Raw genomic sequence first — 119,573 nt, forward strand, 5'->3', positions numbered from 1 at the left:
CGCCTCCTGGAGGTAGCGAGTCTGAGGAGCTCCAGGAGTTAGTTGGGTAGACAGGCATAACAGGGCGAGCAGCTTCCTCTAATCTTGGGGACAAAGGTGGGTTCTGCTAAGGTGGCCTAGGCCCCCCCTCAGGGCCACTGTGGCCTCCACCCACCTCTTCCAACCACATCCCTTCTTCACCTCAACACCCTCCGCCTGAGAAGGAGCTCTGCCTGCCTGGGCCAGGGACTTTGTGAGAATCCCATGAAAGCCAAGCATCCTGTCCTGAGATCAGGCACAAACCTCACCTACATGTTAGCGATGATCATGTTTCCTCGGGGCCATCGGTGAGCTTTCAAGGGCAGTGGCCTCAGCTGAGAAATGAGCATCGGAATCCCCTAGAGCCCGTTACTTGTGCAGGTTCCCACCTTCTAGCCCTATTTCAGCAGGCCTGGAATCTGCATTTGAGCAGGTCCCCCTGTGATTCTGAGGCTGGAATCTCTGGACTATACTTGGAGGTCCCCCCTCTAGAAGCTCCTATTAAGAACCACAGCCTACAGGATGCAGCCTGAGCTCCCAGCCAGGTGGAAGCCCTTGGAGCTCACCCCTTCTCACCTCCACCGCTGCTCCATTCCTCTGGCTGGCCACAGGGAGCCCTGACTCTTCACCTTCTCTTGCTCCCACTCCAGTCCCTCTGCTGGATTTCTTTTTGACTATAGGACTCAGCCAAGGCCCAGCTCTAAAGCTGCTGCTCTGAAGCCCTGGCAGACTGTCCATCTTCTGTCCCCCTGTGGCATCCAAATGTACCCCTGTCACCACATGAAGGGGCTCCCTTTAAATGGGTTGAACTTGAAATAGTGAATGTCACATTGATGAGCCTGCCTGCACATTGCGGAAGATCTGATGAGAGTGATGATGACCAGATGTGTTTGGGAGACCACTTCCCAGGAGGACCTAAGAGATCGGAGTGCTCAACCTGGAGAGGTGGTGCCTCCTGGAACCACAGGGTGCCCCACATCGCTGGGGGCCTGTGGAGGGACAGGGAACAGAGTTGCCTGGGAGTCCAATGTATAGCAGGCAGGTGCCCCAGGGAAGCAGATCTGTCCCCCGCAGGGAAGCAAGGGCCCCAGCTCTCCAACAACAGGAGGCACGCAGGTGACCTGCCAGGAATGATGATGGGCTGAGGGGAATGGTATTGCCCAATGACCTGGGCAGCAGGAAGTAGTGACTTGAGTGTGAGACCCCAAGATTCCCAATTCCGGCTCTGAGTCTTCCCCAAAGTAGCTGTGTGACAAGAGATGTCACCCTCTCCGTCCTTCCCTTTTCTTATCTCTACAGTGGAGACAATATGTACTTCACTGATCCCAGGCCCATATAAAAAAATCAAAATGAAAGTGCCGGATAAACAATAAAGGGCTCACGCCTCCTAAGCCAGTCACGAAATTCAGAAGCCAGAAATGAAAAGACAACAGATTTGACTACATGCAAAGTAAATTCTTCTGTGTAAATAAAGATACCAAAAAAGAAAGGTAAAAGAGAGGTCATAAGGTTAATAGACATAATGCAGAACCTAAAAGATCCCAATAAATCAATAAAAGACAAGAAACAAATAGAAAAATGGACATAGGATTTCTGTAGAAGAAATCCAAATAGCCAATACACACATGAAAAAAAAAAAAAGTTCATTTCACCACTAATCCGGGAAATGCATATTCAAATCTCAATGAAATAAAATTTTTTTCTATCAGTTTGGGAAATACTGTAAAGGTCAAAAATACCTGATATCAGCAAGAATATAGTGAAGCTAGGTTTCCCACACACTGTCTACAGTCTCATTTTTGGAGGGCAGTTTAACCATGTTCCGCATTTTAATGTACTGACCCTTTGACTCAGGAACCCCCCTTCTAGGGTTGGATCCTGCTCAAATGATGGCTTATGTGCACCGATTCATGTGTAAGGATGTTCACTGCAATATTGTTTACAAGGGGAGGAAATCTAAAGTAACAAAGGCATCCATTCAGTAGAGGAATGGTGAAATAAATTATGATATCTTCATATTATGAATACAGTGCAGAAATTTAAAAAACAATGTATATATGTACTGACATGAAAAGATTTCTAAGATGTGTTGGTAAGTGATGAAACCCAAGCCCCAATGCGATAAATAGCATATGATCATGGATGGATATGTGGGTGGATAAATGAATGCATGAATGGATACGTGGGTGAGCCTGTACATGCAGTGCAAACTTTGGGAAGGCTACATACATACAAGTAACTCCTAGCAATAGTTGTTGCTGGGAAAAGGGCTGTGATTGGAAGGAGAAGCATTTGTGGGGGTGGGGGGACTTCCATTCGGGGGCCTAGATCCTATTTGTATATGAGTATCTTACAGTGAGCATTCATGTAAAAAAAAAGGGGGGGGGGGAGATGTGAAAGCAAATAGTACTATAGAATGGTATTTGCTGCTGCATCCTAAAAGAGTTTGTGTAAAATTGGTATTCTTTCTTAGCTATTTGGTAAAATTCACCAGCAAAATCACTGGGCCTGGAATTTTGCGGGGTTCTTTTTGTTAGAAGCTTTTTAATTATAAATTTGATTTCTTTAATAAGTATAGGACTATTCATGTTATCTGTTTCTTCTTGAGTGAGCTTTGGCAATTTGTATCTTTCAAGGTATTTGTCCATTTTATCAAACCTGTTGAATTAATTGGGCTAGAGTTCTTCATAGTATTTCCTTATTATTCTTTTAGTGTCGGTAGGTTTGATAGTTGTTAGGGTCGCAGAGGAGGAATGCACAAGGCCAAAAGGGGTAAAGAATTATGAATTTATTAGGTCATCTGAAAAATCAGGTGGCTGAGCCTCAAACTGGCACCAGCACCCAGGCACAGGGAGTCAGAGATTTTAAAGGATTCTAGGCGGGCTTTTTCTGGGCAGAGAATTCTCTGGGCGGGTCTGCAGGGGGAAGATAATGGTCTTAGCAAGTGGAATGTGGTCTGAGCAAGTGGAATGTGGTCTAAGCGAAAGGGAATGTCAGTTGTGAAGTGTTCTAAAGGTCATTTCCCAGGGGAGAGAGTATCGATTCAATTACTTGGATTCAGTTATTTGATCAGACCTAACAGTAGTGATGCCAATTCTTTCATTCTTGGTATTTGTAATTTGTGTCTTTTAAATTTTTTCTTAGATATTTTCTGATATTTTTTTCAATGAAACAGGTTTTAGTTATATTGATTTCTCTCTTTTTTTGTTTGTTCTGGATTTCATTGATTTCTGCTCTTATCTTTATTTCTTTCCTTATAGTTGCTTTGGGTTTAATTTGTTCTTTACTTTTCTAGTTTCTTCAAGTAAAACTCAGATGATTACTTTTTCATTAAATTTAAAATATTTTCTAATTTTCCCTGTGATTTCCTCTTTGGCTCAAAGTTTATGTTTATTGTTTGTTCAATTTCCAAATATGTGAGATTTCTCAGATATCTTTCTGTCAATAATTTCTATTATGGTACAAGAAATACTTTGTATAATTTAGTTATTTAAACTTTTTATGTTTTTTGGGTTGGCCCAGAAATGGTCTATCTTAGTGAATGTCCATGTGTCTTTAATAAGAATGTGTATTCTGCAGTTGTTAAATGGAGTATTCTTTCCTAGAGTTTTCTCTTTCATTTGGGATATGTTTCTCTCTCTTCCCAGTTTGGCTGCCTCTCTCTGTTTGTTTCTGTGTATTAGGGAGATCTGCTATGTCTCGCAGTCTTGGCTTGGTGGCCTTATGTAGTAGGTATCCCGGGGGCCCCAGTGACACAGTCACCTTGATCAGCTGAGCTGTGTGCTCCAGGAGTGTCTCTTGTGTGAGTGGCGTTTGCCCTCCTGTTGTAGTTGACCTTTGATTGCTGTTGTCACATCGGTGAGTGAGACTGACTCTCAGGCTGACTGGCTATGAGGATTGGCCGTCACCACAGTGTATGGTCTGCTGCGGGGGCGCAGACCTCATGGAGAGGGATTCGCCGCGGCAGGGTCTGGTGCCTGCTGAGACTACCCTTTGCGTGTGCTGCTTGTGGAGCTGGCCGGGTGGTGCTCTGTGGTGGTCTGAAGCTGGCCAACAGGTGTGTTGGTTTTGGGGGGACTCTTGCGGGGCTCCAGAGCTGTTCAGTGGGATATACTGCCTGTGACTGGTTTGGCGCCACCTGCTAGGAGCTACAAAGCGATCCATGGTTGGTCACTGCCTGTGCTGGGCCTGGACATACATGGAGGAGGCCGTGTTGTGAACCAAGGCTGGCTGCCACCAGTACTGGGCCCACAGCAAGTCCGCAAAAGGCCCAAGGCACTCCGAGAACTGCCAGGACCAGCCAGCGTCCGCAAACTCAGCTGCCTAAAGAGTATAATGTGTTACACAAGCTGAGTGACGCAACAGCTCAGGGAGTCGCCGGGGTGGGGTAAGTGGTGTTTACAAGGTTAATACAGATTTACATTTGGCCCCAGTCCTGAGCGGGAGGCCACCCAGCAAAGGTCTCAGAGTACACTGAGCCCAGCCCCCGCCAGCATGGGGCCTGCAGACCTTTGCAGTGGGTCAGTGTCTCAGGGAGTCAGGAGGGCGGAGCTAGGGGAGTTCGCCAGGCTAATGCAGAACCAGACTGAATGTGTGGGAGGAGGGCTCCACACAGGGACAATGGCAGTTGTCCCTCCTGCTCTTGCCCTAAAGTCACACAACTCAGTTTTCCCCTGTATGTTTCTGGAACCTCCAAGCTTGACCAAAATTCCTTGAGATTTTTAAGAAAGATTGCAGAAATTCCTTGAGAGTTTTAAGGATGATGGCAACACAGGCCCAGGCTGATTATCGCTGGAAGAGTCTTGGGTTGTGCAGGAGTAGTGACAGGTTTCAGATTTGGTCATGCGGAGGGAGGGCTCAACACAGGAAAACAGTGGTTATCCTTCCTGCCTCACGCTGAAGCAGTACACCTCAGGTTCCCCCTATAGTTCTCTGGTGCCCCTGGAGCCACTGTTTCTCTGCTGGAGCCCAAGGTGAGTGCCTGCGGGTGAGAATGTGTGGGCTGGCCTTTTAAGAAGATGCCTGAGTTTCCAGCAGCCTTCCATCTTACCGGGACAGGTGAAATACCTCGGATTTTCACAGCCAGTTGTTATGTGGGCTCCTCTTCCTGGCACTGATGTTCCAGGCTGGGGAGCCCGGCATGGGGCTGAGTCCCCTTGCACCTAAGGAGGGACCACTGCAGCTGAGAAACCCCTTCAGATTCTCAACTGCCACACATGGGTGTAGGGCCAGCTTGTTGTGCATCTCAGCCCCCGCCCTACCAGTCTCTACCTGGCTTCTTTATATCCTTATAAGTTATAGGACTTCTATGCAGCTAGTCTCCAGATAGTTATTCAGGTGATTGTTCTATAATTTAGTTGTGATTTTGCTGTGGTCATGGGAGGAGGTGAGTAGTGTCCATCACCCCACTGTCTTGACCAGAACCTTTTAACACCATTTGTTGAAAAGATGGTTCTTTTTACATCGAATGGTCTTGGCACCCTTGTTGAAATCAATTAACCATAGATATAAAGGTTTATTTCTGGACTTGCAATTTTATTTTGATGATCTATATATCTATTCTTATGCTGATACCACACTCTTTTGATTTCTGTAGTTTTGTAGTGAATTTTAAAATTGGAAAGTGTGACTCCAACTTTGTTCTTTTTCAAGATTGATTTGCTTATTTGGGGTCTCTTGAAATTTTATGTGTATTTGAGAATCAGCTTTTCCATTTTCCATTTTTTTAAAAAGGCCACTGGGATTGCATTGACTCTATAGAGTACTTTGGGGAATATGCCATATTTATAATATTAAATCTTCCAATCCATGAATATAAAATGTCTTTCCATTATTTAGTCTTTTTAATTTCTCTCAGCAGTGTTTTGGGTGTTCGGTGTATATGTCTTACATCTGTTTGGTTAAATTTATTCCCAAGTATTTTATTCATTTAGATGTTATGGCAAATAAAATGTTTTAAAAATTTTTGGGGGGGATTGCTCATTGCTAGTGTAAATACCACGTGGGTTTTTTTTGTGTGTTTATATTATATCCTGCAATTTTGCTGAATTCATTTATTAGCTCTAGTAGGTAGAGTTGTTCTGATATACTAGAGGCCCGATGCACAAAAATTCGTGCACTCGGGGGAGGGGGCACCTCAGCCTGGCCTGGGCCCTCTCGCAGTCTGGGAGCCCTCAGGGGATGTCCAACTGATGGCTTAGGCTCGCTCCCTAAGCCGCAGACTGGCCTCCCTCTGCAGGAGGCGACCTGCAGGAGGTGACCTGCAGGCTGATCGGGGGATGGCGCTGGCCGGGGAGTGGCCAGCCCCACTCCCCATTGCCCTGTCGTTGCCAGTTGCTGCCCCCAATAGCCATCCCCTCCCTCTGCCCACTGGCATCTACCTTGGCTGGCCTGGTGCCTCCCATTCGCTGGCCTCGCCCCCCACCGACCAGTCATTCTGCCGTTTGGTCAATTTGCATATTAGGCTTTTATTATATAGGACTAGAGGCCCGGTGCCAAAATTCGTGCATGGGGAGGGGGTTCCTCAGCCCAGCCTGCACCCTCTCACAATCCAGGACCCCTCAGAGCAGTGGTTCTCAACCTTTCTAATGCTGAGACCCTTTAATACAGTTCCTCATGTTGTGGTGACCCCCAACCATAAAATTATTTTTGTTGCTACTTCATAACTGTAATCTTGCTACTGTTAATGAATCGTAATGTAAATATCTGTGTTTTCCGATGGTCTTAGGCGACCCTGCTAGCAGTTCTCAACCTGTGGGTTACAACCCACAGGTTGAGAACCGCTGCTGTAAAGCCTAAGACCATCCGATGGTCTTAGGCGACCCTGCTAGCAGTTCTCAACCTGTGGGTTACAACCCACAGGTTGAGAACTGCTGCTGTAAAGCCTAAGACCATCGGAAAACACAGATATTTACATTACGATTCATTAACAGTAGCAAAATTACTGTTATGAAGTAGCAACGAAAATAATTTTATGGTTGGGGGTCACCACAACATGAGGAACTGTATTAAAGGGTTGTGGCATTAGAAAGGTTGAGAACCACTGCGAGGATGTCTGACTGTCGGTTTAGGCCCAATCCCTGTGTGTGTGATCAGGCCTAAACCAGCAGTCTGACATCCCTCTCGCAATCTGGGACCGCTGGCTCCTAACTGCTCACCTGCCTGCCTGCCTCATTGTTCTTAACCACTCTGCCTGCCTTCCTCATCGCCCCTAACCCCTCTGCCTGCCTGCCTCATCGCCCCTAACCACTCTGCTTGCCTGCCTGATCACTCCTAACCACTAGACTGCCTGCCTGATCGCCCCAATCGCCTCTGCCTCTGCCCTGCCATGGCAGCTTCATCCAGAAGGTCATTCAGCTGTCCAGTCTAATTAGCATATTATGCTTTTATTAATATAGATTATTTAGACTATAGAATAATTTCATCTATGAATAGAGATAGTTTACATTTTCCTTTTTAATTTGGATGCCTTTTATTTCTTTTTCACTGTGATTGCTCTGGTTAGAACTTCCAGTACAATGTTGAATAGAAGTGGTGAAAGTGTCTTCCTTGTCTTATTTCTGACCTAAGGAGGGGAAGCTTTCTATTTTTCACCATTGAGTTAGCTATGCATATTTTATATATGCCCTTAATCATGTTAAGAATATTGCTCTTTATTCTTAGTTTGTTTGCTGTTTTATCATGAAATCATGTTAGAGTTTGTCAAAGACTTTTTCTGCATTAATTGAGATGCTCATGCAGAATTTTTTTCATTCTACTAATTTGGTGTATTAAATTGATTTTCATGTGTTGGGCTATCTTTGCATTTCAGGGATAAACCCCATTGGTCATATGTATAATCGTTTTAATATGTTTTTGGATTTGGTTTGCTAATATTTTTGTCATGGAGTATGTTGCATCTATATTTAAAAGATATATTGGCCTAGTTTTCTTTCCTGTAATGTTTTTGTCTGGCTTTAGTGTCATGGTAATATTGGTCTCATACAATGAATTGAAAAGTAGTCCCTCACCTTCTATTTTTTGAAGGAGTTAGAAAATAATTGCGATTAATTCTTCTTTAATTATTTGGTAGAACTCACCAGTGAAGCTATCTAGTCCTGGGCTTTTCTTTCTTGGGAGGTTTGTGATGACTGATTTAATCTCTTTGCTATATTTAGATCTATTCCAATTTTCTATTTCTTCTTGAGTCAGTTTTGCTTGGTATTCATGATTACCAAAGGTTCAAAACACATCCTTGAAAAAAAATCTACACTAATAAAAGAGAAACATGCAAATTGACCATACCTCCACTATGCCCACAAGCCACGCCCACCAGCCAATCAGGAGTGGGTATGCAAATTAACCCAATGAAGATGGCTGAGGCCACAGAGCGAGCAAGAGGCTTGGGTTTCCCCGGCAATGGAGGAAGCCAAGCTTCCCACCCTGGCCAGCCATGGCTTCTGCTCAAGGCTACAAAGTTTCAATTATAGAAGACAAATAAATCCCAACAAAAATGGCAGCAGCCACGGAGCTGGAGAGAGCAGGAGGCTAGGGTTGCCCCGGTGATGGAGGAAGCCAAGCTTTCCACCCAGCCTGTCCTGCCCTGGCCTCCACTCAAGGCTATAAAGTTTCAATTATAAAAGATAAATAAATCCCAGATACCAGGGCCTCTGCTTGGGTTGCCAGGGGCCGTGACCGGCCTGCAAACCACCACAGGCCCTTCACCCAGGCTGCCCCACGCCCCAAGAGAACCCCTACCCTGATCTGGGACACCCTTCAGGGCAAACCAGCCGGACCCCACCCATGCACCAGGCCTCTATCCTATCTAATAAAAGAGTAATATGCATATTGACCATCACTACAACACACAAGATGGCTGCCCCCATGTGGTCAAAGATGGCTGCCCCCATGTGGACACAAGATGGCTGCCACAAGATGGCCAGCAGGGGAGGGCAGTTGGGAGGGACCAGGCCTGCAAGGCAGGGCAGTTGTGGGTGATCGGTCCAGCAAGGGAGGGGTTGGGAGGGACCAGGCCTGCAAGGGAGGGCAGTTGGGGGCGATCAAACCTGTAGGGGAGGGCAGTTGGGGGCAATCAAGCCTGCAGGGGAGGGCAGTTAGGGGTGACCAGGCCAGCAGAGAAGGGAAGTTGGGGGCAACTGGGCCTGCAGGGAAGGGCAGTTGGGGGGAACCCAGGCCTGAAGGGGAGAGCAGTTGGGGGGACCAGGCCTGCAGGGGAGGGCAGTTAGGGGCAATCAGGCTGGCAGGGGAGCAGTTAGGCATCAATCAGGCTGTCAGGGGAGTGGTTAGGGGGTGATCAGGCTGACAGGCAGAAGTGGTTAGGGGCAATCAGGAAGGCAGACAGGCGAGCAGTTGGGAGCCAGCAGACCTGGATTGTGAAAGGGATGTCTGACTGCCCTTTTAGGCCTGATCCTACCAGGATCGGGCCTAACCGGGCAGTCGGACATCCCTCGAGGGGTCCCAGATTGGAGAGGGTGCAGGCTGGGCTGAGGGACACACCCCACGGTGCACAAATTTCGTGCACCGGGCCTCTGGTGTATATATAAAATACATTACATATATCTCAGTACATGGAAAGAATAATTATTTTCCTGAGTTAATGTTATATTTGGAATTATTTTAGTTTTAGGAAGTAACTTTATAACCATGTTATTTAGAAATAGGAAAGGAAATACTAAGCAATCAACTAAAAAAGATAAAAGCAATTGTCTCCAGGAAAGGGAAGGGCAGAGGAATGCTATTTTTTTCTTAAGAAATATAGCAGAACAATTAGACTCCTTGTTAAAATAAGTAACTTTATGCATCCATGAAAAGGCAGTTCTACAACCAGGCTGCCTGGATCCAAATCCCACGTCCACCATTTGGAATTGTGTAATCACAGCAAGTTTCAAGTGTTGGGTCTCTCTGAACCTGTTTTTCCATCTGTGAAATGAGAATGATAATGGTACCTACCACACAGAGTTCTTGTGGGGACCAAAGGAGGTCATGACTGTAAAGGGCTTGGCTGACGAGTGTCTTGCAAATGGAAGCTTCTTGCTGCTGTTATCAGTTTCTCCTAAACCAACCTAACTTCCCTTATGTTTCAGCCAGAGCCACCTGGTCGCCCTGGAAACACATATCTGTGCTACTGACTGGCTGACTGCTTGACCTTGGGTGTATCTCCTCCACCATGGCCCTTTGAAGGTGACTTCAGAGGGCACCAACCTTCACAGCTCCCTCAGACTCCGGCTGGCCCTGCCCCAGACTCCAACCCCTCCCCCTGGGGGTCATGGCTTTGTTTTCTTCTAAAGACCCAAGATTTCCAAACTCTGTGGTTGCCTTGCCTAGCTAAAAGGGGAAGAAAAGGATGAGCCCAGGAGGAGGAGGAAGAAGAGGGAAGCAAGACAAATAGCTGCTGCGTGAGAGGAACGTGTCCAGCCAGTGTTCCTGGTCTCTGCAGAGCTAGCAGCTGGGAGACCAGGGCCTGCGCACCCCCAGCCCTGTGTCAGCCTGCCGCCTCCCCGCAGAAGCCATGGGCCCAGGGCCTCTGCTGGTCCTGTTGGTGGCCACAACTTGGCATGGTAAGAGCAGAACTGAGGGCCCTGGGTGGGGGTTGGGGGCTGTGACAGAGAGGTTCCCTGCGGAAGGACTCTAACCCCCTGCCCCTCACTGGGTGTACCCACTCTGTGCTTCCATCTCCCCAGCCTGGGCTGCAGGTTTGGGGCTATTTGCTTTGGAAAGGTACTGAAGGGGCGGAAGCAGCCTGGCCAGGGCTGTGGATCAGTCCCAGCTCAGATGTTGACTCACTGTGTGACCTGAGCAAGCCCCTGATGCTCTCGGGGCTTCAGTGTCCACACCTATTGGATGGCAGGTGTCGGGGGCGGTGACGGACTAGACTAAAGCAAAGCGTTTCAAATGTCACTGTGCATACCAATCACCCGGGAATCTTGTTACAACACAGATCTGATTCAGTAGGTCTCCGGTGCTGCCTGAGACTGCATTTCTACCAAGCTCCAAGGAGTTGCCAGTGCTGCTGGGCCAGACCTACACTGAGTGGGAGGCCCTGCGGAGACCTGAGGGCTCGGCCAACTCTGCGGGCCTGCGGCTCACTGACTGTAGGCAGGGCCTGAGTTGGAAAGACCCAAAGAGGCAGGGGTCCTTCCTTGAGAGGCTTGGGTAAAGGGTCAGAAGGAGACTGAAGAGGCGAGTGAGCAAGGCTGTGGGGTGCTACTGCAAGGGAGTCGGGGGACGGGGTCAGAGAGCCCTAGATGGGGAGAGGCTTGCTATGACCCCGGGCTAGGGACAGTGTCCCAGGCCTTGGTGTGTAGTGTTTGTGTGTGTGTGTGTGTGTGTGTGTGTGTGTGTATGTGTGTGTGTGTGTGTGTGTGTGTGTGTGTGTGTGTTAGGGAGAGGAGTGAGGTCGAGGGACATCCTGGGAGCTGATGATAGAAGGGTCCTTCAAATAAGTGGGAGGAAGGGATGTTTGGGGCATGGGGAGGACAGAGAAGCTGAGAAAAGAGGATAAAGCCTGGACAGGTATAGACGGGGGCCTCGGTCAGTGTGCACCATGCCCAGCCTCCACCCTGGAGGACGGAGCCTGAGCAGGCCTTCCTTTCCTAGCTAAGCCAGCAGGAGGAAAATTGGGGAGGGACAAAGTGGAGGGTGTCAGCCCTGTCCTGCGTGAATACCCAGGACAACAGGGCAGGACAAAATAGGACGGATGCCTCTGTCTGACCGCATTTCCAGGAGACCAAGGCACCCGCTGGACTAGCGGGACGGGGCAGGGGAGAGGGAGAGGGAGGCGCCTGTGAGACCAGATGAGATCACAGATTAGTCTGACTCTGACCTTTAAAGGTTGAAAACTTGAGACATCAGAATGTCAAGACCAGAAGGGAGGTTAGAAATGCAGCAATTGAGGCAGCACCCGGGACAGGAGCTGTAGCTCACTGAATTGTCCCAGAGGACAGAGTGGCCCGAGGGGCAGACGGGGGATGGCACGTACCCAGCCTATAAGGGAGAACCAAGTTTCCAACGCACACAGTGTAACCCACAGTCCAAGCTCTTCCCTGCAAGAAGCCGCCAGCCCGGGGCCTGCGTCGCTGCAGCTGCACCAGGGCAGTGCCAGCTCTGTGGGGACTAGCGGACAGCCTGCCAGGAGTGACACTGCTGCCCTCCCGCACGGGTCACACAGCACAGGAGGGCTGCCCCCCACCCCCACCCCACATTGGCCTTGGCAGTATCCACCAGTTCCTCAACCCCTTGTGTTGATCAGAAGCTCTGGCAGGGCCGAGCCGGTTTGACTCAGTGGGTAGAGCGTCGGCCTGCAGTCTGAAGGGTTCGATTCTGCTTGGGGTCACATGCCTGGGTTGCAGGCTCGGTCCCCAGTAGGGGGTGTGTAGGAGGCAGCCAATCAGTGATTTTCTCTCATCATTGATTTTTTTGTTTCTCTCTCCCTCTCCCTTCCTCTCCGAAATCAATAAAAATATATTGGGGGGGAGGTGGTGGGAAAGAAGCTTGGGCAGGGAGGCTGCCCACCTCTGATGGGTACAAACTCAAACTCAAAATATAAATTAGACCTCCTGAAGTCATTTTTCAAAATCCTCTCCTGAGAATATGTTTTTCATTGATTTTAGAGAGAGGAAGGGAGAGGGAGAGAGAGAGAGAAACATCAATCAGTTGCCTCCCGCACATGCCCCAACCTGGTATGTGCCCTGACTGAGAATCATGCCTGTCACCTTTTGGTGCACAGGCGACATTCCAACCCACTGAGCCACACTAGCCAGGGCCAGGGCCTTCTGCAATCTTTGACAGAAGAAATTTCCGACTCTGGGATTGATGGCAGGGGTGGGGTGGATAGATCCATTTAAGATGTTTGTGGGAAGGACAGTGGAGACGCACGCCCTGAATGCCCTCGGGGCTGAAGTGTCTGGCTTCCCACCATCAGAGCCAGGGGCACCAGTGGGTCAGCAGCAGAGCCAGGCCCGAAGCCCAGGGTGCTCGGCCGCCCAGCAGGTGGCATTGCCTCTCCTGGGAGTCTCTGCCCCAGAGAGGGGTCAGTGGCCAGGAGGGTCAGGAAGCAGAAGTGAGAGCATCCCAGGGAGAAGGGCGACAGGTGGAGCGGAAAGCGGGGGCCCGGCCGGGCGCCAGCAATGTGTTTCCGCCGGCACCAGCCAGGGCGCCTGGCAGCCCCTCTGAGGCCTTAAATCAGCTCTCACTTCCCTCCTCCGCCCCTATTTTAGGCCCTGGAGAAATGCTGACACTGCAGAGGCAACGGGCCTTCTTCCCGGAGGGCCTGATACGGGTTTCAAGTTCTCTTTTCTCCTTCAAAAAAAGTTTCCTTAAAAGAGATTGGCTCTCCTATACACACAACAGTGCTAGGGGTCAGGTAGACTGGATCATAAACGCAATGCTCACTCGTACTGAGTACTTATTTGGTGACCTTAAAGGCTTTCTATGCATTTAAACCTCCTGACATCCCAAAACATGGGTACAATTATTGTCCTCGTTTTAGAGGTGGGGAAACTGAGGCACAGAGCCTCTGAACCATCCCACTGTGCTGCAGACCAGACGTCCAATGGTGGGAGTTGGCACACAGAAGAATTAAAACCTTTCAAATTCTGCTGGGCCAAGATCCTACACCTCTTCTTCTTCCCCATGTGAATTAAGTCGGAGGACTTTGCCATGAACTTCCCATCTATCTGTCGCCTCCTTTCCTTGTTTGAGCCCCTGCTTTGAGCCAGGCCCTATTTGTCGCACTAAGTGTGCAGCCCCCTTCAGGAGGCGGGAGGTCTCTGCTCCTGGGAGAAGAGCGATGCAGTGGTAGCTAGGAAGTCTGAGTGAGGCTGGGGCTAGGGGCCCCCGAGGGACAGCGGCTGGTGAAAGGCCAAGAAAGTTTCCGGCCCTTCTTTCTCAGAGGAGTGGCCTGCTGGGGGCCGGAGACGTCAGTGCATCCCGAGCTGGTTCGGGGCAGGGGTCTGAGCAATGACCAGAGAGGGGCAGAGACTTGTTCAAGATGATCCTGCAAGTCACAGCTGAACCCCTGCCCCAGCACCACCCCTGCCAGGGCACCACCCACCTCAGAGGCAGGGAATGGCCCAGGGGCTGTCACCTGAGGCCTCACTTCTGTCTGTTCTCTTCCCTCCACCAGCTCAAGGGGTCCCGGTGATAGAACCCAGGGTCCCTGAGCTGATCGTGAAGCCAGGCGCGACCGTGACCCTGCGATGTGTGGGCAATGGCAGCGTGGAATGGGTCGGCCCCATCTCCTACCGCCACTGGACCCTGGACCCAGATGCCCCCAGCAGCATCCTGACCACAAACAATGCCACTTTCAAAAACACGGGGACCTATCGCTGCACGGAGCTTGGAGACTCCCTAGGGGGCAGTGCCAGCATTCACCTCTACGTCAAAGGTGAGGACTCAGGCCCATTTCCAGAGGCCTGGCCTAGCAGCCCCAGCAGGAATGGGCAGGAGGGCTGGGCCGTAATGCTACCAACCATGAAACACCAGCTCCGCATTTACCAAGTGTCTGCCGCAAACAAGGACCTGTGGCAGCGCTTCCAATTCAGTGTAGTCCTCACAGTAACCCCGTGAGGTAGGTTCCGTGTTATGCCCATTTTTCAGAGGCTCAGAGGGGCTGAGTAACGTGCGCAAGCTCCACTGCAGCAAGTGGTAGGGCTGGACTTGGCTCCGCATCAGCTGAGCTCCCCTGGTATTGGGTGAATGAGCAGCATCTCTGGGCCTCCCTGGCACCAAGGTCCAGAGACTGTTTGGCCTAGTGGAGGGAGGGCAGTCGTAACCCTGTATCCCGCTGTACCCCAGACCCTGCTCGGCCCTGGAATTTGCTGTCCCAGGAAGTGAAGGTGTTCGAGGGTCAGGATGCCGTGCTGCCCTGCCTGCTCACCGACCCGGCGCTGGAGGCTGGTGTCTCGCTGGTGCGGGAACGTAACCGGCCTGTCTTGCGCCAAACCAACTACTCCTTCTCACCCCGACACGGCTTCACGATCCACAAGGCCAAGTTCATTGAGAGTCAGTATTACCAATGCAGCGCTCGAGTAGCCGGCAGGATGATAACAACGCTCGCCATCCGTCTCAAAGTGCAGAAAGGTGCGTGGGCAGAGAGGGGCAGGCCAGGCCTGGAGGGCAGGAACAGAGGCCGGCCACCATGCTCGTGGTAGCTGGGCTGGGCCTGATGGGACGTACGGGCACCGCCCTTCTTTCACTTCTTCCTTCCAATTGTGCCACAGTCACCTAGGGGCCACCTAGTGGGGCGAGACAAGCAAGGTGTGTTGGGCGGGAGACAGACCACATGTAAGTAATTAACTCAGTGGGCAGAACCGGCTCAGTCCACGGAACATGCTAGGAAAGCCATGAACAAGGTGATGGAATCAGGTGTGTGGGGACAGGGGAGGGGAGCCTTGTTGAGAGAGTGACATTTCATTTGAGCAGAAATGTGAATGATGAGAAGGAGGTGGCCCTCAAAGGTGTATCTCAGCGGAGGAAACAGCAGGCACAAAGTCATGAGGTGGGAAGAAGCTCTGGACATTCCAGGAACAGAAGGAGGGCCCGAAGCTCTCCCTCACCCTCAGATGTGGATTTCCCACTCAGTGCCAGCCTGGTGCTGGGAACTGGGCAAATGAAGGAGAGGTGATGAGGGGGAGGTGGTGGTGGGCAGGTAGGACGGCTTGAACTGGGGGGGAGGGGTGCTGGGAGCAGTGGTGGTGCAGGCTCACTGTTTCCCTCGCCCCTGCTGGACTGGGGGACGAGATTCTAGTTTCTAGAAGGACTGTGAGTAAGGAGGCCCCAGGCTCGGGGTCAGAGCAGCATGGCTAGCCCAAGGCCCTGGGCTCAAGGCCACAAAACCTGCCCAGGAAGTCAAAGGACCCCCCTCTGCAGACAGAGACCGTTAGGGTGTTTTCCCCAAACTTCATCTCGCAGAGCCCTGGCCTGCCCTGGACCCCGGTTCTGTCATGACCCCTTCAGGGACCTTGGATGTGTCCTGTAGTATTTCTTAGGAAACTGGATTCGATCAACTTTCAACAACAGCCACAGATATTAATTAATTCAGTGCCTACTTTGTGCCAGGCACTGAGCTAGCAGCTGGGGATATCCACTAGAGCAGTGGTTGGCAAACTGTGGCTCGCGAGCCACATGCTCTGTTGACTAATGAGTTTACAGACCACTGCTGTAAGGCATTACCCTTACCTAGAAGTTTTGACTTCAGGTTAAAGACATTTATTAAAATGTTTTTAAAGTGTTTTTCCCTAAGGCAGTGGTCGGCAAACTCGTGAGCCGCAGTTTGCCAACCACTGCACTAGAGAGAAAATAAATAAGATACCAGTTGTGATGAACAAGAAACCCAGCTGGAGAAAGCTGGCTGTGTGTGTGGGTGCAGCGGGAGGGGGGAAAGTGGGGGGCAGGTAGGGAAAGGTGTGAAGCTAACTGGTCACACAAGTCCTTTCTGAGGAATTTTTGAGCTAAAGATCTGAAGGGTAAAAACAGGTGCCCATTTAGAGTGTGGCCAGAGAGCATTCCAGGAGGGAGGCTCGGGCACCAGGGCCTGCAGTGGGAAGGCCAGTGTGGCTGCAGTGTGAGCGCAGGGTGGCAGGTGGTCAGGAGCAGGGCCCGGGGGCCTGGGGATGTGGGAAGGATGTTGACTTTTGTTCTGAGAGTGACAGGAAGCCACTGAATATTGGCACAGGAGAAAGGCCCAACCCAATTTCCCTTCTCAAGTGCTCACTTTGGCTGCTGTGAGGGTCCAGGTGGAGAGAAGTCGGAGGGGAAAGAGGGAGACCTTCCAGGTGGCTGCTCCAGGGGTCCAGGGCAGAGAGGGCGGTGAGGCTGGGGAGAGGTGGTGATGGAGAAAAGTGGACTTTTCAAAGTCTCTTTAGGAGATAAGACTTGGTGGCGGGGAAAACTGAAGCATCAAGGGTGCCTCTCAGGATTTTGGATGGGAACGTGGTGGGGGCCCTGGCCCATGGCAGGGAGCAGAGCAACAGCTCTGGCCTGAGTGTTCATGGGTCCCTTCCCCTGGCCTCAGTTGTTCCAGGACCCCCGAATGTGACCCTGGAGCCTGCGGAGCTGGTGCGGATCCGAGGAGAGGCTGCCCAGATCGTGTGCTCAGCCAGTAACGTTGATATCAAGTTTGAAGTCTTCCTCCAACGTGGAAACACCACGGTCAGCCCCCCGGGGGGACAGCAGGGTGGAGCCTGTCCATCTCCCCAGTACCAGGCCCTGCAGGATGTAGCCCAGCCCCACCATTAGCTGGCCCTCTGGGCTGAGCATGTGGCTCAAGAGGGGAGTGGACTCACCCAGGATGTCACTAGCGATCATCCAAAACCAGGACTCCGGCTCATGCCACTGAAGATTGTGGGGTGGCAGGGGAGGTGATATTCTACTCCCTTGACCCATAACCTCTGCCCCAGCCTGTACACAAGAGCCAGGTGTTGGTTCACTTCTGACTTAGCAAGGGTTTCCTGGGCCACCTGTGAAGCCCAGAGATATAAGGGCTACTTCAGAAAGACTTTCTTTGGGAGAGAGGGAGGAAAGGGAGTGTTCCCAGGGGGAAATGGCATTAGTCTGCTTCTGAGAACTCCCTCCCATCCCATTGTGCCTACCATGTGCCTGGCTTGGACATTTGCATAGAACATCTATTTTCCTCTTCACTGCAGCCCTGGAAGCACAGGGCCAGTATTAGTCCCATTTTACACATGAAGAAACTGAGGCTCAGAGTTCAGTCCCTTGCCCAAGGAAAGGAAGATAATAATATTTAAAGGATGAGGATTTGAACCCAAATCTTTCTAACCCCTAAACAACCTGGTATACTATTTCCATTTCTTCTGGCTGCAGCTCAATATCTTTGAACACAATGACTTTCATAATGACCGTTACCAAAAAGTCCTGACCCTCAACCTCCATCAAGTAGACTTCGAAGATGCCGGCAACTACACCTGTGTGGCCACCAATGCCCAGGGCATCCGCTCCACTTCCATGGTCTTCCGGGTGGTAGGTGAGCATCAGGATGGTGGGGAGGGTTGGCAGGGATCCTGGGGTGAGGGACGCACATCAGGGATTGAGGAGGGAGCTGATGGCAGAGAAGAAGAAGGCACTGCTCAGAATATTGCTGCTATAATCCCCTTACCTTAGGCCTGGGACACTCACGAAACATAAACATGTGAACAGACAATGCTCACCCAAGGTGATCATGGGGGAAGTGCAGGGTGTTCTACAACAATGAGTGGACTTAGGTGTCTCTGGAGCTCCCTCCCTCTTCTGCTTCTCCTTTCCTCCTCAGATTCCCAGAGTAGCTTGATTCTAATTTATGCAAGATTTAATTAAAAGAAACTAGTTATGACTCTTTTAGGTACAGGTAACAGAAACCAACTCAAACAGGCCTAATCAAAAGAGTATATTATAGGCCTTATAGCTAAAAAGGCCATGGATATGAGCTTCAGGTACAGTTGGATCTACCTGTTCAGATGATGTGGACAAGATTCTGTTCCTTCTCAACTCTCAGCTGTACTTTTTGTAGAAACCCCAAAAGCACCAGGGATAATAACCCCAGTAGAATGAGGTCTTCTCTTTTCCCAGAATCCCAACAAACATCATGAAAATGAGTGTCATGAATTCATGGACTCACGTGCCTACCCCAAATCAATCAATGGTCCAAAGGTGACACATTACTCTGATTGTCACCTTGCTCACTTTAGAGCTGGATATGGAAGCCACATTGACTGAATTATTACCAGAGGAAGGGGAAATGGATGGGGGCATGTGAAAAAAAAAACAGACTTTTTTACTGCTATAATTTTTAAAAATACATATTTTTTTATTGATTTCAGAGAAGAAGGGAGAGGTAGAGATAGAAACATCAATGATGAAAAAGAATCATTGATTGTCTGCCTCCTGCATGCCCCACACTGGGGATGGAGTCCATAACCCAGTCATGTGCCCTGACCAGGAATTGAACTATGACCTCCTGGTTTAACCAATGAGCCACATCAGCTGGGCATTACTGCTACAATTTTTTTCAAAAAGCGATAGCCACAGATATATTCAAACTCTTAATTATGCAAATAAGGAGAGAGGATAGGAGTTTTCCCAGGGACTCAGTGAGGAGAAGAGTTTGGAGCCCTGGGCTTCTATGATGGGTGATGGGTGGTGGGAAGAGAGATGTCAGAGGGCAAGCACTGGTTAGGGTTGGGGACTGTGGGCCTGATACGTTGTAGGCACACAGGAGGTTCCAGCTGAATGACTGGATCAATGGGTAGATGACCAAATGAACAAGCAAACCAGGACATCATCCCACTAATGCCAGATCTCTGTGTGTTCTGCTTTCCAGAGAGTGCCTACTTGAACTTGACCTCTAATCAGAACCTCCTCCAGGAGGTGGCCTTGGGTGAGAAGCTCAATCTCCAAGTCACAGTGGAGGCCTACCCAGACCTACAAGGCTTTAACTGGACATACAGGGGACCCTTCTCTGACCATCAGCCCAAGCTCCATTTTGACATCAACAGGGAGACATACAGGTACCAACTACAGCTCCCATCTGCATAGCCCCACAGCTGGATGGGGAATACTTCAGCCAGGAGTCAGGACATTTGGGTCATGTCTCAACCTTGCTATGTGACCTGGAGTGAGTCCCTTCCCCTGTCTGTCACTTTCCCTGACTGTGTAGAAACTAAATCTCAGTCATCTGTGTTTGAGATTTAGATCAAATTTGCATACCCCTCTGTCCCACATCTTTGGGAAATGCCCTCAAGAATTCTACCATTTCTTGGGGATGTGCATTCTCATGGTTATGCAAGGACTCTCAGTCTCTTTCATCCTCCTCCTTTGTGGCTGATCCAAATGTAGAAGACAATGCCTGTGATTTCCACTACTGGACATGTTCCTAATAATGACTGCACAGGGTATCTGCTAGATGCACAGATTTTGGGGGGCGGCAGAGGGAATTCACACCACCAAATCGCAGATACATCTAAAGTTCTTTAAAGGCCTGTGGCTACCCAGCCCTGATAATTTCTCACAGGCCACTCCACAGCAGGCTCAAACTCTTCTCATAAAGTGCTATTTTACAACATCTTCTCCAAGAATCCTGCTCTTCCCACATGCACAACATTCTAGGAATCTATTTGTCCTGTCTCTTTGCGGACTGTGTCCTCGGGCCTTATTTTCCCACCCAAAGTGGTCTAACCAGGTAGCTTTCTAAACAAGTGTTTCCTCTGTAAGGGGAACACTAATACTCTTTAATGATTAAAAAAAAAAGGTTAAATCAATATTTCTTTACCCTGATCTATTTGAATGAGAGCGTACAGTTCGATCAAGGACAAGTATGTGGTGTGTGTGTGATAACATCTCCTTTCATACTCATGACAGATGTCCCTAAGCCGCTGCCTGCAGAGTCTAGATGTAACCTCAGAGTCCTTCTCAACAGTTTCCAGGGAGTATTTCCATCACATTTGGCTCATGAGAGCAGGCCTGTTTGCTACCCCTGAGCTAGATAATCCCTTAGACACCTTTCTAATCCCAAACTCTCTGGGGTTCTTTCTAGCTCCTGAAGCCCAGACCTCATTGGCTCCTGGACTCTTGCTTGTCAGTCATTAGAATCTACAAGGATGTTCCCTTGTCCTCATCTTCTTCCTCCCAGTTCCTTTATCCTTTATGGTCAGAATTCCTAGCTTCCTCTCACCTAAAGCAGAAGTTCTGAATCTGGAGTCTGAAGACCCCTGAGAAGGGGGTTTATGGACAGATTTCAGGGATCCATATACAACAGGAACATTGCAGAAAGGAACCAGGGGGAGCCCTCCAACACAGTAGTCTGGGGCCATTCATCGCAAGGCAGTCAAGCCTGTGCACCAAACAGCCACGGCACTAGGCTCATGTGATGGGTGTGTTCCTAATGGTGACTTTGAGTCATCCATAGAAGTTTAGTTCTTTCAGTTTAAGAGGTATATATTAGTTATCACAAAAAAATGACCCATGTAGAGAGGTTCAGCCAAAGGTCTGGGTGAGATTGTCCTTTGAATACCACCCTATATAATAATACTAAAAGCGTAATATGCTAAGTATCTGACCAATCGGTTGACCATTCAGTCGACCCCTCAACCAGTCGCTATGACATGCACTGACCACCAGGGGGCATACAGTCCAACTGGTAGGTTAGGTTGCTGCTGGGGTTGGCCGATAAGGGACTGGGCAAGAGGGCCAGACACGCCCTGGAGCCCTCTCCCAGTCCCTCCCCAGCCGGCTAACCTCCCACGGTCCTTCCCTGGCCGGCTGGCCAGCCCCCATTGGCCCGATCAGGACTGGGTGAGATGGCCCCAATGGGCCCCAATTGCCGGCCAGGCTGAGGGACCCCCACCCGTGCACGAATTTGTGCACCCGGCCTCTAGTGTATTATAGTCTTGGTTCGTGGCTGCAGACATTTTATAAAGAAGAGCTGGTAATTTGCTATAATTTATTTTTTTTTTAACTTTTTCATGGCCTAAACAATACATGCTCATTATGGATAAATTTTAAAATAGAGAGTAAGAAAAAAAATCACCTGGAATCAGCTGTTTAAATTTAGTGCATACAGTGAGTCAGTGTGTCAAGCACTCCGAATACATAGCCCTTTAATCCTCAGGCCGAGTCTGTGAATTAATTTCCATCAGTGTTGCCTCACAGAAAAGGAAGAGAAGGATCAGAGAGGTTAAGTACTTGTCTAAGGTCACACAGCTGAGAACTGGCAACACCAGGATTTGGCCCCTGGTCTCTATAGCCCCATGACTACATCCTGCTTCTCATTCCTCTCCCAGTCCCTCCGGGCAGGGCTGGAGCTTCAGGGATGGCAGCTGGCCTGGTGCTAGCGTTTTCAGTAGCGATGGCTTAGAGCCCAGTGGTGGTGGCGGAAACAGGAACACTCAGTGGGGCCTGTGATGTGCCTCCCAGGGTCGGCACTTTGCAGACCTCTCCTCTACTTAACCTCAGAATAAAACTGCTTTACAGATAAGAGAACCAATTAAGAAAATCGGGTTGATGGTTTTCCCATGTCTCCTGGCACCCAGCCTGGGTTCCTGGCTCAGTCAAGGCTTCTGTGGCCTGGACACTTCACCAAAAATAAAACAACGCCTGTTAGGGTGGTTGTCTGAGCTCGCTGTCCTGGTGGGGACCACACTGGGCTCACCCAGATGTCTGCCCCTCTCATGCAGGTACACCTCCACCCTCTCCCTGCCTCGCCTGAAGCCCTCTGAGGCTGGCCGCTACTCCTTCCTGGCCAGGAACGCCGGAGGCGAGGATGCCCTGACCTTCAAGCTCACCCTTCTATGTGAGTGATGGAGTGGGGGCTGGGGACATGAGGTCCTGGAGAAACCAGATGGGAGAGGAAGCTCAGTGCCAGGGGTCAGGCAACAGGACTTGGGGCTCTGGGCTGATCCCTCCCTCTTTCACTCCTCCTTTCCTCCTCAGACCCCCCTGAGGTGAGGGTCACGTGGAGCTCTGTCAATGGCTCTGGTGCCATACTCTGTGACGCCTCTGGGTACCCCCAGCCCAACGTGACGTGGCTGCTGTGCAGGGGCCATACTGATAGGTAAGTGGACTCCTCTCGCCTTCTTCACCTGGAATGAGGGGCTGGGCACCCTGAAACCCTGAACCACACTCTTCTCTTCCCAGATGCGATGAGGCCCAAGCGCTGCTGGTGTTCGAGGACCCACACACCAAGGTCCTGAGCCAGGAGCCCTTCCACAAGGTGACTGTCCAGAGCCTGCTGGCCATTGAGACCTTGGAACACAACAGGACGTACGAGTGCAGGGCCCACAACAGTGTGGGGAACAGCTCCCACACCTTCCAGCCCATCTCTGTAGGTGAGCCTTCGTCCGCCCCTCCAGGTGGGACAGGAGCGGGGCCCAGGAAACTGCCCGGCTCAGGGAGCCAGAATTCTAACATGGAGCTCGTCCCAGCCGAACCGAGTCCTACCTCTGTGGGTCCCACTCCAGGTTCCCCCTGAAATGGCCAGATGGGGAGTCCAGAACCCCCAGGACTGGAGGTAGGGGTTGAGGGGAGGGGAAGCAGATAGGTGTCCAGAGAGACAGCAGCCTGAAGCCAGCACACCCTCACTGGCCCCTCTGCTCATGCCCTGCACTTGAACTCATGTATTACTTTGCGGGTGTACATTTGGCATCTGCTGCGTCCCAGGCACTCACAAGGTGCAGGGGAGTGTGCCTCCATGCAGCGCAGAGTCTGGTGAGGGAGACGGGCAATGGCAGGTGCACACAGTCCAAGCACACCCCAGGCCAAGCTTGGCAGCCTTCTCCATCCCTCCCCAAGCCCCTTCCTGCCAGACACTGTCCTGTCCTTCAGGGCCACTGTCTGAGTGTGGGCTGTCCGCTGTCCAGCCCCGGCTGACGCAGGCTGCACCTGTAGAGAGGAAGGGACGCCTTTCCCTGGGTTGCTCAAAGGCTCCATGTGGGTAGCTCTGCGATCTGTGCAGAGGCCCACAGCACCCTCGGACTTCTGACAAGCAGGTCTTAGCACCCGTGTGCCAGGCTTAGCAAGCTTGCTGGGCCCAGAGAGGACAGAGCGGGAACCTCTGCCTGGCTCAGAGCTGGCCCCTGAGCAGGGCTGACTCCACACGCAGCTGCTGCGGCCGCCCTTCGTCTCCCTGTGCCGGGCATTGTGCTAAGCTCTCTGTAGGCATTGTCTCAGGAAATGAGATGATGAACTTGAGGCTTAGCGAGAAGTCACAAGTTCAATGTCACTCACCGCTTACATAGCAGAGGTGAGATATGGCTTCAGACCCATGCTGTTGATCTAGGCAAGGTGATGGAAGTTACGTCTTTCGAAACATTGAGAGAACTGGGGTTACTGACCTGGGAAGAGGAGACCCAGGGGCCATGAACCTGGCTTTCAGACCCTCAGAAGGGCTGTGTGGTTCCAAAGGGCAGGGAAGCAGCAGGGGATAGCAGGAAGGTGGACTTCAGTCTAAAGTCTTGGTCTTTCTGTTCAAGCTGCCCAGAGGTGTAGGTGGTGAACCCTGTCAGGAGGGGTGGTGTGTGTGTGTTATGTGTGTGTGTATGTGTGTGTGTGTGTGTGTGTGTGTGTGTGTGTGTATGTGTGTGCAAGCCAAGGCTAGACACTAGGCCAGGCTACTGCAGAGGGGATCCTTGCCCTGGCGGAGGGGGAGCAGGGAGGGGGCGGGGAGAGAAGGGGGGCACTGTGTGATAAGGGGCTCCCCCAGACACGAAAGGCTGTGACTCTGGGTATGAGCAGATCTGGGGGCCCATCCTCCCTGCCCCTGGCTAGGGATGGTCTGAGAGGATACTTTGTTCAAAGCATTTACTGAGAACCGACTATGTTCCAGGCCAGGCACTCACCTGTTCTCAGTGGTGTCAGGGGGTCACAGAGGCCCACTCACTCCTCTGCCCGCCCCCCCACAGGAGCCAGCATGCAGCTCCTGGATGCGCCCCTCTTCACGCCTGTGCTGGTCGCCTGCATGTCCACCATGGCCTTGCTGCTGCTGCTGCTCTTGCTGCTCCTGTACAAGTACAAGCAGGTGAGTCTGTGCAGGGCAGGCAGCCAGGCCCCGAGTACGTGGACCTGGGGTAGCACTGCCAGGCCACCCACGCCCCTTCAGCCCCTGAGCACCTACTCATTTTGCCAGCCGGTCATTTAGCCAATAGCTCTTCAGTGGGCGCCTACTCTATACCAATGTGGCTGTGTGCTGGGATCCTCTGCCCTCTTGGGGTTCACTGTCTAGTGCAGGATGTGGTCGATAATCAATTCACCAGGACAGGGAGGACGAAAGATGCTCTGAGGAGAGGGACGGGTGCTGGGAAAGCATAAGCACAGGATCCTGTCCCAGCCAGGGGCTCTCAGGCACACAGAGAGGACTACACGGGCCAGGCCTGTGTCGCACCCTCAGGCGGCGGGAGGTCTAGTGGAGGAGGAAGGCCTCACCATCATCAGCCTCTTCGTTATTTAATATTATTATTCAAAGCTGCTATTTATCGCACGTTGACGTTTAGTGCACTGCCTGTCACTTTGAGTGCACCATCAGTAATAGTGCTTTCAGGGGCATTTTTTATGAAGTGTGTTACCTACACCCTCTCATTCAGTGCCCTCAGCAGCCACGGCGTGCAGATAGTATCACCAACCCCACTTTGCAGTCGGAGGCTGAGGTTCCGAAAGGTTGAGACAGCTGCCGTGGTCTACTGCTGGTCAGTGGCAGAGGCTGGTCTGTAAAAAGCCAGTTAGTAACCATTATGTGAAACATTGAGTCACCTTATTTTATCCTCACAACACCCCGAGGCAGGGACTATCGCAGTCAGCACTTTACAATAAGGAAACAGAGGCTCAGGAAGGTTGAAGAACCCGCCCCAAGGGGTTCCAGGCACCTCCCACACCAGCTCTGTGGCCTCGGCACCTGGCCTCCCTCCACAAAAGGTCCGGTGTGTCAGGTGCTGCAAGGCCAGGCCAGAAGGCAGTGGAGGCCAGCAGAGGAGGGATCTCCTCCACGGTGGGGAAGGGGGACTGCTCGGAGGAGGTGGCTTGGCATGAGTGGGACAAGCTCTGGAGGATGAGGGGAGCAGCAGGAGAGGCAGACTCAGGAAGCAGGTATCTCTGGGGAAGAGGGCAACGTGTGTAAAGGATGGGGAAGCCCAAGGTGAGTTCTGGAGACATTGGCACCTAGAAGAGGAGGCAGTTGGGAACAGGTTGGAGGTCTGAGGGGTTGGACCTCAACCTGTAGGCTCAGGGCCGTCAGGGGGATGAACAAGGTAGTGATATGATTTAGGGGTGAATCACTCCCCCACACCTACCTTGGGGTTTTCAGTGTGAGAAGAGGACTAGAAGAAGATAGGCTGGATGGAATATGGGGGCACCCAGGGGCTCTCTCTGGGTTTGGCTCTCTCTCTCATGCCAGCACCAGCTCAGAGCAGAGCCCCTGAGAAACCAGGGCCCCAGGTTAAGACTTTGGGGATCTGGGTCCATCTCTGACACTGTTTTGTCATATGACCTCGGCTGACTCATGGCTCTCTCGGGCCCCAGTTTCCCCACCTATACCTTGGAACTGGAGGCCTTTAACAGCCCTCTTCCTCTGATATTCCATGAGCCTACTGATGGTCTGGGTTAAGAGCCCGGGGTTGTGAATTGGACGGATCTGGGTCTGAATCCTTCTTCTGCCTGTGTCTCTGGCTGTGGGACTTGGAAAAAGTGTTGTCTCTAAGCCTCTGCTTTCTCCATCTGTGAAATGGAGTCAATAATGGCAGCCACCCCACCAGCTGTCCCCACAGGGACTCCACAGGGTGCTGGGCACAGACAGTGCTCAGCATGGAAGCTACACACCCTCATCCCAGGAGGAAGTTGCCCGGGGACCCAAGTGAGCTCATGCATCTGGGGATTGGAGGGGTGTCTGAGGTTGGGCATCTCCTTGACTACACACCCAAAGTGGTGTTGGGCCTGCTCGCCCACCTCCAGGGGCAGGACCTCACTCACTCTGTGGCCACCCGTTCCTTATCTGAGCAGCTGTGACTTCAAAGTTCTTCCTTATATGGAACTGAAACTGCCTCCCAGTGCCCCACAGAGCACCCTCCTCAGCCCAGGACAGCAGCAGAGATTCCAGAGAAGTGTCCAGTTCCCCTCCAGCCCCTTCTGCTGCGGGCTGCCAGTCCCCTCAGCCAGCCGTGGCTTAGGGACACATTATCCTCTCTCTGTGGGACCATTTTTGGAACATGTAATCCCAGTCAGCTCATTTCCCATCCAGGAAATTAAACTGCCCCCTGAGCCCACGCAAGGCCAAGGAGAGCATCCCATGGGACAAGACCTCAAGGGGTCAAGATGGTCCATCCCCGTCTCAGGGCCTGCAGTCCAGTTCTCCTCTGTTTTGCCCCCTGGGGTTCTGAGACTTGCCCCTTCACTGGGGACTCAGTCCTCACTGCCCAGGCTGGGGGTGGAGGGTGGCCCTGTCTGGAGGAAGGGCTGTTTCTGCCTCAGGCTGAGTCATCGCCTTTCTGGCCCCCAGAGAGACCACAGGGTAGGAGGGCTAAGGGGGAAGAGAAAGGCAGGAGTCAGCAGGCAGGGAGGCGGGGCACAGGAGGAAAGGCGGAGGCAGGGAGGAGCGAAGGGGATGGGGATTCTGGGGGTCAGAACTGAGCTGTGGGGACCAGGGACAAATTGGGATGAAAGGGAGGTCCTCTAGGTATCTATGGGAATTACGAGGTCTCTACCTTCCTGAGACCGAGAACATCCACCCGCCCAGAACCAGCAGGCCTAGTGGGGAGGCCATAGGCACTGCTGTGGCTGCAATGACCGCCACTGCTGGTAGGAATCTGGCCTCCCATGAGGGTTCTCCTTCGGAGGAGAGGCCCCTCGGGGTGGAAGCCCTGGGAGGAGTCTGAGCCCTTCCCAGGGACAGCCTGCGTGGTGTGGGGCAGAGCTGGGGCCGCCCGCCAGGAAGAGGCGAGGAGGTGTGTGAGGCAGGTTGGAGGGCATCCTCCTCCAGGTGTGGAGCCTGGCATCCAGAGACCTGAGATGCCAGCCAGACCTCCTCTTCCTCCCACCCCCCCACCTCCCTCCCCCAGGATCCCCACCTGGCTGGGCAGCGGTGGGGAGGGGGCTGACTCAGGCCCAGCTGCGGGGGACAGAGGAAGGAGAAGTGGCGAGGAGACAAACAGGCCTTGGCCACAGAGGCTCCTGGAGATGGAAGTGGCCTGGGGTGGCGGGGGCGGGGGGTCAAAGACCCCCCTCCTAGTTCCCTCGCTGTCTTTTGGGTTGGAAAGGCACCATGTGCAAGGTTTGAGTCCTCTGAGATTCAAAAGTCCCTCTTTGCCCTGCCAAGTAGCTCAGTTGGTTAGAGGGTCAACCTAATATGGCCAAGGTTCGATCCCCGGTCAGGACACATACAAGAACCAACCAATGAATGCATAAATAAGTAGATAAACAAATAGATGTTTCTGTCTTTCTCTCTCTCCCTTCCTCTCTAAGAATAAGTCCCTCCTCTGTCCCATTTCCTAAGCCCCAGCATGGGAGTGTCTAAGTTCATCTGTGGTCTCCTTCCCCGCTGCCCCCTGCCCCCCCTCAGCAGAACCCGGAAGCTCTTCCTTAGGTCTAAATGCACATTTATTCCAAACTACCTCGCGAAGTTCTTCTCCGTGGCTGCCTGGAGTCTTGTTTCTAACCCAGCGAGACACACAGCCACAGGCCCCCTCCTCCCCAGCACCCACTCATTCACCCTGTAGCTCCCGAGCTGCGTGCCCAGCAAGGAGTCCAGCTGCGAAGAACAGCCAGCTGGTCCCTGGGCCCAAGGGGACTAACAGGAAAGAGTTGGACTGCTGACCCGAGGCCTCCGTGTCCTCCACTGCCCCAGCCCAGCTTCCACTTTCCCCCTACATGCCGTCTTCCATCAGCACTTCTCATGGGCAGCCCCTGGCATGATGCCCCCAGCAGCTGCCACTCTGGGCAGGAAAGAGAGAGGCTACCACTCCTCCTCCCCAGAAACAGCCCTGCGCCAGCTGGTGGTCGGCACAGCATGAAAAGCCTGAGAAAGGGCCAGGTCCTCCAGACACTGTCTGTGGGCCGAGCCTCTCACCACAGACCTCAAGGCCTTCCTGACTCTGGAACCTTCCCCTGCTCCCCTCCAGCCATGTGGATGAGCACCTGGCAGTCACTCAGACTTGCCCGGACCCTTCGCACCCCAGGCCTCCGTGTCTGTTCACTGAGCTCCCTCCCACGGCCACGCGGCTGGGCTGGCTCCTTCTCGGCTCCTCGGGCCTTCCCTGACCTACCCGTCACTCTCTACCCCCCTTCCCTGCTTTATTTCCCTCATAGCACTCTGAAAACTTCCTACTTGTCTAGTTGTTTATTGGAAGTGAATGTCTGTCGTAGCTGCTAGCAGGCAGACTCCATGGGGGCAGGCACCTTGTCTTGCTCAACTCTGAATCCCAGTGCCTGGCACAGCGGGTGCTCAGTGAAGGCTTTGAAAGGAAATGTTATTCAGATTAGAAAAGGAAGGACATTCAGTCCCAAGGTTCATGGTGAACCTTGGAGATGTGCTGTCACACAAGAACAAATACTGCTTGGTTCCGCTTACATGAGGCACTGGAATAGTCAGAGCCCTGAGCTGAGTGGAAGGAATGGTGGGAGCCAGGGGCTGGGGCTGGGGCTGAGTTGTTTATAGAGTGTGGAGTTTCAGTTTTGCGAGATGAAGAGTTCTGGATGTCGGTATGAATGTGAACATACTTAACACTACTGAACTGCACCCTCAAAAGTGATCGAGGTGATAAATTTCATGTTATGTGTATCTTACTGTGATTAAAAAATAAAAACAAACAATATTTGGATGAGAGGATGGATGGGTGGATCTCGAGTTCCAACCTCCCTCCCAGCTCAGGAATTACCTAAAATGTCAGATCCATTAAGGCCCTCAGAGGAGATCCCGTCCAAGTCTTTGAATACACAGGTAGGGGAACTGAGGTTTGGGGAAGGGACGGTCACACGGTGAGGCCAAGCCAGGAAGGGTCTGGACTCTCAGTGCCATGGGCACGAGAAGACACGGCCACTCTCACCAGATATCTCGGGCCCCACGCTGCCTCCTCGTGCTGAAGGCCATGGGACTACCCACTCCCCCTGCCCTCAGGGGTCAGAATGAGATCCAAGATCCTGCCAGGCCTGGTTGCCACGTGCCTCCTCCCTCTCCCTCTGCAGAAGCCCAAGTACCAGGTGCGCTGGAAGATCATTGAGAGCTTCGAGGGCAACAATTACACGTTCATCGATCCCACCCAGCTGCCCTACAATGAGAAGTGGGAGTTCCCCCGAAACAACCTGCAGTTCGGTGAGATGGGATCTCCCGTCAGAGGGCAGCATGGGCTGCAGAGCCCGTGGCCCTTAGAGAAAGGGCCCTTTGGCACCCAGGGACCTAAGGAGCCTGTATGTTCGGCAGGTAAGACCCTTGGAGCCGGCGCCTTTGGGAAGGTAGTAGAGGCCACGGCCTTTGGTCTGGGCAAGGAAGATGCTGTCCTGAAGGTGGCTGTGAAGATGCTGAAATGTGAGTGAGGGGAAGGGGCCCGGGGAATTTAGGGAGCCGGTGGGAGGTGCTGCAGGCTAGGGGAAGGGCCGCGTGCCCTGTTGTCACAAGAGGGATCACGCACATTTTTGGCCTGTCAGAGCCCGGGGCACAGAACCTGGGGTTTGCAGTGAGGACTCCTGGGTTCTTTTGCGAGTTCCAGGCTCCCTCTAACTCCTGGGTGTTGGGGGCTTCTAAGCTGGAGAACATCGAGGCTGGGGTACACAGAGGCCAGCCTGGGCCATGGCCTGGCCACAGCTTGACTTCCTGCCACCTGAGACCAGCTCAGTGACTGGCCATCTCTCCTGTCTCTCTCCCCAACACCCACCTGTGTGTGTGTCCGCATTTCTCCTCCCTCTTTGGCTTCTGATTGCTTCGGTGCTCTGGGTACCCCTACCTGCTCCCCTGCTGTCCCCTGTCCGTCTATGTGGCCCTCCATGTCCTTCTCTCTCCCCATCGGTGGGACCTGTGGTCCCTCCTTGCAGCCACGGCTCATGCCGACGAGAAGGAGGCCCTCATGTCGGAACTGAAGATCATGAGTCACCTGGGCCAGCACGAGAACATAGTCAACCTTCTGGGAGCCTGTACCCACGGAGGTGAGGGGTCCTGGAGGGCATGGGGCCCATGGGCTTGGGGCCTCCCAGGTGTCTGAGGGCCCCAGGGCACCTCGGTCCATCTTCCACTTCCCACCTCCTCCTAGTGAAGGTGGGACCCCCGCCTCAGCGTCCCGTAATTCCAGACACCTGAGCTCGTCAAGCTGTTTATGCAGGCAGGTGGCTCTGGGAGCTCTGAGCAGTGGCTCTCAGACCCAGCGGGCGTCAGTCACGTGGGGAGGGAGCTAACAGTGCCGATGCCTGGGCCCTGTGGGTCTGGAGTGAAGCCCCAGGGCCTGTCAGGACTCCATGTCCACCCCATCCTCTTCTAGAGGAGCTTTGACCTTTATGGAGCGGCCACAGATTGCCTTGGAGGGAAGAATTCTTTGGCTATAGCTTTTTTGTTCGTTTGTTGAGATTCCTCTGCTTTGGCCAGATGGGGCTCCCAAGTCCCAGTCCAGGGTACCTCATTGCCCCTGCTCCATGGGGACTGTGTGAAGGGGTGCACTCACCCCACTTTCTTGGCTCTCTAGGCCCTGTCCTGGTCATCACTGAGTACTGTTGCTATGGAGACCTGCTCAACTTTCTGCGAAAGAAGGCTGAGGCCATGCTGGGGCCCAGCCTGAGTCCAGGCCAGGATCCCGGCTACAAGAACATCCACCTGGAAAAGAAATACGTCCGCAGGTAGGACCCTGGCTAAGGACAGGAAGGAGGCTACAACTGGGAGGCGGGGCCTCAGGTCTGTCCCCAACACCAGCTCAGGGTTGGGTAGCTAATGGCCCTCACATTCCCACCTGCACCATGGGGAGTAGTCATACCACATTAGATGGGCTAGTGTTTTTCCACTAATTATCTCCAATATTTGAGCACCTACTCTGTTGTAGAAACATCGAGGCAAAGATAGGCAGCTCATAGTCTGGTGGAGACAGATGTTAATGAAATCCTCACTTTAACGTGAGGAACTGTATTATGTAAAAGATCAACCAAGACTGTTCGGGCCCTAGCCAGAGACGGGCAGATCTTGGGGTAATCGCCCTGTTTCTCCCATAGCTTGTGCTGCTGGGGGCTGCAGAGAACCCTTTGTACTAAGGAGTCGCCAGTGTCAGGTCCCCACATCTCCACCAAGTGGGGACAGAGTCTGTGGGTTGTTGGGTGAAAGGGGGTACTTGGGCCTCAGTTTCCCCAGGCGAGTCATCAGGAGGATGAACCTCTCAGGGTCTTTCCGGCCTTGTTGTTCTATAATGCTGATATTCCTGGAAACCATGCAGAGGCAGATGGACAGAGCCACATGGGGAACCAGAGAGAGGAAGTGGTCAGTTTGTCACACATGAGTCAGAGGCAGAGGTGGAGCCTGGACTCCGTGCTGCTGTTTTGACTCCTGGTCCATGCTACCTGAGCCACACTGCTCTCCTGGAAGTCTGTTTTGGGACTTGTGGAGTCTCAGGACAAGGCTGTTTTGGGGCTGGGACAGGATCAAAATAAGAAGGGTGTACACTGGGCCCCTAGCCTAGCCACTGTCAGCTGCTAAGCCTGAGGAGGCAAAAGGGGAAGGAGGGTATTGCATTCATCCAGTGTCCTTGAATATGGGGGCTGGCTGGATCTACTTCCTCTTCTGATTCTCGGACACCCCTCTGACACTGGGCCTCTGCAGGCTGGAACCTCAGGCCAGATCAAATCAAAATGAGAACCAAAGTAAAGTATTATCTTCCATCCTCAAATCTGCAGGTGGGAAAAGGATTCACAGAGTGGGGTGATTAAAGGGCAAATGGCATGGGAACCAATCTTGCCAATGGGATTCCAGGCTACATTAATAGAAGTATAGTTTCTAGACCAAGGGAGGGGATGCTTTTGCCAAAGTCAGCCCATAAATGAAACATTAGGTTCTCTTTTGGGGAACACTAGAGCATGGACATTGTCAAGGTACACATCTTTATTGCACAAGGGACAGGAAGGTGAGAGGCCCAGAACTCGATTGGTTGCTATCTTAGAAGCAGTAGTGGCTATTCATTCTAGAGCAATGACTCTCAAACTTGCCTGCCCCCCAAAGCATGGGCTCATAGGCATCACCAGAGAGCTGTTAGAAATGCACACTCTCAGCCCACCAGACCGGCTGAATCACAATCTGCATTTAAATAAGAATCCCCAGGTGAGTCTATGCACGAGTTAGTTTAAGAAGCATGACTCTAGAGCAGTGGGCCTCCATCAGGCTGCACACTGGAATTGCCTGGAGGGAATGAAAAGACCGAATGACTGAGCTTTGCCCCTGGGCACAGGAGTGTTTGAAGCTCCGCAGATGATTTTAATGTGAGGCTGGGGGTAAGAGCCACTGTCTAGAGACAGAGAGCACTCACAGAAGCTCTGGAACAGCCATGGGCAAACTACGGTTCTCTTGCTCTCCCCTTCGCTCCTTTACTTTGAATTCATATTAGTTCACACAAACACTCCATCCATGCTTTTGTTCTGGCCCTCCGGTCCAGTTTAAGAACCCATTGTGGCCCTCCAGTCAAAAAGTTTGCCCACCCCTGCTCTAGAATATGCTCAGATCCCTGCAGGACTGTTGTGAGGAAGAGGGAGCCCACTTCTCTGTGTCCCTTAGGGCAGAGCAAGGACCAGGAGGAGGAAAATCCCAGGGCCGACTGGCATTAGACGAAGAAATTTCTAACAGGTGGAGCTGCCCAGAGAGAATAGGCTGTTCGCTCCCACATGATGGCCAAGCAGGGACCAGTGATCAGAATGTGGCAGGTCTCTTCCCTGCTGAGTGGCTGGAGGCCAAGGCCCGAGCTAGGCAATGCATAATGTAGTGGTTCTCAACCTTTCTAATGCCGCGACCCTTTAATACAGTTCCTCATGTTGTGGTGACCCCCAACCATAAAATTATTTTCGTTGCTACTTCATAACTGTAATTTTGCTACTGTTATGAATCGTAATGTAAATATCTGTGTTTTCCGATGGTCTTAGGCTCTACAGCAGCGGTTCTCAACCTGTGGGTCGCACAGGTTGAGAACCGCTAGCAGGGTCGCCTAAGACCGTCAGAAAACACAGATATTTACATTACGATTCATAACAGTAGCAAAATTACAGTTATGAAGTAGCAACGAAAATAATTTTATGGTTGGGGGTCACCACAACATGAGGAACTGTATTAAAGGGTCGCGGCATTAGAAAGGTTGAGAACCACTGGCATAATGGGAACTGACTGCCTGTGGCCCTCTCTATGTAGGGACAGTGGCTTCTCCAGCCAGGGTGTAGACACCTATGTGGAGATGAGGCCCGTTTCTACTTCTTCTTCAAATGATTCCTTCTCTGAGCAAGGTGAGGAGGAAGAGGGAGAGGAGCTGCTGGGGGCTGGGCAGGGGGTGTGGTGGGCTGCCCTGATGCCTCTCCCCACACCAGACCTGGGCAAGGATGAGTGGCCACTGGAACTGCAGGACCTGCTCCACTTCTCGTGCCAAGTGGCCCAGGGCATGGCCTTCCTCGCTTCCAAGAACGTGAGTTGGGAATCAGGTTCCCCATATGGTCACCCAGTGGAGTGGGGGGCCATGGAACCTCCATGAGTCTGGAGGGTGTGGGAGGAAAGTGAGCACGAAGGGGCAGGTTAGGAGCCAGAGTGCCAGAAGCAAATGGGCAGCGGCCACAGCATCTGGGCTGCAGCCTCGGAGCTTTGAGGGGGTGGGGATGGGAGGCTGTGCCAGAGCCCCCGCAGGGAGCCTGCGTGCAGCAGGCTGAGACACACCCATTTTCAACAACAGGCTTTAGTTTTAGTCAACAGTGGAGATGTGACAACCGTTGTGTCAATGGCGTGAAGCACACGGTCTCGGGATAACAGAACTCCGTGCATAGATGTGTGCTACGAGATGATGTGCACAATACACTCCGGCCAGGAAGAGTGCCTGGGAGTGGGAGCAGTGACCGTCCTCCTTAATTAAGAGCATGACTTGGGCGTCATTTAATGCTGGCCCTGCTACTTCCTGTGTGACTTGGAGCAATGTTGAGATTCTGAGCCTCTGCCTCTACATCATTTAAAATGGGCACCATCACAGGGTTGAGGTCAGAACGGTACAATGTGTGCAGATGCTTAGGGAAGGGCCTGGCAGGGTACGACCCTGAAAATGGCAGGTGCTGTTAGGAGCTGATGTGGGCCAGCGAAGGTTTAGTGCTGGGGCTCACTGCTTCCCGGCCCATGTAGATGAACACCCAGCTCTAATCAGTTGTTGGTCAGGGCAAAAGGCCCCAAGTAATGGTGGTTTCTAAACACTGCATTGTCTGGCCATGTAAAAGGTAGGGGCAGGAATCAAGGTCAGAGTCAGGACTAGGATTGATGCCCACTCCCTCACAGAGGATTCTGAGGCCTTCTAAGGCCTGGCTGCTCCTCCTGCACTTTGGGCTCAGAGAGGGGAGGCAGAGGCCGAGACTAACCCTGTCTCACTTCCCCAGTGCATCCATCGGGATGTGGCAGCCCGAAATGTGCTGCTGACCAGTGGGCGTGTGGCCAAGATTGGGGACTTTGGGCTGGCTAGAGACATCATGAATGATTCCAATTACATCGTCAAGGGCAACGTGAGTGCTGGAAGGGATGGACCCAGCTGGGGAGAGGGTGAGCCAGGGCCCAAGGTGACTGGGGTCTGCTGTGCCAGGCCCGCCTGCCCGTGAAGTGGATGGCTCCAGAGAGCATCTTCGACTGCGTCTACACGGTTCAGAGTGACGTCTGGTCCTACGGCATCCTCCTCTGGGAGATCTTCTCACTCGGTGAGCACTGGCCTGGTGCAGGCTCAGCCAGGGGTGTGTGTTTGGTTCCCTGCAGTGTCTTATGCCTCAAGGAAGCTGTTAGTCAAGGATGCTTGGGGCCCAGGGCAGACCCTCCATCCTGACAACAGGCATTCCCTCATCTGTCTGCTTGTGCCATTCTGCTTCCTAGAATGCTGTTTCCCCTCGTCCACAACATACATTACCTTGAAGACACAGCTCCCCAGTGCTCTGGAGTGCTTAGCACAGGGACTTGGGCTCAGCCCTTCAACACACTCCTCTAAGAGCCTCTTACTCCAAGGGCTGTGCTAGAATTGTGAGGTGTGATGAGGCTGGGTGATGGCTCTCGGCTTCCTAGAACCTAAGCCCTTTGCAGTGCCCAGCACATAGCACTCACTAAGAGGAGCTGCTGTCTTATCGTGGAACCCCAACCTCATCAAGATGTGTGTGGGATGGGGATGGGGATGGGGATGGGGATGGGGATGGGGATGGGGATAGGCATAGGGGAGTACTGAGCACGGTGTGATCTTGGCCTTTGCAGGGCTGAACCCCTACCCTGGCATCCTGGTGAACAGCAAGTTCTATAAACTGGTGAAGGATGGATACCAAATGGCCCAGCCTGCATTCGCACCAAAGAATATGTAAGGGAAGGGCCCCAGGGAGGGAGGACACCCGACTTTGGTTGAAGGGCGTGGAAAGGCATGTGACCCAGCTTTCCCAGCCCAGTGTTCCAGGGCCAGGCTTCGTCTCCCCCAGTGGACTACATAACAAGCCCCTGTCGAGTTCAGGGTTACCTCTGGTTTCCCAGGCAGCACAGGCTGGTCCTAACTCAGATAGCTTTTGAACTCAGACTGTTATTATGACCTCAAGAAAGACTCCCTCATTCTTCCTGTCTGGTGATCTGTGTGGTAGCCTGATACCTCACCACAGCAGCCCACCATGGGGAAGCTGCTCACTAGCTCCCTGCATTCACCACAGGCCCCCGGCCATGAAGTCACCTGCTCCCTTTCTCCAGCCCCTCTCAGCGCAGCTTCCCGTCTCCCTGCCAGGGTGGATTCATGCCGCTGGCAGCCCTCTCTCTCCACTTTAGTCTCTTGCTACAGCCAAACAATTGCTCATTCTTTCAGCCCACCTTTCACACCTGCTGGTCATCAGAGTAGCCCCTCTTGTTTTAGGAGCTTGAGCAACATGGCATCTCTGAGTTTCTCCCCAATTGTCACAATGGGCATGATGAAGATGCCTTTCTCCAAAGGCTTAGCACAGGTCTCGTGCTAAGCTCATTTGACTAGGTTTCGAGACCTCTGCTGGGCAGGACTCTGTAAGGGACGTGCACGTGCAATGATCCCCAGACCCACAGGTGGCCTCTGTCATGTCTCAGATATAGCATCATGCAGGCCTGCTGGTCCCTGGAGCCCACCCACAGACCGACCTTCCAGCAGATCTGCTTCCTCCTTCAGGAGCAGGCCCAAGAGGACAGCAGAGAGCAGGTGAGTGCGGCCAGGCTCAGGGTGGGGCTAGCAATAGCAGGCCAGGCGGGGCTGTCTAGTCAGAACTGACCATCCCCATCTCTCCTTCCCTCAGGGCTATGCCAACCTGCCCAGCAGCAGCAGCGAGCAGGAGGAGAGCTCTAGTGAGCAGCTGGCCTGCTGTGAGCAGGGGGATATTGTCCAGCCCCTGCTGCAGCCTAACAACTACCAGTTCTGCTGAGGTGACACCAGGGGGGCACTGCCTGTCCCCTCCTCCGAGCTTCAACTCCTCTGTGGATGGGGCGCCACAAAGAAGACATAGACTCTGTGTCTCTGGTCATTTCAACAGTCCAGCCCTGAAACTCAGGAATGTGGGACCCATGAGATATCAGAGGACCCACTTTCAGGGCCTGGGTCATCACTGCCAGTCAGGGGCTGGGGCTGAGCCCCTCCCCTCCCTCTGTTCTCAACGCTGTGGCTGCATGTTCGCTATGCCAACTGGGAGAACCCCCAGCTCACCCTCTTAACCTTATTCCCATTTCCAGGAACTCCTTCCCTACCCTCTCCCGTCCCGATGGAAATGGACTGGTTTTACACCTATGACATCCCCAGGAACTGTCCCAATACTGAGAAAACAAGGCTCCTGGGCCTTAGAGTGGAGGGACCCCCTCTCTAACCAAGTGGAGCAGCAAGAGCTGACAGCTGCTCAGAGGCTGCTAGGCTCAGACTCCTCGGAGCAGGGTGGCTCCGCTGTAAGAATCTAACTTACATGCCAGTCTCTGCCCTCTGGTCTTCTTCCCACAGCCCCATCCCACCCTGGATCTGGTACTGCTGCAATGAGCCAGTTGGCAGCTAAAGTTTGGGGTGTTCTGCCCAGTCCCCCGTCCTCCTGAGCTGGAAGACAGGCGACCCGTGTGGCTGGCCACACCAACCAAGCAGCAAGCAGCACGCGCTTCCCCAAGTTGACTCATCATAACTAACAGTCACGCTGCGGGATGCCGCTGTCAGCATTAAACTAACAGAATTAACACAGCTGGCCTCTGGTTCTGTGCCTCATGGGGGACTGCAGACGCCCTGGGCCCTCCTACCATCCCTCCTTCATGTCAAGTGACCAGCTCAGCACTCCAAAGCTGAACCACTGTGCCCCCAACAATGAGCATGAAACTGACTCTTGCTTCACCAAAACCAGATAATTTAATAAACTTTATCCTTGCTGGGGAAAGAGGGGAAAAAAGCCACCGATTCCACTCCTCTCAATAAATTAAATAACACATGGCCAATTCCTGTGCCCTAAGCAAACCCTGGGCACTTGAGCCAGTCCCGCTATTTCCTTACAGCCCATCTGCTTCCCCTTCACAGAAGGGAGTTTTTCCTACTGCTGCCAGGTTATGTCATGCCATGGCCACATCCCCTCTGTGGTGAGGGTCCAGTGGCCAGGGAAAGGAGGAAGAGGACCCTCTTCCTCAAAGCTCGGGCAGAGGACAGTCCTGGAAGAGAGCTGTGGCTGTTTCTCCCTCCTCTGTCCCCCAGACTTGGGTGCAGGAAAAGCAGGAGGGAAGTGCGTGCGTCCTTCCTCTGGGAGAGCCCAAAGGAGTCCCTAGAGCTAAGGAGGCCCCCAAGGCCCTGAGTCAAAGGCAACAGGCTAAGGAGCTCATGTGGCTGTGGAGCAGGAAACAGCATTCCCAGAGGCGGGAAGGGCCACCTTAGCAACCTGCCCACTTAGTGCCGAACACTCTGCCTTAGCCCATCCTGCGACCTCGGCCCTGACCCGCAGCAGGCCCCAGACAGCCTTCCCTCAGCCTCCCTTCCCCTGTTGAATATACTATGTCCTCCAAGTGCTTTCTCGGGGCTATAGCGTCCTGGTACCCCTCTCGACCCCCAGAAGGTGAGAACCAAGAACCCCAGGCCCCACTGTGCTCAGAAAATGGGATCTCTTTGGTCAGTGCCAGCATCAGAGGCCCTCCCCACAGGTGAATGCTCCTGCCGGTCCCCTGGATGGATCTGCCTTGGGAAAGGGCATTGCTATGGCTTGAGAGAGATGGTGCAGTCCCTGTACAAAAGCCTGGCTTATTCTGTCACTGCGGCCACCTCCTCTTCCTCACCCTCCTCCTCTGTCTCCGTCTTGATCTGAGCAACCCCAAGGCGGTAAAGGGTGTCGCGGATGACCACCTCGCCAGGCTGGCAGCTCTGCACAATGTCGTGGATCTGCCGGTTGACAATCTCACGGCTGGTGAGGAAGTCCATGAGGCGGTTGTAGAGGTAATAGTGAGTGGCATTGTCAAAGGCAATGGGCCGCTGGCGGACACTGTTTGGTTTGCTGTCTGTGATAGAGGCCAGGATAGTTGCGTAGGGTGCCAACTCAGGACACAGGGCCAAAGAGTGGTGCCCAGCACTGGAGTCACCAGGACTGGGCTGTGTGCCTGCATGGACGATGCGCCGTGTGGCAGTCTTGGTGACCGGGTGCTGGACAGAGTGCTCGGCCTCTGTCATGTCCACAGTATAATGCTGATCCAGGAGTTCCGGGCAGGACACACTCTAGAAGAGAGATAAGCCACTCTGACATGAGGGAACGACAGGTGGGACCTGTGTGGTGGGTGAGAGTGAAGGCTGTGGGGTCATCAGCTCTGTCTAAATCCTCCCGTCAACACATACTGTGCCTCCTGGGACAAGTCCCCTCTCCTCCATCTCTGTGCTTCCATTTCCTCATGTGAGAACGGGGACAGTAATCAGAGCAGATGCTGGATTACCTGAGCTGCTGTTGTTTACTGCAGTGCCTGGTCAACTGAGGCAGGGCTGCAAGGCAGTGGGGAGGGAGTGGCTCCCACTGAGGCTCAGACGCCTGCTGCAGTGCTCAGCACAAGCCCCCAGAGCCAGTGAGCCCCAGGGAATAAGGAAAAGGTAAGTGTGACAATGATGCCCCCTTTCTCCTATTATCTGTACAGGGTTCAGCTGGCCTTGGAGGGCACATGCCTCTGGTAGAGCCATTACTTGGTACAATGTACCAAGTCACAGACATGGGCTCTGTCACGAACATGCTGTGTGACACTGGACAAGTCTATTTCCCACTCTGGGCCTTACTTCCCCCTTTAATAAAAGGAGAGGGTTGGATAAGGTGTTTTCTAAGCCATTGTGCCTCCAGATCATAACAGACATGCCATGCAGTGCCTCCAGATCATAACAGACATGCCATGCAGTGTATTCATGGTTAAATCCAAGACGGGGCTGATTGGGGCCTTCAGTATATCAGTGTCCATGATGACTATCAAAGGAGGCAATTTTCTAGGCTTATCAGGAAGGCAACCCTGACCCCTAAGATAACTGTGGCACCTTAAGTGACATGCTATGGCCACACACACACAGGGGCTGGTCAGTAAAATTTATGGAGTAAATAGTTCCAGAACATCAAGGCAAATACTGATGGAGGAAGAATGCTGGAGATAAGTAAGGCCTTACCGAAGAACTGGGGGAGTTGGGGTGGGAAGACATGACCTGCAGAATTTATTCCAGGTCCTCAGAAGAAAACTCACCACAGGCGGCTCCATGGGACTAGAGAAACAGCCCTGGTTCCTCCCCCACATCTGACTGGTCAGCTCTGGGTAGCAGAGGTCAGCACAAAGGGCCACTGGTGTGGCCATGTCCACCACATAGACAGGTGGCCAGTGGCGGGAAGAGGCCAGCAGATCCACATGGTCCCGGGCACTCTCGCCCCTCACAAGGTACTTGGAGCCACAGATCACCTACAGGTAGATGGAGGGCACAGCATAGGACAGACTGAGTGGAATCCTCAATGGCTTCTTCCCAGGAAGATGAACAATCAGGTTTTGTGACTGAAGCCACAGCCATCCTGCCAGACAGAGCCCGTAACATTCTGCTTCTGTCTTCCTTCTGTCCCTAAATGAAGTCGCCAGCTCATCCCTGACCTCCTGAGAGGAGAGTTGGGAACGTCCGGTCCTCAGCTGAGGCTTAAAAACTCCCAAGTGATCTGCTCCAACCTCTCTCCCCACCCTGCCACCACATCACCCTACCCAGTACCACCACCTAGCCTAGTGCTTCCCTAACCCGGCTGCGTAGCACCGGCAGCTAGGAGCTGGTTAAAAATGAAGTTCCTGGGCTCTACCCCAAAACCAAGGCAGTGGTATTCTAAGCAGTTCCCCACCAGACCCTGATGCAAGCTAACACCTCCACTGACAGGGCCCCCAAGCGCCCCTCCACAGCCAGGCAGCTGTGTGTATACTGGAGAATTCTGCCTCTGCCTCCCCTTCACCTTCATATCCACCAGACCTGGCTGCCACCTCCAAGCGATATGGCTCTTCCATCACAGCCGAGATCTCTAGCTCTCACATCTGTCCCTGTGTTGTCATGAGATGGCCTCAGGCACATGAACACACTCCTGGGAGCAGGCTCCACTATGCCAGGGTGGAGGCATCCAGCGTCTCCCACAGACACAGCTTTGTTGAAGGAGTTGACGACTTGACTCTTTTGACTGCCAGGTCGCCCTGCCCACTCACACATCTCAGTGAACTGAAGCTCTGCCAGTTCCCCTGCTCTCCCCCCATACACCCCCCCCCCCCTATGTAGTGCTTGTGCAGGGGGTGTTATACCCTTGTGTTCCTGTGCCTACTCTGTCAAACAACACAACCTTTCCAGAGTGACCCTGGTGCCTGCCCTTTCCACACCCTCTACGGACAGACAGTGACCTCCCTAAAACCAAAATCAGGCCATGTCTATCCCATTTCCCATTCAAAACCACTCAGTGGGTCCGTCATTGGTCTCAGAAAAAAAATCCAAACTGTTGCTCTGGCCTACAAAGCCTTACGTGATCTGGTGACCTGGTGACCCCTCCAGCCTCCCTTCTCTTGGCTCACCAGGCTTCCCCACTGAGGGCTTAGTGGCTGCTTTTCCCTCTGCTGGAACATTCCTTCCTTCACTCATCACTGGGCTCTCAGCCTTCTCTGGCTGTCGCAAGGACAGGAGGTCCCTCACTGTCACTTTCCTTGTACCACAAGCTGTGGTGACTTTGTTTCCTCACTAAAATGAGGTCAACTAGGAAGGAAAGACATCGTTGCTCACCTCTGCACCCTCAGCAGCTGAGGCGGGGGCCAGCACACGGTGGGGCTTAGTAAACACTCCCTGACGATAACCCAGGCTCCCCGCTTGGCCTAAGCGTGGCACCTGACACATGTGGACTCACTCCACCAGCTGCCTGTGAGCTAGGTGCAGCTCCCACAGGACGAGCTGGCTCAGTCAGACTGTGGGCAGTGGGTCATGAGCAAATTCACCAGGCTCCTCCTTGTTACCCTCTTACCTGGTGGGGGCACACCTTGTAGATTTTACCCCCTGTGAGATGAGGCGGGGGCTGTCTGGTTCTGGCTCCGTTCTGTACAGATTCATAGAGGGCCAACAAGGAGAAGCAGAGCTGGTCCTGGAGCAGAAGTCAAGATTAAAAACAGCAGTAAATGCTAAAGGACCAGGCCTGCGCCCAGCACCACATGCTCCCTTCAATACCCAACGCAAGAGAATCAACTGTCAAGGCCGCAGTGGGCCTTGGAGCCTTGCCAGCCCAACGTCCTCTAGGTAGAGATGAGGACCCCGAGGCCCAGAAAGGGTCACAGACAGAGCCAGCCTGGCTGACGGAGCTGCCACTCTGAGGCTTGCGTTCCTACTTTTTACAGGGAAAGCTTCAAAGAGAAGCTAATATTTGAGTCTGAACTTGAAAGAAACATAAAATGTTCAACAGCTTTATCAGTATGAAGGGAAGTAAATAATGTATGAATAAAGCACTCCTACACACACACACTCTATGAACTGTCAGAGCACTCACTTTTTAGGAGCCTGGATGGGTGACAACCAGGCACTGCAAAGTGCCTGCCTTCCTGACAACAATCTCTCGAGGTCGGTATTTTAGTTACTTCCACATTGCAAAATGAGAAAACCAAGGCTCAGGAATATAAGGTGCTGCCCGGCTGGCATGGCTCAGTGATTGAGCATCGACCTATGAACCAGGAGGTCATGGTTCCATTCCCAGTCAGGGCACATGCCCGGGTTGCAGGCTCGATCCCCAGAGTGGGGCGTGCAGGAGGCAGCCAATGAATGATTCTCTCTCATCACTGATGTTTCCATCTCTCTCCCTCTCCCTTCCTCTCAGAAATATATATATGAAATATAAGGTGCTTACCCAAGGTCACACACAATAGGCAGGAAACCAGGATGCCCAACCCCAGATTCTGAACCCACTAAGAATGACTGGAGGGAAAGGCCTCACATGCATGTTACAATCTGACTGCTAACTATCTCCCAGGCCTCCCTGACTGCCAGCATCCTCTGTCTAACACAGGTGCCCAGTCACAGGTGTTCATATTCCTGGCCAGAAAAATGGACCACCAGCCTGCTCCCAACGTCCCTGTCTACTGCTACCCAACACTCACCTTAGAGTCTCCTGCCCCAAAGGGGATGCCACATTGCCTAAGCAGCTGCTGCAGCTCCTCCTCGCTGTAGGAGCCCATCTCCTCCAGCTTGCAGGTGCCCTCCTGGAGCAGCCTCACCAAGGCACTGCCATTGCCTGCAAGAGACAACAGTGCTGAGGGGAGGGCACTGCCTCAGCCACAGAGGTCACAGGCAGTACCTGATGCGTGAGGATGAGAACAAGGGGCAAGGCCTACAGTACAGCAAGGTGTGGAAGCAGGCTCTGCCCTGAGCACTGCCCTGGGTGCTGGGAGAGGTGGACTCAAGGCAGATCTTATGACTTCTGCAGAGATCTGAAGTTTCTCAGACTGCTTTGTGCCCATGAACATCTAGGAGATCTGGCAGAGTGCCCTTGCAAAGAACTCCCAAATGGGCCAGCTTTAACCTGTTAAGGTATTTCAGAATCTCAGATGCTTATCACAGCCAAAGCAACAAGAAGCAGCAACTCCCATTTTAAAATGTTCTCTATACACTGTTCCTGAACCTGCCTCATCAACAGAAATATGTGGGGCCTTAAAAAAACACTTCCTGGGCCTTGAAGCAGCAAACAGGAGGTGGGCCTCACATCTAATGTTAGGAAGCACTGTTTGAGAACCAGTGGATCACAACATATTAAATACTGAGAAAAATTACTTCAGTGGGTCATATCCAAAATTTTAAAAAATGAAATAAAATAGAAAACAAAGTATAATGCACTTGGTAAGGAAAAATACTGTTTTATGAAAGTTTTGCTTTAGTTACAGATACACACACATGTACCTACTTATGAGTATCATGCTGGATCATGAAGCAGAACCTATTTCTTATTGTGAGTTGCAGTTTTTTTAAAAAAGTAGAAGGCTATCCTCTAATTAGATCACTTAATCTTTACAACAGCCCAGGAGATAGGTAACCATATCATGCCCCATTTGTGAATGAAGCAACAGAGGCTCAGGGCAATGAAGGGACTTGATGGAGGTCACATGGCTACTAATGCTAAGGGCATAGCTGCGACTCAAACTCTTGGTGTCAGAAACTTATGCTCTCAACAGCTAGTCCAGGGTGTCGCAAGGTATGCCGCAGGGCATCTGTAAAACTGTCTAAAGGACTGTTTAGAAAGCAGACTCCCTGGCCTCCCCTCCCCCGCTCCCCCTACACTTATCAGTGAGAATCTTTGGGTTTGGAGCCTTATCAGCATTTCTTGGAGGACTTCCACTGTTCAGCGCAGTGCATCCCCGAAGGCTGACAATGGGCTATGTGAGTCAGTCTTATACAATATGGCTGGCAGCACTTCAAAACTCCACACCATGACTTTCATGTCTAGGGGATCTGTCACAGATTGTTCTCTCTTTCCAGAAGGAGCCCAGGGTGGGCCTGGCCCCCGCTCTGCCATTTGTGCATCTTGTCGAGGACAATGTCCTAGACTCTTGACTGGGCCCTTCCCTGACCCCAGTCAGCCACCAGGTGGCCTTACCAGGTACTGGCTGTACATCCAGGTTTTTGTCTTTCTCAGTGTTGACGACCACAGCTCCTCTCATGAGTGGTGGGAAGAAGGGGGCAATAACAGAGGCATCAAACTTGGTGATAGGGATGCTGGCAGGGAAGGCCACCTGCTCAATCACCTCTGTCTCCATCGTGGCCCAAAAGTCCTCCACGTTTACCTCACTAGAGCCCAAGAACTCAGGCCAGGTGAACTAAAAGGTCAGGATAAAAAAGGTCAAACTGTAGGAGCCACAGAATATTAGCAACACAAAAGCCTACCCTCTTGATAAGCTCAGGGCAACCAAGGCTGGGGAGAGGGTTTACGACAGCCATGCACTGCTGGGATGCCCCCAAATCTGACATCTCAGTACCTAACTGTCCTTTGCCACATACAAGCCTGAGGTGTCTGAGTGAGACTACTGGAGCAAGGTAGAACAGGATGCGAACAAAGGTCTAGTTCCAAAGCCCATGCCTTAATGCCTATACTGGCTGGTAGGAATCATCAGAATAAAATGTAGTGATATTCTACCCACTTCCAAGGCTCTGTTGATCCCTGACCTCCTGCAGAAAGGTCTCTAGGCCTTGCCAGAACACAGCTATCTCCTCTACCTCATGCAGCACTTAACTTACCTATTGTAGGCACCTAGTAGTTGAGTTACTCAGTTTTTCTCCTGGTATCCCCCTTATATGGTCCTCGAAGTGTGACCCAGATCCTATTACTTGGAGCAGTCATTTATGTTACTTATCAATGCTAATACCGGGCACATGTCCATCTGTATGAACTATATTTATAAGTGTGCACTTTAAACAGATTCCCCATGTGCGCAGTTCTCAAAGTGTAGTCCCTGGACCAGCAGCAAGAGCATTAATCACCTGGGAACTTGTTAGAAAGGCAAATTCTCAGGTCCATTCCAGACCTACTAAATAAGAACCCTTGTGGGTAGGGTCGAGCAAACCCTCCACACTAATAAGACTGAGAGCCACTGTCCAATGTAATTCCTATGTCCACTAATCCTGAGGACCACTGCTCTACACAAGACATCTATCTCCCCATTTTACTCCCCTTTCCTTCCCCACCTCACAGGGCACGAGCGCATGCTGCGAGTACATGACAGTCTCCCACCATAATTTCATAAGGAACTGAACCCACACTCTTCACCACGAACAGGGGACAGGAAATGCCAACTAAGTACGCTGTGTGAGCAACTGACATGGCTGCTGTCATTAGTCCAGAGGGTCCTCCTCTATACAACCCCTGAGGGAAGGGGCCAACCCGGCAATCTCCTCATAGACAACTGCATATTTAAGCTTTGTCAGTAACTTCAGGATACCCCCTATCCCCTTCTCCCCACATGCACCACACCACTGTACATGCACAAAAGGGAGAAAATAAAGCAAGCCCTGGTCTCCAGAAAGAAATAACCAATGCCATGGAAGAGAAGACTCATGCACACTGAGAATGAAGGGAACGCCTGAAGAAAGAGCCCATGAAGAAAGAGCCCTGGTAGGACTAAGAGTCGTGAGCCTTGTGGGGAAGGGGGCTTCTGTCTATTCAGGAAACCTCTGCAGGCCAATGCGATTAGAAAAATCAGAGCTCAGAGACCCAGGAGGTACAGGTGAGCATGGCAGTCTTTAAGAGCTCAGACTCTGGAGTCAGACAACCAGAATGAGGCCAAGTCCCAGCTCCACCTCTTTCTGGCTGAATGAGCGTGGGCAAGATCCTCTGGGCTTCAATCCCTTCATCTACACAAATCTCACAGAATTGCGGTGAGAAGTCAGTATATATTAAAGCACTGAGCACAGAGTAAGAACTTGGCATATGTAATAAAATGCTCAATAAATCGTAGCTGCATTGCTGTTAATATTACCATTAGGCAAGCAGATTTGAATGAATGTAGAATAGCCTCTCCGTGAGATCACATACAGAAGCAAAATTTTTTTCCATTCATTTTATCTGTAAGAAACAAACTCCAGCATGCAGTATGCTTGTTTTCGTATGTCTTATTATATACTACCATTCTTCAAGTATAAATACTTGATCAACATATGAATTTTTTTTAACTGGGAAGAAAAAGAGAGTATGAACTAAATCTCAAATATGCTCAGCTGGCCAGGCTAAAGCTTTTCTCGAAAGAGCCCACACCTCCCCTGGTGGTGAACAGGCAGAGCTACAGGCCTGGTGCCTTAAGAGTCACTTCCTGTTCCAGTCCTCGGGTCAGAGTTCAGAGATGGAAACTCAGAACATCTATGAACTCCAGAGCAACTATGTGCAGACTCAGACTAATGGCACATGATTGTGGGGAAGAGCTAATCAAACTATGGGATTTTTTAAACCCCTGTACTAGGTTAAGGAAGATTCTCTATTATTTCCAGTTTGCTAGAAGATTTATCATTAACAGGTGATGAGCAACATTGAAAGCTTCTTTTACATCTAATGAAATAACCATATGGCTTTTCTCCTTTAATATGTTAAGGAGTGAATTACATTAGTGTATTTTCTAATATCGAAGCAATCTTGCTTTCCTGGAAGAAACTTAGTCACAATGGATTACTTTATTTGTTGTTAAAGTTGATTTGCTATTATCTTATTCAAGACTTCAACATCTATATTCATGAGTATAATCAGTCCCAATTTTTTCTATTATAGTAAACATCTGGTTTGCTTTAAGGTTATATGGCCTTATACAATGAGTTGTATATATGCTGTTCTTCTATGACTGGAATCACAGGTTTCTTGGATATATGTTAGCATTAATATGCAAACCTATCTGAGTTTGGTGTTAGGTTCTTAACTAAAAAATGTTCGGACAAAGATAACAGATCAGATCAGATCCTCAAAACCCTTAAGAGACTCTCATTTCCCCCACAGCATATCCTTAAAATGGCCCACACGACCCCACACAGAGTCCAGCATCCTGAACCTCACTTATCCTACCACTCTCTCCATTGCCCACACACGCCAGCCACACCCTGGCCTCCTTGCTGTTCCTCAACCATGCCCCACAAACCCACCTTAGACCCTTCCTGCTCCCTCTTCCTGGAATGTTCCTCCCCCAGAGGAGAACATAGGCTCCAATCTCTATTCAAACACCCTATCAGAGAGGCCATCCTCGACTACCCTATATAAAAGAGGAATTTCCTTTCCCACCATACCCTGGATTCACTGTTACCACGTTTCTTGTAATTTATTCTTTATAATATAGGTATATACTTTATTATTATAATAAATTGTTAATGTTTGTTTCCTGATTACCCAAACCAGAAGGTGAGCTCCATGAGCACAGAAACTCTGTGGGTTTTTTCTTAACTGCCATTTCCCAAGTGTCTAAAAAGTGTACCTAGTTCGTGTTTGATAAATTTGTTGAATGATAACAAATGCCTCTATTTCCATCTGATCTTCCTTAGATGAAAACCTGGGCAGTGCCAGGAAAAAGCCACTCTTCTCACACAGGACAGGACTGGAGTCATCTGTCCCTGGGGACATACATCATGCAGGAGGTGGCAGCAAAGTGTGAGGACAGTTTTAAAGGTTACCCACAGTGACTGAGAGGCACTTACCTCCACACTCTTCAGTGCCAGCACGTTTTCTTCACTCCTCTGGGCCATTTCCACTTTGGGGGCCACACCACAGATGCCACAGATCATGTCGTTGTAGTCTCGGACAGTGAGGCACTCAAAAGCCCAATAGCCATTGCACAGCAGCTCTTGCAGCTGGCTTAGCTCCTCTGAGGCCAGCGTCTTCTCTGGAAGAAGAGCAGGAGCTCTGAGTAGGTCAGAGAAAAAGACCCCGAGGCCACTGGGGATGAGCTAATGGCCAGCAAGAACAGCAATTCTGCGATGGCTTCTCTTGCAGAACACCCAAGAATACCAACCACTCCAAGGGTCAAGCAGCCTGGCCTTCAAGTGCTCAGGTGGCAACCTGGAGGGCAATTCCAATCAGTTATGTCTGCCTGTACTAAGCACCTACTAGGCACTAGATAATGTGCAGAGCTTCAAATTTTCTCATTTAACTCATATCTTTCTGAATGAGGAGCTATTATTTTCCTCATTTTATAACTGGAGAAACTGAGGCACAGAGAAAATAAACTTGGTTAAAATCACAGTGCCACTAAGTGGCAGAGCCAAGACTCAAACATAAGCCTGCCTGTCTGGCTCTAGCACCTTTGCTCTAATACCTCACAGCAGGAAAAATGCAGGAGGACTGGAGTCTGTAGGAACGGAATGGGATGGGATGGGATGGAAAAGCATAAACAGAAATAATTTCTAATAGTAAGGAGGGTGGTCCCTCAGCATGAGCCCTGGGACCTCCAGAAACTGTGTATTCAAAATGAGTTCGATTGACATGCAGTGAGGTCAAGTCTACCTATGACCAAAGGACAAACTTCCAAAGTCAGTTTAGCCTCATGCTGAGGGCTCCTGGATGCACGGAGAGACTCACACTTTCTAAACTTAGTTTGGCATTTGTGAAATTCAAGAGGAGAAGTGTTAGGAGGCCAAAAATGTCTCCTTTTCAAAATATCAGCCTTGCCCCCAAGATGACTCTTTCAACCAAAGCCCATCACTGAAAATTCCCAGGGAGCTTAGACCTAACCTTGGGAAAGGGAAGGAGCCAACCTTTACCTGCCTGCTCCTGCACCGACTTCAGGACAGCGTTGATAGACACTCTGGGGTCCTCTCCCAGCTTAATCTGGTTTCGGATTGCAAAAAGCAAGTCCAGGCTCACTAGCACCTTGTTCCCCACATTAAAGAGACCTGAAGGTTAAGAAAAGGCAACAGGGAAATTCACTATAACATCATCCACAAAGGCAAAAAATTGGGAACTAAAAGCCCAATCGGAGAACAGTTAAATAAACTATGGTGCATTTATAAAATAGCAAACTCTGCATCATTACAAAGAAAAAGGTAGACCTAAATGCTATGACAAGAAGTTGTCCATAATACATTATTAAATGAAAAAAAGCAAATAATAAAATAACACAAGAAAAAAAAGAAACATCTTCCTACCACCCAGTTCAGTCCTCACGACCTCGCACAGCTGCACTGTGGGAAAAGACCAGGAGTATCTTTTAACCCAGGGGTGTGTAGAGAATGTGAAACAGGCTAAAAAACCACCCAAATTTTGAGTTAAAAGACTCAGAGAAATTTAAATGCAGTCAGTTTAAGACAAATAAAAGGGTGATTTTTACATTTGCACAATACATAATGCACAAAAGCAAACTATGGAATATATACTTGTATAAGGAATGGGGAAAGTATTACTCATGTCCCCTTTTCCCCCCTTTCTAAGCATGATACATTTTGAAGCCATAAAGAAGATCAAAACGATGATTACATAAAAATTAAAACCAAAACCAAAAAGCAAAAAAAAATCACAATTTTAAAGACAACAGATAATGAAGAATCTCAGAGGGAAAGTGAGGGTGAGTGGATGGGTGGGAGGTAATCAATCAAAGACCTTGTATGCATATATGCATAACCCATGGACACAGACAATAGGGTGCTGAAGGCCTGGGGTGGGGTGGGGGAGAGGGGAGGCTGGGCTGGAGGGGGTCAATGGGGGAAAAAGGGGACATGTGTAATACTTTCAACAATAAAGATTAAAAAAATAATAAAGTTAGACTTGAACCAATTAAAATAAAAAAAGGATAACTGATAAACTGAGAAGAGTTCTGTCAACAAAATAACCCAAAACAGAATGAAAATATTCACAAGAGAAATTCATGGAGGAGAAAACAGAAAACACACACAAAAGACAGACAATCTTCTTAGTAATCAAAGAAATTAAGAAATTATATATCAGCTTTTACCTATTAAATTGATAAATTTTAAAAACTATAATAATCTATAAAAAGTTACTATAAAAAATACTTAGATATAAATCTAGCCCTGGCTGGTTTGGCTCAGTGGATAGAGCATCGGCCTGTAGACTGAAGGGTCCTAGGTTTGATTCTGGTCGAGGGCACATGCCTGAGTTGCGGGCTCAGTCCCCAGTGGGGGTCGTGCAGGAGGCAGCTGATTGGTAATTCTCATAATTGATGTTTCTATCTCTCTCTCCCTCTCCCTTCCTCTCTGAAATCAACAAAAATATATTTAAAAAAAATAAATCTAACAAAACATGTGTGGACCTATATGCTGAAAAGTATAAAACACTGATAAAAGAAACAAAAGAAAACCCAATAAAACAGAGAGACAGACCATGTTCATAAATGGGACAATTTAATATTTTTTAAGCATGTCAAACTTCCCCAAATTGATGTGTAGATTCAATACAATCCCAATTAAAATTCCAGCAAGATTCTGTAGACACTAACAAGCTGATTCTTAACTTTATATTGAAACTAGAGGCCCGGTGCATGAAATTCGTGCATGGGGGAGGGGAGTCCCTCAACCGGACTTGTACCTTCTCCAATCTGGGAGCCCTCAGGGGATGTCCTAAGCTGCAGTCTGGCCTCCCTCTGCAGGAGGCAACAGGGCTGATCAGGGGAAGGCACCACCCACATCATCCCGCTGCTGCTGCCACTGCTGGCTGCCGCAGCCGCCAAGATGTTTTCATCAACACAAATTCCAGTCCCTTCACCACGAAAAAATGACAACTTTCTTTAGGCATTTTCAAGATGTCTCTTTCATATTTTCTTTCTTCCTTTTTTTTTTATCCTCACCTTAGGATATTTTTCCATTGAATTTTAGAGAGCGTGGAAGAGAGAGGGAAAGACAGAAACATCAATGTGAGAGGGACACTTCGATTGGTTGCCTCCTGCATGAGCCCTGACCTGTGCCCCCGCCAGGGAGGATCCTGCAACCTAGGTACATGCCCTTGATCAGAATCGAACCCGGACCCTGCAGTCAGCAGGCCGAGGCTCTATCCACTGAGCCAAACTGGCTAGGGCAGGATATGACATTTCTTAGCCCCTCCAGCAGCGGATCTTCATTTTTTCCTCCAGGAGTGAGGTGGAAAAACCCTAGATCACCTTCTTGGATTCTTATTACGCAAGTTACCAAGAACACTGCAAGTGGCGTACCAGGAGCTTAGCCAATGAGCAGTCAGAAAAGGTGTTTCCTCTGCAGTTCACACACAGAGGCGGGACAACTGGCAGGCCCTGTTCTCTGCAGGCAGGCCCTGTTCTCTGCTTTCTGTGGGCCTGCCTGCTCGCTGCTGCCACGGCTGGCTGGCAGGCAGGCCCTGCTCCCTGCTCCCTGCGGGTCTGCTCCACCCTGCTCTCTGTAGGCCCTGCTCCGCCCTGCTCTCTGCGGGCCTGTGCCACCCGTAGCTTGCCTCACCACGCAGCAGTTCCCTCCCGCCCACCTGTGCGCAGCCTCCTACAGAGTGGTTGTGACTATTACGGTGTCCCAGCTAATTTGCATATTACCTCATATAGATAATATATACATAGATGCTAAGGAACCAATCTAGCCAAAACAATTCAGGTAAGGGCAAGGTTAAAAGACTCACACTACCTAATTATAAGACTTGCTATAAAGTTATAGTAATCAAAAGAGTGTGATAGGGTCAAAAGAATCTATACTAATAAAAGGGTAATATGCTAATTAGACTGGGTCAACCGGCCACCTTCTGGACGTCCGACTTCCTTCTGGACAAAGCCATGGTGTTGGGGGCTGAGGCAGAGGCAGTTAGGGGCGAGATCAGGCTGGCAGGAGGTTAGGGGCAAGATCAGGTTGGCAGGGGGTTAGGGGCGATCAGGGCAGCAGGGGAGGGCAGTTGGGGGTGAGATCAGGCTGGCAGGAAAGGGCCATTGGGGACAACCAGGCCAGCAGGGGAGGGCAGTTTGGGGCATTAGGCAGGCAGGCAGGTGAGTGGTTAGGAGCCAGTGGTCCTGGATTGCGAGAGGGATGTCCAATTGCTGGTTTAGGCCTGAACTGGCAGTCGGACATCCCCCGAGGGGTCCCAGATTCAAGAGGGTGCAGGCTGGGCTGAGGGACACCCCCTCCCATGCATAAATTTCATGCACTGGGCCTCTAGTAAACAACATAAAGAAATAGAACAGAATAGAATGCATAAATAGACCCATACGTATATGATGAGTTGATTTCAACAAAGAAATGAAGGTAATTCATTGAAGAAAGGACTACTTTTGAACAAATGGTGGTATTGGAGATCCACAGGCCAAAACAAAAAATGAACTCGATCTGAGCCTCACACTTTTTACAAAAATTAATTCACAGACCTAAATGTAAACCACAAAATTATAAAACTATTAAAAGAAAACAAGAAAATATTTATAACTCTCACCCAGGTAAAGAAATCTTAGATAGAACATCAAAAACATATTTCTATCCCTGGCCTGGTGGCTCAGTTGGTTGGAGCATCATCCTGTGCACCAAAAAGAATGCAGGTTCAATTCCCGGTCAGGGCACATACTTAGGATGGAGTTCCATCCCCAGTCAGGATGCATACAGGAGGCAACTGAACGATGTTTCTCTCTCTCCCTTCCTTTCTCTCTCAAATTCCTAAAAGAAAAAATTGATAAAACAAAAAAAATTTTTGATGAATTGGTCTTTATCATAATTAAGAATGTTTGCTCTGTGAAAGATTCTATTAAGAGAATGAAAAGACAAGCCAAAGATCCTAAGAAAATATCTGCAAATCAGTTATCTGGCAAAGGACTTGTATCCAGAATATACAAAGAACTAAACAGGAAGAAAATGAACAACCCAATTCAATGGGCTAAAGATCAAACAGATACTTCACCAAAGAACAAATACAAATGGCAAATAAAACCCATGAAAATATGATCAACATTAGTCATCAAGTCGATTCAAATTAAAACCACAATGAAATACCACTCACATACCTATTAGAATGGTTAAAATACAAAAACAAATAAAAAATAGACAATATCAAGTGCTGGCAAGTGGAGCAAACCAGAACTCTCAGCCACAGTTGGAGCGCATGCAAAATGGTACATACATATAATCAGGTAAATCGTTTGGAAAGTTCTTATAAAATTAAACATACATTTACCATATAGCCCAGCAATAATCTGACTCCTAGTTATTTACCAAAAAGAAATGAAAATTTATGTTCACACAAAAGCCTGCCCATGAATGTTTATTGCAGCTCTATTCATAACTGCCCAAACCTGGTAACAATCCAAATGTCCTTCAACTGCAATGAGTGAACAGATAAATTGTGGTACTGCTTACAATGCAAAACTACTCAACAATAAAAAGGAAAAAAACTATTGACACATTAAAAAATATGAGTGACTAAAAGGCCTTATGCTTGATAATCAGACTAGAAATTCTACATTCTATGATTGGATTTATGACATTCTGGAAAGATGAAACTATAGAGATGAAGAGCATATCAAATGGTTGCTAGATGTTAGGGGTAAAGAATGGGTTTGATCACAAAGAGAAAGTAGAAGACAGTATTTTGGGATGATGAAACTGTTCTATACACTGAGTGGCCAGAATATTATGATCTCTGAACGCATAATAATCTGGCCACTCAGTGTATATCCTATATAATAAAAGGCTAATATGCAAATTGTCCCCTCGACCAGGGGTTCAACCAGCAGGCAGGCCGGCCAACTGCCCATGTCCCTTCCCCCTGGCCAGGCTGGCCGGACCCCACCCATGCATGAATTCATGCACCGGGCCTAATATATATATTACACACACACACACACACACACACACACACACACACACTGAGTGGCCAGATTATTATGCGTTCAGAGATCATCATAATCTAGCCACTCATTGTATACTGATTGGGGTGGCAGTTACACAACTCAGTGCATTTGTCAGGACTCATCACTATACAATAACGAAGTAAATTTTACTATGTGTAAATTTAAAAATAAAGTTAAAGTTAGAAATATATACATATATATATATTCCTAAGGTACTACTGGCCTAGACAGAATGCAGGGAAATGGCATTCTATTAATTGTGGGCAAGAGCGTAAAATAGTGCAAACTCAATCTGGCAAAGCAAGACACTGAAAGCATGAATTCAAAATCAGGCACCATAAGGTTCTGAAGACAGAATAACAAATACTTTTTAATCTTCAGCACCCAATTCTACATATAAAACTCAAGATTCCAATTCTCACAATGGCTGGTACATAATGAATATTCAATAAATGTTTGATGTTGATGAACAGAGGGGAAATGGGTGAATACGCAGCAATTTCACTTTTGAACATTTGCCCTAGGGAAATAAGTAAGGCTGTGTACACAAAGATTTAATTATAAAGAGGACTCTTAAGTTGGAGTGCCACTTCTTTAAAATGGCCATGTATTTCTCCACTTCCTAGCACAAGAAGATGCCAATGATGTACTGCTAAATTTTAAAAAGCACATTCCAAAGCAACATCCAGCACAACCCCATTTTTGTTGGAAGAAAAGCTATAAACCTATAAATCCTTCCACACTTTCTTATATTCTGCAGTGATGAATAACATGCCTGGGGTTAGAGGGCATAATGTTAAGTGTTTATCTCATGGTAGTATTAATACTGATTTTCAGTTTCCTCTTTCTACTTGTCAGCATTTTCCAGTTTTTCTATAATCACGATCTATTATTTAAAAAGTAATTTTGCTTAAAGATCCTGAGCTCGGCTGGCGTGGCTCAGTCGTTGAGCATCGACCTATGAACTGGGAGGTCACGGTTCAATTCCCAGTCAGGGCACATGCCTGGGTTATGGGCTTGATCCCTATTAGGGGGTGTGCAGGAGGAAGCAGATCAATGATTCTCTCTCATCATTGATGTTTCTCTCTCTCTCCCCATCTCCCATCCTCTCTTAAGTCAATAAAAAAATATTTTTTAAAAAATCCTGGATAATCCTAACACTTGAGAAGTACATGTATACTGGGGCTGAGACATCCAGGAGGAAAAATCCCCATCTGAGAGAAGGTATAGGGCTCACAGGACCAGAGTCTGACCCCAGGGGCTGTTCTCAAACCTGCTTTGGGGGCCCACTGAGGGAAGAAAGGCTGGCACCCACCTGTATAGATGTCCATGAAGCTATGCAGGGCCAAACAATGGGGATTCAGACACATCTTCACCTGGGCAGTCACCACCTGCAGCCGGTTGGCTGTCATCAGCCAGCACTCTTGGGGCCCAGCTGGGGAGCTAGTACCCAAAACATCACCAACAAAAACAGAAGGAATATCAACCTCTTAATAATTAATCAGTCTCCAAGACTCAGTGATGAATAGCAAAATTCTCAAGACTTTACTGCAATAGGAAAATGAAGGTGCTAGAGCTTGTGCCCCAAGTTTTTCTAGGTGAGTGTTCCACTTTGTTGGAACCTGGTCTGTGGAATCATCCTCAAATTTATTATAATTCTCAATTTGTTACCCAATTTAACCAATCCCTCTGAACTCCCAAATCCAAGCATTATGCTGGGCAGTCCAGATGTAAACTAAATCTTAAATTGGTGGCAATAACTTTTAGGCATTTTTCAATGGAAGTAATAGATGATTACTAATTATTATTATTAATTGGCAATTGGAGAAGTAAGGGAAACCTAAGAAACACAGAGAATAACATATTCAAAGGTTACAGCTTGAACGCTGTTTGAAGAAAGTAAGTTGTTTGTACAGGCCAAGTGAGACAGGGCAGTTAGAGGCAGGAAATGTGAAAAGGCTGCTTACTTTTGTTCCCCTTTGAATAATGGGCTGCTACAGAGAAGGCACTGCGTGGATGGAGACTCATAATAATTTGACCAAGAGGTTTGCTCAATGGTGACTGTCTCCTCACTGACGCTGGACAGAATGAGTCGAGAGCTGTTGAGTTCGTGAATCAAGGCAAAGACCTCGGCCAGCTCAGATTCATTCTCAGGAATCTGCAGGACTTTGCGGAGCAGCTGCAACGTGGACTGGCGTTGGATCTCCCTCTGGGCCGCGCTCAGAGGCTCTGTGACACTCAGACCATCTGGGAGTGCTGAGCTTGCCTCCTGGGAAGAGAGTGGATTGATCACCAAGCACCCAGGGCAAGAAGAGCCAGCTGTGGTCTACATCAGGAGAGGCTGTGAGTGGCAGAGGGATGGGCGATGACAGAGAGGTGGGAAACCTAGGTTCCTAACCAGCTCAGCTAATAACTCACTTGTGACTTAGGGCAGGAGCTTTCTCCCTCTGGCATTCAGTTTCTCTATCAATAAAATGAGAAGACTATACACAATACACCTCTTAGTAAAGGTTTCAAGTGTCAGCTCACATTCACCAGGTAGGGGATTTGGAGGATAACAGACCTGGTCTTCAGTTCTGCTTATGCTACTTAACAACTGTACATGTGTGACCCAAAGCAACTTACTTAATCTTTCTAAGCTTTAATTTCCTTGTGAAATGGAAGATCAAAATACTAGTAATCTCCTAGAGTAGTTGTACAGAGTAAAGAAGATATTGTCAGTAAAGCACTTAGTACAGTGCCTGGGATGCAATGAAAACTCTATGAATGGTAGTTTTCATATATAAACAAATATCCACACTAAAGTATCTATATATATAAAAGCCTAAGCAACCATTTGACCAATAGCTATGACGTGCACTGACCACCAGGGGGCAGACGCTCAATGCACAGGCATTGAAAGATGAAACAGACTGATGAATCTCAGAGGAAGGGGTTAGGGGGAGGCCAGGAAGAAATTAACCAAAGATCTTATATTCATACTAGAGGCCCGGTGCACAGGGTCCCTTGGGCTGGCCTGCGGGGATTGGGCAGAATCCATGCCCCAGCCTCCGACATCTCCCAAGGGGTCCTGGATTGCAAGAGGGCGCAGGCCAGACCGAGGGACCCCACCAGTGCATGAATCCATGCACGAAGCCTCTAGTTTATCTTTAATGCTTTGTGGCTTCTAGGTATAAGAGGAGTTTATATACTAATCAGAGGCTTCCAGGAACAAGGTTCTGAAATGCTCATTAGGTTCCTTGTGCCAATGCAGCCTGAATTCTCCCTTCTCTGTGCTCCCAGAGTCCATTCCTTTATTGCAGAATGCACCGTCTCACAGCTGGTAAACCACTGTCCCCCTCTTCAGTGAGTATAGGGTCCCTGCTTATTTACTAAGTCCCAATACCGGCATGAGGTCAGAGTACACAAAATATACTAATTCATAGTTGCTAGACATAGTGTACATTGCTTTATAGAAGTTATGTGCTTAATAAAAGAAGCTTTCTATTAACTCTACATCCTATAACAACTCGTCTCACTGTCTATAATAGTTTGGTTCCTTATCTTTCTCCTGCACTAGAGCATAAGCTCCTTAAGCAAAGACACTATGTCCTACTCAGCTCTGTATCTCCAAAAGCCTGACCCATGGTAGGTATTCAGTATATGAAATGCCTGAAAGAATGAATGAAGAGCTGAGTGACACTAGAAATGCATTGCCCTGGGACGTGTGTGTTCCCCGTCATCACTATGTTGAACATAGGCTGGCCTATAAGTTGGCAGGAATACTATCCTTTGGCTCTGAGCCACAGTTGGAAGGTGGAAAGGAATGAGAAATGTTCCAGCCAAAGATGTTGCCATCTTAATTACAGTCCAAGAAAAATTGCATAGGAAATGTATGGCTGCCAGGAGGCTCCAAAGAGCAATACTCGCCAAGTTCCTAAGTTTCTGACCTATGTTTTATGTTGTGGAAAACCATAATGACATTTATTTCTCCTAAAATTAAGGATATTGGAGGGTAAGGGAATGGCTGAAGATGAGGGTTCTTGGCGTAGTCAGCTAGTCAAAGACAGAAGAACATAAATGAGAATGGAATTTGACATAAACTGGCAAGAAGTCCCTAGACAATTCCTGCCTGACCGGGAAAATTAAGTGACCTCAACATCCAAGACCTAGAGACCAACACCCACTTCCATGCTGCAAACCAATAACTATAGAAAGAGAAAGGAATGTTCAGAGTGTCTACCAACACAGAATGCAATTCCATCCCATAGTTACTGATCAATACATTATTGTATTGTGTATGCAAGCTCCAGAGTTAGAAGGTACGGGGGAAACAGATATACTTGGCCTAAAGGAGATTCTAGTCTCACAAGGAATTAAAAGAGGGAGTCAAGACAGGATGTGATCAACCCTAAATGACGAGGATAAAGTAAACACATGGAGAATTCAGGAAGAAAGCTCACTGCCAGCAGAGGGCACCAGTGGAACAGCAGAATGTGATGGAAACTGTGGAGCCATTTATATGCTATTTCAGGGGGTTATACATTGCTTGATGCTCAATTCTGAGTCTTCCCTAGGGCGCATGGCCCTGAGAATAAAATGCCCAAATCTAATACACCTTGCCACCTTACTTTATTGATGGGAAAAACAAAAGCTTCCAGCTCAGGGTCTCTTGGTTCCTAGTCCCAGTGTTTTTTATCCACTAAGCCATGAACGTCCACAGACTTTAGTTCTACTTCCCTTTCTCACAAAGACGGTAACCTCAGAATACTACCCCAAGCGCAGAAACAGACCTAGAGACAAGGGGATGAGACTTGCCTGCTAGAAAGGCCCCTCCCCATATGCAAAGAAACCTTGAAGCCTGAAGCAATTCTATCCACTTCTTAGTTCTATCCATACAGGTATCCCTCCTCACCTAACCTTCTGGGCCTCTCTCTGGCTCAAGGACATTCAGTGGGACCCCAGGACTAAAAGACACACTGCCCAGTCTAGCATTAAAGATCTTCCATGATAGGGCCCTGACGTGCCTTTCAAGGCTATTTTTCACACTCCTCCCCATACACCCTCTCTTCTGGCCAAGTGAACACCCACCAACTCTCTGCCTCTTCACTTTTGCTCATGCTTGTCCATGAGTACAGCATGCCTTCCCCTTCCATCCAAATCCTGCCCATTTTGCAAGACCCAGCTTAGATGTGGAGTGGCCAGGCTCCAACTCAGAACATGACCATGTGTCATCCTTCCCCTGCAAGGCAGATCAGTTGACATTCCTCTAATTACTCTCAGCCTAGTCATTCTATTTGCTGCCAAAGATGTTGTCACTTTCTGTTCACTTAAGAAAACTCACATATGGAAATTCACAAGACCTCTGAAAAAGCCCATTTTTTTTTTCCTGGTTCTAATAATAAAAAGCAAGCCCTAAGGATACCAAGTGTTTTATTACTCAAATAGTTTGATTCAACTTCAGAGAGTAGGCTTGCTAACAAGGCTGCTAGAAGTAAAGCTTTGTGATTAGCCAAAGCTCTGCAAGGAACGTAAGAGGCAGCAATCTAATCCAGTCTTGGGGCTGGCATTCTCTAATTACTAAAATACTATTAACAGGCCCTCTATCAGACCTCAGAGCTAAAAGAATGTAATCTTTCCATCTCTTCTTCTGAATCCTATTTAAGGCCTGTGTTACCATTCTCTTTGGTTCATGGGGCCAGAAGGGTCTCAGAGATCAAGGTATCTGGTCAAACATCTCACTCTGGCAATGGTAAGGAGGTCCACAGAGAAGGCACTTGCCCAGGTTCAGAACCTATAACCTGTTTCCAGTTCTGGTGCTCTAGGTACTATCCTATACTAAGGAATCCTTTTATTTCTACTAAAATAGGTTCGTTAACAGAGCCCAACCCAAGGCCAAGGGATGTGTTTGGGGAAGGAACTCACGAGAGCCTTGGTGGTTTTCTCAGTCCGGTCTTTGGCAAGGTTAAAACCACAACTGGGGCAAATCCGTGGTTTATGCCGGTTGGTGTAGACATAACTACAAGAGGGATTCTTGCACTTTCCCCGGCCTCTTGAGGTAGCCAGGCCCAAATCCTAAAAAAGTAAGACCAATGTTCAATTCTTCAAAAATTGAGTTATACCTGGACAGAGCCAAGAACCAGGATGACCAGCTATCAATAAATCAGAGAAGAAAGTGGCAAATGCAAAACCAGATTTAGACTAATTTCCAAAGAGACTTGAAGCAAGATCCCTTTTCTGCAGTTTCCCCTTTACTCTTAATACAGCCTGTATAATTTGGTCAAGTCCTTCTCCCACTGTCAAACAAGTGAGTTGACTGTCAAAGGTCAGAGATTCGAATGCCTCCAAGGCTCAGGCAACTGGCAGAATGAAGCAGGCCTGTTCTAATGAAGAGTGTAAGAGATTGTGGTGTACTAAAGACTTCCAGTCTTTCCTAAATACAAATTGTAACTTCTAAAATACTGAAGCTAAAAGCTCTAGCATTTAGTCTCCTATGACAAGATGCTGTCTAATCAGTCAAGAGAGGGTCGGTCCTGGGCAGTTTTCACCAGATGGTAACCAGAGTGGCCAACTGTAGCCAAAGGGAGGGGGTGATGAGAATATGCATGGCATGCAGAAGGTAGTAATTAAGCCTTTGGAAAAAGAAAACTGAGCTCTCAGGATAAGAGACACATTCTCCTTAAAGATCAGGCCAGACTACGTACTAACCTACCATCCTGTGCTGTCTTGTTCACTACTGAATCCCCAGTACAAAGCCTGGCACAGAGCAGGTGCTCAATACATCTAATTTTGAGTGAACAACTCTTTATCTGGTAAGAATTTATAAAAATGTAGCTGCTCTATCAAAAGCTATGTATCTTACTCAACTTAGCCAGAGAACCTGTCAAAGGTATTTGGCTGGTTGACATCGTAAGGACCAACAAAATTAGAGAATGTTAAGAGCAAGAGAAACCAACGCAGCATGTTAGAGACAATAAAAACTGAGGACCAGAGAAGAAAAGAGAGCATGCTAGCAGCAGAGCCAGAGCCACTTCTGGACTAGGATTTTTAGACATCAAGTGTTTATTCCACTGTTCCACAATGCTTACCCTCCAAAAGAATGACCTCAGAGTCACACATCTGTGTTATGTTAAAAATAAAAGAGAGAGAAAGGGAAAACCTTGGTGGGAAATGCCAGGTTAAACAAAATAAGTTGCTTTACTAAAGTACTTTTCAAACCCTTTAAGATACTAGGATTGAATGTGATTCTATTTTGGGGAGGAAGAATACATTTCCCAAACTTGTATATGGAACACACTTTTGAGGCTAAAAGGTCCAAAGATTGCTGAATGCTAAACTGGACTAGATTCTCATCTCCAACTACTTTCAGTGAAATACCCTGATCTCAGCTTTCTAGATCTCTCCTGGGAAAAACAAATCTAGCTGATTCGCCCAGGAGCTATCATTTGTATTAGTGACAGGATTTCAGGATCAATGATCTATCCCTGACCCTCCTTTCACTCCTGACTACCACTACTCCCCACCCACCAGACTTCTACTCACTCTAAACCACAAAATCAAACCACCTCTGGGTCAACCCATCTCCTGGCTGCACTTACCAGTGTGACAGTGCAGCTGTACTTATATGGAGGAAACATATCAGGCTTGACTTCTACAACTTTCAACTGAGACGTCCTGTTGGCCGAGCCATTTGGTAGCTGTGGATCAGAACAAATTATTTAGTGTGTCTGAACCTCAAACTCCTGAGGTCCTGTGTTTGAAAACAGCTTGAGGAAACAGTTCCCAAGGAAATTTGCAGAGCCATGCTCCAAATGAGCAGGTTCAAAGACTGCCACACTCTTCTGTGCAGCTTCTAACACTGCTCATTAGAAACCCTATGCATCAGATTTACAAATACTATCAAGTGGAAAAAGCATATAATTGCTATGTGGTTGAATAATGTTGGCATAGAAAGAAATCTGAAGGATTATTCACTAAAGTACTGGGGGTGAGAGAATATCATGATTGTTTCCCTTTTACCACTATATATAAAATGTCAAATGTTCTACACTGAATGTAGATGCTACTTATGTAATTAAAAAAGAAAAGATGAAGAAAGCATTCTAAATTAAAAGTACTTTGTAATACTGAAATTAAGTTTATTTACAGAAAAAAATTTCATGTATTTAAAGTTTAAGACTAGAAAAAGGGCTTATTTTAACAAATAACCATTTTTTAAACCAAAGTAAGCTATTTACAGAGAAGATTAGAAGTTTACAAAGTAAAGGGACGAATCTAAGGGCTGGAAATCTACAAAGTGGTGCACTCAGTGCTGACAACACTTGGATGACAAGCAGGTTAGCTTTCAAAGTGAAAGCCAGTTGATATTTTTGTTGTGACAAATTCAGAACTATCAGACAAAGGAAGTTACCCAACAGCACACATGGCAAGGGAGATGGCAGACCAATTTTCCTGTTCCAATTTGGTTCATGACAGGGTTTTCAAGCTATAAGCCACAATCCACTGAGGGGTTGTGAAATTTAACTAGCACTTTGAAAAGAAATGGAAAACACCTAAGTGACTGCAAACAATTAAGGACATTGCTTCATTAAACGTTTAATGTGTGGCTGTATGTATGTTTAGTGGGCTGTGATGTAAAAATGTGTTTCCTATTGAGGATCTTGGTCAAAAAGCAGTCTGGTGAACAATGCTGATTAAGGGAATTTTGATTATTACTATTCTAGCCACATATGGCAAAGGAACTAAAAAATAAATCGAAGGATAAATGTGCTTGGAATTTTGACACCTCGGAAATCTTAAGTAACTATATATTGTTAAATTGGACTGAACTGGCTACAAACCAGGACAAAGAGTAAGAGCTATATTTTTTTAGTTTAAAAAATTGTATTAAAAAGTACACATACACAAGTACCGAAATGACTTGAAGGCTAAAGGAGCACACACTGGACTGTTAATAGTAGTCAGTTCTGGGTGGCAGAATCTCAAGAGACTTATTTTCTTTCTGCCTTACCTGAATTTTCTGTATTTTCTAGAACCATGCATTCATTTTTTAAAGGAGGCTAAAGAGACATGACAACTAAACACAATATCTAATCTTAGACTGGACCCTGTACTCGAGTAGAAACATGCTATAAAGGACATAATTGAATAAAACTGACAGGACTGGAATACTGTATCAGTGTTTCAGTAACAGAATATCCCTATTCTTAGGAAACACATACTGAAGCATTAAGAAGTAAAAGGCCATATAGCCATAACTTATGTATATTTTATACATACACATATATGGGAGGACACACGAGTACATCATAAAGCCAAATGGACTAATACGTTATCAATAGGTGACTGGGTAACAAGTACATAGATGCTCTGTGTTTTTGCTAATTTTTACTCATGCAAGTGTTCTTCTAAGTTTTCAATTATTTCTAGATAGTTTTAAAACAGACATTTATTTTAAAACAAGTGAAGAAATTAACTAAAAAGCAGTAACTCATTTTGCTAAACCTCCTCCCAGAGGTCCACCAGTGTAAGGATAGGGCCTGCTTTTTGCATAGGTCTTTAGGACACTAAATGGAACCCCTGTTCTTGGAGCAACAGCTCCTCCTCAGGGAAGGGAATGCGTCTTACCTTCACCTCACCAGAGTTAGATGGCTGTTGGATGGGCTGGCCCAGCTGCTTCAGCGTGCTTGGCTTCAGGCCACAAGTCCTCACAGAGGGAGTCTTATCTGGGACAACCGGGAGCCAAACTGGTAACTTAAGTGCATTCTGTCTCCCTAAGTCTCTCATCTCTATTCTCAACCCTGCACCCCCCCCCCACCCAGCTCCTGCCCCCTTCCCATTAGACAGCCCCTCCTCCCAGGTCTGTCCCACTCCTTACCGCTCAGGGGAAAGGCCTGTCTGGCCCTGGGCAGTCCCATGCTGCTGCCTCGGCCCACATTAGCTGGAGCCGGGAGAATTGCTCTCATGGGTCTTGCTGCAGCCAGTAGTGAAGGTTTGCCCCGTGCTCTGCCTTTAAGCTCTGAAGCTCTGGGACCAGGGTTGATCAGGTCAACTCTGAAGAAAACAAGAAGGAAAATTAGAAATTCAGGACCAAGAGAAAGAAAAAGAAAAGTGCAGTCTCTAAACAGCACTTCATTGGAGGGATAATTTAGTGGTTAAACTGTCAGGCTTTAGACAGAAGGGTTCAAATAAAACCTTGAAGTAGCTGTGTGGCCCTCGGCAAGTAATTTCACTCTTCAGTTAACCTCAAGTTCCTAATATGTAAAATGGGACAGTAATTACATATACTTTATGGGGTTATTATGAAGATAAAAAGGTGCAAAAACAGTGCCTAAATAATGTAACATCTAATCTGCCAGTAATTAGAGTGTATCAATCTCCTATATGAGAGCAGAGACCCAGGAGAACAGTCTGTTGTGTGTATTTTTCTTCATCTTTGTAGCTCACATACTGAGCACAGAGCTTGTACCATAGAAGGCCTCAATCCAGTGTGCTAAAGTGACTCACTTGCCCTAACAAAAGGTCTGAAGTGCACAGCTTCATCTTCTAAGGATACAGAACCATCTCAAAATATATTGTTCAGGATGTTGAGAATACTGATTGTGTCCGAGAAATGGAAACGGATGACTGAGGATGGGACAGAGGGGTGACTTTTTTTTCCAGTATATATTCCATATACCTTTTGAGTTTAACCATGTGAATATATTTCCTACTCAACAATAAAATTTTTTTAAATTATAATAACATAAATCAGAATTTCTAAACATGGGCAGTATTAATATTATGGGCCAGAAAATTCTTTGTTGTGGGGGCTATTCTATGTATTGTAGGATATGTAGCAGCATTCCTGGCCTCTACCTGCTAGATGCTGGTAGTAACCCTTACCCTGAGACCCAGTTATAACAACCAAAAATGTCTCTGAACATTGCTACAATGTCCCCTGGAGGCAAAATGTTCCCCATTGTGAACCACTGTATGAATAAGTAAGGGCTTTCAGTTACAAGATCACAACCCCCTCTAGGAAGGGGCTATATGGAGAATCCAGTCAAGCCTCAAAAGAGGTAAAGTGGGGAGAGGGGGAATTAGCAGACACTTATGGATTTCCTCCCATCTGCAAGGCCTACAATCTTTTTCTGTCTATATGGTCAGCCACTGAGGATAAGATTTTTTTCAATACTCAATTCAAGATTTTTCAGAGGAGAGAACTGAACACAAGAGGCATGAAGTGACTATGCCCAAGGTCAAATGAAAGCCAGGGACAGAGTCACAAACAACTGAATTCTCTGACCACCATGACAGGAATCTTTCTATAAGGTAGCCTTAATAGAGCTTCTCTTTCCAAATCTAGTATCAGGACTGAATAGTAGTTTATAATATTGCCTATAGCCTGTACCAACAAGACCCTGATAACAGCTTTAGGAAAACTGACAGGAAGAGATGTATAAGGAACCTAACAGCAGGGCATGGACAGCAGAGTATAAGAGGAAAGGTAAATCATTCCATGTTTCTAGGCCTTAGTTTTTGTACCTACAAAATAGGAGCCATTAATGGCTTTGTGGCCTCCCAGGAATGCTGTAAGGACATGGGACAAAACAAATATGAGTTACTCTAAAGGCAATCCTATAATGTATAAACACAGTGGTTTGTTTACCCTGTAAGTTTTTTAGAAGCAGGGAGTGGGCTGAAAGTGCTGGTCCCCTCGGCTGGTGGTGGTATGTCTGGGCTAGGACTGTCATTCTCAGTTGTCCTCAGAGAGACTTCAGGCTGCACACCACTCTTGACCACTGGCGTCTTAGTGACTGCTGTACCACGATTCCCAGGAGATTCCTTGACCAAAACATGGGCATCTGAGATGATCACTTCTTCCCACTCATTCTCCTCACCCACTTCTCTTGGAGGAGCTACACTTAAGAGCTGGCTTACAGCTTCCGAGTTCTCCAGAGTCAGTTTAGAGGTGGTTTCCTTAGAGGAATTTTGCTCAGTGAGGACAGGCTGCTGATTTCTTTTAACCACAGAGCCTTTGGAGGAGACGCCAGAAGCCAATTCCACTTTGACTTTGGCTGGCTTTTCCTAGGAAAAAATAAAAATACCTTGTATGCATATGCCATTTTACAACTGACAACACATTCACAAATATTCTCTCATTTGATCCTCATAACAATAATGTAAGGGCAATAGATAAGGAAACTGAGGCCAGAGAGAGGTAGAAACTAATGTAAGGTCCCAAGTATGAAACTGGCCTGAATCTAAGTCTTATGACTGACTACAGGTCCCTTTCACTATAGTATTCAATGCCAGAGTTAGGATAAAGCTCTTCTCCTAACAAACTTCTTACTGGCATGCCTCTTTAGGTTTCAGCAAACAAACACTGACATTTTTTACCTTGACCTTTGACTGTTCAAAGCCTACTTTTCTCTATGTCTCGGAAGAGGCTGGCATGCTGTCATATTGGGCCCAGAAGTCCTAACTTGTTTATCTTGGTGGTCCCTTTATGACACTCAGTTAATCCCAATGTGCTCACAATCTACAGAGATAGACTTGAAGCTTCCAACTCTGTTGGGGAAAAGTCTATCTTTTGTCCCCAGATTCTTTCAGGTGAATATTAAGCCTGACTTACACATAGGCTACAAACTTCTCCCTGCGTCAGTTTAACTCATATACTTATTATTTATGGGCTAGAAAATATTCAAAATCACTAAAAATACCAGCTTCTATCTCAGATAGAACTACTTTTAAAAATTCCTTGGTGCTTTAGCTTTTATGCAATCAGCATATATACATACATGTATACACAGGATGGAGCAAAAGTAGGTTTGCAGTTGTTCATATGGAAAGTAATATAATAATTAATAAATAATTGAAGAATAAACTCTGTGATTCACATACTCACAATTGGAAACCCACTTTGCCCCACCCTATAATTACATACATACACACTCTAAAGATTTTTTAAATAGTACTTGTCTCCAGGAAAGGTCTCAGAAAGGTTTCTTTCTTTTATGTGTATAGTGAAAGGCACTGAAACATAAAAGCTGGGTTCCATCTAGGCTCAACTTCACTCCTAATTACTCAAGTGGCCCAAGGCAAGCTCTATCTGAAGCCTCATTTCCCATCCTATAAAGGGCTAATATGCAAATCGACTGAATGGCGGAACGAACGGTCACTATGATGCGCACTGATGACCAGGGGGCAGACACTCAATGCAGGAGCTGCCCCCTGATGGTCAGTGCACTCCCACAGGGGGAGTGCCGCTCAGCCAGAAGCTGGGCTCATGGCTGGTGAGCGCAGCGACAGTGGGGGGTGAGCGCAGTGACGGTGGGGGGAGCCTCTCCCGCCTCCATGGCAGCACTAAGGAGCAGCGAGCCGAGCTGAGGGACACCCCCACCCAGGGCACGAATGTCATGCACTGGGCCTCTAGTTATAAAATAAGAGAGTTGGGCTCTCAGTGTTTGTCAACAACAGCAAGATAGCCTTTCAGGTGACCCCTGCTCCAAATGACGGCATCTGTGCTGTCATTAAATTTTATCACTACCTTCCAGTCACTGATTTGCAAAAACTCCTCACCCTTCCAAAGCCCCTCAGGCAGCATGTCGCCTCTAGCTAAGAACTTTAAGAAATTATAGACAACCTTTAAGAAATCTCCATAAAGCATTCTCAGATTCTAACACCCACTTGAGGATGAGTAAAGATATAGGGCTTAATGACTGCTATAGAGGGAAAAGTCTACAGAAAAATAGGAGACAAGTTAAACTAAGCTTCTAAGATTAGATCTTTGAGCAAAACACTGCCCACTTAAGTAGACTATTTTAGATGAAGATCCTTTGCAGGAAAACTGGATAACTTAAGCAATAAGCTAAAATTCTAGTTGGTGATCTCAGATTTCCTTACTCAGCCTCCCCTTTTTAGATGTCACCTTTCTTTCAAGATAAAAGGCAAATACTACCAGTTGCCCACTCAGAGACCTCAATTAGCACCATCAGAGAACCCAAAGGAGTGCGGCACTGAGCTACAGGGCCTTCTACGCCATCCTTTGTTCCATCCAACTCATTGGGAACCGTGCCACACGTTTTTTGGGGCTAATTTTAGCCAGTATGAGCTCCAGAACAATACAAAAAAAGGCGAGTCATTTCCTGACTGGGGTGGACCTATTTGGAGCTTTTAGAAACTATTTATACTTGCTTCAAAAAATCAGAACTAAAAAAAATGTTAGCAATGCTTAAAAAGTGTGGTTTAGTGGAAGAAAAGGCGCTGGCATAATTAGTGAAATTAACAAGTCACTTCCCTTGAATCTATTTCCCCTCAGCTGGAAACCTGGAGTTGAACTGATAACCAAAGTCACTTTTAACTCTAAAATTCAAAGTACATTAATGCTAAAATGTTACTTTTTCTTTTTGTACTCACTTATTCATTCCTATGAGGTTTAGAAATCATAGAATCTACTCTTCACACAGTAACTCTTGGAAAAATCTTTGAGAAAAAATTCTGACTTAGCAAGTCAATATGGGGACAAGTAGCTAAGAAAAAAAAATTGTCTTCACGTCATGAGTTTGGGCTCAGAAAGAGAACCAAGGCACAAAGTTATTTTAATCAAAGGTGGAAAAAAAGACATAATATGAAAAAGAAAAGAAAGCCGAGTAAAAACATAATCTGAAGAAGTGAAGGGCACAGGGTCAATAAGATTGTTCCATGCAAAAGCACAGAAAATAAGGTCGACAGACAGACCTTCTGTGCATGAGTGAAGAAAGGCCAAGGAAGGTTCGACTACTATCCAACTCAATCTCCCTACTGCAACTGGGGAAGTACATTTTGGGGAGATTAACTAGGACGGGAATGAACAGGATGGCTTCACGGAGGCACACCGGAAGTAGGCACAAGACACTGGACAAAACCTCCTGAGAGACACTAGCACTAGATCCTTCCTGCCCCTTGAAAGATCAAATTACTAGCAATAATAGAGACAATAATTATACTGCTGCCAATAAGGACAGGAATGAAGCCTCACTGAGGATTTAATATATGCCAGGAATGTGTCATCCACTTTACATGAATAATCTCACTGGACTCCTGCAACAACTCTAATGAGTTAGGTAGTGTTGTTAACTTATAGTTACAAATGAAAGGAAACCTAAATCAAGAGTAGAAACATACATTGACTTGCCCAAGGTTGCATAGCTAAAAACTTGGGAAGCAGGTGTTTGAACTGAGGAAGTTGACTCCAGGACTGTTTTCCTAATTATTATCCTTTTCTGTTTCCTGGAATTGGTTCTACCCTGAACTTCAACACAGAGCCAGAGGGCAAAAATCATCATCCCCGTATTTTTCAAGGAGATGTTGTATGGAAATTGCCCCAGATAAACTTAATAAGTACACTGCAATATAAGTTTTATCTACACAAGTAAATCTGGACTATGCTGAATTAAACACATTACAAACACAATCCTAGCCTAAACTATTTTCACAAAGACAATACCCTTTTTCCTCTTCTATCTACCCAAATTCTACTTATCTAGACCATCCTCTCTATAAAACCATCCTGACTATTCTAGTCTTTTTGGCCCTGAATAATTTACAGTTTAATGTAAAAATGTGACAAGCATGTATGATATTTATATAGTAAGTGCCAAGCATAAAACAGGTAACAAAATACATATGCTGAACTTCACTTCACAGGGGCATAGTTTTGATGCTCATGTATTTACTAAGCATCAATTATCTAGAGAGATGGTATATATTTGGAAAGTTAAGCCTATGAAAGGTCTTGAATATCAGTTAAGTACCTCCACTCTTAATAGGAGCATAGATTGAAAGGACTTCGAGCTAAGGAGTGAGAAGATGTGAGTTACACATCTGAATAGCAAAACAGTTAGTGTAAAGGATGGGCTGTTAAAAATTTAATCCTAATAGGAAATGAATAAATTAACATGGGATAGTCATCCATGGGAAGTTATAAAACCATTACAGATAACGTTTTTGAAGAATATTTAAAGACATGATATATTAAATGAAAAAAGGCAAGATACAGAACTTATATGTTAACACAAAAAAAGACCAAAATATTAACTAATAATAGCTTTTCTTTGGATGGCATAAGATTATGGGTAACATTTTATTCTTTCTTTTTAAAACAGTCTACAATGAAACTGACTTACTTGTATGGTCAGAAAATGAAAATAAGCATATTTTTTTTTTTAGTGTCACATATCTGATTTAATGTTCATAAATACACTTAAAAAATTAGAGAATTTCTAATCCAGTATTCTACTTAATTTTTAAAGTTATCTGTTCTGAAGTAAAATCTACTTTGTGGGCTTCCAAATCAGCAATGACCAATAGATTTTACCTTTGGGATCCACTTTCCTCCTAGGAAGTTACCACACGTAGGGCACTTAGGTGGTTTGTGCCTTGTGACATATGTAAAGGAGCAACCTGGGCTGGTGCATGTCCCATGGCCTCGGCGGGTGTATGTAGTGGTCTGTAAAAATTTTAAAAAAAAAGGTCAGAATCAACACCAGTCTAACCTCTCTCAGATCCTAATGACCATTATCACAACAATGCCAGCAGGATACTAGCTTGTAGAAGGATAGGCAATCTATAATAATCTATAATAATAAAAGCGTAATATGCTTAATTAGACCGGACTTCCTTCCAGACGACCTTCTGGACGAAGCCAGGGTCCCAGGTGCCAGAGGGAAGCCGGTGCCAGCAGCCAGGGGAAGGAAGGCCTACTCTTGCACAAATTTCGTGCATCAAGATCGTAATAGCTGCTATTTTTTAAATTGATACATAACTGACATATAACATTAGTTTCAGATGCCCAACATAATGATCAATATTTGTATATGTTGCATAACAATCACAATAAATCTAGTTAATATCCATGAGTACACATAATTATAATTTTTTTTCTTGGGATAAGACTGGTTGCTATTAATTGAGCAGGGAATCACACAGTGCTGAACACTTTACATAGTATCTCATTTAATGCTCTTAGCAATGCTCTGAAGTTTATTATTACTGAGGTTCAGAGCGGTTAAATGCTTTGCCTCAAATAGTAGTAACTCAAGGGCAGAGGTAGACCTAGAAACCAGATCTAATTCTTGGTCCAAGATTTCCATGCACCCAGCTGCACTCTATGGCTCTGAATACTTCAAAGAATGTGCTTCATCTTCATTCTTATTAGTTAAAAGTCAGAGAACCTAGGGTTCAGAGATAAAAAAGTAGACCATGGTCACTAAAAAATGAGAGGGAACTCCAGTAGAAACCAGAATTTAAGTACTATTTTCGATACCTGGTTGGCCATCCAAGTATGCAGAGGGCAGACTTGTTTGAGTTATACCTAGATTTTCAACTATACAGGTGATCAACTTTGTTATTCAAGGGTCAATTTTATTTGCATATGAATATACTCAGCCACTGGCTCTCACCATCCCTGCTGATTTCCCTTTCAACAGACTATATTACAATGGGTTGTTACATTGAAGTTACAAGTAGAAATTAGCCATAAACCATTTCTAGATTAATGCTAGAAAGAAAACATTCCCTGTCAGATTTGTTCTGTCACTTATGAATGTGTATTCAGCTATCAATCCCAGCTTCCCTAGTCCAGCCAAAAAAAAACAAACAATAACCTCCCTTGAGAAAACACCTAGCTGCCACTAGGCTACCTCTTTCAGGACACCTAGGAAAAGGTGATTATGATAACGAAAACAACAGGGCAAGAATGAGTGTGAAGTGGTGTGGCACCAGGAAAAAAGACCAAGCTGTGGATTGAAGCTTTGCTACTGACACACTGAATGACCAGATAATCTCTGAGAACTTTGCCAGTCCCAGCGTCCGAAGGTCTACGACTTCTAGGAAACTACCTGGAAGAGAATTGTTATGGAGGCCTAGTCTCCATCAATTCTCCACACACTGACCAGTTTGATAGAGGTGGGATTTTCCACAACCGAGTAGGCAGGAAGAGGCAACATGATGAACTGTGTGGCTGGCGCAGCGGAGCTACTCTCACTGGAATCCTGTGGGCACATGGAGAGAGACAGAGTGAAGTACACCGAGGACCTCCTCCAACACCAAGGTCAGATCCAGCCCAATAACCACAATGTGCTTATTTAAAAAAGTAAGAATCTACAATTGTCTCAAAATAAGTTTACTTAAGAGCAAATAAAAGTAGAAAAGAAACATTACCACAGGGAATGTACTATCCTCATTTTACAGATAAAAAAACTGAGGTTCTCAGAGACTTAGGATTCCTAAGATCACATAAGCAGTTAGTGAAAGAACCCAACCCTTCTGACCCTATCAAATGTCCTTACCCGGCCCGTGGCATACTTCGTTATTATAAGCAGCACTGAGGCAACAAACAATAAAATGGATTCAGGCCTGGCATGGATTCTTCTGCAGAGGTACCTGCTCTCATCTTTACAGGCCATAGGGGCTACAGCATGCTGGTCCTACCTCTGAGGATATCATCTCCTACCAAGTGTAATACAGGGCATGGTGGCATCTTCCTACTTCAGGGGTCCAGGCTGTGGGATCACTGAAACTGCTCTTTCCCCTCATTTGGGCGTGACATGTAAGCTCTGGAGAGAGACTTGCCTCTTCTTCCTTAATGATTAGTCCCATCAACCTGAAGAGAACTCCCTTCCTACCTACCCCGTACCCATGAAGACCATTTGAAAATTCTCCTACACAGTTCAAGGTGCCACTTTGTTTGTTGAAACAATCTTCAGCAAACATGAAATCCTGACTGATACTAATACCTGACAGATCCTGGCTTTACCTCATGGGTAGCCCACATACCATTTCCTCCTTCCTGCTAATGTATTATGTACTACCTCGTATGAGGAAAGTTCCACCTATGCTGGGCAAGAGGAGCTAGCAAGATGCCTGAGAAACAGGGAACAACTTGGAGCAAGCCCAGGGGCAAGAAGGTTCAAGAGGACTGCAGTCCCACTGGAGGTGCCCCGTCAGCAGCTCTCTCCATTACCACAGCTCCAAAGTCACACTGCATGGTGCTGGCTGCCTTTTTAGTAATTCTCGAGGAAGTAAAAGACATCAGTACCAAAGCCACTTACCCTCATGACTGTTACCACTGACATGCTCTCCCCGACCTGGGATTGAGGCACAGCCAGGCTTCCGGTGGGGAGGTCTGGTGAGCCGTTCACTAAGGTCTCTTCAATTACCAGGCTTGTCTGGTAAGGCTGGTGGCTCTCCCCTACCTCCAGGGAAGCCTCCTCCAGGAGCACATCCTGGCTGAGGATCTCTGAGGTGGTGATCTCCTGTACAGCACCCGGCTGGGCAAGGGCTCCCACCTCCTCAGCTAGGGCCTCCACAGCCACGCACTGCTCTGCCATGCCTGCATGGCTAGGCACTGTCTCCAAGGCTGTGTTGGATACAAGAGACGGTCCTTTTGAGGACACCTGGTTCTGGGCCACACACAGTTCCAGCTGAGGGCAGCTCCGGTCCTCCTGCAGGCTGCTCTTGGGGATGATGATGTAATCTGAGCGGGGTAGGATCTTGCGGAAACCTGGGATGTCCGGAACCACAGCGGTCAGTGTAGAGAGCTTAGAGTTCTGAAGATGAGGAGGCCAGGAAAAGGGAGACAAGCAAAGATAAATGGAGTAAAGTAACATGGAGATATATATATATATATATATATATATATATATATATATATATATACACACACACACACACACACACACACATATATATATTTGAGCTTTTTTTTCTCCCTGCAAAAGGGACCAGAAAGACTCTACTCTCTTGATTTAAGATTTAGATAGGTTCAGCCTCTGTAACAGCAATGCCATCTTCATTTGAATCACACTTTAATCAATGTAGTTTTCTTGCTCATTCACACAGGAGACTGAGAACATGGATTAGAATCTGCAAAGGGCACTGATCTTGGCATCCAAAACTGTGAATGGGAACCCCAGGTGTGGCATAAATCTCGAGCAAATCCGATCCCCCTTTTTGGACCAGCTGCCCAAACTGTAAAACGAGGGATTTGAATCTAGCTACTTATGAGTTCCTTTCCAGCTCTAATCCTTTAGGATTCCACAGTAGCAGAAAATTTAAACAACAGGATTTACAATGTGCAATAAAAAAGCAAAAAGCCTAAATTACAAGTCAAGGCCTAGTTGGAACTCAAGGCAGCAAGAGTTCAAACACTGTTGGTTTCTCCCAGATTACAAAGAAAAGGATGAGATCACGGAGCTAAGAAGGCCTCATGAGAGAATGTGCCTTTGGGGGGGGTTATCTGACAAGGGCCTAAATATATTGGGGGTGGGGAGAAAGAATACAAATATTAACACTGACCTAGGATCTTCAAGTTTAGAAAATAATTTCCTAACCAAAAAAACAACACTATTAAGTTAGATGCTATTATTATTCCCACGCGGCAATGAAGGAATTGAAGCTCAAGGAGGTACCCTTTCCCAAAACACAAAACTAGTAAGTAAAAAGCTAAGACTCCAGGCCAGGTCTACTAAAACGTTCTGCCTCCTCTCCCCCTACAAGGACTGTTTCCCAGACTCACAGTGTATAAACAAATTATCTGGAGGAGGGAGTACACAGTGGCTTCTCCAAAACTGTAGGTGACAAAGCTGTTCCTGGACGAGGAATGCCAGGCCAATAAGGACAAAATATCTAAATGGCAGTGGCAGACAGGCTCCACTAAGGGAAACCAACCCTGCATGACTAATTGGCACCAAGAAAAAGGTGCTTCTGTGTGTTTTTTCCCCTTTTTCTTTTTTTTAAAATATATTTTATTGATATTTTATAGAGAGGAAGGGAGAGGGACAGAGAGCCAGAAACATTGATGAGAGAGAAACATCGATCAGCTGCCTCCCGCACACTCCCCACTGGGGATGTGCCCGCAACCAAGGTACATGCCCTTGACCGGAATCGAACCCGGGACCCTTCAGTTCGCAGGCCGATGCTCTATCCACTGAGCCAAACCGGTTTCGGCTTTTTCCCCTTTTTCAATTTAAACTGAAAGTTACCCAATAAGAAAAATAGAAAAGTTCAAAGTGAACAGTTAGGTGAGAACTGAAATGGAACAAAAAATATTTCAGAAGCATTCTTTAAAAGAAACACTAAGTCAATTACAAAAGGATCTTAAAATCAAAAGCAATAAAGTCAATGAGTCTACTTAAGGTACAAAGGAAGCACTCAGATGAAACAGGAAAGCAGACAGACCGAATCCTTTATGGAACCTTTACTGAAGAGATAATGGAGAAATGATATTCTCAAGTCATCCTTTGAAGCAGACAGGTCAGGAGAACAAAACTAACTAGTGGCAAATGCATAGGATGGTCTGGACTTAATCAACAGCTTCAAGGATAGAGAAATCAGGATGGCCTAAATCAGCCGTCACCAACCTTTTGGACCTCACGGACCACCAGTTGGCAACCACTGGCCTAAAAGACATTCATCTTACAGAATGGAAGGAATAACACTGGAACTATGGGCTCTACTCCTTGGAGACCTGAGGGGCTGCTGAGGAGACAGCATGCCACAAGTACTCTGATAGGCTTTCAAAATATGCAGACAGAGGTTCTCACCTTCACACCAGGCAATGTGGGTGAGGTCAAACACAGCATATAAAGCAGGGGTGGGGAATGTCTGGCCCATGGGCCTTATAAAGCTCTCGAAATCATTTGGTCTGGCCCTGCCAAGGCATTAGGGGTGAGCTAATTAAATGTTTGCCCAAATATAGTAGGCTAATTTTTGGGTGATACTTTTGTATGGCCCTTGAATAATATCATAAATATCCAAATGGCCCTCCACAGAAAAAAGGTTCCCAACCCCTGACATAAAGCTCACCCAGTCTTGGCATAGTCCAGATGCTCATTAAATGCCACCTTTTCTTATAATATGGTCACTGAACATTTAATCTACTAAAGAGTGATATTTATTGACCCAGTCAGTATGTGCCAAGAACTCAGCTAGTTGCTTTACATTATCTATTTTAAATAGTGTGAGTAGAAACAATTATCTCCATTTTACAAATGAGAAAACCAAAACTCAAAGGTTAAGTGGTTCTTCCAAGGTCACAGCTAGTTAGTATCAGAGCTAATCTATTCACGTTCTGGTGGCAGAGGTAAAATAATGGTAGATATAAATTAAAAATGGATAACAAAGAATCATTGCAGAGGATTTATTTTATGTTTTTTAAAGTCTTAATGAGACCTACAGTAATGTCTTTTTAAGACCCATATCTCTACTCCATCCTGGCTGGTGTGGTTCAGTGAATAGAGCACTGAAATGTCTCAGTTTCAACTCCCGGTCAAGGGCATGTACCTGGGTTGCAGGTTCGTTCTCGGCCCCCTGTGGGGATACATGCAGGAGGCAGCCAGCTGATATGTCTCTCTCACATTGATGTCTCTCTCTCTTCCTTCCTCCCTTTTTCCCTCCCTCCCTCACTTCCACTCTTTCTGAAAAGCAATAGAAAAAATATCCTCAGGTGAGAATTAACCAAAAAAAATCACTACAGATTAGGTGAAAATTTTTTGGTATCATGGGCAAAAAGATTGTTGACTTTATAATGGCTAAACCAAAGGGAATATGTGTACTTCTTCTAGACTCCACTTCCTTTCCCTCTCCTCACCCCCCCACAGTTTATAAACAAATTATCTGGAGGAGGAAGTACACAGTGACATCTCCAATACTATAGGTAACACAAAGCTGTTCCTGGAAGAGGAATGCCAAGTCAATAAGGACAAAGTATCTAATTGGCAGTGGCAATGAGCTCCACAAAGGGAAAAATATAGCCTGTTCTGCCAAACAGTTGCATTCCTGGGGAACCTTTACTTTACATTATAAAAAAAAAAAGAAGTTACCTCGCTGCGATCTATTGAAAGTCAGCCCTCAACACAAGGGTTTGTAAAAATAAAAAATAAAAAAAATAAATAAAAAAAGAAGTTAGAGACAATTGTTTCAATTAAAAAAATGGAGTTAAGGTTAAAAGGTTTCAGCATGCAATAACAAGGTCATTTTCCTAAAGGTATTTTAGTTTAAAAAAACAAAGCAGTGTTAACAGTTGTCAGTTAATTTTGTTATTGTGAACTAGAATAACAAAATGGCTGAGGGACGCAAACCCAAATGCTTGCTTGCTTATTCTTTAATCCATGCACTCAAACCTTCCGTCTCCTCTATCATCTTCTGCTTTAACCTTGCATTTCTGCTTCTAGCAAAGTTCACAACCATCAGTGGTGATATTATACAAAGCAACTATACCTATCTCTAAACAGAGCCCAACTGCTGATCATTATACCTGACAGTAATCATTAGAACACAAATTAATTATATTACATTCAATTTATAACATGACCATTCATGATGTAGGAGAAATGCCTATAGGGGGTGGGCAAAAGTAGATTTACTGCCCTAAGTACATGAAACAGAGTTTATTCTTGTATTATATTTTTCCATACTAACTGTAAACCTACCTTTGCCCTGTATAAAGGAAAGTATTTACTACCCACAAGAATAAAGGGGCTCCAAGATATGCTAAAATTCAGAAAAAGAACCTAAGGCTCACTGCAGATAACTCAGAAAATGCCATCTCCATGTACTGCTGCACCCAGAGGACAAAAGAGTACATAGTATGATCAGAAGTAAAGCAGGCAATATCAGACAAAAGGAAGAAAAATGACTCAATTCAACGTTTTCCCAAGAAAAGGAAACAGGAGAACAGAGGTTGATTCCCCTAGGCCTTTACCACGGAACCAATGGAGAAATCAGTTAAAAAAAAATTACTTACAGGATCCAAACCTTCTTTCTCTAGTTTGGCTTTCTCCAAGTAGTAACTCCTTTCAGCCACACTGAGAAGCCTCCAACTCTCGCTAATCTTCTTATTGATCTCAGACTGTGGGAGGTGTGGGAGCTCCTGCTGAACTTTCAGGTAGATGTCATAATAGTACAGAAGGTAAGCCGACCTGAGGAAGTAATGACTTCTTAAGGTTTTCCCTCATTTAACTAGTAAAGACTACAATGTTAGAGTTTGGATAATGAAGAGGTAGACACAAAACTCGGTATTTCATTTCAAAGCATTTAACTAAACAAGAACTGGAGCAAAGAAACATTTAAATAAGATCCCTAGATGGTGCATCAGAGGTTTCTCTCTTTAGAAACCAGGAAGCAAAGGCTTGTCTGGTTTACTTCCATGGACCTCTTTTTCTGCAGGGATGAGTGGCTTTAAAACCCAATATGAGCAAAGACAGACACAGATGCCCTGTCATTCCACCTCAGAAACGTTAGCTAGGGGGCTGATTACATAGTCGGGTCACCACTCACAGCCTTTACAGACTTTGGTTATCTCAAGCTGAGAGAGGGAAGCAAGTAGAATTATCAAAGTGACCCAATGCAGCAAGAAATTAGAAGTATTCACAATTAAGAAGGAGAATAGAGCTATAATTTGAATAGTCTTTATAGGTATCTTGGTACTATTTATAATGCCACGTTTTTGTTAATGTTTTATTTTAAATATAAATAGTAACAATGGTAATAATAAATAACATAGTTATTTTGCATAGTAAATCTTCCCAAGAATACTGACAGGTTCTTGGAATTGTGGCAAAACAATGTATAATGAAACCAATTTTATCAGAGGCTAATTGATATAAACAAGAGTTAAGTCCCTATTGCATCCCATCAGTGGTATAATGAAACGACATTGAAAAAACTGATGTTATTCGAGGATCTGCTGTACATAGCTTCCACCATTGGTATGGTACAATTTCTTCTGACAGCCTGGAAACATGACCAAAATCTAGCCAGGAATGGCAACTGCTGGCATCAATCTCCCACTTACCACTCCCCATCTCCCTCTCCCACAACCCCAATGCCCATCTAGAGACTTCTACTGACATGGCACTCTCAGTAAATATGGATGCAGCTTTAAAGTCTTCCTCAATATAGCTCTCCAAGCAGCTACTGCTTATAAATGCCAGCTACCAAAAGATGCTGACTAACCTGGGTTTCTTGGCTTTTTCTCCATGTATTTTATACTTTTTCTTCTTCTTGGGTGGCCCAGGGGAAGTGTAACAGTAGGATTCCTCAATTTCCTCCATCACAACAGTTACCTCAGTACCATCATATGATGCATCCATGGCTAGAAGACAAACACAAATATGTTTCAAGAATCCACCTTAAGGGAAGAGCAAATGACTCCTTATCTCTGCCAGGACCTTAAGGCTGAGTCATTTCCCAAACTCAGTAAGTAGTCCTAAGAAATTCCTGTAGGGTACTTATTAGACACAGATTTCAGGATTCCCCCTGGCCTTCTGAATTAGAATCTCTTGAGGGTATGAAAATTTGCATGCTTAACGAGTGCCCTAGGTGATTCCTTTGACCAGACAAATGTGGGAACACTAACTTAGCCCTTTCACTTATAGGATTCTCACAGTAATCCTTTGGCTCAAAGATTTTAGTGCCACATTATAAGAATCCCATAAGTTCCCTTCCTCTTCCTTCATCAACTTAAGCAAACTGCTTAATTCACTGGTTCATTCAAACATGCAATAAGTGCCTATATATGAGAGATTTCTTTACACTCTGCCAACTTGTGTGACTTCGTGCAGGTCCTTTAGCTGCAGGTTCAGTTTTCTCATGGATAAAAAAAGATGTCTCACCCACCTTACAGATTTTTACTGGCAAGGCTCAAGGACATCTTAGCAACAATCCAATTTGAGAATAGTCACTGCTATACAAAAGAAAGGGTTCATTATGAAAGGTGAATAATCTTTGCCTGAGGTGCTAACGACCTGCCCAAGGCCACCACAGCAAACAGGGACTTGCACTACAGATTTTTTTTTTCCAATTCAAAAACCCAATTGTCTAGGCCTTTTTTCATTTATTACACTGCTCCCCATCTCCACTGGCAACCCTCTAAACCAGCGCAGGTCAATAAACGTTCTGTGATGACAGAAATGTCCTATTATTTGTGCTCTCCAATATGATAGCCACTTACGGCTAATGATATCTGAAATATGGCTGGTATGATTAAGGAATTAATCTTGTTTAATTGTAATTAACTTAAATAGCTACATATGGCTAGTAGCTATGGCATTGAATAGCACAGGTGTAAACAGTAATCTGACAGACCAACATTAGCTCTCTGCCACTGGTCTAAGAAAATCTACTAACAGCTCTTCCTAGTAAAAGAAAGGCATACAACAGCTGAATGAGTTAGATGTGGCTACATTCTAAGTTGGAGTTTCACCCACGAGACTCAATCCTTGGAGGCAGAAAGGTTCCCAAAAACCAAGTGAATTTTATGAGAATGAAATAACAAGCTTGCTCCTAAAAATTTGTCAATTTTTGGAGAGAATTTAGGATTCTGGGAAGGAGTTGTGGTAGTAAACCCAGGGCTGATCTATGTATTACAAGCCCACTCACATCTCATTTAGACCTCACTACACAAATGATAAGGTATCATCCTATCTAATAAAAGAGTAATATGCAAATTAACCATCACTCAGCTACACCCACAAGCCACGCCCATCAGCCAATCAGGAGCGAATATGCAAATAAACCTAACCAAGATGGCTACGGCCACAGAGAGCAGGAGGGAGGCTTGGGTTTCCCTGGCAATGGAAGAAGCCAAGCTTTCCGCCTGCCCTTGCCAGCCTAGGCCTCCACTCAAGGATACAAAGTTTCTATTATAGAAGATACATAAATCCCAACAGAAATGGCTGCCACCACGGAGCCAGCAGAAGGGTTGGCTCCACTCCAGGCTACAAAGTTTCAATTGTAGAAGATAAATAAACCCCAGATACCAGGGGCTCCGCTTGGGTCGCCAAGGGGCATGGCCGGCCTGCAAACCACCACAGGCCCCTCGCCCAGGCCACCCCACGCCCCAAGGGAACCCCCACCCTGATCCGGGATACCCTTCAGGGCAAACCAGCTGGCCCCCACCCATGCACCAGGCCTCTATCCTATCTAATAAAAGAGTAATATGCAGATTGACCATCACTCCAACACACAAGATGGTTGCCCCCATGTGGTCAAAGATCCTGCCCCCATGTGGACACAAGATGGCCACCACAAGATGGCCAGCAAGGGAGGGCAGTTGGGAGGGACCAGGCCTGCAAGAGAGGGCAGTTGGGGGCGATCAAGCCGGCAGAGGAGGGAAGTTGGGGGTGACCAGGCCTGCAGGGAAAGGCAGTTGGGAGGGACCCAGGCCTGCAGGGGAGGGCAGTTGGGGGGGAACCAGGCCTGCAGGTGAGGGCAGTTAGGGGTGACCAGGCCTGCAGGAGATGGCAGTTGGGGGGGGACCCAGGCCTGCAGGTGAGAGCAGTTGGGGGGGAAACAGGCCTGCAGGGGGGGGCAGTTAGGGGTGAGCAGGCCTGCAGGGGAGGGCAGTTAGGGGAAAACAGGCTGGCAGGAGAGCAGTTAGGCATCAATCAGGCTGGCAGGGGAGTGGTTAGGTGGTGATCAGGCTGGCAGGGGAGTGGTTAGGGGGTGATCAGGCTGGCAGGCAGAAGCAGTTAGGGGAAATCAGGAAGGCAGGCAGGCGAGCAGTTGGGAGCCAGCAGTCCTGGATTGTGAGAGGGATGTCCGACTGCCCGTTTAGGCCCGATCCCGGTGGGATCGGGCCTAAACGGGCAGTCGGACATCCCTCTAGGGGTCCCAGATTGGAGAGGGTGCAGGCTGGGCCGAGGGACACCCCTCCGGCCCCATGCACGAATTTCGTGCACCGGGCCTCTGGTATGGGGTATAATGAGAAAGACAGCACAGCATGTTAAGTCAGGAGACCTGGATCCAAGTCTAACGCTCTAACCATGTCATCTCTGACAAACTGTAAATTTCAGTTTGTTCCTCAAGTGAGACAAAGAGACTGGAATCAGTGGCTCCTAACTTTTTGGGAGGCAAGAATCCCTTTGAGAATTTTGTTAAAGCTAAAAACCCCTTTCGTAGAAAATACAGACAAAAAAATATTTCACCTATAATTTTAAAGATATACTCTAGGATAAGAACACATTATTCTATTTCCAAAGTTATTTCTAGTTCTGTGTCATCTCTAAATTATTTCCCTTCCCATTATAAAACATACACACACCCCTACATACTGTCTGTCATGGTGCAACCCTGAAAAGAGAACATAACCCACAATTTGGCTGGGTAAGAGGCCAGTGCCTTCAATGGGTAAGGGAAGCTAGAGTTCAGATCAAGGCCATGTGAGTACTGTACTTTTTTGCCCTTAATAACTGATTTCTCAGCCCTTCAGAGTCTTGCAGAGAAAAGCAATAATTGCAAGAGAGCACACAGGGTTTTAGCACCCAGAGCCTGGGTCTACGATTGTCTTCAGATCCTAGGCCTCAGTACAGCAATGCTCCCTCCCCCCCCCCCCCCCCAAAAAAAAGGCAGGACAATATAAAGGTTAAAACCAGGGCTCTGAAGGGCAGAAAAACAGGATTCTAATTTAAGTTACACATTTTAACAGGGCCCGCAGAGCTCTATGACCTTGGGCAATCTACTTACTCTTAAGTCTTAGTTTTCTCACCTGCAAAGCAGAATTACGGGCAGTACTTGAAATCTGCGAGACACTTCCACTGTCCCATCATATTCTCCTCCCAACCTCATGAGACAGCGTTGACGGCTCAGCTATGGACCACGGTTTGACTCTGGATGAGTTTCTTTCCCTCTCTGGGTCCCACATATCCCAAAGGTACCGGATGCAAATGCAGGAGGAGACTACAGTTCACAGCTCCTACTTTGCAGAAGGCAACAGGGCTCGGGAGCCACCCCACCCAGCTCGAGGTCGCCGGTCGCGGCGCGGAGCAGCGCGGCGCTCAAGGGCGGGACTTACCCCGAGAAGCGTGGACACCGCGCGGCTCACATTCCCGGAGGCACCCGGCCCGGGGGCTCGACGAGCGGGCTGGCCCGCGCCCTCGCGCTCCCCGCTGTCGGCGAGAGGCGGCTCCAGTCGTGACAGTGGCAACAAGGAAGTGGAGGCGAGGGCTCGCGCGCGCATCCCGGGGGCTGGAGGAGCCCAGGACCCGCGGCCCCGCCCGGCGACACACGGCGCGGAGTCGCGACAGCCCCTTTCGCTGCTCCTCCTCCTCTGAGTCGCGATAGGAGGTCTTGGAGGGCGGGTGTGGGAGCACAGGTCACTCCGCAGGGTCTTCAGCGACACCTGCAGAGGGCCCGGGGGTCAGGCCCCGGAGAGCCCGAGGAAGACAGCAGAAACGCGGGCGTCGCCGCGGCACCGGGTCGGCGCTGGGGGCGACAGCAGCTGTAGCAGTAGCAGCAGCAGTAGCAGCAACAGTAACCTCGAATCGCCTGGGAGACCCGTCCCGGCGGCCCTCGCGGCGCACCGGAAGCGGCTACCAGAGTGCTTGCGTGCACCCCTTGCGCAAGCGCAGCAGTCCAGCCCCAGCTGAGGGGCGGGCCCATAGGAACTGCTAGTAGATGTAGAGGGGACCGCTAACGCGGAAGAACTGCTTCCGGCCGGAAGTTCTGGAAGGTGGAGGAAGCTGCGGTAGCTCGCAGTGGGAGGTCCTCGCTGCCCGGCCCCCAGTTATTGACATAGGGCTTTCAGGTAACTGGGGCGGGGCTGTGCTGAGAGTGAAGGATTCCAGGCCCCGCTTCACCGCTCAGAGCTGCGTCGGGATCTGGGCAGCCACGGCACCACAACTGTCAGCACCGCGGCCAAGGCCTGCCCCCCTGCCCTCCTCAGTCAGACCCCGCTCGTTCAGGGTAGGGTTCTCCTTAGTGTTGCACCAAGCCGTCCTCCTCACTGCGGCGTTCTGCCCTCAACCCGTCCCTCTCACCGCTCCCCTCACAGTTATGGTTGTGAATTTCCTGGAGTGCTTCAAACTGAACTGAATGACCCTATGGAAGGCTCTGGAGTCAGATGTGGATTGTATTGTCCTTTCCCGCCGATGTCACAGATTGTTGATTGTCCCACATTTGTACAAGTCCCCACACGACCCTCACTATCTTCTTTATATATTTATTTTATTCTTTTCCAACATCATTTATCCCCTCTATGCCCTCTTCCACTTCCACCCACCCACGACCATCGCTATCTTGCAAATGTGTTTCCAAAATGCCTACTCTTGTCTAGCTACCACTGTCACCCAACCTTCTCCTAGTCACCATCATATCCTGCCTGGACTGATGCAATTTCTTCCCACCTCCCTCTTTGTCCCTCTACAGTGCATTCACACAATAGCCGGACTGATCTTTTTGCACTGTAATCTGATTAGGCACTCCCTGCTTAGAACCCTCTAGACTAGTCTTTTGGTTCACTTGACTATAAATCAAGTTTCTTAGTTTTGGACCTACAACACTTTGGTTTGGCTCCTGCTTCATTCTCTTTCCAGGTCAATTCCCAGAACAAGCTATATAACACTCTATAGCAGGGGTCCTCAAACTTTTTAAACAGGGGGCCAGTTCACTGTCCCTCAGACCGTTGGAGGGCCGGACTATAGTTTTAAAAAAAAACAAAACTATGAACAAATTCCTATGCGCACTGCGAGCCCAGGATGAGTCGGCTGCTAAGTAGGACAGGCAGCGGCACCCAGCGGGCCGGATAAATGTCCTCGGCGGGCCGCATGTGGCCTGCGGGCCGTAGTTTGAGGACCCCTGCTCTATAGTATTAAGAATACTGGTAAGCCTTACCTGGGCTTGAATTCCAATCCTGCCACATGTCAGCTGCACTAAGCATGTAAAGTAACAAATTATGTTTAATAAGTAGATCCTCAAAAATTGGTTCTCGTCTCAGTAAATGGCACCACCATCCACTGGATTACTCAATGCTCAAGCCAGAAATCTGGGAGTTATCCTTGACTCATGCACTTCACCTCCAGTCCATCAGCAAGATCTGCAAAAACATAGCCCTGAAATGACTACTTCCTACTATCTCCACAATTACTCTAACCCAAGCCAGCATTATCCCACATCTGGACTCCTGCAGCAGCCTTCTAACTAGTCTCCCTGCTTTTTCTATGACACCTTCAGTTCTGTTTTTCACACAGCAGTCATCTTTATTCTTGCTTAAGATCCTGTGGACTCAAATGAACATATCCAAACTCTATGTGGCCTGCTAGATTAGCCTTTAGACTTAGGGCCACCTCTTAGGAAACGGGACTTTACCCATTAGGTTTTCCACTTTGCAACCAAAGGACTCTTTGTAAAGTGCAACTCTGATCATATCATTTCTAAAAGTTAACCTGTAAAGGCCTATTATTTTCCCATTATCAGCCTAAATTCCTTCTTGGGCCTTCCTGTGATTTTTGTGTTCAAAGACTTTTTTTTCTATAGTACTTCATTGCCTTTACACATATTTCCTTCCATCTCATGAAGGAAATACCCTTACCCAGTTGATCATCCCTACTTCTATGTTCTAGTCATAGTATTTTGTAACCTTTCTTATAGTATTCCATACACTCCAGTTTTATCTTCTCTTTTTCCTTGGTAAGTTCCTCAAAGGTGGGCACTATACTCCATTTCTGTTTTGCTGGCATCGAACACAATGCTTACCACATAGAGGATGCCATGAATAGATAGATAAATGTGTGGAGGTGGTGGTAGAAGCCATTTCTCAGAAGAGGCAGTCAGCATAATGTCACAACAGCTTTTCTTGTCCTTTGAGGATTCTCACGATAAAAGGTCTAAGCAGGCAATTACCAAAACTGCTACAGCTGGATCGTGTTTATTTCCTTTGTAGCACATAACACACTCTAATTTATCTACTTACTTGTTTATCTCCCCCCCCACCACATTATATTTCATAAGGGCAAAGACCTTCACTATGTTGTTCATCACAGAATCCTTACCACTTGGCACTTGTAAATATTCATTAAATGAATGCATGGCTACCATAAACATCTTCCCACAGTGAACATCCTTCCCAGCCAAATGGTGGTAGAGCTAGGTAGAGCTTTGAAGATTTCATTTTGGTGGAATTTCAGGCAGAACTATGGAGTGGCAGAAATAATCTGAGCCAAAAAATCTGAGCTATATTAACCTAGATAGGCCCCTTCCCTGGGCCTCAATTTCTGTATTTATAAAACAAGTCATATAATCCCTTGAATTTATACAGTGCATTGCTATTTGCAAATAACTTTTACCATCTATTATTTCAGTCTCTTCTCATAGTAGATGGAACAGACATTGTTATTATTTTTATGGAGGCTAGGAAGTATAAATAAACTAGATTATTTGTAAGATCTCTTCTTGTTCAAATGTTCTAAAGTAACCTCTACAAAAAGTCAGTAGCATGAATCCTATCTTCTCTTGACTTTAGCCTTATATTATCATTTCCTAATAGAACTTTTTAAAAAGGATTTTTTTTTATTGCTTTCTAGCGAGAGAGAGAGGGAGAGGGGGGAGAGAGAAAAATCGATGGGCTGCCTCCTGTATGCCCTCTACCAGGGATTGAGCCCATAACCTGAGCAGTTCCCTGACTGGGAATCAAACAGGCAACCTTTTGCTGCATAGGATGATGCCCAACTAACTGAACCACACCGGCCAGGGGTCCTAATAGGATTTTTAAAAAATATTTGAACCCATCTGTTAGGGTCAATTCATTATCTTTAGTTCCCAATCGGTACTCCATTTTGCCTTCTCAGTTTTCCACACTTGTGGCAAAACAAAACACGAGAAGGAAAGGACACAGCCTGGTAGTTGTGGCCCAACCCTCATTCTGCAAATGTGGCAAACAAGGGGAACAAGAAATGTCAGCAGTTCTCCCTGGAAGAGAAAATGAAAGTTGTAAAAGCTACAGACTCAGGCAAGAGGAAAGATGATGTGGCAAAAGAATTTGGTATCACTCCTTCTACTTTGTCTACATTCTTAAAGGGTCATGCCAAATTTGAAGAAAAGGTGAGGAGGCATTTGTGGAACCCCAGTGGAAAAGGATGAGGAACACTCTCCATGACGACATTGATAAGGCTGTTTTGCTTGGGTTCAAGAAATTTGTGCCAAAAAACATTCTCGTGACTGGTTCTGTCATTCGGAAAAAAGCACTAAATTTGGCCAACGTGCTTAGCTATGACAATTTTCAAGAAAGTGTGGGCTGGCTGAACAGATTTAGGGATCTCCATAGAATTGCTTTGAAAATAGTCTATGGAGAGAATAGTGACAGATTAATGAATGGTCTAGGTCCTTGACTCTAGGAAAAGATAAGGTTAATGAGTGGCATGCAGGGGAAATTATAAAACTGACTACAGCCCAGATGATATCTTTAATGTTAACAGGACAGAAGTGTTTTTCCAGTTGCTTCCCTAGCACAGTGGTCGGCAAACCCATTAGTCAACAGAACCAAATATCAACAGTACAACGATTGAAATTTCTTTTGAGAGCCAAATTTTTTAAACTTAAACTTCTAACGCCACTTCTTCAAAATAGACTCGCCCAGGCCGTGGTATTTTGTGGAAGAGCCACACTCAAGGGGCCAAAGAGCCGCACGTGGCTCGTGAGCTGCAGTTTGCCGACCACGGCCCTAGCACATGCTGGTTGCTAAAGGGGACCATTATAGTGGGGACAAGAAAGCAATATAGTGATTGACAGCACTCCTTTGTTGTAATGGGGGACGGAAAGAAAAAATTGTTGGTAGGTCAGCCAACCCACACTGCCTTAAGAACAGCCAGCCTGGCTGGTGTGACTCAGTGATTGAGCGTTGACCTAGGAATCAAGAGGTCATGGTTTGATTCCTGGTCAGGGCACATGCCCGGGTTGCAGGCTCAGTCCCCGATGGGAGCCGTGTAGGAGGCAGCCAATCAAAGATTCTCATCATTGATGTTTCTATCTCTCTCTCCCTCTACCTTCCTCTCTGAAATCAATAAAATATATGTATTTTAAAAAGAACAGCCAGCCAGTGGGTACAGATGACACAGAATCTGTTTTATGAGTGGCTGATACAAACGGATGCCAGGATGAAATGGGCGGAATGCCAAATCCTCCTGCTGTTTTGACAACTCCACTCACAATATGCTTCCATGCTTGGAAAGGATTCAGGTGGGGTATCTGCCCTCAAACTGTACTGCTGTGCTGCAGCCACTGAATCTTGGCATAATTCAAACCATGAAAGTGATGTACAGGAGCCACCTTCTAAAACATTCTCAAACTCAACAGCAGTGAGGATCAAGGAAAAGTGGACATCAAGCAGGCCATTGTCATGATTGCTGCAGCATGGTGCTCAGTCAGGCAGTTCACAGTGGTGAAATGCTGGCAGCGAGAAGGCATTGTCCCCATAGATTTAACAGGTTCTGACAGAGAAGCAGCAGTCAGTGAACCAGATATTGCCATTGAAAAGTTGTAGCCCTCAGTGGCTATTTCCAGCTGGGTCTCAAATGAAGTAAATTTCCAGGATTTTGTCACTATAGATGATGACCTTGTCATCTTTCAGGAGCTGATGGACACATAGGTCATCCAGGGCATAGAGGCTGGCAAAAATACTGGTGAAGCTGGAAATGAAGATGAGGGGGAGGCATCTTTTTACCACAACAGCCAAAAATCACCATCACAGAGGCCATCTCAACTGTACAGAAACCGAGATGGTTCCTTTCCACTTGTGTAGGCATTCCTGATGCCTATTTTGGACAGCTAAATGGCATAGATGAACATTTAATGAGAAGAGTAACACTCTTGTCAACTCCAAAATTATAGATTTCCTTCAAACAAAATAATGTAGGCAGTATTTTGCCTCTTACTTTGGAAGATGTGGCTTATAAGAATCTTTAAATCTTTAGATTTCTTTCGATACGATATTGAACTTATGTTTTAAGCAATATAATTATAACAACATTCTAGTCCTCTGAAATAATCAGGAAACTTCCTTGAATGGAATTTGGAAATAAAACTTGACGAATGTGTGTGTTCTCTTTTGATTAATCCAGTGGCTCCCAAATTTGTCTGAACCTTAGGATCACTTGAGGATTTTTTTTTTTTTTAATTTCCAAAGCCCAGACCATATCCCTGTCCAATTAAATCATGATCTCTGATTATAGGTCATAAGCATTAGCAGTTTTTGAAGCCTCCCGGGTGATTTCAATGTGCAGAAAAGTTTGGAAACTACTAGATTAACCGCAGGAAAATCAAGCATACTATGGGCCTGGAGCCAATTTCTTCCCAGTAAGTCTAGCTCAGTGGTTTCCAAATTTTAGCTCACTTCAGAATCACTTAGAAGGCTTGCTAAAACCCAGATTGCTGGGCTCTACCTCTAGAGTTCCTCTCCACACTTGTAATTCAGCCTGGACCATGTAATTAAGATGAGGCCACATTATGTTTGCCTTCATTAAAATTACTTCGTAAATAGCCTTTATTCCTTTGTATTTGTTCTTTAGAGACGTCTGCTAGAGCAAATTTGATTTTAAACTATTTAAAACTATATAAATTTATAATCAGATTTATATTAAAGTTTTTCTCCTACAGAGAGGCATGTTCAATATCCTTTATAACCCTACTAGTAGTATCCATTTATATAATAAAACCCTAATAAACTAAGTGTCTGGTTGTCTGGTCATCTGTTCAACCAATCAAAGCGTAATATGCTAAGGCCGCTCAATGGCTCGCTATGACATGCACTGACCACCAGGGGGCAGACGCTCTGACCGGTTAGCTTGTTGCCTGGGTCTGGCAGATCAGGACTGAGCAAGATGGGCTGGACACACCCTGGAGCCCTCCCACAGTCCCTCCCTGGCTGGCCAACCTCCCATATCCTTCCCCAGCCCCGATCGTGCACCAGTGGGGTCCCTTGGCCTGGCCTGTGCTCTCTCACAACCTGGGACCCCTGGGGGATGTCAGAGAGCTGGTTTCAGCCCGATCCTGCAGGCCAGGCTGAGGGTCCCCACTGGTGCACGAATTCGTGCACTGGCCGCTAGTTCCTAATAAGTCAGATAAATGTCAGTTTCATTTTTCAGAAGGTACACATAATACCTGTTAGTACTGTAGTGTAATTTTTTCCCCTTCAAGTTAATTTTGTGGTTATTTCAGAAACCCATAGCAATTCAGTTACTTTTCTTGATGTACTTAATTGAAATGTGTATAGCAGATTAATCATAGAAAGCACAGCTTCCACCTGAACAAAACAACAATCACAAAACGCAGCAGATGTTTAAATGGATGTTTTTGGAAGCTTATTTTGGCTGTTTTTCCTTTTAAACTAGTATAATTTGAATTAAACGTACTATACATATTTAAAAGTTTTAACACTTAGAAGAGGAAAACGATGTCTTATGGCTAAGTCCTGTGCTTCTATCTCATTGTCAGAACCTTAATTGCTTTCATTACCTTGTCAGGATGCCTGATTCAATTTCTAATTTCTTTTCTCACCCTTCTCCTGATATCTGATTTGCACATAATATTAGATCTATTTGAATCATGCCATTTCCTGTGCCCACTTGTCTGTGGTGGCTCTCAAATACTTACACATAGACACAGACAACAGTTTGATGATAACCAGAGGGAAAGAGGGCTGGGGGTAGGCGGAGGTGGGCAAAGGGGGGGGGGGGGGCGGGGAACAGAGAGAGACTGCTTGGGACAATTGACATACAATGTAGTGTGCAGATGATGTTTTGTGGAGTTGTACACTTGAAACCTGTATGGTTTTGTAAACCAATGTCACCCCAATAAATTTAAATAAATAAAAATAAGACAATCTGCTGTATTAGATTAAATGCTTAAAATTATATTAATAGCCCAGCCATTGTGGCACAGTGATTGAATATACACCCATGAACCAAGAGGTCACTGGTTCAGTTCATGGTCAGGGCACATACCCGGGTTATGGCTTGATCCCCAGTAGGGGGCATGTTCCTATCTCTCTATCCCTCTCCCTTCCTCTCAAATATCAATAAAAACATATTTTAAAAATTCTATGAATAAATTTGTGACCAATGGGAAAAAAATAAAAGACTAGATTATTCAGCTGAATTTTAGCACCCTCTAGAGTTAACCACAATCTGCATTTCCAACTTGGTTACTCCGTACACTTCAGTGTGCGTGCTGCCTCAATGGACCATTGGCTTCTTTCACTCCATACCCATGTCTGTGAGTTTGCCTTTGCCAGGCTGCCTGGTCCTCTCTACCAAGTTAGGCCACACATTCTTTTTTCTTTTTATTTTTTTTAATTGTTTGAAGTATTACAAATAGTAGTACATATGTCTCCTTTTTTTTCCCCCCATTGACCTCCCCCCGGTCTCCCCTTCCCCCCAGTACATGCCTTTACCTGCCCCCCGCAGTGTCTTGTATCCATTAGTTACACTTATATGCATGCTTACAAGTCCTTCGGTTGATCTCTTACCCCCCCCCCCCCGCAACCTCCCCTGCCTTCCCGCTGTAGTTAGACAGTCTGTTCAATGCTTCTTTGCCTCTGTATCTATTTTTCCCCCCATTTCTTTCCTTTAAAAAAATCTTGCCTCTGCAGACTAGAAATAAACAAACATATAATAACAAAAAATGTTTTAGTCCCAATTTCAATGTCCAACAGTTCTGAGTCCCCGTTTCAATGTCAAACAGTTCCTTATGTGTACATGTCAGCAATGATATCTGGATGGTGGGCACATGGTGGCAATGCAGGTCCAACCCTCTCTGGTTTGGTCCTAGGCAACTTTCTGCATTGCACAGCTGCTGACTGCTAGCGTGGCAAGGCGTCGTCAGCACCTTCCATCTCTGGACTGTTTCTCCTCTTGTCTTCGTGGTTGGAGCAGACCTGTCAATTCTTCTCTGTTGCAGGAATCCACATAGTCTTGGAGTTGTTTTCTGAAAATATACAAACATATTCTCGACCAAAAGTTAATAAAGGAATCTTTTCTATATAATTGATTTGGGATCCTTTTTATTTTTTTAAAATTTATTTATTTTTAATTTTTTTTATTAAGGTATTATATGTGTACATATCTTACCATTGCCCCCCGACCCCACTCCCATACATGCCCTCACCCCCCTATGTTTTGCATCCGTTGGTTACTCTTGTATGCATGCATATAAGTCCTTCAGTTGATCTCTTATTTCCCTCACCTCTCCCTAACCTTCCCGCTGTAATTTGACAGTCTGTTTGATGCTTTACTGCCTCTGTATCTATCTTTTTGTTCATCAGTTTATAATGTTTTTCATTATCCCCAAATGAGTGAGATCATGTGGTATTTTTCTTTCATTGACTGGCTTATTTCACTTAGCATAATGTTCTCTAATTCCATCCAGGTGCCTACAAATGGTAATAATTCCTTCTTTTTTATGGCAGCATAGTATTCCATTGTATAGATGTACCATAGTTTTCTGATCCAGTCATCTGCTGACGGGCACCTAGGCTGTTTCCAAATCTTAGCTATTGTAAATTGTGCTGCTATGAACATAGGGGTGCATATATCCTTTCTGACTGGTGTTTCTAGTTTCTTAGGATATATTCCTAGGAGTGGGATTACTGGGTCAAATGGGAGTTCCATTTTCAGTTTTTTGAGGAAATTCCATACTGTTCTCCACAGTGGCTGCACCAATCTGCATTCCCACCAGCAGTGCACGAGGGTTCCTTTTTCTCCGCTTCCTCGCCAACACTTGTCATTTGTTGATTTGTTGATGATAGCCATTCTGACAGGTGTGAGATGGTATCGCATTGTCGTTTTGATTTGCATCTCTCAGATAATTAGTGACTTTGAGCATGTTTTCATATGTCTCTTGGCCTTCCTTCTGTCTTCTTTCGAAAAGATTCTATTTAGGTCCGTTGCCCATTTTTTTATTGGATCATTTATCTTCCTTTTATTAAGTTGTATAAGCTGCCTGTAGATGTTGGATATTAAACCTTTATCAGTGATAACATTTGCAAATATGTTCTCCCATACAGTGGGGTTTCTTGTTGTTTTGTTGATGGTTTCTTTTGCTGTGCAAAAGCTTTTTATTTTGATGTAGTCCCATTTGTTTATTTTCTCTTTGGCTTCCGTTGCCCTAGGGGCAGTATCAGTGAAAAAGTTCTTTCGGCATATGTCTGAGATTTTGCTGCCTGTGGATTCCTCTAGTATTTTTATGGTTTCCCGTCTTATATTTAAGTCCTGTATCCATTTTGAGTTTATTTTTGTGTATGGTGTAAGTTGGTGATCTAGTTTCATTTTTTTGCATGTATCTGTCCAATTTTCCCAACACCATTTATTGAAGAGACTGTCTTGACTCCATTGTATGTTCATGCCTCCTTTGTCAAATATTAATTGTGCATAGTGGTTTGGGTCGATATCTGGATTCTCTATTCTATTCCATTGACCTATATGTCTGTTCTTGTGCCAGTACCAGGCTGTTTTGAGGACAGTGGCTTTGTAATACAGCTTGAAATCTGGTATTGAGATCCCTCTTACTTTATTCTTCTTTCTCAGGATTGCTGTGGCTATTCGGGGTCTTTTTTTATTCCAGATGAATTTTTGGAGAGTTCTTTCTAGGTCTGTGAAATATGCCGTTGGTATTTTAATGGGGAGTGCATTGAATCTATAGATTGCTTTGGGTAGTATGGACATTTTAATGATGTTGATTCTACCAATCCATCTGTTTACATCTTCCTCTATCTCTTTTTTCAGTGTCCTGTAGTTTTCCGCGTATAGGTCTTTTACCTCCTTGGTTAGGTTTATTCCTAAGTATCTTAATTTTTTTGGTGCGATGGTAAATGGGATTGCTTTTTTAGTCTATCTTTCTGTAAGTTCACTATTGATGTATAGAAATGCCATAGATTTCTTGGCGTTAATTTTGTATCCTGCTACATTGCTGAATTCATTTATTAAGTCTGTTAGTTTTTTGATGGAGTCTTTCGGGTTTTTTATGTACAATATCATGTCATCTGCAAATAAGGACAGCTTTACTTCTTCTTTTCCAATTTGGATGCCTTTTATTTCTTCTTCTTGTCTAATTGCAATGGCTAATACTTCCAGTACTATGTCAAACAGGAGTGGTGAGAGTGGGCATCCCTGTCTTGTTCCTGTTCTTAGGGGAAATGGTTTTAGTTTTTGCCCATTGAGTATGATGTTAGCTGTGGGTTTATCATATATAGCTTTTATTATGTTGAGGTATGATCCTTCTGTTCCCACCTTGTTGAGAGTTTTTATCAAGAAAGGGTGTTGGATTTTGTCAAATGCTTTTTCTGCATCAATTGATATGACTGTGATTTTTATCTCTCAATTTGTTTATGTGATATATCACATTTATTGATTTGCGGATATTGTACCATCCTTGCATTCCTGGGATAAACCCTACTTGGTCATGGTGTATGATCTTTGTGATGTACTGCTGGATCCGATTTGCTAGAATTTTGTTGAGGATTTTGGCATCTACGTTCACGAGGGATATTGGCCTGTAATTCTCCTTCATTGTGTTGTCTTTATCTGGTTTTGGTATTAGGGTGATGCTGGCTTCATAGAAGGAGCTTGGAAGTGTTCCTTCCTCTTGAATTTTTTTGAATAGTCTGAGGAGGATAGGTTTTAGTTCTTCCTTGAATGTTTGGTAAAACTCTCCTGTGAAGCCGTCTGGCCCCGGGTCCCCTGGCTCTGTTTCTTGCCTCAACAGTGTTTGGGAAGAACAGACACAGGGACACTTCTTCCAGCCTCTGAGCACCCTCCAACCTCTTTTTCAGTTACCACCTTCGGAACCATCTCAGCCATCCTCAGTCCCTGAGACCAGTCAACAGCTTTTTTTTTTTTTTTTTTTAAATATATTTTATTGATATTTTACAGAGAGGAAAGGAGAGGGATAGAGAGCTAGAAACATCGATGAGAGAGAAACATCGATCAGCTGCCTCCTGCACACCTCCCACTGGGGATGTGCCCGCAACCAAGGTACATGCCCTTGACCGGAATCGAACCCGGGACCCTTCAGTCCGCAGGCCGACGCTCTATCCACTGAGCCAAACCGGTTTTGGCCAACAGCTTTTTTGAGCTTAACTTATTATTGCCAAGCAGCCATGAGCTCCAAAATTCGTCAGAATTATTCCACCAGGTTGGAGGCTGCCTTTAATTGCCTGGTCAACCTGCATCTGCAAGCCTTCTACACCTACCTCTCTCCAGTTTCTATTTCAGCCACCAAGAAATGGCTCTGGAGGGCGTGGGCCACTTCTTCCATGAGTTGGCTGAAGATAAGCACAAGGGTGCTGTCTCTTAAAGATGCAAAACCAGTGCAGCAGCAAGGCCTTCTTCCATAAGGTGCAGAAGCCTTCTCAAGATGAGTGGGGTAAAACTCAGGATGCCACGGAAGCTGCCATGGCCTTGGAGAAAAACCTGAACCAGGCCCTTTTGGATCTGCATACCCTGGGTTCTACCAGCACAGACCCTCATATCTGTGACTTCCTGAAGAACCACTTCCTGGATGAGGAGGTGAAAATCATCTGGAAGATGGGTGACCACCTGACTAACCTCTGTAAGCTGGCCAGCCCCAAGGCTGAGCAGGTTGAGCATCTCTTCAAAAGGCTCACCCTCAAGGATGATTAGGAGCCTTTAGAGCCTAGAGGCCTTTGAGGACCCCTCTGCATCCCCGTAGTGTCTGGCTTCTTGTTTGAGCCTCTCCCTGAAACCATTAGGCATCTTTTTAACTCTCCTATGTTTTGAGCCAAATGTTAATAAAGTTTTTTTGCAGCAAAGAAAAGGGAAGGAAACTAAGAGTTATTGACTGCCTATTATATCTCACTGTTTCACTTATTAGTATTTCAAGAAAACCATAATACAAAAGGACAAATAGGCTCAGATAATGTAATTCCAATGTTGCATACCTATTGAAGGAACTGTTCATGCTGAGGCCAGTTCTTTGAAATAGATGTGGTAGCATATTGTGGCCACCAGAGGGCAGAGGTAGACTACATAAAGGAGACAATTTAGCTAACTGAAGAAACCTTAGGAGCAGTCACTTGTAATTTCTCTTATGGTAAAGATTGAGAGGAAAAGTACTGCAGAAGGAAGACTGAGAACTGTCCTTATCCCTATATCCACACTTCTACTTCTTCCAAAGAGTTGAGAGATGTAGAAAGGGGAGGACATCTGGGAAGAGGCTTCACTGCAGGTATGGGGAGATGGTGAGGGTGCAGATTATTCTCACAAAGTGTTGCACTCTAGTTAGGAATTCCACTCCCAATTCTCTTAATCAGTATAAGATGTTATCCTCAATTGACTGATGAAAAAAAAATGTGACTCAAATTCACTTACCAAAATGCAGAGGTTGGGCAGTAGTAAAACATGAGTTAGATTTAGGAGTCATGCAACATAAAAACTGGAAGGGTCCTCAAACAATCTAGCCCTCCTTCCCTCTTCACTGATGGGAAAATTAGTACCCAAAGTGTTGACCTACTCATTAGGATCACAAGCAAAAAGGAAAGAACTGGGTTTCTTTATGCTTTATGGCTTTCTATAAGGACAGATCCTCTTGCTACAGTTGAGAAAAATTAATGACTGAATCACTCTCCAAAGGTAAAGAGATGGTATTTTAAAGCTCACTGGTGACCTAAATGTACTTCTTAGTTAGAACCCCACCTTGCACTTAAATAATTTAGACACAGAATATTTTATTAGCATAACAATTTATTAGCAAATGAAATAACACATATAGGATCTTATACAGTAAACATCATGAACATATCCTTCCAGAGAAAAAGGATCTGCTATTAACCAACTCCCCCTCTCCTACAATAGGCTGCAATCATCAATAACTTATTCTCATTCCATAGAGCAGAGATGGGGAACCTTTATTCTGCCAACGGCCATTTGGATATTTATAACATCATTTGCAGGCCCTACAAAATTACCAACTTAAAAATTAGCCTGCCATATTTCGTCAAACATTTAATTAATTCACCCCTAATGTTTTGGCAGGGCCAGACCAAATGATTTCGCAGGCCTTATATGGCCCTTGGGCCGGACATTCCCCCCACTGCCATAGAGGGTTAAGCATGATTTATATGGAATAGCATCAAGGCACTTGCTTTAATTAAAAAAGATATATGTGGTATAAAACATATTCCTAAAAGTCATTGGCCTTGAATAATTGAAAAAAAAAAGGCAGTATACTCTTTTAGTGAAGTGACAAGACTCAGAATTTGAGTTAATTTATATATCACCCTGATATTGTCTTAATTTGTATATAAAATTGCAAGGAGACAAAAGGTAGCATTTTATAAAGATTGATTTATTCACACTAATTTTTGAGAAATCATGGCAGCATCAGAATTCAAACAGTAATTTCCCAACTGATTTGAATTAAAAGACAACAGCTGTTTCACTCCAAGTATTATCTTATTATTTTAGGGATGGAGACTGTGGCAGGGGAAGAGAACTCCTTAAAATAAGTTTATTAAACCTGTAATTAAAAATCTTTTCTGGCTTAGGCTGCTTGTCTGTTTGCCAACTAAAAAACCTTCAGTTAGAAATTTAGTCAACTGGTATTTTGTAATAAGATTGTGATTATTTGGCCTTTTTCAGAGTCGTAATTCGAGTCCAAGAAAGGTTATATGCCTGGTTCCAGTGTAGACTTACAAACATGGTATCTCCAGTAAAGGCATTTGGTGTCCAGTTTTCATAATTCAATATATCCTTCCTATTTTATATCACTAAGAGGAAAAGAAAATACATACCAAACCCTCTACAATCTAATATAATGCTTATTTAACATGTTTACTGCAAAATTTAAAGTGCAAAAAACTTTTAAAAAAATAATCCTTGTCATGATAAAAATTACCTTATAAAAATAAATCTCCCCCACTCCCACATCCAAATTCTCCATTCCTAGTTATTAATAAATTTTTTAAAAAAACTAAAATGTACCTTTAAGTTACAGTATTTCAATAGAATTTTACTTTAATAATAGGCTGATAACAAATCAGCTGGTGTATTATTTTGGCCTGTTCCATTATAATTTTCATTCTTGTTATTAGCACTCAAATTAATGATTCCATTTATGATTATCTAAAATCTTTCTACCAGCGCTCTTCTCTTGGGAGCATGCCTGAGCCTTTTCCTTCCTCCCTCTCCCCACCAGGCAGTTACCTTTGCCTTTCTTTCTCCTGAGCTCTAAGGGCCCTTCTTTTGCTTCTGCAACATGTTTCCTGAGCTCAGGCAGCCCCGCTGGCTCACTTCTACTACCCCTGTAACCTTCTAAATAAACTTAATCTGAAACAAACACACAAAAAATCTTTATTTAAAAAAAAAAAAGCCAAATTACTTCAGAGCCTAAAAGCTTTCTAGATCCAATTTCCTCCTTTTGCAGTTTTTAAGCCGTTTCAAATAAGGCATCACTATAACAGATAAAGAAAACATTGTGGGGGGGGGGGGGAGGGAGAGAAACATTAAAGAACAGAAAAATTAAGCAAAGTCTAAATCCTATCGATTGAGTTTTTACTATGTCACTGTGGAATCATTCCCTGAATAGACGGAGGCATCCCTGCCTCCTTCTTTGCCTCGATTGCCGGCCTCCTGCTAAGACCTCTGTCCAGGCTCAGTTCGGCTCCTCCATAAAGCACCTCCAAGTGCCACTGTGTGTCACTGAGTTACATGGTTCACCTACTGGATTTAGTATCAGAGTCCCAGAACCCGAGAGTTCTGCATAGGTCTTCAGGAAGTATTTGAGGAATTATCTACATTGATGCAAAAAGAACCTATAGTTCATCTATACCACTACATAGAGGAAAACAATTCATTAAAAACTTTAATAAGGCTCAAGACCTTGAATTTATCATTATAACTCCTAGACTCAATTTTAAGTTCCCAATAAATTCACTGCAGCCCTTTTCAAAGATCAGAGCTAACACCCAGACAAATTAAGAGAACACAATATATATTTAAAGACCATTTACCATACTGTAAATTTAGCGACAAATCTGGCTTCAATGTCTACTATTGTTTAAAAGCTAAGTCAGTCTAACCAAATCTTGTTTTCCTTTGGTCCTAATGAAAAATTTTTTAAAGTAATTGTCAACTAGACATCTGTCCATTTTACTGCCATTAGAGGCACAGATAGTACTATCATCACTAGTGCTCCACAGTAGGTCAACCTGGGCTTCTGTCCCAACGCTGGCTACTGCATGCTCCTCAACTCTCTCATCTTTGGTGAATCTGTGCCCCTCTCCTTCTAGAAACAGAACCCAGTTTTGACCTTGCTCTCAAACTAAGGTGTGGCTTCTAATCCTGACCTCCCTAGTGTTGTGCAGGGTTAACCAGGGATTGGATCTTATTCAACTGAATGCCTCTGTTTTCTCCCTTGTTTAGTCAGAGGTGGTCTTTTCAATGATCTATTCCTTTCACCCCCTCCTGAATATCAATCCTTAGTCTCTCTGTGCATGAGTACCCTCCACTCCTCTTATTGTAGCAAATTTAAAAATAAATAAGGTTGTAAAGTTTTAACCATTAAGTGTGTACACAATACATTTCAATTAAATAACCATTTTAAGATATTCAGAATTTTGTACATTTGTCAATAAGCAATGAGAAAATTTCATTTAGACACTGAAGTTTAGAGTAAGCAAGATATTTTTGTATCAATAAAACTTGTAAAATAACACATAGTGAACTAAAAATCCAAGGCTTTGAGCAAGAAAGCAAAGGAAATGAAAACATTAGTTTTGCTAAATTAAGCTTTGGTTTCACATTTGATTTCTTTAAATACCAGGAAAAATTTTTTAAGACGTGTACATATAGGCCAAACTCAACCCAAGCAGAAAGTGTAAAATATAAATTCTTGGGAAATCTTAAATGTTTTTACAACTAGTTACCAAAAGCAGAATCTCTTGTTTGTTTGAGTGGGAGGGATACTAATTAAAGCACAATTCAAGACTTTGCTAAATGCATAAAGCTCCAGAATTGTTCATATCCACATATGAATAAAAAGGTTAGGTAAATGTCCAATTCTGTTACTCCATTCTGCTAAGGAGTTTTTCAAATTTTTTGGACTTTTTTTTTTTTTTTTTTTTTTTTTACTGTGCTAGTGTTTGCTAAATTATAGAGTTATCTTAAACATATACTCTACTGTCAGGTAGCATTAGACATCTATAATGGTCTGGATTCAAACCTAGTTTGGGGAGGAAGGCAAAAAGTATTAAAAACAAATGATTAATCAACAGAAAAGAATGCACAGAAGCTTCCAAAGGAACATCAATAATTAATTTGTACATGTTTTAGTGAAAACAAAGCTAATGCTTACTGCCTTGCACTTCTATTTCAGAAAGACTATCAATCCCCAACTGACCCTTGCTAAAATGCCATGGGAAGGAAAGAAATCACTAAGTAACAAATTCTTAAGGGAAACTGTCAATCATTCCTATTTGTAATCTGTCCTTAACAGTTTGCCTCAAGCTCATTTAAAATACTGTATCGAATTGCAGAGTCAGCATTCTGCCTTTTATCTAGCAAGCTTGTCACCGGTAATCAGACATAGCAGTTTAGGACAGATTCCATGGAAAATACACTAAATTACTGAAAGCTAAGGAATTATCTGCATTGATTCAAAAAAGAACCTATAGCTCATCTATAGCACTACCTAAAGGAAAAAAATTCATTAAAAACATTAGTAAGGATCACAGACCCTGAATTTATCATTATAACTCCTAGACTCAATTTTAAGTTGAGAAATACTCAGAAACAGGGACAGAGATCACAGAAAAGTAAGGGAAGATTCCCATTATTTTTGCTGATTATGAAGAGCTCTTTGCTTACCTCCTTACAACAAAAAGGTATGACAAAAAACAACTGATTTACAAAGAATGTTCTGTATAATGTGAAGTTAGCTGGTAGGATTTCACAAACATGCTCAACCATCAGTCTCCTGATAGGTCTGTGCCTATGGTTTCCTGCCTTTAGGAAAGGAATAGAACTTTCCTATTAAAAGTCAGAGATCTCACTGTCATCTGGGGAGCAGAAACTGGGTATGGAGAAGTATAAGAAAAAAACTTGAATAGTTATTACCTTGTGCTCCAGAGGCCTCTTGATCTGTTGGTACAGTATCAGACACAACATTCTTTCCCTGCCTCCTTTCCACTCTCTCTCCAAAGAGCCATATCATATAGGCTAGAGCATGTCTCATGTAAATGCCAACGTCATTCCTTTACCTCCTAGAGAAGGAAGAGTCCAAATGCATATCTCCTCAAAGAGGATGGTCATGCCTGGGCAGTGTGGCTCAGTTGGTTGAGAGGTGTCCCATGCACCAAGAATTCACTGGTTCAATTCCTGGTCAGGGCACATGCCCAGGTTGCTTACTTGATCCCGAGTAGGGGGTGTGCAGAAGGCATCTGATCGATGTTTCTCACATCGATGTTTCTATTTCTCTCTCCCTTTCCCTTCCTCTCTCTCTAAAAAAAATCAATAAAAACATTTTTTTTTTAAAAGACGATGATCATTAAGGTTAAGGGCTACTTCACAGTTCAATAGATATTTAATTCCAAGAGCACTCCCTATTTGCAAAAAAGCTTAAAACCACAATATTTTCTTCTTTCTGATTCTGCCCAAGTATAAGCTCTGCTGCACTTTTGTATCTACGAAGGCCATCAGCTTCTAAGAATAATGACTAGCCAACAGGTTAAAATTTCAAGTATGCAAGTTGCTATTGGCTAGACATTATTCTTCTTTTCATCTACTTATCCAATTGATCACTGGAAAGACTCAGACCATTGGGAAAACATATTCCTTTCTGATTTTGACATTCTTCTGCAAAAGCTATCGCTTCATATACACTATAAAAGAGGCTTTCATCTTCCTTTTTGCAATACTCTCCCCGGGCCAGGGAATCCTTCACAGAGGGATTGCATTGAGCCAGCAGAACTTGTATGCCAATGGCTTCATAATCTCTGCGAACTTCTTTCAGTGTATGGATCCCTGCTGTATCTAAAAATTGGATTGCACTGCAGTCAATCACTATGGTATGGAGTTCCAAGGGATCATGGGAAAGTTGCACTGAAACTTCATCCTGAATCCCACTGAGAGTCACTGTTTCCTTTTTTATCTTTCTCTTTGCTGCCTTCTTCTGAGCTGCCTTTACTAAGATTGGGTTGAGAGTTTTTTTGTATAAAGCAGATTTAAAACATTCTTTGTTTATGTAGTAGAGAGGGGCTACAAAGCGGAAAATCTTGATGCCCGGCTTAGCCTGAAGGTTTTTGTAAGCAGATATGGATTCAAAAATTCCCGCTTCTTCCACTAAGCCAAGCAATGAACTCTCCGGCTTCTGAGTACGGAGGATGACACAAAACATAGAAAAACAAACGCCTATAAGCAGGCCCATTTCAGTACTTATCAGTGCAGAGGAGAGCATAGTTACAAACCAGATAACTGTATCCAGTCTGCTAACCCTCCACATCTTGGGCAGATCCTTAAATTTACATAAAGCTCCCCGGAGATTTACAATAGTGATCACACCAAGGACACTTTTCTGAAGGGAATAGAATAAAGGAGCTATTACCAGGAGGACCAACAAGAGAACCAGAGCTGTCACTACACCAGAAAGCTGAGTTTGACAGCCTGTTGATTCTTTAACCAATGTCTTTGCAAGAGCTGCACTAGTAGTAAAACAGTGGAAGAAGGAAGGGATGATATTGCAAAAGCCAATGGCATACATTTCCTGGTTAGCTCTGACTGGGTAACCATGTTTCTTGGCAAACATCTCAGAAAGTGATACAGTGATAGCAAAACCAATGATAGACATAGCTATTGCATCTATAGCTACACTAGGAATTAAGTTCCAGTCCGGTGCTTTGGGTGGCATAAACCCAGTGGGAATATGTCCAGCAATGCTGGTATTGTATTTCTCATTCAGTTTTCCAAAATGAGAGGCTAATGTCGCTGCCACAACGACAATGAGTTCAGTAGGAATCGGTGCCTTAAGCTTGGACTTGAAGTGCTCATTGAGTTCTTTGGTTGGCAAAAGAACCAAAAGGCACAAAAGGCTGGTGATGAGATCACAGAGATTGGTCTTATGGATGTTTCTGAAGATATGTATCCAAGTAGTGATGAGTGAGCCCACGCCACTACTCCGAGGAAGGCTGAGCCCAAGGAGATACTTGGCCTGAGATGTAAGAATAGTGAAGGAGGCACCAGTGACAAATCCACTCAGCAAGGCATCTGAGAGGTAGACGGAAACAAAGCCCACTTGAAAGAAGCCCATCGCTACCTGGAAGGAAGGGTATACAAGTGTTAAAATATAAATGGAAAAGAGTCACTAAATCCTGTATTGCCCTGGCATTTTTTTTTGCATGGAGACATATCAGAGCATCGCAGAATATCAGAGCTAGAGAAAAACACAATCATATATCAATCCTCTCATTTTAGAGACAGGGCTCATTTTATTGACACTCAAGAGGGCTAAGCACACTATTACTCATTAGCCTAGATGAGACAGTAACTTAGGATTCCTACCTTCTTAAAGTCCTAAAACAACTCTCTGTACACTACCTCTCCTCTTCATCCAAGCACCAAATAAAGCGAGCTACTCTTCCTCTTCCCTTATTGGTTTCAAATGCCTGTAATAGAGATGTAATTCTGGCACTGACTCCTGATGCCAGAAGGCAGAGGCATGATGATAATGGCAGATTAGTGGATTCTATAGGAGACCCAAGAAGAATTTCATTTCTAATCCTTTCTTCTGGTTGATAATATAACATAGTGTTCTTCAACTTTTTTCCTGTGCAACAATCCAAGAGAACTACTATCTTAGCAATTCTATAGGAAAGAGGGGGTGGTCATCTATAGTTTGAAAAACTCCTGCACTCCTCAGAACTCCTGCACTCCTCCTCTCCTAATTCCCATTCTGTTACCATTCCTGCCTGCCTGGTAATGCTGACTCTGCCAAGAACCAACCTGCATAATCTCAAGCAAAGCAATTTTTCCTAACATATAAAATCAAGGAGTTGTAGTAGGTGGTCTGGGGTCCCTTTCTGGTCTCAGATTTTACAACCAAATAATTAAAATCTGGTTGATTGAAATTCATTGGTTAAGGGGCAGCCTAGAGTTGAGAAAAGAAAAGCAGCTTTACTTTTCCTAGAGTCAAACCAGGGTTTGAATTTTGGCTTTACTCCTCACATATTTTGAGCATTCAATAAATAATAGTTTTAATTATTGTGATATCTAAGATCCCTTACAGATCTGAGATTTCTTGCATAGTGATTTCTTTGGTCAGAAACCATCACTCCCATTCCATTGTTTCTTACCTGATAAACTCCAGCCATAAAGGTTACGGTGCTGCCCACTGTAATTGCATAACAACTTCTGTCACATATCCTGTCTGATGTCTGGTTTAATGATGTGCTCCCATTCGAAACCATTCCTAATGACAGGGCAATATGGGCAGTGTCAAAGCCAGCTTTGATCAGTTCTCGGTCAACTACCTCACCAATCATAAGGCACAGTATTCCAAAAATGCCCACAGAGATGTGACGGGAAGTCCCCAATAGGAAATAAATGATGCTTGCAAAAAATGATGTGTACAGACCATAGATTGGTTCTTGGCCCGCTAAAAGGGAATAAGCAATGGATTGGGGCACCAACAAGATGCCCACAATCAAGCCGGACATCATATCTCCTAAAATGTTTTTCTTCAGGTCATATTTTGGGAGCCACTGCAAAAAGGGAAGGAAACCAAAAATCGTATGTTTTGCTTTGGTTGGGCTGCACTGGCAACTCTTCTGTAGCTTTTTGATGACGAATTGCTTAAAGTTAGTATTTGATTTCTCTTGAGGCTCCATGTGGATCCTAGGATAATGTCTGCATTGATTTGTAGCTTCAAGTTGCTGGAAGTCAGTACTTGATTCCTTTTCAAGCTCCACATGGATCACAGATGGAGGACTGTATTGGTCTTTTCCTTCAAGTGAGTCCTTGGGTGAAAGGTCATGTTGCTCTGTATTTTCCGAAGACATTTCTGAAGACGGATGCTTTAGCCTCCTACCCCGGAGAAAATACCAGAGTTACCTCATTAAGTAATTCTCAGTGCTCAACATTTTAACAGCCCTGCTTGTCATTCATGAGAGTTAAAAGGAGTTCAGTTTTGTGGTTAGGTATCTTATAGTCACATTTAGTTGAGCCTCATTTGTCTTGATAAAAAACAAACAAACAAACAAAAAACAAAACAAAAAAAGAACCAGACCATAAACAGCCAAGTCAAAGGAAATAATTCACTGGATACAGGACTTCCTGAGAGTAAAAATCATTCAAGGATTCTTTTCCATCCCTGCCTGGTTCCCCCTATAGTTTTTTCCTCCAGAAAACGTATCAGGGTGGCCTATTTCCTCCTTTCTATATGCTATCAACTATCTTCTTTTCAGGTTTTCACACCCATATATACTGCAAATAGGATCTGGTCCCAAACCTTCATCCCTACCTGCAAGTCCCTAAAACAAGGAAGATGGTCTTTTTTTTTTTTTTTTGGGGGGGGGGGTGGTGAGGAGAGGCTCTTTAAATAACTCCCTAATTGCTGAAAATAAACATAGAGAAGAAAAAGCAAGTGAAAGAGTAAAAATAAATGTTTTTTTGAAAAAGAAACTAGAGCAGAATGCATTTAGGCCTTCGAACAACACTCCTTTGCTTGGTAGGAAAGAGGATAGAGAAGTTGATACAAGATTATTAAAGCATATGAATGTCAAGAGCCTGGGTGGGCTGGTTGAGCAAGTGTCCAATATATGCTCTGGAAAGTTTTGGTCTAATCTACTCTCTTATAGTATAGAGTCATATCTGCCCTGTTCATGCAAATAAAGATTCACTTTACTATTCTAAGTACACACACTGAAGAGAGGTATAATGTTGCTCTGTACTTCTACTTGGAGGGTAACTAGGTAGTCTTGCATCTCTGGGTCCTAAACTACAGAACTAGTGCCATAAGACCTTCCACTAGTAACTAAAGGAAAGAAGATAAAATTGATCAAAAAGAAGGGGCAACTATAACAATAGAAAAATCTTGTAATAAGAGTAAAAGAGGAGGAAAAAGCAAGAGGTTCTCAAAGCATTACACTGTTTACGAAATACTTCACAAATCAGTGTCTTTGTATTAGCTGCTTGCTTAACTTAGCATGGCCATCCACCTCTCTGCCTATCAATCATTTTTAAAACCCATTTAAAATTCAACATCTTATACAAAGCACTGACCAATCTCTCCTAGCCCAAACAAATCATTATGCCCTCTCTGTCCCAAAGCATTCTGCACTCTGTTACAGTACTAACCATACTCCTGTATTTGTTCAGTAGGATTCTCTCCAGCTCTGGGAGGAAAGGACATCTTGTTCATCATTGTAATCATCAATTAATGAAATATTGTAACTCTCAGAGAACAGGCTTACAAAATGTTTGAATGAATAAACAAATTTATGACTATAGCCAGAGAGAGATAAAATATACTAGATGGAGGACTGAGGAAGTTTTCTGTTTTGGAACTGACAGAAAAATAGGACCTTGTGAGGTTCTAAAAACCTAATATTACCAAAATGTCATAATCCAGGACCCAAGACCCATTTAAGAACACAAGATACGTAAAACTACCCCACATTAATTTTGTTTAGGATGAATGGTCATCCCACTAAACAAAAGTAAAATAACAGATACTCTAATAGCTTTTTAAGTAAATAAGGAAAAAAAGAATAGATTTAGATGGCCACATACCCTGAGCAAGTCAATCAGATTGGTGGATACACACAGGTCTTCATTCCTCAATGCAACCAATCTATAACTCTCTTCTCACTTCCTACTTTCAGGCCGCTCTCTAGTGCACTTCTTATGTTCTGTCATTCTGTTTTGGAACAACTCTTGGTGATTTCTGGGTCAAAAGGCTTTTCCAAACCTAAGATATGCAAAAGAGACAAAAGAAAAACGTAACATATAACTATTTAGCACTTAAGTTTATGTGTCTCTCACACTAGAGTAACTAGAGTATACATTCAAGGACAGACACCAAGTTATTCTCATTTCCACATAACCCAGCACTAACACGATGCCTCATGCCTGATATGTATGGCTATGTATCTGTTTATTGAAATGAACATTTGGTGAAGTTTCAAGTAAATATAGTGAAGACAAAAAATCTTCCTTATATTCTGTTATCACAAATTATTAGCAATGTTCATTTATGTCTGTGATGCAAAAAGAGCCACCATAAGGCTTATATCAGCAGTACAAGCACTATGACATACTGATTCTAGTATAAAGCCCAATGTAAAACAAAATAATAAAATACCCAAGAAGAAAATAACTTAATGTAAAATCATGATCAAATATATTAAACTAGAGGCCTGATCACAGATTCATGCACCAGTGGGGTCCCTCAGCCTGGCCTGCGGGGATCGGGCTGAAACCGGCTCTCCAACATTCCCCAAGGGGGCCCAAATTGCGAGTGGTAACAGGCCAGGCCGAGGGGCCCACCAGTGCATGATCGGGGCGGTGAGAGACTACGGGAGGGCTCCAGGGTGTGTCCAGGACGTCTTGCCCAGTCCTGACTGGCCGGACCCCAGCAGCAGGCTAACCTACCGGGCGGAGCATCTTCCCCCTGATGGTCAGTGCACATCACAGCAACTGGTTGAAAGGTCGAAAGGTCAGATACTTAGCATATTATGCTTTTATTATATAAGACTAGAGGCCTGGTGCATGACATTTGTGCACTTGGGGGGGGCGTCCCTTAGCTCGGCTGGTGCCCTCTCGCAGTTCAGGACCCCTCGGGGGATGTCCAACTGCCGACCTAGGCAGTCAGACATCATACAAGAGGTCCTTAGAGCTGCCGCCAAGGTGGGAGAGGCTCCCACCACCGCCGCTGCACTCACCAGCTGTGAGCCGGGCTTCTGGCTGAGTGGCGCTCCCCATGTGGGAGCACAGTGACCACCACAGAGCAGCTCCTGCATTGAGCGTCTGCCCCTTGGTGGTCAATGCATGTCATAGCAATTGGTCGTTCCGTGGTTCCGTTGATTTGCATATTAGGGTTTTATTATATAGGATAGTTCCTTGCACAGTAATTCGCTGCTTTCAAAAAGATATCAAATACACCTCCCATTTGCCTCCTCAATAAATTTGAGAACAGCGTATGAATTCTATCTCTAATATGAGCAAACTCAAAGTTTAGTCACTTGCTCAACTGGTAGAACCAGATTCCCAAACCTCATCTTCCAATTTCCAAGCTTAACTCTCTAAAATGCCACATACCCCCTGGCAGGCAGTGGGCTATAAGGGGTCAATGGGAGAAAAAAGGGCACATATGTAACACTCTGAACAATAAAGATTTTAAACAAATAATAAATAAATAAATGGTTAAAAATAAACTACCACATGGCCCCAAAATTTGTTTCCTTGCTAAGAGGTCTAGGAGCTAGTTCAAAGTAATACTCTGTGGCAAAGTTCTCAATTCATTTCTGGATTATGGTTAATTTTAATTGGTGAAGGGAGCAAACTGCTTGACGTAGGTTTGGTAAAAGGTTAAGAATGAAGTTACTGCTGAAACCGGTTTGGCTCAGTGGATAGAGCGTCGGCCTGTGGACTGAAGGGTCCTGGGTTCAATTCCGGTCAAGGGCATGTACCTTGGTTGCGGGCACATCCCCAGTGGGAGGTGTGCAGGAGGCAGCTGATCGATGTTTCTCTCTCATTGATGTTTCTAGCTCTCTATCCCTCTCCCTTCCTCTCTGTAAAATATCAATAAAATATATTTTTTTAAAAAAAGAATGAAGTTACTTTTACCTTTCATATTACACACCTGCATTGGTAATATTTTCATTTTATTTTTCCATTAGGAATAATGATGTAAAATTTATGTCTGTAGCTACATTTTGGTTAGAATAATTTGTAACCCAGGCAATAGTCAAACGAGGCAAGCAGGCTCTTGCTACCATTTACTTTTGCTGCCCCTCTAACTGGAATGCTAGAATTTTTCTCAAATGCGGCCTTAATCAGTTCCTTGCTAGACACGATATATAAAATAGCACTACTGCCGCCACCATGCTGCTCGCTGAGCACATCCCTGCCTTCCACTCCTCTCTCCTTTACTTTGCTCTATTTTTCTCCCTGACCCTCTCACCATCACCTACCATGCATTTATTTTTTTTCTATCCTCTCATGAGAGCAGTAACTTGCTGGTTTATTAAATTCTTAGCAAATATTGTTGAGTGAGTGGATAAATGAAAGAAATGTTTTTTAAAAAGGAGTTACCCCTCTCTGTCCACCCCCCCCACACACAATAACCAAGCTTGTGTCAAGACATTATACAGTTTGGCAAGTATCTGACTGGGGGTTTATGCTCACTAAAAGTTATGTCAATAATCAAAAATCACCCCTAGTAAATCTAAACTAGATCTCTGCAAAGCCCTGTGTCATTTCCAGATCTTCCCCTAGGAGGCAGCACATTACAGTACTGTACTTACTATATTAAACCAGAGATCTATTAAAATGCAGGTTCCCAGGCAAGTCCAGGGATGAGATCTAAAACTCTGCAGCCTGATGATTCTGAGCCAGTGAGCTGAAGGCCAAACTTGAAGAAATACTGGGTATGATCTGGAGTCAGACAGATCCCAGCTATACTGTCTAACAACAATATGGCACAATATGGGTGAAAAACTCATTTTACTCAGCATCAATTTCTCACCTATGAAATGGGGACAGCATCACCTAACTTGCAGGGGTGTTAAAAAGCTAACACAAGTAAAGTACCTAGCACAGTGCCTGACATATAGCATTTGCTCAATAAATGATATCTACTAGTCTCTGACCCTTGAGAGTCGTGACGGGCTCATTTCCTTCCAAACAGGTTTAGCTCTCCATTTCTTGACTCAATTATTTATTTATTTTTTTGTGTTAATCCTCCCCAGGATATTCTTCCATTGACTTTTAGAGAGTGGAAGGGAGGGGGAGAGACAGAGAGAGAAACATCGATGTGAGAGAGACACATCAATTAGTTGTCTCTCCTATGCCCCTGACCCTTCAGTCCACCCCCCACTCTATGCACTGAGCCAAACCAGCTAGGGCTTGACTCAATTTTCAAAAACAAGAACTTCTGCTTAACCCAATATTGGATAATCACATTAGTTCCAGATTTCACATAAAGAGCCCTAGGCACAAAAGATGTGTGTGTGTGTGTGGGGGGGGGGGGGGTGGGGATGGTGGTGGTGGTGGTGGTAATGGAATAGGTACCAGAAAGGAGTTTAAGTCTTGAATGCTTCTAACTCATCATAGTCCCCAATGCGTGCAAGAGACGGGCCCAGTTTGACATTCTGTGAGTTGGGGAGTACAAGTCCTAGCTCTGCAAATGATCTGCTGTGTAATTCTAGGCAAGGCCCTGGTTCTATGTCCTTTCAGTGTCCCCATCTATCCACGAAAAAATTTCAAGTTAGTCTATGAATCTCCAAGAAGTACATACAGGTCCTGATTTATATTTAACCAGGTGTGTGATTTTAAAAACCAAGATAATCAAGTCCTCTCTGGTGTCCAGGTCTCAGTTGCCCATTTGTGAGGGAGGAGAAAGAGGGTAGTGGTGGCAGCTCATTCTCCTGGGTTCTGCTCTCTGAAATCTGGGTTCGACATGGCTTGACGAGGTCTCGTCCGAAGAGCAACAGTTTTATCTGCGACGTGCTGGAGGCATAAGGTGCAAGCGTGGGCTGGAGGGAGGAGCCAAGCACTCAGCCGGCGGAGCAGGGCGGGGTCGGCTGACCCGGTGGGGAGTGGGGCTTTGACACTTGCCCTGCCCCGCCTCTGCCTACCCACGGAATAACCCCGACCACCGACTGCCCTCGATGCCCGATGCCCACGGCGACGGTTGGTCCGGGCTTCCTCCCAGCACGCCTGGGACCCAGGCCAGGACCACCCTAAGAGCAGCCGGCTGACCGCGTGGAGGCCGGCATCGCTCCCCCGCCCTCCGCCCTGCTCGCGTCCCCACCCCTTTTCTTACCTCTCAGGTCTGGGCCGCCCCGCGCGATGAGGCCCCGCGCAGCGTCTTCCGCGGTGCGGAGCAGAGGGCACACGACCGCGCGGGCAGTGGCAGCCAGCCCGGAGCCGGCCTCCCTTTTACCGACTCGTCCCCTTCCCCGCCCATCTTCCGGCCCCGAGGAGGCGGGGCCCGGCCGGCCAGGACTCAGGGGCGCGAAGCCAGGTAGCCGCCGAGGGGTGCAGAGAGCTAATCCTGAGCGAAAGCCCCGGCCGTGGCAGTCACGTGGCATCGGCAGGCAGGAGACGCGGCCGCCGGCCAATGACCGGGCCGGGCTGGAGGGGGGGTGCCGCCCCCCGCCGATTTCCCCCTCGCGATTGGCTGTCCTGGGCTGGAAGGCCACGCGTCCCGGATTCTGGGGAGGTCCCTGCTCCCTTCTCGAGGTGGTGAATCATGTTAGTGGGTGTGCACGGGACCTCCACCTTAACCCCGGGAGTTTAGTGAGGAAAAAGTATCCAGAATGGCGCGGAAGCGCTCTGCCTCGAGCTGGAGAGGGCTCTGCGTTTGCGAGGGGCATCGTCTTTGTATCTGACGCCTTGAGACCCGGTTCCTTCCCACCCCCCTTTACAGATGGGAAAATGGAGGCCCTGAATGGGAGAGGCCGGCTAGAAAGTTAGATTTTCTTACCCGAGTGTAACTTATTCTCCAACGAAGGGCCCAAGAGCCAGAGGCTCTTTTTAAAATGTAAAAAAAAAAAAAAAGTAAATAAATATAAAATGTCATTCCAACTCTCCTCAGTGGCTTTCCTTGACATTTATAGGTAAACTAAAATCGTCCCTATTATCTTTAAGGTACTGGATGTTCTCTGGCTCCTTCCTCCTCACCTCGCATCCCTCCCTCCCTCACCGCTCTCACCCCTCCAGACCTCGGCAGGGGGGCCTGTGAGTTTCAGTTACCTGGTTTCTTCTTGTGTCTCAGGTCTCAGCCTAACGGCCTGCTCTCTCCTCAGCGACACATTCCTTGCCAGTCACATCCTATTATGCCGTCTTGAATTAATCATCAGCCGTAACTGTCCGCTCTCTGATATATATGTATTTTTTATGAAAGGTCAAACTTAAAGGCCAAAGTTTATTGTTAGTTTTTTTTTAATTTCTTTATTGATTGTGGTATTACCTATGTGTCCTTATTCCCCCATTACCCCCACCCCCCCATTCATGCCCTTACCCCCTCCCCCCCCGCCCCTTGTCTGTGTCCATTGATTAGGCTTATATGCATGCATATAAGTCCTTTGGTTGATCTCTCCCCCTGACCCCCACCCTTCCCTACCTTCCCTGAGGCTTTACATTCTGATCTATGTTTCTCTGTCTCTGGATCTGTTTTTGTTCATCAGTTTATGTTGTTAATTATATTCCATAAATGAGTGAGATCATGTGATATTTATCTTTCTCTGCCTGGCGTATTTCACTCAGCATAATGCTCTGCAGCTCCATCCATGTTGTTGGAAATGGTAAGAACTCCTTTTTTTACCGCAGCGTAGTATTCCATTGTGTAGATCAGGGGTCCTCAAACTTTTTAAACAAGGGGCCAGTTCACTGTCCCTCAGACCGTTGGAGGGCCAGACTATAGTTTAAAAAAAAAAAACTATGAACAAATTCCTATGCGCACTGCTGGCCCGGGACGAGTCGGCTGCTAAGCAGGACAGGCAGCGGCACCCGGCGGGCCGGATAAATGTCCTCGGCGGGCCGCATGTGGCCCGCGGGCCGTAGTTTGAGGACGCCTGGTAGATGTACCACAGTTTTTTAATCCACTCATCTGCTGATGGGCACTTAGGCTGTTTCCAAATCTTAGCTATGGTGAATTGTGCTGCTATAAACAAAGGGGTGCATATATCCTTTCTGATTCGTGTTTCTAGTTTCTTGGGATATATTCCTAGAAGTGGGATCACTGGGTCAAATGGGAGTTCCATTTTTAGTTTTTTGAGGAAACTCCATACTGTTCTCCATAGTGGCTGCACCAGTCTGCATTCCCACCAGCAGTGCACGAGGGTTCCTTTTTCTCCGAATCCTGGCCAGCACTTGTCATTTGTTGATTTGTTGATGATAGCCATTCTGAAGGGTGTGCGATGGTACCGCATTGTCGTTTTGATTTGCATCTCTCGGATGATTAGTGATTTTGAGCAGGTTTTCATATGTCTCTTGGCCTTCCTTCTGTCTTCTTTCGAAAAGATTCTATTTAGGTCCGTTGCCCATTTTTTGATTGGGTTGTTTAACTTCCTTTTATTAAGTTGTATGAGTTCCCTGTAAATGTTGGAGATCAAACCCTTATCGTTGATATCATTGGCAAATATGTTCTCCCATGCTTTCTTGTTGTTTTGTTGATGATTTCCTTTGCTGTGCAAAAGCTTTTTATTGTGATGTAGTCCCATTTGTTTATTTTCTCTTTAGTTTCCATTGCCCTAGGAGCAGTATCGGTGAAGAAATTGCTTCGGCATATGTCTGAGATTTCACTGCCTATGGATTCCTCTAGTATTTTTATGGTTTCCCATCTTATGTTTAAGTCCTGTATCCATTTTGAGTTTATTTTTGTGTATGGTGTAAGTTGGTGGTCTAGTTTCATTTTTTTTGCATGTATCTGTCCAATTTTCCCAACACCATTTATTGAAGAGACTGTCTTGACTCCATTGTATGTTCATGCCTCCTTTGTCAAATATTAATTGAGCATAGTGATTTGGGTCGATTTCTGGGTTCTCTGTTTTATTCCATTGATCTCTATGTCTGTTCTTGTGCCAGTACCCGGCAGTTTTGAGAAGAGTGGCTTTGTAATACAGCTTGATATCTGGTATTGAGATCCCACCTACTTTGTTCTTCTTAGGGTTGCTGCAGCTATTTGGGGTCTTTTTTTATTCCAGATGAATTTTTGGAAAGTTCATTCTAGATCTGTGAAATATGCCGTTGGTATTTTAATGGGAAGTGCATTGAATCTATAGATTGCTTTGGGTAGTATGGACATTTTAATGATGTTGATTCTCCCAGTCCATGAACATGGAATGTTCTTCCATCTGTTTATGTCTTCCTCTGTCTCTTTTTTCAGTGTCCTGTAGTTTTCCGCATATATGTCTTTTACCTCTTTGGTTAAGTTTATTCCTAGGTATCTTAATTTTTTTGATGCGATGGTAAATGGAATTGCTTTTTTAGTCTCTCTTTCTATAAGTTCACTATTGGTGTATAGAAATGCCATAGATTTTTTTGGCATTAATTTTGTATCCTGCTACATTGCCGAATTCATTTATTAAGTCTAATAATTTTTTGATGGAGTCTTTAGGGTTTTCTATGTACAGTATCATGTCATCTGCAAATAAGGACTGCTTTACTTCTTCTTTTCCAATTTGGATGCCTTTTATTTCTTCTTCTTGTCTGATCGCAATGGCTAGTACTTCTAGCTCTATGTTGAACAGGAGTGGTGAGAGTGGGCATCCCTGTCTTGTTCCTGTTCTTAGGGGAAATGGTTTTAGTTTTTGCCCATTGAGTATGATGTTGGCTGTGGGTTTGTCATATACGGCTTTTATTATGTTGAGGTATGATCCTTCTATTCCCACTTTGCTGAGAGTTTTTATCAAGAAAGGGTGTTGGATTTTGTCAAATGCCTTTTCTGCATCAATTGATATGACTATGTATTGTTAGTTTTATGAGGTTTTGTTTGTTTGCTTTTTTAGCTTTTCATGAATAGACAGATATGACTGGAACTTAATAGTAATTTCAGGCAGATTTGACAATTTACCAGCAGAATGACTTCAATGATTTTGAAAATATAGCTAAGAGCAGACATCTCAACGAGGGTTGTCATTAGTCAACTGTTCAGCTTGACAGTCTTTTTCAATGTTGAGTCAAGAGTGCACGGGAGTGTGTTTTCAAGTTTTCTTTGAAGAGTTTTTATATTTTCCCCAGTGTACCTGCTTTTAATTTAAAAATAGATATGGCATTCTAAATTTAGGGCTCAAAACATATCTTTACTTGATTTTGATGTTGAGTATATATTAAGTTGTTCATTCTTCTCCTTGTTTATAGCCTATGGAAGCCCACTGGGTGGTAAAGGAAGACTTGCGAAGGAAGCAAAATGGTTAATTTCCTTTCCTTCCCTTTCCAGGGAATCTCTTCACAGTCATTTAAGGAACTCCCTTTCTTATCTAGAGATGATCCTCAAGTTTCTGTTACCCACCAGATACAGAGCTTCCAGAGCCAGAAGCCATATCAGGAAACCGGAACACCTGGATTCATTCCTGACTCTTCCACTTATGACTAGAGACAAATCACTTCATTTCAATGGACATCAATGTTCTCACCTTTTATAGAGCCTGCCTCCAGAGACTTGAGGGTCAAGTAAGACAAGATGGAAAGTACTGTGTCCACACCTATAAGCTGCAAGATAAGCAGAATGGCAACAGCTGCCAATTTCTGGATATTTACATATGGATGCATAAACTCTTCACATTCATTTTCTTATTTAACCCTCGCAGCAGCTTTTGACAAAAGGAGGTGTTATATTATGATCTTCCTTTACAGGTGAGGAAATGAGACTCAGAGATGTTAGGTGACTTGCCCTAGGTCCCATAGTTAATAAGTGACAATAGCATGATTTTCACCAGTTACATCTAACTGCAAAGCCCACTCTTAACCACTACACTCACTGTGTTAGTCAGATGGAAGAATCCACCCCCATGTTTGCCTGGAATAAACACCAATAAAGACTGGCTCAATTTAATAATGGTTATCATTTTCTTTCTCTTATTTCAGATGATTTAATCTACTTTACAGATGAGGAAACTGAGGCTCTGAATATTAAATTACTTAATAAGGTCATGCAACTGACAAGTAGTGAATTTTGAGGTGGCCTTTAGAACTGGGAGCTATTAGATACATGTGTCAATGACCCAATGCAAGGGATGGTTCTGGAGAGGAAGCTTTGGGTCAGCCTATCTCCCTTCCAGTCAGCCACCCAGGCTGCTATTTAGTGCCATGCCCCCCCCCCGCACCCCCCCCCCCCCCACACACACACACATCTCCCCATGTACACATCCCTGGGACTCCATGGAACTGAACTGTGGTCTGCCATTCCTACCTTACCTTGATCAAAGCCCCAGCTCTCTGCAGTGGGAATCTAAGGTGAAACAGATAACCAAATCCCTGCTAATAGAGAGCTGGCTAATAATCTGCTTTTCCTTGATAATAGCAGGTCAGCACCCCAGCCAGCCAGAACCCAGATCTCTTTACCCCTCCCATCTAAGCCTGAGTATTTTTCCTCCTGTTCACAGGGGTGACTCGCAGCCGGAGGCTCACATTTTACAGTCATTACTCTGTTTCAAACTGCTTTCCAATGAGAAACTAATGGTGTAGTAAGTGGGGGGTGTTTGGGTCGGCAAATAAGTCATTTCAGGGCAGAGGCCACTTCAGGATTCACCTCCTCAGCACTGTTCCCAAGAAGGACAGGTCACTTCCTCTGAGGCCCCAAAATAGTGGGCCCCAAACTGACTCCCATTATTGAATGGGTTATTCCTAATTGGCTATTCACATTCACTCTCACTGCTACCCGTGCTTTACTTTAAAAACCTAACCGGTTTGGCTCAGTGGACAGAGCATCGGTCTGCGGACTAAAAGGTCCCAGGTTCGATTCCGGTCAAGGGCATGTACCTTGGTTGTGGGCACATCTCCAGTAGGAGGTGTGTAGGAGGCAGCTGATTGATGTTTCTAACTCTCTATCCCTTTCCCTTCCTCTCTGTAAAAAACCAATAAAATATATTTTAAACACACACACACATACATTTATTGTTCTTGGAAACAGGTAACGTGCAAGTATATTAAATTTAAAAAATCAGTGTTTACAACGAAAAGTAAATCTCCCCCCAACACTTCCCATTCTTACCCCAGTGTCCCTTTCCGGAGGCAAGCACGGCATCAGTTTCCTATGTTTCCTTCCAGGTTATTCTATATCAGCAGTTCTCAATTCTGGCTGCACATCAGAATCTCTTGGAGAAGTGTTTTTATGTTTTTATTTTTAATTGATTTTTAGAAAGAGAGGGAGGGAGAGAGAAACATCCATTAGCTGTCTCCTGCATGCCCCCTACTGGGGATCAAGTCTGACACCTGCATACACCCTGTCAAATAATCTAACCTGGCAACCTTTCGGTGCATGGGATGACACTCAGCCAACTGAGCCATACAGGACAGGGCTCTTGGAGAACTTTCAAAAGATAATGTTTGGGTCCCATCCCCAGATACTATGATTGAATTGGTGTAGAGTGGGATCAAGCATTGATAATATTTTTAAGTCCCCCCCCCCCCCCGCAGGAGATTCTAATGAATACCCACAGTTGGCAAACCAGCGATCTATGCATATACAAGAATATATATATATATATATATATATATATATATATATATATATATGTGTATATATATGTGTATATATATGTGTATATATATGTATATGTACACACACAAAGTGGACATACAATATACACTATTCTACACTTTTTAAAATTTAATATTATATCTTGATGATGTTCCATATCAGAGCAGCTTTCTGGCTATCTATTGCTGAGTAACAAATTACTCCAAAACTTAGTGGCTTGTAACAACAATAAGCATTCTGTTATTTATCGTGGTTTCTGTGGGTCAGGAATTTGGTAAAAACTTGACTGGTGGTATCTCATAGAGCTATAGTGAGATAGTGGCTAGAGTTGGGACAGAGCATGGGGGATGAAGCAGCTGAAGGCTGTCTGGACAGCTCTCTGCATGTAGTCTCAGGGCTTCTCTTTGTGTCTCTCTGTGTGGGCTAGTTTGGGCTTAAATGACAGCTAAAGGCCTCAAGAGCCAGCATTCCAGCAGGCAAAGAGGATGCTGCATAGCCTCTTATGATCTAGTCTCAGATGTCACCTAGCCTCACTTCTATTGCACATTGTTGGTTGAAAGTTATAAAAGCCCACCTGATTTCAGGGGAGGGCAATAGACCCCAAGTCTCAATGGGAGAAGTGTCAAAGCCACATCGTAAGAAGAACATGTGGTATGGGAAATACTGTGGTTGTCATCTTTGACCACAGTAGCTGCATGGTATTCCATTGTTTGGGTGTATTGTCATTGATTTGGAATATTCATGTTGTTTTCTTTTCTAAAAAAAAGTATTACAAATAGTACTTTGAATGATTATGGGTATTTTCCTCTGCCACCTCTGTCCCAATCCCCAGAGGGGGCTTGGCCCTTCTAGATCTCTTGCCTCTCAGGGCCACTGTGTGGCAGGGCAGGAAGCAACCACTCTCAGGCTCAAAAAGAGATCCCCTCCTGCTTCGGACCTTTGAGGGAAATTAGGCTGATTGTCCTGGAGGGGGGAAGGCAGGAGAGCCATGTAGTCAGGAAAAAGGAGATTTTTGAAAGCCTCCCCAAGATTGAGATGGGGCCTGGGTTTTTCAGGGTCCTTGAGTGGCAAGAATCTGGGCCTCTCCCCGACGTGGGAAGCTGGAGCCATAACAATTGACACCTGAGCCCAGTGAAGAGCAGAACTGTTGGCCTGTCTGGGCCCATACCAGCTGGGACATGGGGCACATTTGTGGTCGCAGGGTGGACTGAAGGCCAGAGGGCTTGTTCCCGGCTGGACTGAGTTAGACCAACAACTCTTCACATGACCCTGGGGTGAGGCAGCAGTCACATAATTATCAGGATTGAATATTCTGCTAGAATTGTGGGATGGGAGTTTGGAACATACAAAATTTGATTTGGAGAAAGAAAGGAAATGTGACTCTTATACCTGGGGTGGAGCAGAATTCACTTTCGCCACAAATATTTAGGTACAGAAAGGGATCTGTTATTTGACGTCTCCTGGCTATCACAAGCCCGTGTCCCAGATTTGTTTTTTCAGGGATATGTGCTAGGTTCTATGGGAGATGGTCATTCAAAATGGAACATGATCTTTGCATTAAAATATTGACTTTTCCATTATTTTTTTTTACTTAAAACTATCATATTTTTAAATAGCCAGGATAACTTCTTAAAGAATTAGTAGTGAAATTGTTCTGTCTTTCTGAACAAGTTTTTTATTAGGAAGATAAGAATATAATCAGCCCTGGCCGGTATGGCTCAGTTGGTTGGGTATCGTCCCATGCACTGAAGGGATGCTGGTTCCATTTCTGCTCAAGGCACATGCCCAGGTTGCAGGCTTGATTCCCAGTGAGGGGCATGCAAGAGGCAACCAACTGATGTTTGTTTTTTTAATTAATTAATTTTAAAATCTTTATTGTTGAAAGTATTACATATGTTCCCTCCAATTGATGTTTTGCTCTCACACTGATGTTTCTCTCGCTCCCTCTTCTTATCCCTTCCTCTCTCTCTAAATATCAATTTAAAAAAAAAAGAATATAATCAAGCAAGTGTGTAAAGATTTAACA

At 46.1% G+C, this 119,573-nt stretch overlaps 3 protein-coding genes and 1 pseudogene across 7 annotated transcripts; 2 read left to right on the top strand and 2 right to left on the bottom strand.

Moving 5' to 3' along the window:
• The first annotated feature begins 10,370 nt into the window (after window positions 1-10,370).
• On the top strand, window positions 10,371-38,123 carry CSF1R (colony stimulating factor 1 receptor). Its single transcript, XM_080671826.1, has 21 exons — window positions 10,371-10,574; window positions 14,141-14,401; window positions 14,812-15,096; window positions 17,030-17,166; window positions 17,839-17,998; window positions 19,331-19,517; window positions 22,182-22,297; window positions 22,438-22,558; window positions 22,642-22,832; window positions 24,405-24,520; window positions 29,668-29,794; window positions 29,903-30,007; window positions 30,511-30,621; window positions 31,152-31,302; window positions 33,839-33,930; window positions 34,012-34,106; window positions 35,053-35,175; window positions 35,253-35,364; window positions 35,903-36,002; window positions 36,740-36,848; window positions 36,943-38,123. Exons 1-21 carry the CDS (start codon window positions 10,526-10,528, stop codon window positions 37,066-37,068), a joined length of 2,874 nt encoding a protein of 957 aa, XP_080527952.1. The 5' UTR covers window positions 10,371-10,525; the 3' UTR covers window positions 37,069-38,123.
• On the bottom strand, window positions 38,001-83,705 carry HMGXB3 (HMG-box containing 3). 3 transcript variants are annotated; one of them, XM_080671824.1, is made up of 21 exons: window positions 83,202-83,697; window positions 79,364-79,502; window positions 78,153-78,327; window positions 73,459-73,956; window positions 72,301-72,399; window positions 70,725-70,856; window positions 66,308-66,454; window positions 66,036-66,211; window positions 64,263-64,438; window positions 64,013-64,110; window positions 61,984-62,082; window positions 60,311-60,460; window positions 56,374-56,675; window positions 55,722-55,849; window positions 49,371-49,502; window positions 48,309-48,493; window positions 44,743-44,962; window positions 43,253-43,386; window positions 42,133-42,249; window positions 40,355-40,564; window positions 38,001-39,362 (listed from the first exon to the last, which is right to left on the bottom strand). In XM_080671824.1, the coding sequence occupies exons 2-21, from the start codon at window positions 79,498-79,500 to the stop codon at window positions 38,895-38,897; spliced, it is 3,783 nt and encodes a 1,260-aa protein (XP_080527950.1). In that variant the 5' UTR covers window positions 79,501-79,502; window positions 83,202-83,697; the 3' UTR covers window positions 38,001-38,894. The 3 variants fall into 3 exon arrangements, with proteins under 3 accessions (XP_080527950.1, XP_080527949.1, XP_080527951.1); XM_080671823.1 differs by having other exon boundaries at window positions 66,036-66,454; window positions 83,202-83,705; XM_080671825.1 differs by lacking the exon at window positions 60,311-60,460 and having other exon boundaries at window positions 66,036-66,454; window positions 83,202-83,690.
• An 11,565-nt stretch (window positions 83,706-95,270) lies between these two features.
• LOC308250660 (ferritin light chain-like) lies at window positions 95,271-95,793 on the top strand (annotated as a pseudogene). Its single transcript has one exon. The product of its transcript is annotated as a ferritin light chain-like (transcript).
• Window positions 95,794-97,456: 1,663 nt separating this feature from the next.
• SLC26A2 (solute carrier family 26 member 2) lies at window positions 97,457-111,297 on the bottom strand. 2 transcript variants are annotated; one of them, XM_080675343.1, is made up of 5 exons: window positions 111,167-111,254; window positions 110,639-110,850; window positions 106,912-107,089; window positions 104,475-105,204; window positions 97,457-103,438 (listed from the first exon to the last, which is right to left on the bottom strand). In XM_080675343.1, the coding sequence occupies exons 4-5, from the start codon at window positions 105,177-105,179 to the stop codon at window positions 101,909-101,911; spliced, it is 2,235 nt and encodes a 744-aa protein (XP_080531469.1). In that variant the 5' UTR covers window positions 105,180-105,204; window positions 106,912-107,089; window positions 110,639-110,850; window positions 111,167-111,254; the 3' UTR covers window positions 97,457-101,908. The 2 variants fall into 2 exon arrangements, with proteins under 2 accessions (XP_080531469.1, XP_080531468.1); XM_080675342.1 differs by lacking the exon at window positions 110,639-110,850 and having other exon boundaries at window positions 111,167-111,297.
• Between the last annotated feature and the right edge of the window lie 8,276 nt (window positions 111,298-119,573).

Source organism: Plecotus auritus, assembly GCF_963455305.1.
Source record: "Plecotus auritus genome assembly, chromosome: 6".
In the NCBI taxonomy this organism is placed as follows: Eukaryota; Metazoa; Chordata; class Mammalia; order Chiroptera; family Vespertilionidae; genus Plecotus; species Plecotus auritus.

What these genes read in the sequence shown, in the direction of transcription:
- CSF1R (XM_080671826.1), top strand. Translation starts at nt 10,526, where the DNA reads ATGGGCCCAGGGCCTCTGCTGGTCCTGTTGGTGGCCACAACTTGGCAT. An exon ending in CTGGGAGATCTTCTCACTCG is followed by an intron (nt 35,365 to 35,902) that starts GTGAGCACTGGC and finishes TGGCCTTTGCAG; the next exon opens with GGCTGAACCCCTACCCTGGC. An exon ending in GCATTCGCACCAAAGAATAT is followed by an intron (nt 36,003 to 36,739) that starts GTAAGGGAAGGG and finishes GTCATGTCTCAG; the next exon opens with ATATAGCATCATGCAGGCCT.
- HMGXB3 (XM_080671823.1), bottom strand. Translation starts at nt 79,500, where the DNA reads ATGGATGCATCATATGATGGTACTGAGGTAACTGTTGTGATGGAGGAA. An exon ending in GAAAAAGCCAAGAAACCCAG is followed by an intron (nt 78,328 to 79,363) that starts GTTAGTCAGCAT and finishes TTACTTCCTCAG; the next exon opens with GTCGGCTTACCTTCTGTACT. An exon ending in CTTCATGGACATCTATACAG is followed by an intron (nt 49,503 to 55,721) that starts GTGGGTGCCAGC and finishes CTTAACCTTCAG; the next exon opens with GTCTCTTTAATGTGGGGAAC.
- SLC26A2 (XM_080675342.1), bottom strand. Translation starts at nt 105,179, where the DNA reads ATGTCTTCGGAAAATACAGAGCAACATGACCTTTCACCCAAGGACTCA. An exon ending in TTATGGCTGGAGTTTATCAG is followed by an intron (nt 103,439 to 104,474) that starts GTAAGAAACAAT and finishes CCTTCCTTCCAG; the next exon opens with GTAGCGATGGGCTTCTTTCA.